Source organism: Ovis aries, chromosome 8, assembly GCF_016772045.2.
Source record: "Ovis aries strain OAR_USU_Benz2616 breed Rambouillet chromosome 8, ARS-UI_Ramb_v3.0, whole genome shotgun sequence".
Taxonomy (NCBI): domain Eukaryota; kingdom Metazoa; phylum Chordata; class Mammalia; order Artiodactyla; family Bovidae; genus Ovis; species Ovis aries.
Genome location: NC_056061.1, coordinates 89,729,967 through 89,849,381, shown reverse-complemented (window position 1 = coordinate 89,849,381; position 119,415 = coordinate 89,729,967). Strand labels below are relative to the sequence as shown.

Here is a 119,415-nt window from a genome sequence, read left to right as displayed (position 1 = left end):
AGAGTCCCTTGAACAGCAAGGAGATCCAACCAGTCCATCCTAAAGGAAATCAGTCCTGAATATTCATTGGAAGGACTGATGCTGAAGCTGAAACTCCAATCCTTTGGCCATCTGATGCAAAGAACTGATTCATTGGAAAAGACCCTGATGCTGGGAGGGATTGGGGGCAGGAGGAGAAGGGGATGACAGAGGATGAGATGGTTGGATGGCATCACCAATTCAATGGACATGAGTTTGAGCAAGCTCTGGGAGTTGGTGATAGACAGGGAAGCCTGGCGTGCTGCAGTCCATGGGGTCACAAAGAGTCGGACATGACTGATCAACTGCACTGAGCTGAACTGTGCTTGGCTTGGCTCTTGTGTTCCTGCTGTTGCCTGTGAAAAGCATGCTAGTATTGGGAGGATGAGATACTTGGACTAACTCAAACCCAACCTGTGGTCTGTCCCTAAGGCCAGACAGGGCCTCCCAGCCAAGCCAGCTGGACCAGATGAGCCCCAGGCCCCCAGCGTTGCTGGAGCAGGAGCAGGACCCTATGCTGTGGGCCCCTCAGCTTTGGGGTCACCGTCACACAGCAGGAGGCAGCCAGGGTTGGTAACGTGTTGGCCAACAGAGATGCCCACAGCCTGGGCGGAGCTGGGAGCGCTTCCCACGGCGAGGACCGGCTGAGTGTCCGTGTCGTCTCTTCATCGGTGTCTGCATCTTACAGCCATTTTTGCTGCCCTTACGACTTTACAGCTGTGGGCGCTGGGTTTTGCAGGGCCTTGTGGAAATGGATCTCTGGCGATCTATCTCACTGAGGGCAATGGTTTACCTCTCAGGTGGCGTGGAGTCAGTGTGAACTGGGCTTGTTACCAGGCACCTCTGTCTGGCGTGTCTTCCGCAAGTCGCCTCTCCCAGCCAGGGGAGAGGAGACCAGGCACTCCTGTTCCTGATGAAGTGAGGCTTCTCCGGGTCCTGAAGAGGCCCCCCACCCAGGTGGTGTCCCCAGGGCTGGGATGCACCACAGCTTTGAACTCTCAGCGTTTATGACCGCAAGGGAAGGAGTGCAGACTCCTAGTCCCTATATGTTATTCAGACTTGCCAAAATTTCTCCAAAGCAGCTGGGTTCCTGCGATCTACCCCTTCTCCCTTCACCCGTTCCCCAAGGAAAGCCGAGCTCTGCCGTGGCTGGGAGGGATGGAGCTGGGAAGGGAAGGGGGCTGGGTTCAGATGGAAAACAGCTCAGAGGGCTGGGCTCCCAGGGGAGGCTGACCCACGGCCCCGGGCAGGGAGAGGAGCGCAGAGGCATGCTGTCCTGTCCCAGAAAGACAAGTGACCTTCATGGAGGCCGGCACAGGCCGCTGCTGGTGGCGTTTCTCTTGCACACAGTCAGCTGCAAAATGAAAAATAAGGAAAATGAAAAACTCTCCGTGACGCCAATAAGGCAGTGACCCTGAAACCAGTCATGCGCGCAAATTGACTGGGGTGATGTAATCCGGGTCAGGCGATTCAGCATTAACCGCCAGACCTGGGTCTATTTAGGTCCAAATAAAAGAGAGATCAATGATTAATCAGCTTTATTCAATCTAGGCAAAACCACGTTCTCTGTTCCGTACATACTGGCCCTGGGGGTCCCTTTCCTACACCCCCTCTCCTAGGAGGAAGCCACTGGCTTCACTTTTGGGATAAGCTCTTTAATATTTCTGTTTATGCATTTGCTGCGTGCCCCCAGTGGATGCTGCCCCAAGTCTCTGAAAGAGACCCACTGTGTGCGTTTTGGTGACTCTCTTTGTGCTTCTTTGATTCGGTTCTATGCTTCTGAGTCGTTGAACTGCTAGGGGGTGTGAATGCCTCATTTTCCTTGATACGTGCACGTATGCATTTTTTTCCCACTGAGTGTGTGTCCTTATAGTTCTCTTGGTTAAAGTTTAGAACTCCCTCTTATTTCTAGTCACCTGAAAGTGATACCAATTTTGGGGGGTTGTATGAACTTATTCGCTTTGGAACCAACCCCAGGCCATTTGAGTTGAAGGAGGAAATAGCGAGGAAAGAAAGCATGCAGATTTCAACCACATTTGGAGATGGTGCTGTAGTTTGAAAATATTATTAATGGGATAATAGGGAAAGTGACACTTCAAAGCAAGTGAAAAAATTAAAAATAATGAGCTCTCTCTCTTGAGCATTTTGTGGTGACCTATACAGGAGGGGAATCTGGAGAGCAATATGTGTATATATGCGCCGCTTTGCTACGTGACTGAGGCTGACATAGCACTGTAAATCAAGCATACTTCAATTTAAACACAAAAATTAAATGAAAAATAAAATAAATAAAATAAAATAAAAATAAATTTAAAAAATAATAAATTAACTGAGGAAAAACCCTCCCAGGAAGCCACTAGGGAGCTGAGGTCTTTTGAGCATTAACAACCTGCTCTCCTTCTTTGACGCCTTGGAATAAATGCTGTGCTTTCCTTCAACACAAGAAAGCAGTAGGTAAACGGACTTCCCGGCAATCCAGCAGTTAGGAGTCCATGCTCCCAAGGCAGGTGGCACAGGTTTGACCCTGGTGGTGGCTGCACCCCACGCGCCGCACGGCACAGCCCCCAGAAGGAGACAAAAAGCAAGATAATAGGTGAAAGTTAGTGAGCTCTCCTCTTCGAGTAAAGTCAACAGAAAGGCAGAAAAATTGAGCTGGATCTACTCAGGACAGATCTGCTCCCTAGTGACTTGATGTGGAATTTCAGAGTCTTTGATGGAAAAGCAGAGAAACCTTAGATCAGGGCTGTGTGCATGTGGTCAGGTGCTGTTAACAGCCAGGACCCCTCCCTGCCCGGAGCGACACCTCCACCCGCTTTCAAAGGCCTCCAGGCCGAGCTGTGAATCAAGCACTGCTGAGCGTGGCTTCAGAGAACTGTGACGTGCGATGGTTTCCTCTGCAATTTAAGGCTGTGATTAAAGCCTATGAATAGCCTGAAGTGTGAAGCTGAAGCAGACCAGACTTGGAGCCCAATCGCAGCCTGCTGCTGAAGCGGGAGACACGTTTCTGGGTCTGAGTGAGCAGCAGAGGGGAGGCAGCAGGCAGAGGGTGGGCGCAGTGCCGGCCAGACCCCTCTGGGTGGAGGCCCAGGCCCTGCAGGTGCGACTCTGCTCATCGGACAGTGGGGCCAGCAGAGCCGCTTCACCTGCTCGGCCGCCTCCGCTCTCTTCCAACCGGAGGCCGGGGCCTCTTCAACTGCTCACCTACAACTCGGGGGAGCAGAGGACAGGCCCCGTGTCCCAGTCCCTGCCTGCTGTCCACGACTGGGGTCTCAGCTACAGCAGAGAAGTCCCCTTTGTTACAGGGACGACCCCACCCCGCAGTTTCTGGGAGGTGCTTTGCCTTCTGGAGCAGAAATCTAGAGCAGTAATGAGATTCTCCTGAACCGACCTGGCCAGCCAGCCCGAGAGGGGTCCATAGCCACGGTCTCCTGGCCCCGGAGATGCAGACAGCGGATAGCTCCAAGGCCTTCAGCATTCCCAAGAGGATTTTGGAATGTGTTTATTATGTATGTATAACATGAATGTTTATGTATAGAGAATAAATTATATAGTCATTATATATTTAAAATAATACATACAAGTGATATTTTAATATAAACATATACATTTGACCCGTGAACAGCACAGGTTGGAGCTTCAAAGGTCCACTCAGATGCAAGTTTTTTCCAGTAAGTACTACAGTACAGAACCTCAGATATGAGAGTTGATTATAAAGTTGTACTCAAATTTTCAACTTATCATCCTGAGTTGTTCAAGGGTCGGCACTCTCATGGGGTTCCCTAGTGGATCAGCGGTAAAGAACCCGCCTGCAAAGCAGGTGCCACAGGAGAGGCGGTTAGAACCCTGGGTTGGAAAGATCCCCTGGAGGAAGGCCTGGCAACCCGCTCCAGTGTTCTTGCTGGAGGATCGCATGGACAGAGGAGCCTGGCAGGCTACAGTCCATGGGATCACAGAGAGTTGGACACGACTGAGTGGCTAACACTTACACTTACTTATTTAAATGGTCTCTAGGGTTCGGATTCATGGGGTCGCAAAGAGTCGGACATGACTGAGCGACTGAACTGAACCAAGGGTTTAATAAGCGCTCTGTCAATGTTAGGACCAGAAGTCTTTCTCTGTTCTTAAACAGATATATGCATGTATCCAGAGAAAGCTTTTATTGATAAAAAAATCAATGTCGTTTGAGGCTGGGGTCCTTCTCCTTCTCTCTTAAAGGGCAATGTGACCCAATGCAGCATTTCTGACTGTAGATCAAAGCAGAAAGCCAGGGTTCCAGAGCTGCCCATGTATCCTTCTATTAAAAATAGTGATCAAGAGAAAGGGTAAAATAAATCATCAGAGCAACCTGAGTGAATACCATTTTTCCAAAGCATGCATTTTGAGGGCAGCACACCCCCAGGCGACCCTCCCTGTCATTCTTTTTCTGGCAGACATCCCCGCTCGGGTGTGCCCACATGCTCAGATAGGGGGCCAGAGGGGACGCATGCACCCTCCAGCCCTTGGCGGGCGCCATCGGGCGGCTGGTGCAGCATGGTCTTCAGCTGCACGTGGCATGCCTGCCCCATGCAGGAAGGGTTTCTGGTGTTAGACTCTCAGGCTCTTTCTTATTCAGCTTGGACGTAGATAAAAAGCAGATGAAGTCTTAAATCTGCAGATAACCTCTAAAACTTATTTCATTTACTAAAAACTAGCCTTGAAATTTTCATACTCTAAGCATACACACTTTAGTTAAAAAAATATTACGGGAGTTTTTTCTAAAAAAGTTCATTTCTACAGCGTGAGAATTCCTGAAGAGTGAAGCCTGATTCTCAGGGCGCATCCAGATGCCCACCAGCAGGTGGGCAGGGCCCTTACTCGCCTTAGGAGGGACATCCTGTGTCATCCGCTCTGGGCCTGTAACGACCTCCCCTCTGCCTCCTCGTCTGTGTGTCCCATCAATGTCCAGTCTTCTGGGTGGTGTCCAAGCACACACCCCATCAGTAGAAGCCTTTGAGCAGGCCACTCCCAATTTATCTATGAATTATGGAGCAAGGTTGTTGTATTAACAGATACCCCCAGAGAGAAACCATAAACAAGCATGGTTGGGAATGTAACTGCCTTCTTTTCATTGCCTGGAGGGTCTTCTTGCCCACCTTCAGAGTGGACACAGCCGAGCCGGATGTCCGCAGAGACAGAGCGGCAGGGAGGGCCGTGTGGGTGTGTGCGGCCTTCCGAGCATGTCCACTTTGGAAAAAACGGGCATTTACTCAGCTTTCTCTGTTGGTTTAGCTTTCTCTTGGTCACTGTTGTGAATAGAAGAATATATTCCGCAGTTCCTTTGGGGCATCTTTTTGTAATTCTTCCATGAGTTTACTTCATTTTCCTCTAATTTCCACCCTGACTGCTGCATGCTGTTGCTCCAGAAAAGGAATGAGCGATGCAAAGCGCATCCAGTCCACGGATGCTCCTCGCTTGTCTGAACAGGAACCTGGGAAGATGTGTCTTTAATTCTCTACTCTTTTTATCGACAGCTGGTATTATTACTGTTATTGGCTTTCAGTGTCTTTGAATTTCAATTTTTCAAGTTCACTGAATTACTGTCTCCTGTGTCTCTTGCTTTAAAGAAGAAAACGCCAGTGTCGCTTTTGACAGTGACTGCATCTGAGAGGGTGGGCAACGCACCCAGTGTGGCATCTAGCAGGCCAAGACCCAGCACACACCCAGGAAAATCCTCAAAATTATGCGACTGTTTCATCTCCCACCAAGAGCCAGACCCCTTTATTGTCAACCAAAGCAATCTTTTATTTTTTCTCCATTGTGAGCATTTTTACTAGCACATCTAAAGAGTCACATGCAGATGAAAACCGCCAATAATGGAAAACATGAATATTTATTGATGTCTCATTACACGCCTGGCATCGGAGCCGAGCATCTAACAGGCTTCATCTGTCCCATTAATCCTGAGGCTGTTGGGGGCGGGCGGCCCCGGGGTGGGTGCCCCGTGGGGAGGGTCTCCCTAGCGCGCAGCGGGGACGTGGGCTCGTCACTTCCTGCTTCTGCAGGTCGCAGCCCGAACCGCTGCGGTCTGTCTGCACCCAGCCCCGCCGGGCCCCTGCCCTCCCTCCCCGTACCCGTCCCTCTTCCTGCCCACCATCCTCTGGGGCCCGGAGCCTCCCGCCGATGGCGCTGAGAGCTTCAGACTCTGTCCTTCAGCAAAGAAGCGGGAGAAAGGCCCCGAGCTGGGGCCTCAGGGCTGTGGGACGGCGCATCCGGCAGGCGGCTCAGTGACAAGCTGACGGTCACAGCAGAGGGTCGTGAGCTCTCTGGACACAGGCCCGGGGGCTGGAGGGCCGTGGCAGCATCTGGGAGCACTTTCCTGGGGGGCACGGACACGGTCTACACCGTCAGGGGACTCGGGTTCGGCGAGTGTGAGATATACACAGATCCCGTGACCCTGAGTTCAAGTAGGCACAGGAGCAAAGGACAGAGACCATGCCCCCAGGGTCCCAGGCCTGTTTGTTCTTAGAGACACCGCGGACGTGAAGCCTAGAACTGCCAGGGGTTGAACTGTGTCCTCCACGCCCCCCTCCCCAAAGCCAGACCTGAGTTCTAAGCCTGTGCCTGTGAAGTGACCTCATGTGGAAATAAGGTCAGATTGAGGCAGATGTGATCAAATTACATTGAGGTCATTAGGGTGGGTTTGATCCGCTAGGGTGGGTGTTCTTACAAGGAGGGGCGATGTCATGTGGGGACTCGTCCCAGGAAAATGCCTGGGGGTGCAGCAGAGGCGTGAGGTGGCCGCTTGAGGGCAATGCCAAGGCTGCCCCCCGCAACACCGGGAGGGGACAGAGAGGCTGGGGACAGACCCTCCCAGAGAGCACAGCCCTGCCGACAGTTGACCTCAGACGTCTGGCCACCGGGCTGTGAGAGAATTGACTGGTGCTGCTTTCAGCTTCCCAGCACAACGATCCCATGAACCGCCCTCCTGGAGAGCCTGCAGAGACGGGCCTAGAGTGGCGGGCGTCTGCGCTCCACGGTGTCCACCGTCAACCAAGACAGTAATTACAGGGACAAGGAGAGTCCAGCCTGGCCCCACGTGTGCCCTCCACGTCCCCTCCACGTCCCCACTGTCCTGTCGGTGGAGGGATCACCGCATTTGGCCAGTCCTGCGTGTGTGATCACAAGGGTGAGCACGCTTGTTCTCAACAGAGTCCTCTTGACACCCGGGCCACGTGGGCACTGGGCCACTCCCCAGGGAATGTTCCAAGAAGCTGAGCTCCCCACACCTTACCAGAAGGCTGCCCCGAGGTCCCCACGCCTTCCTGGAAGGCGCCCGGAGCTCCCCTGGGCCGAGGGAAGCCCGAGGACTCGGGGGCTGACTCTCCACCCTGTGAGTTTTCAGCAGAGCCATGCAGGGTGGTCTCACTCCTTCCTGCTGGTGCAGGCCACCTCCGCCGTGATGCAAACTTGGCCCCTCTAGTGGTCCCCCCGCCAGCTTCCTTCAAGCCTGGTGCCTCTTCAGGGAGAGGCAGGGGTCTCTGCGCTCAGCACCCCAGCCCTGAGCTCCAGAGTCACAGCTCTGAGAGCATGGCACCCCCGCCCCCTCCACCCGCCGTCAACGCCAACCTGCAGGTTCCAATGCCAGCCATCAGTTCTGATTCTAGCTGTCCTGTCCCCACCTGCAGGGCGGGGCCTGGAGACCAGGTCTGCCACACGCCACCCCCAGGCAGGCGTGCCCCCTGAGGGTCCAGGCCGACGCCGGTGTCAGCTGCACCGCGCTGGGGGCCAGGCCATCTGGGGTCAACGTGGGCTACATGCCCCCCACGCTGGGCACCGCAGGTGGGAATCTGATCCCTTTGCTCCGTCAGGGGTGTCAGCTGCTGACGGCCGGTGCAGAATGGTCCCTCTTCTGAGACTGGGTTTCTCTTGGCCTTTACCCACCCTGTTCTGTAACCAAACACCAAAGCAGAGAAGGTCAGCCTTTCTGCTTATTTTTCACCTAAAACGTACTGGGAGCCACTCTCGAAGCTGGAACTTGAAAAGAAGAAAATTATTTGATTGTAAGCAGCACTCCCACCCTGGGAAACTCTTCCCGATCTGACCACGTTAGTTTCGACTCTTCTAAAACAGGAGACATTTTTCTGAGCTTACCACCGGCTGCCCTGGACGGAGCATTTATCTTGCATTTTCTGATTTACTTTCATAGAGGTTCCATCGGGTTTTCTCTCCTGTCGTTTATCGGGTGGAAGGACAGATTCCGAAAGGTGCAGGTCATCGCAGGGCTGGGGGCTGACGGGGAGGGGGGAGGGCTGCAGGGAGGGGACTGTGAGCTCCGAGGGCCGTGGCACGGGGCTGCGGGACAGCGTGGTCTCCCCATGTCTCGAGTCCCGTCCGTACCCCGCCGTCCTGTCCGTGGAGGGGTTTCTCCCTCCCGGGCAGGGTTTTCGTGGTGGGGGGTGGCTAGGCCCCAGGGCCTCTGCGGGAGCTTTGCTGATGGCCTGTCCTGTCTGTGGGCCCTGCCGGGGGGCCTCCCCGATCCCTGCCTGGGGGGTGAGACCTGCTCTGCCTGCTCCCTCTAGAGAGCTCTCAGCCCCCAGGGATGCGGGAGCCCACACCTGTGGGCACGTGCTGCCCCACCGCTGGTGCCAGGTCCCAGCCTCCACAGGCCTGCTGGGTGGGGCCGGATGCCAGCCTGTGACTCGGGGACTCGGGGGAGGCAGTGGGCGGGTGATGCTGAGGGTGGGAGGAAACTCCCTGATGATCCCCGGACACCTCCCCAGGCGGTGACTTGCTCTCTCCACCCACTGGCCCATGTTTCTGGGGGTGCCGAGCCATCGCTACACACTGGGCACAGCACAGCCTGGCAGGCCCCCTCACCTCCACACTCTGCTCCTGGGATCCGGGGAGCCCCGGGCACTCACAGCCTGGCCAGCCTCCTCACTCCACACTCTGCTCCTGGGATGCGGGGAGCCCCGGGCATGCACAGCCTGGCCAGCCCCCTCACCTCCACTCTCTGCTCCTGGGATCCGGGGAGTCCTGGACACACACACAGCCTGGCAGGCCCCCTCACCTCCACACTCTGCTCCTGGGATCTGGGCGCCCCGGGCACTCACAGCCTGGCCGGGCCCCCTCACCTCCACACTCTGCTCCTGGGATCTGGGCGCCCCGGGTGCGAGTTCTTTGGGCACCTCCCCCATCCAGGGCCCCCTGGACCATCTTCTCCCCTGGACCATCTTCTCCCCTGGGACCCACAGTCCTGCTGATGTGGCTCCTTGTCAGGCCTCAGGAGAAAGCAGCCCTTCTGAGCTCCTGTGAAGGTCCCAGCGTGACTGCCCTGCTCACACGCAGACGGGACACTCCAGGCCCAAGCTGAGGACCCTGCCCCAAGTTCGTGGGAAAACTTTTGCAAGGACCGCTCAGACTTGAGCCTGCGGAGCTAGGTGACATCCCCTCACCCAGCACAGGCGAGCGGTCCTGGCTGCGGTCCGTCTCTCTCACTGGCTGGGGGCCTGGCTGGTGGGCGGAGTAGGGGGTGCTTCCTCCCCCAGCTCATGGACCCCCCCAGCCAGGATCTGGGGTCTGTCAAGTACCAAGGCTGTGACTCTACTTCCAGTGTTGGACAGAAACTGTGCCTTTGGCGTGGCCCTGGGGTTTTGTTTGGCCCAAAGTGGGAGCTCAGATGCCCAGGGAGCTACCTGCCCCCGGGGGGAGCTCAGGCCCCATCGCTGGCAGGTCCCGAGCTGCCTGTCTCTATTCAGTCCCTGGTTTTGTCCCCAGGAAAGGCTGCCCCGTCCTGCCCGCTGTCCTCAGGCTCGATAAGTCCCCGGTGTCCTGCCCTCCTTCCTGCCCTCCATGGAGGTGTGGTGGGGTGTATGCATGTATCTGACTTGAGTTTTCAACACGAGAGGAAATAAGCAGGCCCCGTCTTCTCCCCGTTTCTCTGGGATGCCTACGGAGGGCCCAGCGTGCGTCCCGGCCGACTCCTCGGGCTTAGCCTCCAGACACGGGAGCTCACGTCTCTGTTGCCTGAAGCCCCGGCCCTTGGGAATTTGTTACAACCGCCCCGGGGAACGAAGACACTAGGTAAAGGGGAAGAAAAGTGTATTTAGAGGCATCACTCAGGTTATGGCGTCAGCTTATGGCCTGTTTCAGATAAAGCGCACCTGCTGCCCAAACTCGTTTTTAGGATTGTCCCTCAGCCTCTGAGCTGGTCAGAGGGCCTTCGACCCTCCAAGGTCCCCGAGGAAACTATTAGGCATCTAAGGAAGGTGTAACAGGGAGCATAAAGAAGGCTGAGAGCCAAAGAACTGCTGCTTTTGAACTGTGGTGTTGGAGAAGACTCTTGAGAGTCCCTTGGACTGCAAGGAGATCTAACCCATCAATCCTAAAGGAAATCAACCCTGGATATTCATTGGAAGGACTGATGCTGAAACTGAAGCTCCAATACTTTGACTGATGCGAAGAACTGACTCATTGGGAAAGACTCTGATGCTGGGAAAGATTGGGGGCAGGAGGAGAAGGGGACGACAGAGGATGAAATGGCTGGATGGCATCACTGACTTGATGGGCATGAGTCTGAGCAAGCTCCGGGAGTTGGTGATGGACAGGGAGGCCTGGCGTGCTTCTGTCCACGGGGTCGCCAAGAGTCGGACACACTTAGCAACTAAACAACAGCGATGGAGGGGGCACGGCCAGCCCCCGGCCCTGGCGACTGTGAAGGGTAGCAGCGGCTGTCTCCCGAGTTCACACTCGACCCTGGGGGACACCTCCTCGGCACCACGGGTCCTCTGCCCTGATTGGTGGTCGCAGTTGTGGCTGAGAGTCCTAGAGATCCCACGTCTCCGGGTGGAGACAGGGCTTGGCAGTCTCACGAGGAAAAGCTGCCCAGGCCTCTCTCACTCCCCGAGGCCAGGGCACACTGAGGGTCTCAGGCCCCGCTGAGGGGGGGGCCTCGCAGTGCCAGCTCACCTGGGCCAGACTTGCAGAAGGGGAGCCCACCCACCTCCAACCACAGCCTGGATTTTCAGGCCCTCAGGCAGTGAAGAACAGGACACAGAAGAAAAGCTCTGACCTCCTCCTCGCTCTCTCTGCAGGAAGCATTTCAAAACGCTGGGCACCATCACTGACTAAATGAGCAAAACAGTTGCTTTTTCTCTTCTTTGTTATGCTTCTGTCAGCTTTTGAATAATTAAAATCTGTCGCGATTCATTTTCTATTTTCTTCCAAATAGCTTTTCTCTTCTACGCTTCATTCAGCACCCACATTTTGCTTTTTTTTAAAAGAAGAGCCCCTCACTTGTGTCAGGTCCCGGCCCTGCAATCCTGCCCCCTCCACGTGGAAACCACAGGACCAGGCGGGCCCAGGGCTGCAGGGAGCCTGGGGGAGGCAGAGTGGGCGCCCTAAACCCTAAGAATCCCGAGAGCAGAAAGGAAAGATTTTTAGGAGCTGCCCTGAGTCTGGAATTTTGGGGAGTGGCAGAGATGTCAAAGAAGAATTGTAAGGAATGCTGCTGGGAGTTTTGCTTGTACTTCTGCCTGGGTGTGTGTGTTTTGGTGGGAGGAGGAGGCTGGTGGGAGGCAGAGAAAGAAACACAAAATTTAAATTTTTCTAAAAAATGTTTTTTGAATTTCTTTCTGGCTGTGCTGGGTCTTTGCTGCTGTGCGGGCTCTCCTCTGGTTGTGGTGAGTGGAGGGTGTGTGCGGCGGCTTCTCTTGCTGTGGAGCACAGGCTCTCGGGCCTCGGGCTTCAGGAGTGGCCCCCCACCCCCACCCCCGGCTCAGCAGTTGTGGCTCCGGGCTCTGGAGCCCTGGCTCAGCAGTCATGGTGCTTGGGCTTGCTCGCTCTGTGGCATGTGGGCTCTTCCCTGCCCAGGGACTGAACCCGTGATTCCTGCATTGGCAGGAGGATTCTTTACCCCCGAGCCGCCAGCGAAGCCCAGAACTTAAGCGTTTTTAAAGCTTTCATTTTTCTGACAGCCGAGCTGTGTTCCTTGGGTGTTCAGTTCAGTTCAGTTCAGTTCAGTTCAGTCGCTCAGTCGTGTCCAACTCTTTGTAACCTCACGGACTGCAGCACACCAGGCCTCCCTGTCCATCACCAACTCCCAGAATTTACTCAAACTCATGTCCATTGAGTCAGTGATGCTATCCAACTATCTCATCCTTTGTCATCCCCTTCTCTTGCCCTCAATCTTTCCCAGAATCAGAGTCTTTTCCAATGAGTTGGCTCTTTGCATCAGGTGGCCAAAGTATTGGAGTTTCAGCTTCAACATCAACCATTCAACCTTGGATGTTGCTTTCAGTCAAAATTGGGCCCCGTGGAACCTGGGTGTCTCGGTCTGGATGCACACTCAGGACTGCCCCCGTCTGTGGACGCACTGGTGCCCGGCTGGCTGACCCGCCATGGGCTCCTCTTCCCTGCCCCGCTCCCTCCTCCACCCCAGCGGTCCCCAGGCTTCTCCCCCAACCTCGCTCTGGGAGCCCCCTCCCTCCAGCTGGCCTGGCTGCTGGTCCTGGAGGGAGTCCAGGCTGCCCTCATCCGTCCTGCCCCCTCGTACCCTGGACCCCGCTGCCCTTCTGCTCATCTTGCGCGGCCCCCGCCTCTGCTCGAGAGGCTCGAGCTCCTGGCGGCCACGGTCGAACGTGGTCTGACCACCCCTCCCCGCCCCCGGAGAGGACAAGCCTCGAGGTGCTGCGGCCCTTCACCTGAGCCCGTGTGGCTGAACGTCCTGGACCACAGCACCGTGCCCTGCGGGCTGGGGACCCGCTCGCTGGGGGCACGACCGTGTCACAGGGTCGGCGGCAGCGCTTGGCCAGTGTGAGGAGGCTCGAGGAGACCCCTCCCCACGGATGGGCCGGGTCGAGGGGCCCTCACCCCCCGACGCTTCCTTCCTTCTCCCCAGACGCTGCCCTTCCGTAAACGCCCCTCCACCGACTCTCCCGTGCGGTCTGTTTTCCCCGTCGGGTTATTAGCTGGTGGTTTTCTGGGCTGAAGCGCATTTCTGCTGCAGCTGGATCATGTTTTCAACCTGTCTGGAGCCTTAATTCATTATTCATGCTGTGTATGGATGAAGCTAAAATTAAACGAACCAGTTCCAACTTTCTGCCTCAGTCGGAGGCTTCACTTCTGTGACGAGCAGAAGTGACCAGTCGGGGTCAGTCTGGCGTGAGGCGCGAGCACGGCCCGCCCGCCGGCCACGCTGACCTCTGCTCAGCCTGCCTCAGGCCGTCCCGCCTCTGGGGAAACGGCAGGATGACCCTGTCTGCTCCCCCCAACAGTGGTTTTGGTCATCGCAGTAAATTCCTTGATCTGACTCTTATATCAATACTTGGGCCCAGTAAATGTAAGGCCAGTAGACCCAGTAAACTGCAAACAGATGGTAAGAATCAGAGCTGACACCCCGGACGCTAACCCTGGGCTCTACCAAACATGTATCTCCCTGGGTAACCCTTCAGCAGGCTGAGGGAGGTGTTGTGAGCCCATTGGGAGGATGGGAAGACTGAGGCACAGGAGGACAGAAGAGCTTGCCACCGCCGGCACAGCCATCCTGGCGTCAGCACCTCGACTCTTCCAAGATCCCGATCTCGCTGCTAGGAATCACACCTCTGTGCTGGATCAGTGTGAAGTGGGGCCAGAAACTGCTGCAATTTAACAGCAGCCACAACAAAAACAGCCCAGTTAAAAACGGGCCATTGGAATAGACATTTTTCCGAAGGAGATGTATGCAGTAAACACATGAAAAGATGCTCAAAATCACTAATCATCAGTAAATGCAAATCAAAACCACAGTGAGACACTTTCTCACACCCATAAGGATAGAAAGTGAAAGTGGAGTCGCCCAGTCGTGTCCAACCTTTTGTGACCCCATGGACTGTAGAGGCTCCTCTGTCCGTGGGATTTTCCAGGCAATAGTACTGGAGTGGATTGCCATTTCCTTCTCCAGGGGATCTTCCCAACCCAGGGACTGAACCCGGGTCTCCCGCATTGTAGACAGACGCTTTACCGTCTGAGCCACCAGGGAAGCGACCACCCATAAGGACGGGCACTGTCAGAAAAAAATAAGAAACAAACAGAAAATGATCACTATTGTCAAAGATGTGGAAAAGCTGGAACCTTCGTATACTGTGGATGAAAACGTAAAATGGTACAGGCACTAGGGAGACAGCATGGAGATGCCTCAAAAAGGCACCAACAGTACGGCCATCGGCCCAGTACTCTCACTGTTGGGTATACACCCCAATTCAAAGCAGGGTCTCAAAGACGTCTTTGCGCACCGTGTCTCTCCCAGCGGTACTCACAACAGGCGGAAGCAACCCGTGTGTGCTCTTCACTGGGACACGGATGAGGAAGACGCGATGTGTCAGGTACGATGTGTATGGAGTGGAATACCGCCCAGCCACGAACATAAGGAGATTGTGTTACGTGATATAACTCGGAAGAACCTTGAGGGTATTACACTATGTGAGATAAGCCAGTTACAAACAGACAAATACTGGACAGTTCCATCCATGGGAAATGTGTGAAATACTCAAAACCAGAGAAAGAGAAGGAAGAAAGATGGAGTAGAGGACTGAGGGGAGGGGGGAGAGGAGTTAGTGTCTAACTGATGCAGAGGACGACCCGGGCGGCTCAGATGGTGAAGAACCCGCCCGCAGTGCGGGAGACCCAGGTTTGATCTCCGGGTTGGGAAGATCCCCTGGAGAAGGAAATCTCCAGGACTCTCGCCTGGAGAACCCCATGCACAGAGGAGTCGGTGAACTACGGTCCGTGGGGTCGCAGAGTCGGACACGACCGAGTGACTAACACTGAAGCTGAGTTTCAGTGTTACCAGACCAAGAAGTTGTAGAGAGCCTTTAAACGCTGGTGAACTCTTCACTTAAAAGGGTTAAGATGATGTATTTAATGTTATGTATTTTTACCGTAATAATAAAAAAAATAAATGGATGAATTCTTTGAAAGATGTAGCTTTCCAAAGCTGACTCAAGAAAAGACAAAACGCCTAAATAGCCCAACGTTTACTAAACTAGACTCCGCAATGCTACGCCGCCTCGCAGCGGGCACTCCAGACTCAGGCGCCTTCTCTGCATTCTATTTATTCCTCCTGTTTTCAGTTCCTATAAAATAAGACCGATTTCACAGTCACTTTAAGAAAGCTCAGGAGGAGGGACATTTTCTAATTTGATTCATAAGGTCAACATAACACTGATACCCAGACTAGAAAATGACAAGGAGAGTATCCTTCATGGACATATTTTTGAAAAATGTGTACAAGTTGTTAGAAAATAAAATTTAGCAGCATATAAAAGGAGTAATATTACCATACAGAGACACTCACAAATGAATGGAGGGTAATATGTTTCCCAGAAGCACACCCACATGTGAATGGTTAAGCTGGTTTCCATAAGTTACTCTAATGGGGATAAAATGGTCTCTTTTCAACAGTTCTTACTGGAACAAACCAGTCTCCAGACGATTCCCAGCTCCTTACATCACACCACACACACAAAATTAACTAGAAATGAATCACAGACCTAAATAGAAAAGCTAGAATTGTGCAATGTCTAAAAATCTTTGCAGCATTCGAGAAAGACACCAAACTCTCTAAACCTAAAAGAAAAGACCTGGTAAATTTGATTTCATCCAAATTCCAAACTTACTCTTCAAAGACACGGTTAAGATGAAAAAGCAAGCCGCAGATTGGGAGGGAAATTTGGCAATCCTTTTATCTGACCAAGGACAATATATAATCTAATCCAACAATCCAAAATGTTAAGATGGGTCACCCTGTAATAAATGGACTAACAATTTGAACAGAAACTGCACAGAAGAAGGTATATGAATAATCCCAAAGCACATGAAATGATAGCTGCCAGCACGGGTTATCAGGGGCCCACACTGGAATGCTACCTCATGCCCTCTAGAATGATTAAGACGTTGGCAAAGAAGTCAAATAATCACAGCTCACACCCTGTTACTGAGGATGTAAAATGGCAAGTGTTTGGTGAAGAGTTTGGCAGTTTCTTATAAAGTTAAATACACAGTGATTCTGTTCCTTGCTGCTTCCTCAAGAGATATGAAAACACAGGTCCTTACAAAATTCATACACAAATATTAATGGCAACTTTATTTATAATAGTTCCAAACTAGAAACAACCCAAATGTCAAAAAGCAGAATATATAACGTATCAATGTATATTCACACAGAAAACAGTTATTGCACAGTAGAAAGAAGTGCACCCTCTGACACGTACAAGATGAACTGATCTCAGAAACAAAGGGTCAGATGAGAAAGGGCATTTACTGGGTGAGTCCAGTGACAGGATGATATGGTTCTAGAGCAGGTGGAACTGACTGATGGTGACGGGAGTCAGCCCAGCGTCTGCCCGGGGCCAGGGAGGTCTGGGACGAGGATCAGACTCCAAAGAACAGAGGAACACTTTTGGGGTGATCTTGGAGGTTGTGGAGGTCACAAATGGAGGTAATATTGCCAAAACCTGTCAAATTCGACACTTAAAATGGGTGTCTTTTATTGCATGGAATGACACCAGGCCCCTCTGTCTGTGGGATTCTCTAGGCAAGAGTACTGCAGTGGGTTGCCATTTCCTCCTCCAGGGAATCTTCCCGACCCAGGGATCAAAGCTGCATCTTCCACGTCTCTTGCAGATGAGTTCGCTACCCCTAGGGCACCTGGGAAGCCCTAAGAAAGTTAGGCCCCTGCCCCCGCAAAGAAATGTCCAACAGGGACTTTGTCCTGCTGTGAGAACCGCTGGGGAAACAACAGGACCTGCTCTTGGCTTCTTTTCGTCGATTGTACAAACGTGCTCTTTCATACAGGTGCCTGAGGTCAATTTAAAAACAGTAGCTGTGCTTTTCTGAATTTTCAAAGTTATTAAATGAGATGAAACACAGAGGTCTTTGGAGACAAAGAGCCCTGGCATTTCAGGTGGGGCTCTGGGGAGTCACCTACACTCGACGCCCATGAGAGCAGAGGAGAGACGGTTCGGCCTTCACCCCTCACTCCTGGCGTCCACGCGGCGCAGAGGGAGACACAGGTCAGATCTGATGGGCTGCTCCCCGACAACGAGGCAGCTGGCAAGTGGGACAGGAAATAAAATGAGCCGTGACATGTTCGTCTATCAGCTGGGGAAGGTAAGCTCCCAGACCCCCAGCGTCGGGGGCAGGTGGATTCCCCAGGAGACCCAAGCACGTGTTATAAAGTTACATCGGTGAACAGTGCGCCGTGTTCGGCACTTGGACAGCATAGAGCTACCGTTCTCTTTATTTGTGGAACTTACTGCTTTTCATGTCTCAGGATTTACCTACATTTCAAAGGGAGGGAAAGGCCAGCTGAAAAACCCCTCCTCACTCACTGTTGTTCCCGGCTGGCTCGTGACCTTGGGAAATCTCCCGCCACCTGCACTTGGCAAGGGATTCGGAACAAAGTGGTGAAGAAGCTGTGATCGGCTTGCGGTGGGAAGATCTTGCCGTGAACCAGTGACCGGACTTCCCCAGAGGCAGTGCTTCCTGACGTCCCAGGCGAGGAAAGGGTGGGAAGCGATGGCCCCCTGCCCTACACCCCCCGCCCCGAGCGGAGGGCACCGCAGGCCTGGCACTCGGGATAGAGGGAGGCCGGTCTGCAGATATTCACAGGGCCTTGTTCACAACTCCCTGGCTTCACAGGAAACCTGACCCTGGGGGCCGGGTCAAGCCCGTCTACCATGAAATACGACGTTTTCCTTAATTCTCTTCCACCCGCTCCCATGGGCGAGGATGGCTCCCACCTGCCTGCTTCCCGCTAATCATCCTCTGTGCTAGGCTTCTGTTCAGCATCCAGGATACCGCACCGGAAAGAAGCTGAGGGTTGCCCGCCACGCCCACAGCCCTCTGAGCTGCAGGTCTGGACCCTTGGGGCTCTGCCGCCCTGCCCACAGAGGATGGGGAGAGTGGCTGTCCACCAGAGGCCCAGGCGCAGGGACTCCAGGCCCTTCTGTCCCCCTAGGGAATCTGACCGCACACACGTGTGCAGACACGCATGCGGAAGCGTGCGTGCGCTCACATGCGTGGGCACCCAAGGGCACACCTGTCCGTGCAAGGCGCACATGCATGCACATACGTGTGCAGACGAGTCATGCACACAGACGCACACGCGTGAGCACACACACTCTGCTGTGAAGGACTGGGGGATGGGCAGTCCTGGAAGCTGCCGCTGCGCCGCCTCTTCCGTCTCCTGGAAGCTGGCACAGGAGAGAACATCACACTGCCTGAGAAGAGGGAGCTGAGTGGCTGTCCAGGCTGGCTGGGGCGTGAGTGGGTGAAGTCAGCCCCCTCCTGGCCTGTCAGCACCCCTCCTGGCCTGCTAGCCCCCTCTTGGCCTGTCGACCCCCATCCTGGCCTGCTGGCCCCCCTCCTGGCCTGCTGGCCCCCCTCCTGGCCTGTCGACCCCCCTCCTGGCCTGCTGGTCCCCCTCCTGGCCTGTTGACCCCCTCTTGGCCTGTCAGCCCCCATCCTGACCTGCTGGCCCCCCTCCTGGTCTGCTGGTCCCCCTCCTGGCCTGTCAACCCCCCTCCTGGCCTGCTGGTCCCCCTCCTGGACTGTTGACCCCCTCTTGGCCTGTCAGACCCCATCCTGGCCTGCTGGCCCCCCTCCTGGCCTGCTAGCCCCCCTCTTGGCCTGTCAGCCCCCGTCCTGGCCTGCTGGCCCCCCTCCTGGCCTGTCGACCCCCCTCCTGGCCTGCTGGTCCCCCTCTTGGCCTGTCTGCCAAGCCGAGCACTCGGGGTGCAGACTCCGGGGTTGATGGGCCTCCTGGAGAGCAAGGCTCATTGGAGGGTTCGAGCCTGCTTCTCTGGACGAGGCCTCTGGGGCTTCAGGGGCCCCTAGTGTGGGCCTGAGTCAGTGCTGCCTCCACCCCCCGGGGTGGGGGGAACCGGGGCCCACCTGCCCGAGGGACGTTTGAAGCAGGAGACGTGCTGTGGGTGTGAGCTGCTCCTTAGCGTGAGCTCAGCTCAGCTCAGCTCAGCTCAGTCCAGTCGCTCAGTCGTGTCCGACTCTGTGCGACCCCATGAACCGCAGCATGCCAGGCCTCCCTGTCCATCACCAACTCCCACCCAAACCCGTGTTCATCGATTCGGTGATGCCATCCAGCCATCTCATCCTCTGTGGTCCCCTTCTCCTCCTGCCCCCAATCCCTGCCAGCATCAGGGTCTTTTCCAATGATTCAACTCTTCACTTGACGTGGCCAAAGTATTGGAGTTTCAGCTTCAGCATCAGTCCTTCCAATGAACACCCAGGACTGGTCTCCTTTAAGATGGACTGGTTGGATCTCCTTGCAGTCCAAGGGACCCTCAAGAGTCTTCTCCAACACCACAGTTCAAAAGCATCAATTCTTCGGCACTCAGCTTTCTTCACAGTTAACTCTCACATCCATACATGACCACAGGAAAACCATAGCCTTGACTAGATGGACCTTTGTTGACAAAGTAATGTCTCTGCTTTTTAATATGCTGTATAGGTTGGTCATAACTTTCCTTCCAAGGAGTAAGCGTCTTTTAATTTCATGGCTGCAGTCACCATCTGCAGTGATTTTGGAGCCCAGAAGAATAAAGTCAGCCACTGTGTCCACTGTTCCCCGTCTGTTTGCCATGAAGTGACGTACAACATGAAGTCCTGACGCTTTAGCGATGGCCCCTCGGTAGACACGCCCTGAGTGCACACTGTCACACAGTCAGAGGCTTGGAGTCTGCTGTAGGAAGCACTTCTGTGGTCCTTGAGTAGAGGGGCAAGGAACCCTCCCAAGGTCAGGGGTGGGGCAGGAGCCTAGCCGGTGGGGGCCCAGCTGGTGGGAGGACACAGGACTTGGAGCCTGAGTTCGTCTGGGGAGCTCCGGGTGGCGGGGGTGCAGCAGGGGGTGGCGAGGGAGAAGGGGCTGGAACAGGGCTGGCGGCGGGTGCGGGGCTGGAACAGAGCAAGGCGCAGGAGAGCGGACGAGCTCTGGTCACGCCCCGTCCCGATCTCCTCCCCGAGAGCTGCAGGGACTGCCTGCCACGCTGGTCTGCTGTTCAAAGAAAACGAGATCACATAAGGTTTCTGTAGCTTCCCCCCCCCTTTTTTTTTAACAGAAAAAAAAAAAAACCACACACACACACACAATGACTATTATTCTGACCCCACCCAGGAATGTGAGGCCAGGCTAGTTAAACATTAGAAGTTGATTTGAGCAGAGCAAGCCGTTAAAATGGAGAATTACCTTTTTTTTTTTTTTTTTTTTTAAAGAGTTGCTGTGTTTTAGAAGCAATACATGTGCTTTTTCTACATCCGATAGAATCGATGATGGTCTGTTGAGGGCCAAGTCCAGGGCATCAGCAGGAGTCTGCCAGCTGCCGGCAGTGGCGGGGAAGAGGGGGTTCAGAGCCTTGGGGCAGGGGCCCGGGGCGGCCCAGCAGCAGGCCCGTCTGCGCTCTGTCCTCTCTCGCCAGCCCCGTCGGTTGCAGCTGCGCACGTCCACTCACTGCCCTCTCAGCCCCAACGAGGCCCCCGCGGCAGGGACAGGCCGGCCCGCCTCGGGTCTGTCCTCCCAAGGAGACCTGCCTCCCGAGGCCCCAAAAGCCAGACTGCTCTCCTCGGGGGATTAAGCCTCAAAATGTGAAGCTGTATTTAAAACAAAAAGAGAGGGAGAGAGGCATTTTTTGAGAGAATTTTAAAAAAAAAACAGAAAAGTACTCAGGCCACACAGAGGAGACTGTCCATTACCCTTTGTCCTCCCCGGCCGTCTCTGCGTCCTCCCCGGCCATCACCGCGTCCTCACCAGCCGTCTCCGGTGTCCTCACCAGCCAGTGTGACCATGTTTGGTCACAATAAACTGTGTATTCAGCTGAGACATACCCGACTCTCTGACCCACCCATCCCTCTAGGAATCTATCCTATGGAATAAAATCACTGATCGAGACGCACCAGAACACAAGAGCGTGTCCCCAGAACTCCATATCCTGTGAAAAAAGGTAGTTGCCCTGCTCCCTCTGATGGGGCGGAGCTGAATAAACGATTCCAAGTCTACCCTGGAACTTTATGCATTTATTAACGATACTGGGTCAGTGATGTCTGAATGGATCTGGAGGAATATCCGGTGTTCAGTGAAACAGAGCAAGTCAGAGAGGCGCGTGTGCACAGTCACATTTCCTGAAAAACAGAATCAATAAGACTCTGTGTCTGAGCAGAGAAGCAAAGGCACGTGAACGGTGACCAGCACAGAGGAACGGGGCGGGGGCCCCCTAGGAGGGGCTGTTAGGAACTGCTTCCAACATACACAGCTCCTTTTTTTCAGTCTGTTATAACAAATGTATATTACTCTTAATATGACTAAGGGAAAACAAGTCAAACAATTTAGCAAAAGTCAGCAACAGTGACAAGTCAGGAAAACACTCCAGACACGCCTGGTAGGGAATTTCCGTCTACAGAGGAGTCCCTGTGTGTCCCAGGCCAGGGTTCAGCAGATTTGCTCTGAAATGAGCTGGAGGACAAATATTTTCAGTGACAAGGGCCACAGGCCCCTTGCACCATCTGTCCAGCCCTGCTGTTTATAGCTCAAAAACACCCATATGTCACTGCGGCCATGCTCCAATAAAGCTTTATTTCTGGACACTGAAATCTGAATTTTGTATAATTGGTTTGTGTCATGAAATATTCTTCTTCTTTTGATTTTCTTTTTCAAACTTTCAAAAGTGTAAAAAGACTCCAGGCCACTCACAGGAGCAAATCAAATGGAATCAGCATATCTGGTGTTAGAGAGACCCTGCCCTTTTGGACAGGGGATCCCCAAGGCCAGGTTTCAAGAAGAGCAAGCGCTGAGCCGGGTGGAGAAAGGCAGGGTGGGGAGAGACGTGGGTCCTGGCACCAGGGCCCCTGTGCCTCCCTCCGTCCCTCCCTGTTGTGCAGAAATGGAAGCTTAAGAGGCATCGTGTATGCTGGCCCTAACCGTGCCCCTGGGTGAAGAGCCTTGGACCACATCGGGCCTGCGGCTGAGGGGGCTGACCGGGGCCCCTGGCCCAACTCTGAGTTCCAGGAAACAGGTGCGAGCGTGGCCGGGCTTATCCCCAAGACCCCAGAGGACAGGCTGTGGCCCTGGAGGAGCAGGCCAGGTGCTCTGACTGCAGTGTGCCAGCGGTTCAGGCCCACGGCTTCCCTCTCCCCTCCGGTTGCCACCTCCTTGCCCCTGCCCACAGCCCTGAATTTCCTTCCAAATCAGTTAGGAGCAGGCTGTGCTCAGCCCAGGTCAGTTTTCCGGAGTGAATGATGCTGTTTCCCTACAGGCTTTCATGGTTTCTGAATAATAGTCACCCTACTTACATCCACTGAGATGGTGATGTGCTTTCAAAGTCGGGCATTGGGTGGGAACCGAGAGGAGGGTCCTCGCCACAGCTGCATGTGTGGGCAGAGGGCAGACATCGGGTCGGGTGAGGGAGCCCCAAGCTGCTGCATGGACCAGGCACCCAGAACACACGGGGGCTGGGACCCTGCCTGCCTGTCGTGTTGTCCAGAAACCCAGCAACTGGAGACACAGTGAAGCCAACTCTTATCTCTAAATGGACCCTGACCTGACTTCATTCAGATTCGATTCTATTTCAGCAAGGAGAGGCAAAAAGTCTGTTCTTTTGTGTTCAGACCACGTGTTTTGCACAAGTGTCAATATGATGCAATTTTCTGTAGCCATTGGTAGGCCTCTATTAAACCTATTAAAATTAAAACATCATTAAATGTGAGAAGAGCATTGGGTGTTCATACCACCACGCCATCAGGTCCTTGTAAGGAAGGAACCGTCCTCTGAAGCAGCTGCTTAGCTCAGAGGCGGTCTGTGTCATCCCCATTCTGGGTGCAGCAGTGATGCTGGCATCGCCATGGCGACCTGCTTTCTCAGGATGCCGGCCACATCCTAAAGGAAAAACTATGACCATTGGCTCCAAGATGTAAAGTCGCCTGCAGCCTTGAAGAATTTCTGCGTTGATTCGCATTTTCTCTCTGCTGGGAATCAATTTTTGATGAAATCTGTTAAGAAGATAACTGTCTCTGTCTTGAAAAATAGAACAAAACCTGCAAATCCGAAAGAAAACAGCAGTGCGCTGCGAGACAGGAGCGGGTGGGGCTGGAGCGGCTGGAGGCAGGGCTCCCCAGGAACCAGGGAGGAGCTGGCCGGGGGCGGGGAGCTGGGTGGACCGGCCCCGGGGAAGGGAGCTGGGTGGTGTGGCATGGGGTGGGGAGAGGGGGCAGCTGGGTAGACTGGCCCTGGAGAGGTGGGGGCGGGGAGCTGGGTGGGCTGGCCCCGGGGAAGGAAGCTGGGTGGTGTGGCATGCAGCAGGGAGGGGGAAGCAGCTGGGTGGACTGGCCCCGGGCCACCCAGCCCCACTGCCCCGTGGCTACCCTCTGTCCTAACTCAGGACTCAACCAGGAAACCGGGGCTGTTTCCTGCCCAGTAGCCAACGCAGAACTCGGGGCACAGAGGTCAGAGTCCCACAGTCGGGCTCCAGTTCTGCCTCTGCCGCTCCGGGCCAGTCTGCCCGCCTGGCGTGAGGCTGGTAGTGCAGGGTAGGAAGCCCTTATCTGGGGCCCGGCTGGCAATAAAACCGTGATGCCTGGCAGTTGTTATTTTCATTTGATTTCATGTGAGGGCAGCTGAACATTAACTCAGCTGAGAACGGAGTGGCGTGTTTCCTTCTAAAGGGCCGTCTCTTCTTCCTCGGTGGTCCACAGGGCCCTCCCAGGCCTGGACGCTGGAGGACAGCGCAGTCACACGGTGACTCAGGGTGCAGGGGAGGGTGAGTGGGGGGCTCAAGGAGGAGGTGGGCAGGCCCAGAGAGCTCGCCACCAAATCACCACCTGCCCCGGCCCCAAAGCAGTGCTGACTTGGCACGGCAGAGGGGGGAGCACCACGCGGGCTGCTGCTGCCTCTAGGTTGGCCAAGGCGTTTTTCTCTTTCTCGACCTGCTGAGCAAAAGCAGAAACTGGGGAGAGTTGTTGTCGGCGGCCTCAGCTCCCCTCCTGATGGCGAGGTGGCTTGCTCCCTGCTGTTCGGTGCTGGGCGCTCCTGTCCCTCCATCAGGGCGGGAGCCGGTCACCAAAGGCCCCAGAGACCATGGACACCCAGTCCTTTCTCTCAGCTCAGCTGGTTGAAGCTGGCTGTGTATCCGACCTGACGGGTGTTCCCCTGCAAAACCCACCACCAGCTCTGCACTCTCCCATTCTACGACTGAATTCGAAGCCTTAACCTTAACCCTGGGCCTACACCTGGCCGAGGATGAGACAGTTGGAAGGCATCACTGATCCAATGAACACGAGTTTGAGCAAATGCCAGAAGATGGGGAAGGACAGGGAAGACTGGGGTGCTGCAGTCCACAGGGTCGCAAGAGTCAGACACGAACAAGCTACTGGAACAACATGAGGCCACTGGATGATCAAAGGGAGGGTCTCCGCTCCTGGTTGTGGATGGTTCTCGGAGGCCCCCTCCCTGGCGTCAGCCCTGGGGTGTGGACGCTTCCCCCGAAGAGTGTGCAGGCAGGTGGCAGGGAAATTGCTCACGCTTTCCTGGGCTGTGTGTCCCAGCGCAGCAGCTCTGACTTCCTCCCGCTCCGATGACTCGTGGGCGGGGGTTCCCACTCGGATGGAGGAGGCAGACCTCCGCTGGGCCTGACAGTGGTGGGCTGGGTTTCCTTGGCCGTCGGCGGATCTCAGGGGGGACGCCCAGTCTCGATTTCCACCCCTAGACCCAGCTTTCGTTTGGCCTCCGCCTGGCTCCCGGCCCGGCCGCCACGAGAAGGGGAGCAGCAGATCAGGAGGACCGCGGGCAGCAGCAGTGGGGATGACGGAGGGGTGGGCGGGCGTAAAGGAACGGTCAGGAGGGGTGCCGCTGCTCACAGAGGAAGCAGCTCACGGGCACTGCTCCTGAGTCCCTGCTGGAGAACGGAGGGGAAAGGGCAATGGTTTTACCATTCTCCACTCGAGTAGAAAGTGTATTTTTCAAAAGTATACTTGAGTACCCAGAAAATGAAGATGTTATTTACTGAGTTGTGTCTGACTCTTTGTGGCCCCATGGACTGCAGCCCACCAGGCCCCTCCGTCGTGGGATTCTCCAGGCACGAGCACCGGAGGGAGCTGCCATTCCCTCCTCCAGGGAATCTTCCCAACCCAGGGGTCAGAGCCACATCTCCTGCATTACAGGCGGGTCCTTTACCACCGAGCCAGCAGGGAAGCCTGCTAACCTAGAGTTCAGTTCAGTTCAGTCACTCAGTCATGTCTGATTCTGTGCACGCCAGGCCTCCCTGTCCATCACCAACTCCTGGAGTTCACCCAAACCCATGTCCATTGAGTTGGTGATGCCATCCAGCCATCTCATCCTCTGTCGTCCCCTTCTCCCTCTGCCCCCAATCCCTCCCAGCATCAGGATCTTTTCCAATGACTCAGCTCTTCACATCAGGTGGCCAAAGTATTGGAGTTTCAGCTTCAGCATCAGTCCTTCCAATGAACACCCAGGACTGATCTCCTTTAGGATGGACTGGTTGGATCTCCTGGCAATCCAAAGGACTCTCAAGAGTCTTCTCCAACACCACAGTTTAAGGAATCAATTCTTCAGCGCTCAGCTTTCTTTATGGTCCAACTCTCACATCCATACATGACTACTGGAAAAACCATAGCTTTAACTATACAGACCTTTGTTGGCAAAGTAATGTCTCTGCTTTTGAATATGCTGTCTAGGTTGGTCATAACTTTCCTTCCAAGGAGTAAGCGTCTTTTAATTTCATGGCTGCAATCACCATCTGCAGTGATCTTAGAGCCCCCAAAAATAAAGTCTGACACTGTTTCCACTGTTTCCCCATCTATTTCCCATGAAGTGATGGGACCAGATGCCATGATCTTTGGTTTCTGAATGTTGAGCTTTAAGCCAACTTTTTCACTCTCCACTTTCACTTTCATCAAGAGGTTTTTAGTTCTTCACTTTCTGCCATAAGGGTGGTGTCATCTGCATATCTGAGGTTATTGATATTTCTCCTGGCAATCTTGATTCCAGCTTGTGCTTCTTCCAGCCCAACGTTTCTCATGATATACTCTGCATATAAGTTAAATAAGCAGGGTGACAATATACAGCCTTGACGTACTCCTTTGCCTATTTGGAACCAGTCTGTTGTTCCGTGTCCAGTTCTAACTGTTGCTTCCTGACCTGCATATAGGTTTCTCAAGAGGCAGGTCAGGTGGTCTGGTATTCCCATCTCTCTCAGAATTTTCCAGTTTATTGTGATCCACACAGTCAAAGGCTTTGGCATAGTCAATAAAGCAGAAGTAGATGTTTTTCTGGAACTCTGTTGCTTTTTCGATGATCCAGCAGATGTTGGCAATTTGATCTCTGGTTCCTCTGCCTATTCTAAAACCAGCTTGAACATCTGGAAGTTCATGGTTCATGTATTGCTGAAACCTGGCTTGGAGAATTTTGAGCATTACTTTACTAGCGTGTGAGATGAGTGCAACTGTGCTGACTTAGAAACAGGATGTATTTCCAGTCGTTTCAGTCAGGCCAGGGTAGACTACCCTGCAGTAACGAGCACCCCCCCATGTCCTAGTCGACGGCACCAGGAACACTCTGTGGCCCTGTTCTGTGTCCAGTGAGGTCAGAAGGGCCCATGGAGGCTCCGTCTCCACCTCTTGCTCAGGGAAGCAAACTCCACCAAGTCCCGCTGGAGTTTAGGGTGAGCTTGGGACTGAGGTAATGACCTTTCTCCTGCCTCCACCCCCCCACCCCCCACCCCCCGCAGCTTTAAACAGCAAGCGTCTGGTCCGGCACAGTCAGCGCTGCAGAAGGAAGGCATTCAGCGAGCTGCCCCGGGGCTGCTTCGGTTTCATCTGGAGATGCCGCTGTCACTTTTGCTCACCTTCACGGACCAGAGCAGAGACTCGTCCAGACCCACCAAGGGCAGGGACTGCCCCTCATGCGACTGGAAGGGTGAGAAACCATGTGGGCAGAGAGCCCCGGAGGATGCCCCCCAAACCTGCCCAGAGACAAGCACGCTGGGAGCGGTTTGGAGAGCAAAACTGAGTATATCTTTGGTGACAGTCCCATGTTTTTGCAAGTGATCTCCGTAATCGTCTGCGTTAGCCGCAAGTAACGTATTTTTTAAATGAACATTATTTTAAAAATTATATCGTTTTTTCAGAAGAACCCCGACGCGTTCTAGACAGGAAGTCTGAGCAGTTGTCAGAAGGGTTTATGAGAAGTCATATCTGGTATCTGTGGTTGTTAAAAACAACTTCTGGACTAGCCTACCCCTCAGAAAACCGCGTTCCTGGGGCAGCCAGGTGCTGGCGTGACTCAGAGGGCGGGCCTCTCCTCCCAGGACAGCCCAGAGCCTGCGACTCGCCTCCAGTCACTCCGCTTAATAAATAACAAGGCGGTGAGGAAGAGAGCATCTGAAAGTCATTCATTTTAAACCCTGGCTGTAGGGAGCAACGGCTGAAGCAGTTTGACGTGGGTGTACAGACTCGAGCGTTTGAAACTAGGCCGGCTTGGAGTCCGCACTTTCTGCTGGGCAAATGAGGGGAAGGTGTGGTTTTTGTTTGTTATTTTTTATCTTATCAGGAGCAGAGGAAATCATTTCATCATCTTTTTTATTTTCTGGGAGATTTATCCGCGTCCCTCTCACTCCCCCTGAGGGGGAGGTAATTCATACACACTGATGGAGCGGACAGTGAGATTTATTATCAAAGGCTTCTGCTTGTGTTTCAGCGTGGTTTCGCCAGAAGTGCTGACAGAAAAGCAGGCAGCCTCCAAATTAAGGAGGGAGAGTGTTAAGATGATGAGCAAGGGCTGCAGATACGGAGCTTGGTCTTCCCCCAGAAACATCAGACGTGCATCTCTCTCCCTAGACACTCCCCTGCACCCCCACGCTGCGCCTACCTCTCACAAAGGCAGACTTTCTTTCTGAAACAGTTTAAGGGTCCGCTTTGGTGAATCTAAACTTGTCTATTTTTCCAGTAGAAATCCTCGAGCATCAGATGAGCTTGGTTTTGTGGCTCTGAGTCTTTTTCCCTCAGGAGGGTCACAGCTGAAGTTGCAATCTGAGAAGTGCTCGGAAGGCCTGAAAGTGAGCGTTGCTCAGTCATGTCCAGCTGTTTGCGACCCCATGGGCGAATTGTCCATGGAATTCTCCAGGCCAGGATAGTGGAGTGGGTAGGCTTTCCCTCCTCCAGCGGATCTTCCCAACCCAGGGATTCTTTCCCAGCTGAGCCCCCAGGGAAGCCCAGGAATACTGGAGTGGGTAGCTTATCCTCCTCCAGGGCACCTTCCCGACCCAGGAATCGAACCAAGGCCTCCTGCATTGCAGGCGGATTATTTACCAGCTGAGCCCCCAGGGAAGCCAGGGCGGCGAAGGGAGGGTGTTTAACAGCAGATGCTCATTAGGGAGTCACAGTCGACCTGCGTGGGAGCGTCTCGGTGGACAGACCCCTGATGGTGTAAGAGAATCCTCGCCCAGCGTCCGCGGCCACAGACAGGGGCTTCCCAGGGAGGCGGCGGCCTCTGGGGCTCCCCCTGAGCACCCAGGAGCGGGTCTGCGGAACACAGCTGCTCACCGGCTTCCCCAACCACGATGCTTTATCACGAGGTGTTTATTTCCCCGGTCGCTCAGCGGTAAAGAATTCACCTGCCAAGCAGGAGAAACAGGTTCGATTCCTGGGTTGGGAGGGTCCCCTGGAGAAGGAAATGGCAACCCACTCTCGTGTATTTGCCTGGGAAATCCCATGGACAGAGGAGCCCGGTCCATGGGGTCGCAAAGAGTCGAACATGACTGAGAAAGCACAGGTACTGTCATTTATCTCAAGCCTGAGAGAAACGTGCCAGGAAACAATATAAAGAACAACTATGCAAGCAGCAATCCGATCAGCTGAATTTACCAGTTTTGACAGTTTTTCATCACTTAGCCATATTTGCTTCACATAGTTTAAAAATTAAATAAGACATCGCATATTTAGTCCAAGCATGCCGTGTGCGAGTCCCCCGAGACCGTTCCTCTTTCTGCTTCCCTAAGGGCAATTTGGTGTTTACCGTGCACGAGTATGTTTGACGCTTTTCTTACAGGTGTACGTCTGCATACGCCATCTGCCATTATATTGCGTGCTTTTAAAACTTGACAGAAATGACGTCATATGTATATGTGCTTTTTTTACAAATTCCGGTTTTATAGAAAGTTGCTTTTTTTAACTCAGTATTATTTAACTCAGTTTTTTTTAAGCTTCACACCATTTGGGTTCATGGTGATACCTGGGCTTCCCAGGTGGCGCCAGTGGTAAAAGCCTCGCCTGCCAGTGCAGGAGGTGTAAGAGATGCAGGTTCAATCCCAAGGTCAGGAAGACCCCATGGAGGAGGGAACGGCAACCCACTCCAGCCTTCTTGCCTGGAGAAGTCCATGGACAGAGGAGCCTGGCGGGCTACAGTCCAGAGGATAGCTAAGAGTCAGACACGCACTGTAATACTACACGTCAGCAGGGTCCATCTGCAGAATATACCACCATGTAGTCATTCATTTTTCCCTCCTGAAGAGATTTAAGTGTTTCCAGTCTCCCGCTCACAAAGAGGGGCTAAAGGTTTGTCACGCCTTGTCGAGTTTCTGTTTGGTTTTGCTATCAAGGTAATGATGGCCTCACAGAAAGAACTGGCGAGAGTCCCTTCTTCTTCAACATTATTGACGAGCTTGTGTGTGACCGGTGGCATTCCTTCTTAAATTTTGGTGCGCGCTTGCTCAGTCGCTCAGTTCAGTTCAGTCACTCAGTCGTGTCCAACTCTTTGCGGCCCCATGAACCGCAGCACGCCAGGCCTCCCTGTCCATCGCCAACTCCCAGAGTCTACCCAAACTCATGTCCATCGAGTCGGTGATGCCATCCGGCCATCTCATCCTCTGTCGTCCCCTTCTCCTCCTGCCCTCAATCTTTCCCAGAATCAGGGTCTTTTCCAATGAGTCAGCTCTTCGCATCAGGTGGCCAAAGTACTGGAGTTTCAGCTTTAGCATCAGTCCTTCCAATGAAATCCCAGGGCTGATCTCCTTCAGAATGGACTGGTTGGATCTCCTTGCAGTCCAAGGGACCCTCAAGAGTCTTCTCCAACACCACAGTTCAAAAGCATCTATTCTCCAGCGCTCAGCTTTCCTTATAGTCCAACTCTCACATCCATACATGACCACAGGAAAAACCATAGCCTTGACTAGATGGACCTTTGTTGCCAAAGTAATGTCTCTGCTTTTGAATATACTATCTAGGTTGGTCATAACTTTCCTTCCAAGGAGTAAGCGTCTTTTAATTTCATGGCTGCAATCACCATCTGCAGTGATCTTGGAGCCCCTAAAATAAAGTCAGCCACTGTTTCCACTGTTTCCCCATCTATTTGCCATGAAGTGATGGGACTGGATGCCATGATGTTAGTTTTCTGAACGTTGAGTTTTAAGCCAACGTTTTCACTCCCCTCTTTCACTTTCATCAAAAGGCTCTTCATTTCTTCTTCACTTTCTGCCATAAGGATGGTGTCATCTGCATATCTGAGGTTATTGATATTTCTCAGTCGTGTCCAACTCATGGACTGTAGCCCAACAGGTTCCTCTGTCCACAGGATTTTCCAGGCAAGAATACTGGAGTGGGTTACCATTTCCTTCTCCAGGGGATCTTCCCAACCCAGGAATTGAACCAGGGTCTCCCGCATTGCACACAGATTCTTTACTGTCTGAACCACAAGGGAAGCCCCTCAGTATTGGTAGAACTGACCAATGAGGACACTGTAATGTCCTTTGTGGGAAGATCTTCAACTACAGGTTGACTTCTCTTTCTTTGACCTTCTTGGTTCCTGTTGGAGCACAGTTGATTACCAGCGTTGCGTTCCCCTCAGGTGTGCAGCTGTGATTCCGTTGCACATAACACACGCATCTACTCTTTTTCAAGCTCTTCTCCCATTTAGGTTTTTACGTCATATTGAGCAGAGCTCACTGTGCCGCACTATGAATGTTGGGAGAGAGAGAGGCACTCGAGACGCTCACATTTCTTGAATGAGGCTCGGTAGTTTGTGTCCTTTCGAGGAGTTTGTTGCCCGTTTCGTCTTCACTCCCGCGGTTATCGCTGCGCCTTGTTGATGCATTGTTGTTACATTTTGGGGGGAGGTGTTGAAATGTTCCCGTATCCTTGCAATACCTGTGGCCTGTGTAGGGACGTCAGAGCTCAACTGCGATGTTGCTATGTTCTCTCTTCTCTCCTTTTCCCTCTCCTCAATCTGCTTAAAAGTTTATCAGCTTTATTGATCGCCTCAAAGACCCAGCTTTTACTTTCAGTGATTACTGTGTTTTTATTTTCTATTTCATTGAGTTCTGCCCTGAAGGGGTCTAGGACACGCCACCCAGATAAGGCACCAGGACACTGAGTATCTTAAATGGAAGAGTTTGGGGAAAGGGCAGAAGCAGAAACCTTCTGCCCTCCAAACCCTTCTTCCCTGAAAGCAGGGGACCTGTGAGAGGTGCCTCCCTGCTCCAGGAGGGCGGGGACCTTGTGAAAATCACCCTGGCTTCCGGTCACTTCTTCACCGGTTGCTGCTCCAAGTCCCAACCCCCCCGTCGTGTGGATTCTTCACAAGTGGGCTGTTGCTTTGGCAAGAAGGTGGAAAGCTCCCTGCTGCAGTCATGCCTTAGGGTCTTCACGCTCCTGTGAAAGGTACTGTACGCATGTAGACACTCAGTTATATGCTCTCGCTTTCCTCCTGTTAACCTATATCTTTGTCAGCTCAGTTTTAGACTGTTGGTCTTTCCTTGATGTGGGTAGGAAGTTAGTTAGAATCAGGGATAAGCACTTGGCTCCAGTATTGGGCTGGCTTTGGAACCATGGATTTTTTAGTGCAGATAAAGTAAAGATTGAACCTGGTTCTTCTCTGGTCTGTCTGCTGCTGCTAAGTCGCTTCAGTCGTGTCCGACTCTGTGCGATCCCATAGATGGCAGCCCACCAGGCTTCTCCGTCCCTGGGATTCTCCAGGCAAGAATACTGGAGTGGGTCTGTCTAGAGACTTCTTTTTCATCCTAGAAAAAAACATTGGCGAATGAGGTCAACCAGATGCAGTTGACAGACACTCCACGAAGAGAATTATTACTGCTCTGGTCAGGAGGAATTAATTATACAAAAACATGTTGGTTCGAAAAAGGAATACTCTGTGCTCTTGAAAGTCCTCCTTACCCCAGCGATTTTCTTTCCAAACCACACAGAGTGTTCTGACAGGGCCCTCCTTTTATCTGGAAGTGGCAGGCCTGACCTTTCTTCAGGGAATTCATAAGACGTCTACTTGTCCATGAGACCGGAAACTCTGCTGACATTTAAAAATTGTCTCTCTCTCCTGGAGCCTGACCGTGAGGTTTGGTTTTAGACTAGCTGGTGTGTATAAACCAGATGCTTCTTCTTGATTCCTGAAATGTCCTTCTATTTGCTTATCTCTCTGAATCAGTGGGGTTTTTCTGTAGACAAGGCATTTGCAGGAAGGATGGCAGGAGGCATAAGGACGGACCCCAGGTGAAAGTCAAGGTGCCTGGCACGCTATCTGGGGTCAGCTGAGAGGACTGACTGTCTCTGCAGCACCAGGTACCAGGTACGAGTCTCCTCCAGCACCCATTCTTCCAGGTGGCACAGCAGGAAAAAAAGGACTTTCATCTTGAAAACTCAAGATACCGCTTGACTTCACACTGATGCCAATGGCAAGTGAATGTATTCAGCAGTAACATTTCTAGAAACCCAGTCCAAGTGGTTAAAGACTGCTCTGCTTCCCAGCTTCCATCCTAAGTGGAGTCGACCTCACAGAACGAGGGCCGTTTCCCTATTGATGGACCAGAGGAGTCATGGGCCAAAGTTCAGGAGCTAGCTCTGCAGAGAAATTATTTTACACCAGAAGTTAAAGTAAGCAGCACCACAGTGCACCCAGCTGAGAGATCCAATGACCGTCACAGAGTTAGTCAATACGAAATGTTTGCTGAACATCAACAAGGTGGTAAAAGATAGATGGTTCAAAGAAAAGAAAAAAATGTGATCCTTTTAGAGCATTTTAGGCTCAGAGCAAAATTGGGAGGACATTGCAGTGCGTTCCCATTTTCTCCTGCCTCCACACAGGCACGGCTTCCCCCATCCTCAACATCCCCAACGGAAGGCACGTTCACTACATTCAGTGAGCCTGCATTGACCGGCGTAAACAGCCAGCACCCGCAGCTTACATCAGGACCCACCCTTGATGCTGTCCATTCTGTGTTTGGACAAGTACGCAGTGATATTTATCCATCCTTATATTATCACGCAGAGTATTTTCACAGCCCTAAAAATCCTCTCTGCTATACTCACTCCTCCCACCTAACCCCTGGCAAACAATGATCTCCCCAGGTTTGCCTTTCCCAGAACGCCACAGAGTTGGAAGCGTGCAGTACGCAGCCTTTCCAGACTGGCTTCTTTCCCTTGGTAATATGTATTTAAGGTTCCTCTATGTCTTTTCAAAGCTTGATAGCTTATTTCTTATTAGTGCTGAATAACATTCTGTTTTCTGGATGTTTCAGTTTATTTATCCATTCACCTACTAAAGGGTGTTTTGATACTGTCTGAGTTTTGGCAAAGACGTATAAAGCTACCACAAACATCCACGTGCGAGTATTTGTGTAGACCTGAGTCTGAAAACCTTTTGGGTACGTACCAGGAAGTATGGTTGCTGGGTCACATGATAAGAGTATGCTTAGTTTCATAAGAAACAACCAAACTGTCTCCCAAACTGGCTGCACCATTCTGCACCCTCACCAGAGTGAGTGAGATTTCCGACTGTTCCACAGCGTCCCCAGAATCTGATGCTGTCCTTGTTCCATATTTTGGCCATCCTGCCAGGGCGTGGAGCGACCCCTCACTGTTGCTTTAATTTGCATTTCTCTGATGACGTGTGAGGGAGAGCATCTCTTTGTTTGCCTGCTTGTCATCTGTGTATCTTCTCTGGCAAGGTGTATGTTAAGATATCGGCCCGTTTTCGAGCCCAGCTGTCTCCTCCTTCTGAGTTTTAAGAGCTCTTTGCAGACCCGTCAGTGTTTCATCAAATGCGTCCGCAGCGTTTTCCCCCCAGTCTGTGGCTTGTCTTTTCACTCTCTTGTCACTATCTTTCACAGAGCAAAAGTTTTAAATATTTTTTTTAAGGAAGGGGATACTAATGTAAACGATATTGCCTTCTAAATTTCAAAGTCCACTCACTCTTTGCTGGTGTGTAGGGAAGTGGCTGACTTTTTAAGCTTATTTCCTACACTCTTGCCATAATCGCTCATGAATTCCAAGAGGGTTTTCTGTTTTGGTTTTGTTGTTCGTTTGTTTTGCTTTGTTTTGTCTTTTGACTGGGCTGCAGCCTGTGGGATGATCTTAGTACCCTGAGCAGGTATCAAACTCAGGCTCTTGGCAGTGAACGTTCTGAGTCCAAACCACTGAACTGCCAGGGCAATTCTCAGTCCCAAGAGGTTTTTTTTTTTCCTACATACATGTCTATCCCATCTGCAAATATTTCTTCCTTTCCAATCTACATACCTTTTATATAATTTCTTATCTAACTGCACTAGCAAAGTCTTTCAGTGCAGTGTTGAAAAGGACACTACAGTTTGTTTTTCCACTCAGCAGCTGATGGGCACGTCAGCCGTTTCCAGGTTTTGCTGCTGTGAGCAGAGTGCCTTACTCAGAACACACGGCTCGTGCGGGGACACACGCTCTCCCTTCCTGCGGGCAGGAGCCCTGCTCGGCAGGACTGGGCGTCTGGTGGTGTGAGACCTGCCAGGCTGCCCTCCAGGCTGGGCTTCTGATGAGCAGCGTGCTGGTGGCTTTGCACTTCTGAGTCTCGTCTGATAGTCTCTGCTATTTAACCAAAAATTTGAGACCTTTTAGACCATGGAATTAAAAGACGCTTACTCCTTGGAAGAAAAGCTATGACCAACCTAGATAGCATATTCAAAAGCAGAGACATTACTTTGCTGACTAAGGTCCGTCTAGTCAAGGCTATGGTTTTCCAGTAGTCATGTATGGATGTGAGAGTTGGACTGTGAAGAAGGCTGAGCGCCAAAGAATTGATGCTTTTGAACTGTGGTGTTGGAGAAGACTCTTGAGAGTCCCTTGGACTGCAAGGAGATCCAACCAGTCCATTCTGAAAGAGATCAACCCTGGGATTTCTTTGGAAGGAATGATGCTAAAGCTGAAACCCCAGTACTTTGGCCACCTCATGTGAAGAGATGACTCATTGGAAAAGACTCTGATGCTGGAGGGATTAGGGGTCAGGAGGAGAAGGGGATGACAGAGGATGAGACGGCTGGATGGCATCACGGACTCGATGGACGTGAGTCTGAGTGAACTCCGGGAGCTGGTGATGGACAGGGAGGCCTGGCGTGCTGTGATTCATGGGGTCACAAAGAGTCGGACACGACTGAGCGACTGAACTGACTGAACTGAACTGAAACTTACCTTCTTCTTGAGGCTTTTTATTTGCCCTGTTTGTCCTTTGTTTCTTTTTCCTCTTTTTTTTTCTTTTTATTGGAATATTTTTTCATAATTTTGTCTTATTTCACCCGTCAGTTGACCAGCTACCCTTTGGGGGAGGTTTCAGTGGTCGTGCAGTGCAGAGGCTCTCACTTCCGCCCCTCACTCAGATGTGATAAAGCTTTCCTGAGACCTGGGACCCCGCAGAGCTTTCTGCAGCCTCCGCTCCGTGTGGGAGAGAGGAAGGGCTGGCTGGGTTTCTGCCATCGAGGGCATCCCGTCCTGTCTGTGAGCGCCTGGTGGCTGGCACAGGCCTGGGGAGAGCACAGAGAAAGTGCTCCCTGCCCACGCCCGGTGCCCAGTACACTGCCCTTCTGGAGTCCACACAACCCCTGGCCACGCTGCTTTCACCTGAGGTCTGGGCCGCTGCGCCTTCGTCCAGAACCTCCTGAAGCAGGGTTTGCTTCATTTCATTTAGTGCAAAAAGCAAGGAGCAGCTGGCCCCGTGTTAACATACGGAAAAGCAGCCAGAATGACTTAGGCTATTCCTCGCTTCCTTTATAGAAAAACGGTGTCCACACAGAAAGGACACCGCAGACCTGCGGGGAGTGAGACCCCAAATAGTCAGAAAGATTGCAGCGCCTGCTCCCCAAAAGAGAGCATAAGCTGTCTCACTCAGATGAGCGAGCAGATCTTGGAAATGAGACTGTGAAGTTCTTGGAGGGAATCTTTGTGGAACCTTGAAGAACAAGAGAGAGACGCCAGGAGAAAAAGATGGACCGATGTCCCGGCTCTCAGGGCCGAGATGAGGGTCATCTTGGAGACTAGATGAGGGAGCTCACCCCTGTTGGTGGAGAGTTTTAGTCTAGATGTAAAAAGGTGTTCAGAGACTGCCTGGGAAAGGAAGGAGCAGGGCTTCCCTGTGGCTCGGTATTAAAGAAGCCGCCTGCCAACGCAGGAGACCTGGGTTCCATCCATGATGCGGGAAGACCCCATGTGCCTTGGAGCCACTGAGCCCGTGAGCTACAGCTACCAAGCCTGCGCTCTAGCCCCCAGAGACCATACTCCTGAGGCCCGCGTGCACCAGAGCCTGAGCTCCGCAACAGGAGAAACACCGTGATGACAGGCCCGTGCCCCCAACTGGAGAGCAGCCCCTCCCTGCTCTCCGCCACTCGAGAACAGCCTGAGCAGCACCAAGGGCCCAGCACAGCCTAAGTAAATAAAGAAAGAAGAAGACAGGGACAAGCTGCAAAGAAAAGGCTTCATCCTGAGTGTGTCTTACCAGGTGGGGAAGCCGTCTGTGCCAACTTGAGTCAGGCATTGATCTCCGCTAAGGACCAGGGGAGAGAAAAAGGGTCAGAAATGCCCCCTGGGTGAATTCGCAGCTGGCCTGAGGGAGTTCCAATGCCAGCTGAGAAGAACTGTGCTCTGCCCTGGGGCTCCACCCCTGTATCTGTTCTGCTCAGAACGGTCGATCATCTGAGTAACGCTGCCCTGACCACTATGCATGCTAAGAGCCCTGTGCCTAGAATAACAATCATGAGGCTAAATATCTACACAGATAAGTGAGGACAGCAGGGTGGGGTGTTGAACAGTTTTTCTTTTCCGCAAGTTCCGGCTGGGGCTGGTGAGGAAAGCCTTCTCAGGGGGGTCTGCCCAATGCTGTTGGCAGTCGGACCCTCGCTTTCCCCCAAGCCCCATGGGGCCTGGGGAAGTGCAATGGGGTGAGGGTGGTGTCAGAGCAGAGAAAAATGGAAAATTCAACTATGACATAAAATCTGGACTTGATGAAATACAGAAACTTCCCACGTGTGAAACCGAGATGAGAGAAAATGTCCTGAGTCGAACCTCCGTGCTAGCATGAGCGGAGAGCTGCAGAGGCCTCCTCAGGGCGTCCCGTGCTCCTCCCGGGGTGGGGGGCGGTCACAGGGGTCCCTCGAGCCCGTCTGCGAGCGCCTGCAACACGAGGCCGATGTCTCCTTCTCCCCCGGCTCCTTCTGACTCATGGTCAAGTGCTTCAGGTGAGCGCATGCACCAGGAGACTGGCTGTTCGAAGTGTCGCAGCTGCACCAAGCCACTGACCTCTATGTTCAGCCGACATTTTAATTCTTCAGTTTCCTTAAATGTTTTCTTAAATGCTCTTGCTGGTGTTCAGTCGCCAAGTCGTGACCAACTCTTTTCAACACCATAGACCGCAGCGTGCCAGGCTTCCCTGTCCTTCATCATCTCCTCGAGTTTGCTCAAACTCCTGTCCATTGAGTCGCTGATGCCATCCAACCATCTCATCCTCTGTCGTCCCCTTCTCCTCCTGCCTTCGATCTTTCCCAGCATCAGGGTCTTTTCCAATGAGTCAGTTCTTCTCATCAGGTGGCCAAAGGATTGGAGCTTCAGCTTCAGCATCAGTCTTTCCAATGAGCATTCAGAACAGATTTCCTTTAGGATTGACAGTCCCTTGCAGTCCAAGGGACTCGAGAGTCTTCTCCAGCACCACAATTTGAAGGCATCAGTTCTTCAGCACTCAGCCTTCTTCATGGTCCAAATTTCACATCCGTACTTGACCACTGGAAAAATCACAGCTTTGACTAAATGGACCTTTGTTGGCAAAGTGATGTCTCTGCTTTTTAATTTGCTGTCTGGTCGTGCCATAGCTTTGCTTCCAAGGAACGAGTATCTGCTAATTTCAAGGCTTCAGTCACCATCTGCAGTGATTTTGGAGTCCAAGGCAAGAAAATCTGCCGCTGTTTCCCCATCTATTTGCCATGAAATGACAGGACTGGATAACATGATCTTAGTTTTTTTGAATGCTAAGTTGTAAGCCAGCTTTTTTGTTGAAAATACTCATGCTAGTTTACTAAGCTTTTATTGACACAGATACAGTTGAACAGAAGCCTCACTTTACATCTCAAACAAAACGTTTGCGCGAGTAGAACCTGGGACCTGTCTAACCAGTCTGTAGGTCAACAGGTAAACATCAGTCAAGAGAAGCCACCATGGGTTTCCAAGCCAGCATGGGCCTAAACAGACGGCAGACTTCGCGTTGCTATGCCTCTCACTCTGAGAGCCAGGCAGGAGGGGGCCCTGCTCTCAGGAAGACGAGGGATCAAATCCATCACACAGTCTAAAGCACGTGCTAACACATGTTTCAGTACAACAGAGAGCGCGATGAAGGCGCTTGGAGGCAGAGGGTGGCCAGTTCTGCCCACAGACCGGCTGTCGAGCCCTGCCTCTTCGGCCCCAGGACAGGTGGCTGGAGTCCACTCTGCGCTCCCGCTCCTTCTCATCAACACTTCTCACCAACTCCTCCTCCCAGCCGCGGGGGAGTTTGGTATCAAGTACCTGATGGGTTAGCTCTGCCGGGACTCACTCACTGTTGGCACGCCAGGAAGGAAGCGCATTTTCCTTGTGTCTTCCAGAATACCTGCTCTCTTTGTAATGTCTCCGCCTTAACCCCAAGGCCCCAGTGATCTCAGCAGATGAACAAGTCGCCCGATCTCCTCCTGACGCACATCAAGGGGGCCTCTGCTGCCTCCTGGGCAGATTCACTTTTCACAGAATTATTCTGACAACCTCGCTTGCTGACCTCAAGAAACTCAGCAAATGCGTCGACTTGCCTCAGGGATGCGGGATGGGCAACGTCCGTCTCCAGATCGGAATGCTTTCTTTTTATAGCATGCTAACAGCTCTTCCCAGAAAACACCAGCACCACACCATGCCACGCTGTATTTAATTACAGCGTGTCAACCTCCCTTAGAGGAATGTTGGGAAGATTATACTTTAAAATAATAAGCGTGGGAAAACGACAGATTTGGGATGTTTAACACTTACAAATATTCCTGCAACATAAGTCAATAAATATCTGTGCGGGCCTGTGATACATCTTGTGGTTGTAACCTTGGAAAAATTCTAATTTGCAGGCTCCCTGTCTCCCACGAGGCACCTAACAGAGCTTGGTATTTAAAACCTACACTTCCAGGGAGGAGGCACATTCCCACACCAGATGTTCATGGCGTCACATGAGGACCCCAGGCTCCGATGCTGTGCCCATGCAGCGCTCTGCACGGCCACGCTCCCCGGAGCTCACGCCCTGAGAGCGAGTCTCTGCAGACGTCCGAGTCCACACGGAACAGCACCGTGGTTTGTGTGTTTAGTGATGGTCTGAGAACCCAGGGTGGGAGGTCTCACAAGGCAAGCTCTGGGCCCTGCTGACACGGGCTGGAATCCTGTGATCTGGAAGGAACCTGTGCCTTGCCACGGTGTGGTTTAAGGAGAGAGCTCCTGAGAGGCGTGCGGGGAGGAGGAGGCGTGTGGCGTGTCCCACCGGGTGCGTACCTTCCCCTTCCATCTGAAAAGTGTCTGTGGAGCCTCTATGACCTGCTGGACGAGGCTGGAAGGGGGTGTCCAGGGAAACGAGACCCTGCTCATCTCAGGAGCTCCTCATCTGCTTGGGAAGGTGAGGCGTAACCGAGGACCAGTTACGAGACCTTGGGACGGTCCACGTGGAACGCTACAGGCCAGGCCTTTATGATGAGGTGGAGAACTGTACTTATTAGACATTAGCTCAGTTGGTAAAGAATCCGCCTGCAAAGCATGGGACCCCACTTCCATTCCTGGGTTGAGAAGGTGCCCTGGAGAAGGGATAGGCTACCCACTCCAGTATTCTTGGGCTTCCCTTGAGGCTCAGCTAGTAAAGAATCCACCTGCAATGCAGGAGACCTGGGTTCGATCCCTGGGTGGGAAGATCCCCTGGAGAAGGGAACGGCTACCCACTCCAGGTTTCTGGCCTGGAGAATCCCATGGACTGCGTAGTGCGTGGGCTCACGAAAAGTCAGACACGACTGAGCGACTTTCACTTTCTCTTTCATCCAGCCCGTGAGGATTTCTCTCTTGGTGATACGCATGTAGAGAGCTCCCTGCTCCCCGAGGAGGCAGGAGACCACCGGGGGACAGTGCAGGTCCTCTCGGGGGTCTGGGGAAGGCGTGCGCAGTCTCTCCAGGCTGGGAAGTCTCGGGGCGGGGGCGAGGGTGAAGAGAGCGGTGCCTGCCTGGGCGGTACGTGGGGCCTCAGGGAGGACGGAGAGCGAATCCAGGGAGCAGGAGATCGGAGGCTTCGCTCAGGACAAGAGGGGACCAGCCAGGGCGGCAGAGGGGCCTTCTCAGGAGGGCCGGCCGTGAGCCGGGATTCCTGTCACGTTCTCTGGGAGCTGCTGATAACGGCAAGAACCCTGTCTCAGTTAGGATGGGGGGCCTTTGGGGGCGATGCCTTGCGGACCTGGAGTAAGCCTGGGAGGCAGTAAGGACAGAGTCGGCAGAGTCAGAAGAGGGGGCGTCGCTGGAGGAGGGGTGGGCGCAGGGGCTTGGCGGTGGGCAGGAAGCTCCGAGGGAGCTGGGGGTGGGGGCGCGGCTGGTCCGGCTGGAGCAGAGCTGAGTGGGGGACAGGGCAGTCAGCTTGCTCTACAAGGTCAAGTCAGACTCTAGGGATGCTTGCACACTGGCAGGTGCTGAGGAGCCAGCTGGAAGGGTGGCGTGGTGCGGGGAGCTGGTGGGAGTGAGGGGCCTGGGGTCAAGGCCACGGTTACAGAGCCATAGCCTCGGCCCAGGAGGGGTGGCAGGAACCTTCGTGGATGAGGCAGCTGGTAGAGCAGACCAGGCAGTGAGCAGAGAACGGGGGGAGGATTGGGAAACCCAGGGGCCGTGTGGAAGGGCCAGAGAGACAACAGGAAGGAAGCCAAGCGCTGAGCTCCTACGAGGCACGTTCGGCACGGTCAGGAGTGCGCTGAGGACTTGGTCATCCCCACGGTCACGCTATGGATGCGGAAGCACGCATGTCACGTGGCTGAGGGAGCCTGAAGACCCGACGAGCTGGGAAGCTGCCGGCCACCGGGGGCTGGGCGTGCGCAGATCTGGACTCTTCACTTCTCCCCGCGCATCCCCCGGGCCTAATCCGTGGACCGGTCTCCAAGGTGGTGGAGCAGACACCAAGAGAGTGAAGGAAACCTTGACTATGTTCTGATCGCAATGGCTTTAAAGTGCAGGCGAAAGTCCTCCGGGCATCGGCGTGGGCTGAGCAGCATCTCAGAAGTGGAGGTGGAGTGGGTGTCATGCTTGGGGTGAGGGGGGCTGGTCTCTGGGGGGACGCTGGGGGCAGGCCTGTTTTCTGCATCTGACGTTTGCTCCCAAGCTGGGGCCAGGCCCTTGGTCCCCTAACCAGGGCGGGGTGACCTCATGCCGGCCCCAGGGCTGCAGACTCCTCCTCTTCCTGGTCCTCCGACGTGCTCCTCAAAGCCGGCTCCCTGGAACCCTCGGGGTTGCCGTGGGAATGGGGAGGGCCAGCTTCCTGCTCTGCTTCTCCCCTGCTTCAACCCACCCTTCCAACCACCACTTGCAAAGCCCTTTTGTGAGTTTTATTGCTATATCTGGGGAAAGGTTGCGTTTGAACACAGGACTCCGTGAGCATCTTTCTCTAAATCTCAGGTGAACTTTTCAGATGTTTCTGGGGACACCTGCCGGTGTGACATTCGGTGATTCTGGCACTGCGGCCCCTGAGGGCTGGTGGAAGGCGAGGCCCAGAGACATACGTGCTGTGCTGTGTGTGTCCCTCTCCCCGGACTCAGGGAGCCCGCGCCCGGGCACACGGGAGCCCAGCTGCGAAGCAGGATCCCACACGCCTGCGGAAGCTTTCCTGTCGCTTCGGCCCAGTGGTGGCGGCGTCTGCTGCCCCCAGACAGGACCAGGTGCAGGAGCACAGCAGGCTGAGTCGCCCCCGCCGCAGCCCCGCTGCGGCCCTGGCCACACGGGGCGGGCAGCACTCACCTGCAGCCTGTGCGCCCGGGCAGAGGGGGCGGGGCACACAGCTCAGTCTCTGCTCATCCCCAGCACCTGGCCCGCGGGCGTCCGGCAGCCCTGGGGGTGCCGCCCGACTGGGCACCGTCTTGCAGGCTGGTAGCAGCAGCTTGAGAAACATTCTTTCTGATGTTCAAGTTACAGGCGCGCGCTTGAATAGGCCACGACCACTGCTGATCCTCCCCCCAGGCCAGCACATCCCGATTCACTGAGTCACGTGCTGGGAACTTGTGGTGGGGGATTAGAGAGTGTCAGGCCTGGGGAGGCAGGGGGCCGTTGCAGGCCAGTGCTGGACGGTCAGAGACTCCAGAGGCCCCAGGGGTGGGGGGCAGGGGGGCGGAGAGCCCTGCTGGGGAGGAAGGCGGCACAGCACAGCCTTTCATGTGTTCTGGGAGGTTGAGAGTTGGAAATGTAACTTTGTATTTTCGCACCTTCCATCTCATCTAACCTGCGATGTAGATATTATCATTCCCGTTTTCTAGATGAGCAAATCGAGAATCAGAGTAAGTGGCCTTACCCTTACCCCAAATCCTGCAGTGGAGCCCGTGCTCCAGGGAGACTAGCACTGGGAGACGGCCTGAGTTAGGGGTCCCCAGGGAAAGAGAGCCAGTGGGCTGTGTGTGTGTGTGTGTGTGTGTGTGTGCACACGAAGGGGCGGGAGCTGTGGGACTGGCGGGCTGAAATGTGTGGAGCGGGCTGCTGGGCTGCAGGCCCAGGAAGAGCAGGCATCCTGGGTCCAGTCTGAAGGCGTCTGGAGGGGAAGCCCACCTTTTCCCGGGATTCCAGTCTTTTCCTCTTAAGCTCTTCGACTGTTTGGGCGAGGCCCTCCGTGACTGGACGATCTGTAGCTCTCCTCTGCAGGTTGGACCGTTAGTCACACTTTGCAGATACGCTCACAGATGTGCTGACTGCTGGCCAGACTCTGGCACACAGTCTACCCGAGTGGATACATAACCTTAACCATTCAAGGGTCTCCAAGGAGGTGAGAGCAGGCCGGGGAGACACGTGTGCAGAAGGCTCCAAGCCGCCCCTCTGCGGGAAGCCCTTCTGAGCACGGGCTTGAGCCGAGGACATCAGGGCCGTCTGCTCACAGCAGTGTTGCGGGGCCCGTCCTTCCGGAAGAGCAGTGAGAGGGTGAAGCTGTCAAGGGGCACACCGCCTCTGGACACCCAGTTCCGGCCCCCATCTCCCCTCATTTGACGGCCTTGCTCGGCCTCCTCCTGGAGCTCCGGCCTCCGGCTGGCCTGGGCCCGTCACTGTGCAGAGCGCAGGATGGGCAGGGGAAGGGGACACGGCCGGGGGAGGCTGTCCTGACGACACGAGGTGGAAGTTCGTCGTTTCCAAGGAAGAAGGATGACCTTTGATTTACTCGGGGGCTTGTCTGTTCGTTCATTCATTTTTCCAACAAATATGACGTCTGCCACCACCCAGGCACCAGGACCCAAATATTAGCAGGAAGTGAGGGCTCCTGAAAGGATGTTTTAAAAATCAACTAAAGGCTAATTGGCCAGGCGTTCCCGGGTGGGGACAGGAAGTCTGAAGGTTACTGGGCGGGTACAGCAACAGACTCTTCCTGAAGAGCAGAAGGGGTCAGGAAGGAGCCGCAGAGTCGTGGAGCAGGGAGGCGCCGCGTGACTCAGTCCGGGTCTGCAGCACACCTCCTTGCTGAGCAAGGAGCCGCTCTGAGCGCAATGGCCCAGAAGGGCCCCCGAGTCCAGCCTGGTGGCTCGAGTGGGTAGGACTGGGTCTCACCGGTTACACGGGGGTCGACTCCTGTGGGAGCTTCAGGTGACTCAAAGATCACCAGTGCTAAAGGATCTGCCTGCAATGCAGGAGGTACGGGTTTGAACCCTGGGTCAGGAAGATCTCCTGGAGAAGGAAATGACAACCCACTCCAGTGTTCTTGCCTGGGAAATCCCACGGACAGAGGAGCCTGGTGGGCTGCAGTCCATGGGGTCCCAAGGGCTGGACACGACTGAGCGATTAAACAACGATGATGACAGCTCCTGTGGGGTGAGCTCTGAAACTGCTGCCAGGGGTCGTGGTGGACCCCCAGGACAGCCACTGCCGAGTGCTATTCACTGGGCAGCTTCAAACAGCAGACGTGGATTCGTCCCCGGTTTCAGAGGCCAGACGTCCCGTGTCAAGGTGTGGGCAGGCCGAGCCCCCTCTGCTCTGCCTCCTGCCCCTGGCGGGGTGTCCTTCGTCCCTCCTCGGTGCTCCCCGCCTGTAGACACGCTGCTCCTGTCTCTGCCCCGTTTCATGGGGCTCCTCCCTACCTGTGTGTCTCCTCTTCTTTGGAGAACACCAGTCACACAGGCGAGGGGCCCCTCTTAGGGGGTTCAGCTCGCTGTGACCTAACCAGTGACAGCTGGAATAACCCTAGTTCCAAGTGGGTCTGCAGCTGAGGTCCCGGGCGGGAGCTGGGTTCTGGGGACACTTTGGCTGGCACCTGTGTCAGCAGCTCCACTGAGGCTTATGGAGATGCCAGGAGATTCATTTCTGCTCCTTGTGCTAAAAATGACTACATGGGGGAGGGGCGGAAACTCAGGGACTTGGTCCCAGAGCAGGAAGCCCCCCACCCCACCCCGCCCTGCTGCCTGCTGGGCTGAGAGCCTGGGGGAGACACAGGCTGCCGTCCACTCAGCGACCCACAGGGACTCACCTCCAGGAGCAAGCAGGGGCTGTGGTTTCATTAAAAACACCTGGAGATGGAAGCTTTTTGAGTCTAAGTTTTCCAACCCACCCAGAAGCTTGACTACAATTTTTGCTTTTTTAAAAACAATCTTTTTTTTTATGTCATTGTTCAGTCGCTCAGTTGGGTCCAACCCTTTGCAACCGCACGGACTGCAGCCCGCCGCGCTTCCCTCTCTGATTTTAACGTCTTTGTTGAATTTGTTGTAATATCGCTTCTGTTTTGTTTTGGATTTTTGGCCACAAGGCACGTGGGATCTTCGCCCCCGACCGTGGATTCAACCCACTCCCCCTGCACCGAAAGGCAAGGTCTTCACCACGGGACCACCAGGGAAGCCCCCTATAATTTCTACATTTTACCCAGAAGATTGGCACGGATGGGGGGAGAGGGGAGGCGTGGTGAGAAGGAGGCAGCCCCGGGCCGTTGTGGGTGGTGGAGATGGGGTGTCAAGAGCCCCGAGGACCAGAGCGTGGGGTGGGGTGGTCCTCCTGCGATCTCAGGGCCCAGGGCAGACAGCCTGAGGCTGGTCCAGCACCCGCTCTCCCTCCTGGCTCCCCCGCGTCGTTCCGGCACTGCTCTTCTGAGGCCAGGCGGTGCTCCTGGAAGCTGGTCTGAATGTGGACAGCCCCGGGAGCGTCCAGGCTGGGGATGCCCACTCAGCTCCCTCACCCCCTTGCTCCCTCCTGGCCACCAGCAGGGATTTCTTGGAGACTGGAGATTGCTTTGCAGCTGGCCAGAGGGCTGTCTCTGACCCCGCCCCAGGCTTAGCCTCTGGGTTAGTGGGGGACACAGGTTTCTTCAGGAACAAACCTCCCCACCTCGGCTTTTCCTGTCCCAGTAATTAATCACTGTGCCCTGAACTCCGTCACCAGCTGGACGGGTCTGTAGGAAATGGCATTGCCTTCTCCTTATAACTGGGAGCCCCCTCCTTCTGACCTACAGGTTAGAAGGTTAATTGAGATTTCTGCGTTTACATTCTAATCTCCATGTATAAGGCGTGATAAATCTTTATCACTCTCAGCCAGGCGGTGCTTCATGACTTTTCCAAAGGTAAAGCCTGGTGTGTTCAGGACGAATTACAGGGCAAGAATGTCTCTGATAAACCCACGATGGCGGAAAACAAGGATGATTTGTATGGGGTGGAATTACAGAGACAACCCAGGCAAGTGCGCCTTGAATTCCAGCCTTGTCAGAACGGATTGCTTTTGCCTTTCTAAAGCGTTCAATGAGGCATTTCACAAGGAGTTTAGCTTCATTTTTGTGCGTGCCGCTTAAGAAATCCGAAGGATTTTTAAAAGTAAACTGCTTAGATGCAAATGAAGTTTTTCCAAAAATTGAATAACTGGAAGGGGATAGAAAGCACTGCCGACATACACTGTTAATGTATTTGGAGATGTTCTTTCTACCATTACTTTCTTTGTGCTGACCGGAACAGTGGGCTCTGCTGGGTGGACCGGGGTTCAGGGAAGCAGAACGGTTAGGGATACAGTCTTTGAAATCAGTCCAGCCCTGGCTCAAGGCCTGGAACTAACATTGACCAAATGATGACTGTGGTCCAGTCATGAATTTCCTAAGCCTGTATTACCTTACTTTTAAAAGGCCAGGTCAACATAGGGGGTCTTTGTGGAAAACAGGTAACATGGTGCATGTAGAGCACAGAGCATCAATCCTGGCAACAGGGGGAGCCCAGGCCATAGCGGGGCCTGGTGAGGGCGATGGTGGTAAGGGTGATGGTGGTGATGGTGGTGGTGGTGGTGATGGTGGTGGTGGTGGTGGTGGTGGTGGTGATAGTAGTAATGGTGATGGTGGTAATGGTGGTGATGGTGATGGTTGTGATGGTGATGGTGGTGGTGGTGGTGGTGGTGGTGGTGATGGTGATGGTCTTGGTAATGTTGGTGGGGTGATGATTTTGACAGATTTAGTATCTATACAAGGCCTTGAATTAAGCCCTCTGCTGCCATTTTGTCTCTGTGTTCTCAGTATAAAGAGTTTCTTCCCGCCCAGCATCTTAAGGACAGTCGCCTTTGCGGCCCTTTTACTCTTCGCACCACGGACGGCACCCACGCTGCCTGGCCTCTGTCATTTGTTGAAGACTGCAGCACTCACGCTGCTGTCCTATTTCACTAGGCCCCTTGATTTTCCTCATTTTCCCGAATCCTACCATGCCAGAGTCTCTAAAGATAGCTCCAAGCATGGGCCCTTTGCGGGCATTTAATACATATTGAGGGACCCCCAGTAGGAGGTGGAAGAGGAGGGTTCCTTTCGAGGAGTCTGCTTGGCCGGTGTTTGACCCACCGTTTTCTGAAGTTGACCTCTCTTGTCTAATGGTGAAAGAGCTTTGACCCCTTCGGTGTCTGTGACGCCCCATCTGAGTGGGTTCTTCTCATGGCTGGCGGGTTGATGGAGACCCTCTGAAGTCAGCTGCATCCCTGCAGTGAGGTTTGAACTGTCCACAGTGGAGGTCACTTTGGTTTTGCGCTGTGTTGGGGCCAAGCGCACCTTGAGCCCACAGAGCAGCCAGGGCCCCGGCGGCGGGGGCCCCTCCTCGATCTCTCCGTGTCCTTGCCGCAGCCCCCCCAACCCAACCCCTGCTGTCTGCTCACCACGTCCTGTCCTTTGCCAGAAGCCTGAGCCGCCGCTGTTCACAGGCTGCTGGGATCACGGTGCTTGATTGACTGAAACCTGGGGAAAAACACGTTCTTTTTCCTTTTTAAAGAAAATGATTTACCAATAATATTAAAGGGAACATGAAGAGGAGACAGTCGCTGTTAAACAGCCTGTTTCCACTCTCAGCCTACACCCCGTCTCCCATGATAGAGAAGACTGACCGTAGCACCCAGCTGTCCCCCACCCACGGGTCTCTCTGCAACCGCACTGGGAAGAAGCCTGGGTGGGGAGGAGCAGCCTTCTCAGCCCTGCAGACCCCGCCCCAGCCTGAACTCGGGGCAGGAGAGCCGCTGAGAGGAGCGGAGGGACCCCCTAGCCACGGCTTGCGCGGCGCCATGGACGTCGGGACGCTTCCTCCCTGCCGTTTCTCTGCTCCGCTGCCGCCATGCTTTCCCCCCGCTTTGCCACCATCTCCAGGTAGATGTGCTGGGGGTACAGGAAGACTGCGTCTAGCCTCGGGGAGAGTGCATCATGGCGCATGCCATTTTGTTTTGTTTAGGCATTATTCCTGCTCATGGTCCCAGGGAAGAGTTAAAGAGGCTTAGACTGTGTGTGTGGGCCTAGCCGCTTCAGTCGTGTCTGACTCTTGGAACCTGTGGACCGTAGCCCACCAGGCTCCTCTGTCCATGGGACTCTCCAGGCAAGAACACTGGAGGGGCTGCCATGCCCTCCTCCAGGGGGTCGTCCTGACCCAGGGACCGAACCCACACCTCCTGCGTCTCCCGTACTGCAGGCAGACTCTTAACTGCTGAGCCACTGGGAAAGCCGCGTACCAGCAGGTCACCATGGGCAAAGGTGAGCGATCGAGGGGAAAGCGTGCACGAGAGCAGAGAGACAAGCCAAGGCCGGAGGCTGTTTCCATCGCGGCAAACCCGCCTCCTCTGCGGGTTCTGTGGGAGTTCCCGCTGCCCATGGAATCGCTCTGACACGCCGACCTGTGGTGAATGTGGGTCTCCTGGTCTCGGCGGGCGGGTGAGTCATCGCCCATCGTCTCTTTGCTGGAGAGGAGGTTCCTTGAGGGCAGAAGTCATGCCTCACTGTCACCCAGAGAGCCTGACGTGTAGGCCCTCATCAGCAGTGTCTACCGGAGCAGACGGAATAAAACTGCCCTCCAGCGCCTGAGAGCAGCTCTGCTCCTGCTCTCCTCACTGGGCTCCCCACACGGGGTGAACAGGTGTGACGACACGAAGGCGGGCGTGAGTCAGACCCAGGCTCTGTTTCCCAGGCTTCACCCCGCCATCCCACGTCCAGGTCGCCTTCATCTTGTGCTCGGAGGTGTGTGCCCCGGAATGCCTCGTTCTTGCTCTGCCACCACGGACGTGGGCCACAGCCCACTGCTCCCGTCCTCCTGGCAGATGGCTGGGCACAGTGGTAACACCACGTCTCACGCATTGAAGACTTACATCTCCCCTGACTCTACTGTCTCCAGAATCGGATGTGTCTCATAGTCGATGCAGAGGCTTTATTTAACTGCCCCTTATTATCTCCTTTCTTAGCAGTGCCCCAAATAACGGTGAGTCACGGAGCTGACAGCTGCCCAAGATCCGGAAACACTGTTACTCACGCTTGCTGAGTGTCTATCACGCATCGGCCATGGGTCTGCGAGTTCTAACCGCTGCACTCCTCCCGGCAAGCCTGCATCCCACGTGCGGTTACTGTGCCGGCCCTGTAGACAGTCCCAGGCAGGGAGGGGAGAAGGAACTTCCTGTCTTCACAGGACCCCAAGCTGGGACATGTCAGGGCTGAGATTTGAACCTAAGCCATCAGGTGCCAGACCATAAGCAGTGGTTTTAATCAAAGCCACTTCACCAGGGTTTTCCCCGGACCTTGCTGCACCCATGGCCTCACCCATCACGTTGCAATGTTGCCCAGGCTCGATAGCGCAGTGAGGAAAATGCAGGGGCGACTCGGATGCAGCGAGATATTCCACAAGCGTGTAGCTGGCTTGTGTGCTTGTGCTCAGAAAACTTCGTGAGATCCAAGTCAGATGTTGAGATGGTACGGCATGCCTTGGGTTCTTCCTAAGGTGAGACAGAAGCCCCGTGGAGCTGGCAGGGAGCTGCCCTGGAAGCCGGGCTTGTCCAACTTGCAGGAGGAAGGTTCAGGGTCCTGCGTGCAGGAAGTATGAGGTCTCAGGGGCCTCGGGGGCCTCGGGGAGCCTCACCCCATGTAATGTAGCTGCCGAGGATGTCACAGTGCCCTTGGAGACCGTGTTTGCAGGCTCCAGGGGGACCAGCCGGGAGACCCAGGGCCTCCTGGTGGCTGCCTGGACTCAGGCAACCCAGATCCACACCCCAAATCTGCCGTCTGTTCCCACACGCTTCTGAGGGGATGTTGGGCCTCTCTCTCTGTGCCTGGGTCTCTGGGCCCGTATAGCGGGAGTGACCGTGATGTCTTCCTCAATGTCGTGGTGAGAATTCAGTGGTAAATACACCCACTGTCCTTGGCTGGTCCCGGTCCAACAACGTCTTCATGGCCACGATCGTCACCACCCAGCCTGAACTGTGGTTCGTGCTGCCTCTCAAACCGGGACCAACACTGTGCCGAGCCCGTCCCTGAAATCCTCAAATTCCTCGCTGGTTATTGGGTCATCTCTGTCTCCCCCTTGACCTCCTCCCCCACCCCTACAACCATCCATGGCTGCCGGGGGTGGGGGTGGGCATTTTCCTGATTGCAGTGGACTCTGTGGGTTACGATAAATCCATGACACGGTGCGGTTTGGTGTTAATTTCAGGTCCAGGTCCCATTCTGAGAGCTTCAACTCCCAGATGAAGGTTTAGTTTAACTGGGAAGAGAAGCTGCGTTTTGTTCTTACCCTCTGTAGGTGGGACAGCAAAAAGCAAGGTCCGACTGTGCGTGTGGACAGCAGGCAGCGATGGCTGTTTACAGACCGTCTTTTGTCCACGAGTTACATCTGCAGGCAACAAGTCCGTGTGGAAGGCAGCCCCAAGGGGGGCCCAAGGGCTCTGCTTTCTGGAAATCCAAGCCCTCCTGCCACTGTATCGGGGCTGTTCTGCGTGGTTAAGGGCAGCAGGGGGACAGGCGTGCCTGAACACGGAGGAGCCCCCACCTTCGCCTCCTGGATCATGTGTCCAGGGAAAGCAGATGCCATGCACAGGCAGACAGTACTGAGAACAGCACCCAGAGAGCTGCTGAAGCGGACAAACAGCCCCACTTGCCGGCGGTGAGAGGAGAGGAAACATGTGCCAGGCTCCCTCCCCGACCCTAACACAAGGCTCCGGAAACTCTCCGGACTTCCCGAGTGATAAGAACAGAGGGGACCTCTTCTGTTCTCATACTTGATCTTTGACTCCAGCCCCTATACAGACCTTCTAAGCCTCTTGGAATTTCCTGGGCGACGGTCGTGTCCTCTGGTCTAGGGAGGTGGCTCCAGGTGGGCATGTGGGTGGGAGCTGGTCACCAGGAAGACCCAGCCTGGACGAGAAGCTGGGAATTTTCAGCTCCCCTAACTCCTTCCCTAGAGAAGGGCTGAAAACAGAGCTCATGATCCATCATGCCTGGATGATGAAGCCTCCCCAAATCCCAGAAGCAGAGGGGTCAGAGAGCCCCCAGGCGGGTGAGCACACGGAGATGTGGGGAGCAGCCCCCAGGGACGGTGTGGGGCTCCGGGCCCTCCCACACCTGCCCTACACACATTTCTCTGCGTCCTTATCACGTCTTTCTATAATAAACTAGGAGAGTAAGCAAATCTTTCTGGGTTCTGTGAGCTGCTTTAGAAATCAATCAGACCCAAGGCGGGAGGCATTGGACCCTCCTGTCTAGAGCAGGGGAGTCAGAGTCGCAGGCAACTGGCATCTGAAGGGGGGATGGGGCGTGTGGCAGGGGGCCAGTCTGCAGGACGAGGACCCTCCCTTCGGGGTCTGCTGCGCTCTGGGCGGTGTCAGAATCGAGTTGGACTTGGGACACCCAGGTGGTGCTGGAGACTGGCTCCTTGTTGTCATGGGGGGAAAACCCTGCATATGCACGAACACACACACACACACACACACACACACACGCACGCACACACATGCACACACATGTACATGCGTGCGTACACACACGCACATGCACACAAACATGCATGCGCACACACGCACACGCACGCACACGCATACACATGCATGCGCACGCACACACATACACGCACACGCACGCATACACGCACATGCACGTGCACACGCACGCACGCACACACACGCGCACACACACACGCGTGCGCGCACACACACGAGAACCGGTCACAGAACCCAACCGGGGAGAGGGGCTCCCAGTCCCGGATAACCCGGCAGATGACTATGGCTTCGCGAGCCTGAGATGAGAGCCCCCAGAACAGGGCCAAGCTGCTGCTGCTGGACTTCTGACTCACAGAAACTAGAGATGGTGTTCGCTTCAGTTCAGTTCAGTCTCTCAGTTCTATCCGACTCTTTGCGGTCCCGTGGACTGCAGCACGCCAGGCCTCCCTGTCCATGACCAACTCCCAGAGTTTGCTCAAACTCATGTCCATCGAGTCGGTGATGCCATCCAACCACCTCATCCTCTGTCGTCCCCTTCTCCTCCCACCTTCAATCTTTCCCAGCATCAGGGTCTTTTCCAATGAGTCAGTTCTTTGCATCAGGTGGCCAAAGTATTGGAGTTTCAGCTTCAACATCAGTCCTTCCAATATTCAGGACCAATCTCCTTTAGGATGGACTGGATGGATCTCCCTGCTGTCCAGGGGACTCTCAAGAGTCTTCTCATTTGTCCCTAGAGAAATGCAAATCAAAACTTTAGTGAGATGGTCTTTCACGAACCACCAGAATGGCTTAAAAAAGCAAAAACAAAACCAAATGTGGCTGAAGATGTGGAGAAACAGGAAGCCTCCCTCCCTGCAGGCAGGAGTGTGAGTGATGCGGCCACTCGGGAAAACGGTTTGGCAGCTTAACAGTTAAACGTGAATTTACTGCGTGACTGAGTATCTCCACTCTCAGGTATGGACCCAAGAGAAAGGAAACACCGATGGTAGCCATCAGGAGTGATGGATAAACAGGATGTGATGTAGCCACACAGTGAACTATTGCTCAGGAATGAAAAGGATTGAGTATCCGATACATGTTATCACACGAACAAACCTCAAACACGAAGCCAAGTGAAAGAAGCCAGACCCAAGATCCCATGCACCGCAGCTCCGTTTAGAGGAACTGTCCTGAAAAGGCAGGGGAGGTGGACGGGGGTTAACTATTAATGTACGCGAGGGATCTCGTTGGGTGATAGACAGGTTCTAAAACTAATTTATGGCAACAGCTGCATAACTTACCAAAGTGAAGCAAAAATTACTGACTCATACATTGGAAATGAGTGGATTTTATAATATGTAGAACATGCCTTAATAAAGTCATTGTAAAAATCTGTCTCAGGGATGTCCCCAGTGACCCAGTGGTTAAGAATCTGTCTGCGGGGTCACGGGTTCTATCCCTGGTCCGGGAACTAAGATCCCACGTGCTGCAGGGCAACTAAGCCCTCACCCAACAAGTACCGAGTCCCCACCTGGCAAGTACTGAGTCCCACCCACTCTGGAGCCTGCGGGCTGCAGCGGGAGACGCCACAGGCACTGAGACGCCCTCGCACGGCAGCTTGGGAAAGCTCAGGAGCCACGACGAAGGGTCAGTGCGGCCAGTGAACAAATAAATAAAATGGAAAAGCCTGTTTTAAAAAGACTGTGGTCCCAGGGATTATGCTTCCCACTAAAAGAAGTGAAACCTAGGATCCGATCATTTCCTCCTCATTTGTGAGGGCATCACGTGACATGTTAGTCATCATTAAAAGTAAAAACAGGGAAAAAAAAGAAAAAGCAGCGGCCTTCCCTGCCAGGTAAGGGCGTCTGTTGTCTTTGGCTGCGGGTTGGGCGGGGCCTCCAGCTGCCGGAGGGGAGCTTGGGGCCGGCTGCTCCCGAAGAACATGGTGCAGACTCCCCAGACCCGCCTCCCCGCGGACCCCTCTGCTGGGAACTCTGGAGCCTGAAGGGCCGGGGTAGGAAGAGGGCCTTCCAGAGAGAGGGCTGTCCCTGGGCGGGCGGTGGAGACTCTGCTGGGCTGGGCGCCCTGCCCCTCCCCGGTCATGCCTCGGCGGCTCTGTCTCATCACGGGGACCTGAGCAGAAGCGTGGTGTTAAAGAAGCAGCAGGCTGGCCTGCACGCTTAGAGCAGGCCTTGCCTGCTTCCTGGGGGAGTGAGGAGGAATGTGGGCCAGGGGTTTGGGCTTCCCCGGCCACGTTTGTTAAAACTCAGGTCTCAAGGCTCTGGGCCGTGGTTTGTCTTTGTCCATTGTCAGACGGGAAAAGCGCGGGGTTTCTGCACCAGGCAGGGTGTGGAGGTCCTGCCCTGTGCCCCCGGCCCCCACCGCCCTGTGCCTCAGGCTCTGCTGCAAGGAGAGTCTGGGGGCAGACCCCTGGCCTTTGTCTTGGGGTCCAGGCTGTCTATTCAAGTCCGTGCCTGTGAGGGGGCTCCTCCCGGCTCCCCCTCCTGCTAGGACCCACCCACCCGCGGGCTGGGGATATCGGTGACCCTGAGTTCAGAGCTCTTCACAGCCCACATCACAGCTGGGCCAGCGAGGCTGAGGACAGGGGCCTGTAGCACCCCGATAGCTGTTACACGCCGTCTTCTCCCAGGCTGGTGAAACCTCTGCTCGGTTCAGGCTGAGGTCGAGAGCCTTGTCTCCGGGGCAGAGGCGTCCTCTGCTATAAATCCTGGGGAAATCACTGCTGATGGGGGGTGGGGAACTCGGTGACCCACGGACCAATGAAACACCAGGCTCCTGCAGTCCTGTGGGCCCGGGGTGGTTCCCGCCGCTTCCCGCGGCCGGAGCCCTCTCCCACGGACCACCGGTTTCCCGTGGCCGGAGCCCTCTCCCACGGCCCTCTGAGGGCAGAGCCGGGACTCGCCAAGGCCCGAAGCCCCCCTCAGGCCCGGACGCTTTTCCTGCTATGGGGGCAGCGGGGCCCTGAGAGAGCCGTCCATGTAATGCGGGCACCAGGCAGAGGGCTCCCTGGCAGAGTGAAAACCAGTCCTAAACCAGGAGAGCCCACTGTCGTGAGGAACCGCAGGCCGGCCGCCTGCCCGCCTGGCCATTCCAGGGAGGTGGCCTCCTGCCTTCAGCGCCCCGCCTGCCCTGGAGGCCCGTCTGACCCTTCGGCACCAGAGCCCACAGTTCATGTCCTCCCAGGCCTGGCTCCGGCAGCTGCACCTGCCTGACCCGAGCTTCTGAAGCACCTTCTGGGCTCTGGGCCCCTGACGGCCACGCTGCGCTCACCCGGCTCTCCCCACCCCATCAGCTGTCCTGGGCCCGGCAGCCGCACCTGAATCCACCCGGCTCCACCCGGATCCAGCCTGCATGTAGCAGGCAGCCCAGACCCGAGAAGCAGCCTTTCTCAGGAAGAGCATCCAGGGCCTGCACAGGGGGAGGGAGGGCCCCCAGGTTCGCAGGCAGGCAACCCTGGGCTCTGGGGCTTCCCGGGGGACCCCAGCCCCTTCTTGAAACCAAGCCCCCAGGGGCCCCCGAGGGACCCCTGGCCAGCATTATACCCACTTTGCCACTAAACCATTTGGCCTAAGTTGAAATTCTTGACCTCAAAGAGAAGTGTAGGACACATTCTCCTTTTCCTTTACTGAGTCCCAAACCCAGAGTCTGCGGAACCTTCTTAGGGGCCAGTTTGCAAATGTGGGCAGCACTCCTGGAGACAGAGCTTCCAGCAACAACGTGATCTTTTCTCAGTGACGGATCTAATGACCAGCACGTTGTCCTTCAGAAATAACCGATTTGGGAAAATCTGTGGGTTATAAAAAGAAAGGGGAAGCCCCACCAGAACAAGGACAGGGAGCAAAGCCGGGCAAAGTGCCGCTCAGGTGGAAGCTGCCACTCGCTTGAGCTGACGCTTAATTAAATGGATGCAACAGGTCCCGGCTGGGTTGACGGTCCTCGTTCGTAGAGCTGCATCGGGACAAAAATCCAAGAAGCGCTAACACACCAAGCCTTCCCAGAAAGACCACCTGCATTTTTAGGTGCGAAAGGAGACAGATGGAACGAGCAGGTGTCTAGGATGCGGACCCTTCACTTCTGACTCTAGCCTGTGCCATTTCTGTGGGTTTCAGAATGCCTGCGTCCTAGATGACGAGATCGCTCAGCCCAGGTCTTCAAGCTCCGGCTTTAATAGCCTGGGCTGAATCCCGGCAAGGGAGGGCTGGAGGCTGAGTCCCACCCTGCACATCTCGAAGTGTAAATCCACCTTTCAGATCCACCAGCTCTGAGGCTTCCCAGATGGCGCAGAGATCTGGTAATCTCCAGAAATAGCTCCCCAAGGAGACCGCAGGGCGCTGAGTGACGAGGGCCTGGACACCCGGCGGGTCTCCCAGGCTTGCCCAGGGTGTCTGCACACACTTAACTGGCTGCCGGGAACATTCTCGTGGATTTTCAGGGATTTCAGGCAGGACTAAACCCCATGAGAGCTAGGTAGGGCCGGGGTGGAGGGGAACAGGGGTGACGGGCTAGCTCCTGGGAGCTCCACCCAGGGACTTCCCCCCACCCCTTATCTTCGGGACATGTGCAGAGAGCTGGAAGGACGCAAAGATTAGAGGGAAAGACTTGTGGGAAATCCCCCCACAGTTACCACGCCCACCCAGACCAGTAAACACGGGTATCAGTGGGGGCTCCTGGGCCCCGCCCCCGCCCCCGCCCCCAGTGTGCCCATGCAGGCGTATGTGTGGGGGTCAAGCTGTGCCAGGGGCAGGGCACCTCTCTCTCCCACGGGGGCCCGTCTGTGCCAGCTGTCTCCCGCTCCCTCAGCCCATCCCGGCCCATCCTCGCCTGCCCGGCGGGTATACAGTTGCACAGCTTAGAACGTGGGTGCCTGACTTCCAGTCTGCTGAGCCCATCACCCTGGTGTGTAAAGATGTGTCAAACCCTGTTAAGTGCAAATAACTATTTTTGGCTCAAGGCTGGTCATGCACGATGAACTCTCCTAAGCGTGACATCACAGGGTCACCTCAGACACGTGCCAGGGTGTGGATCGCACACCCCACTTCAGCGTGCACGGCAGACACCCCTCCTCCCCGACGCAGCACTCTCTCTCTGCGGCAACAGCCCATCGGATGCAGGCCCAAGAGGTAAGGCCTCCTGCAAACAGACGCCCAGAGCCAGGCAGCACAGCTGAGCCCGCGGGGCGCGCTCCACGGGCTCCCCGGAGTCTGAGCCACGGCGGGAGGGAGCATCGAGGGAAGCAGCCAGGCTGTCCGGCCTCGCTGGCAGGTGTGACGAGAGGAGCTGAGCAGGCTCCTGCAGCCTTCCGGAAGATTCTGTGCCCGCTGGGTCTGCAGCTGCCCCAAGTCTCCAGAGAGCACTGAGCGAGCACCCCGCCTGGAAGTGGGAGGAGGGGGACTCATCCACCCTGCGTTTCCCACTGATGCCTCCCCCGCTACAGAAACAAAGACGTGCTGGTCCCATCAGCCCAAAGAAGGGACACACACCCTGGCTGGGAGTCTGTGCCGGGTGGGAGTGGGCGCGGCAGCAGGCCAGGTGTGGACCTTGAGCCTCTGAGCTGAACTGCAGAGAATGGGCTCAAGGGGCCACATGTGGGATTGCGGCTGCTTTCCAAAATGAAAAGAAGTGTGTGTGTCTGTGTGTGTGTGTGTCTCTGTGTGTGACTGTGTGTGTGTGTGTCTCTGTGTGTGTGTGTCTCTGTGTGTGTGTCTGCGTGTGTGTGTGTCTGTGTCTGTATGTGTGTGTGTGTGTCTGTGTGTGTGTCTGTGTGAGAGTGTCTGCACACCCCTGCCTGCCTGGAAGCAGAGCAGCTGGCAAAGCACACGCCCTGGGGACTGGGGAGTGAGTGGTGCGCTTTGTCCGTCGTCGAGCTTTGCTCAGGATGGCACTGATTCAAGCGGCCTGGCTCATCTCAACCTTCCTGTTGCCATTTCAGAGGACTTCTAAGGAACTGGGTATGTTTTTAAAAGTGTGTGTGTGTGTTTCTTATTAAGAACACGTAAATTGAGTAATATTTTTCCCCAGAAGTAAGCACTGGACCAGCCTGTGATCACTTCTGGCCCCTGATTCCTGAACGTGGCTCCAGCTCAGAGCCGAGTGTCTGTGAACTTGGCCTCAAAGGGCAGGCGTGCAGGCTCAGTTGCTCAGTGTCCAACTCTTTGCAATCCCATGGATTTTAGCTCACCAGGCTTCTCTGCCCATGGAGTCTCCAGGCAAGAATACTGGAGTGGTTTGCATGCCCTGACCCAGGGATTGAACCTGTGCCTCTTCCATCTCCTGCACTGGCAGGCAGGTTCTTTTACTCAGGCAGCCCAAAGTGCAGGAAACACCCAGAACTGCCTTCTGCAAAAGGCCACCACTCCAGGAGGGATACGGTTCATGCTGGTTAGCCAGCAGTTGAACTAAAATCTTCCCTCCTACTCCCTTGTTAGGGAAAAGAAAGTTTTAGAAAATATTAAGTTTTACTGATAGCCCAGAGCAGGCAGACTCTCAAAGAACCCATGGTCAGGTTTTCAGACATCTGGAGACATCTGGGGGCGTTTTCACAATAATGGGGGTGAGGCAGCCCTGGGGACCCTGGACCTGCTGCAGCGGGAGGGGTGGGCCTGCCAAACGCCCACGGAGCTCCTGATGAAACACACCAGCATTTCACTGAAAGAAGGAGTGAGGCAGAACCGCAATAGCAACAACGAAACCAAAGAAAGAAACCATCCTCTTGTTTTCTCAGCACAAGGAAGCTCTCGCAGTGGGCAAGGCCACCATCCTCTCTGACGGGCCCTGGGGTTTGATTTCCCCTTCTCCGCCCCTGCTGCTGGAAGCCTGGTGACAGCGCCACGGTGCGGACGCGAAAGCTCGGCCACAGCCACCGGTGACAGCCGCAGCGACACAGCTGGGCGTGAGCTGTCCTAGAAGAGCCAAGGAGACGCCACTTCTACCGGCTCCGCTCACCAAGGCTGCAGCCAAGTTGGGAACGGTGACGGGTGGTGCAGGCCCCAAAACCAAGCTCTTCCCATGAGAAGGTGGATGGTCTCGGGGAGCCTGCTCTGCAGGTGCTCAGAGGGACGGGAGGAAGCGCAGAGAGACGAGGCGGAGACGAGCAGTCTGTAGAGAAGACGAGGGAACCGGGCGTAAGAAGGAACGAAACGGTGCTGTTTGCAGCAACATGGGCAGAGACCCCGAGACCACCGCACGAAGCGAAGGAAATCAGACCGAGGGGGAGAACTATCGCTCGAGGCCACTTATATGCGGACTCTAAATAACGACGCGATGAACTCATCTACAAAACAGAAATAGATCCACAGATGCGGAAAAGAAACTTAGGACTGCAGAAGGGAAGGGAGGGAGGGATGAACTAGAAGCTTGGGGTTAGCACATGTACACTACTGGACATTAAATAATCAACAAGGACCTACTGTGTAACACAGGAAACATAGTCAGTACCGTGTAATAGTCTGTAGAGGAAAGAATCTGGAAACAGATACACGTATGCACGTATACCTGAGTGATTTTGCTGCACGGCTGAAACTAACACAGCATTATGGATCAGCTGCACTTCAATTTAGAAAGCAGATGGTGGGCTGCTGACCTGTGGCAGCACCAAGCGGGCGCTGCGCGAAGGTGGCCTCACAGAGAGGCAGTGCCCGAGCACAGTTCCCTCCGGCCCGTTAGTCAGGGCTGGGTCCTGGACGGCCGAGGGTTTGCTCCGTGGAACGTGTGTGGGCCGTGAGTTGTGGGCAGAATGACGGCCCCGAGGAGACCAACACTCCAACCCTGAACCCGTGGCTCTGGGACCTTACCCGGCAGAGTGGGGTTTGCAGATATAATTAGGCCAAGGCCCCTAAGGTGGAGACATTGTCCTGGATTATCTAGAAGGGCCCATTGCAATCAAAAGGGTCCTTATAAGGGGTGGGGAGGGCTGGAGTGAAAGGAAAAGGTGTAATGATGGACACGAGAAGGCGAAAGGACATCAGGGTCTGTGAGCCAAGGAGTACAGGTGACGTTCAGAAGCTGGAAAAGCAAGGCCTGCTGACAACAAGTGCGACTCCATGCGGGAGGCTCATTCCTGACAGGGGTGGTCAGCGTCACAAACGCTGCCCCGGAGATGAACGCAGGAGAGTCCGTAAACATCAGGATCTCAGTTCCCACAACGACACCCTCACCCCTAGCCCCCGCCCCACCCTGCCAGGCGTTGCTGCTGCTGTGCCGTCTCCCAGATACGCTTTCACTTTCTCATTTGGAAACAGTAACCAGAGGAAGCTAGTGAATAATCCAATCACATCCACGAATCAGCGCTTAACAAGCTCTGGCCCAGATGCCCTCACTCCGGGGTTTGCAAGGACATCTCATCCTTTGTCTCCATGGAGTGCAGCCTGTGAGCCCAGCTCTGCACAGAGATGCAGGTCTGTAAAAGGAGGAAGCGTGTCCCGCCCTCGGTGTCTGATCGGCCAGCTGAGAAGCAGAGCGGGGTGGGGTAAGGACTCAGCCAAGCGTCGAGAGCGGCCCCGGGGTGCAGAGCTGGGGGAGAGGCAGATGCGGGAGGAGGAGGATGGTGTGAGCCGTGCAGATGGAGGGAGCCCGACTGGGGCGCAAGGGAGGCAGCAGAGGTGACGCTGGGTGGGAAGGGCCGGAGGACCCAGCCGGAGGGCAGCTCTCGGGGAGCCCACGGGGGCAGTCCTGGGCTCCTAGGAAAGGATGCTCTGTTCCTCTGGCTTCCATAAACAATCGAGGCTGGTGCCTGCTGACTTGAGAGCACCCAGGAGCCTAGGACCACGTCTTTCAGAGGCTCACGTGCCCATGGATCACCCGAGATCTAGGTAGAATCCCGCTGGTCTGGAGATCCTGTCTCCAACAGCATCTCGAGGCCAAGGCGGCTGGTCTGTGACCTCAGAGAGTAGCCAGCCCATCGCGGCAGCCTGCTCCATGTGTGGACAAGACACGGAAGCAGGAGAAACTTCAGCCATGAGGCTAAGCCACCAGAACCACCCGAAATCCCTTGAGACCCACACTTCTGGCCTCTCCGGTTGGAAGTCCCAGGTGGTGGAAGCCCCTGAAGGCGACACAGGGCCCCTTCTCGGCTCAACACCCGAGCCTCCAAATCGCTTGAGATCCTACGCCCCCAGCCCTGCCCTACCCCACACCCCCTCCCCCACCTCTGCATAAACCTCCCTGCTCTTAGGAATCCACTTCTGAGAAATTGAAAATACTAGGGAGATGTCATTTCCAGAGTTAATACACCGTAGCAGCAATCAGGACTTTTCAGCCTCGGCTCCTTGCCTAGAGCCCAGTGAAATTCACGTATTTCCTTTCTTTAATTAAGAAACTTCTAGAACTCTACAGATGAGTGCCCTGGAGGCGAACTCCGAAGGAAACTCGTCTTTTGCAAAAGTAGCCAACAGCCAGCTTGGAAGCCTGCTAGGGAGGAGGAGACACAGAGGAGGGGCCTGGGGGAGATGGGGGGCCATCTTCGCCCCCCCAGTCCCCCTGAGTATCCTCCTGCCTCCCGCCCAGCCCACGGGGCCTTTCTGGCCAGGCCGGGCACACAGCTGCCACGGGGCGGCGTCTCCCTGAGTCCCTGCCCAGCTGTGGACAGCTCCCTCCCTGTTCCGCACAGTAACGTGGGGTCCTGGATTCCGTCCACCTGGGCTTCGAGCTGTGTGACCACGAGCAAAGTGCTGAACGTTTCTGAGCCTCTGTCTCCTTGTTTGGAAAACGGACCTAATTTTATTCCATGCTTCATAGGATTACTGAGGGGCTTCCCTGGTAGCTCAGCTGGTAAAGAATCTGCCTGCAATGCAGGAGACCTAGTTTGATCCCTGGGTCGGGAAGATCCCCTGGAGAAGGGCATGGGGACCCACTGCAGTCTTCATGCCTGGAGATCCCCGTGGACGGAGGAGCCTGGTGGGCTACAGTCACGAGGCCACAAAGAGTCCGACACGACTGACCGAACGACTCAGCACAAGCACAGGCTTACTGAGAGGATGAAACTCCAGCGGAATTTAGAGGAAGCTGAGTCCTCGATCTGAGGCTAACTTTCAAGGCTTTGAGGCTCTCTGAATCTACAGGGCAGCTAAGCTCAGCTCATTCCATATGGAGCTTGTGACTCTCAGAGGCTCCTGTAGTGAGATCAAGAAAAGACAAACCAGAACTGGGTCCTTATACAAGGTTTTCGATATCTCTGCACTGCCATGATGGGTTTTGAGGATTCTACCTTGGAACTCAAAAACAAAGAAATTATTTCAAGTGGATCTGCCCCATAAGAGAATTATTGAGAGAAAAGATTAACTTTAATGTTCTGCAGCAAAGTTATCCACTCAAAGGCTAGCAAAAAATGGAAACCGGCAGTTGAGTCAGTGCATGGTTGAAATTTATTCTTGCCAGCTCATTAGTTTAGGTTAAATATGTGTTTGGTAGATTCAGATCTTGGTGCCCAATTTGTAAAGAATGCGTACAGTTCATAAATGGCTTTTTTTTTTTCTTTTTCTTTTTACAGGACTTAGAGCTCTGGGGTTTTAAATGGTGGCAAAGACCTCACAGCTTTTACCTCTGTGCCTGTCTGTTCTATTATTCGTCCTGGTCACACGTTTTGATAGTGGAGGCATAGAGAGCAGAGCCAACCCCAATTATAATTGGATCCCGGTGGGAAAGCATGCTCGTCTGTGTGCTCTGCTTCATAACGAGGATTTCATTAACAGGTTTGGGAATCCTGAAGCCTGCCTGGTGGAAACCAGGCCAGAGAGCCCCTCCCGCCAAATCACTGTTTTCCTGCTGTCTGGCAGGCGGGCTGTAGCGGAAAGAACCACACCCTTTCTCTTCCCTAGTCCGCACCCCCGCCTCCCCCACACATCCTTGTCTGCCCCTAGATAGATGCTTGAGTAGGGTCACTCAGCTGCCCCAGGCGAGTTGGTAAGATCTACTCCTTCAGCACCCAGGGGAGACGGAGGCTCTGCAGAAAACAGGCTTTATTCTTTTAACAAAAAGCAGCAGCAAAGAATCAGTCATGAGACTGTCCGGACAACACCCCACCTCCCAGAGCCTTCCTCCCGGAACCCGCCCACTCTCAGCTCGGATCCACAGCGGGGGCAGGCCTCCTGGAGCCACTCACCCTCAGCCCAGACCCACAGCAGAGCAGGCCTCCTGAAACCCCCTCACCCTCAGCCCCCACCCACAGCGGGGCAGGCCTCTGGAACCCCCTCACCCTTAGCCTCCATCCAGAGCGGGGCAGGCCTCCTGGAGCCGCTCACCCTCAGCCCCCACCCACAGCGGGGCAGGCCTCTGGAACCCGCTCACCCTCAGCCTGGGTCTATAGTGGGGCAGGCCTCTGGAGCCGCTCACCCTCAGCCCCCACCCACAGCGGGGCAGGCCTCTGGAACCCGCTCACCCTCAGCCCGGGTCCACAGCGGGGCAGGCCTCTGGAACCCGCTCGCCTCAGCCCCCACCCACAGCGGGCAGGGGACTGCTTGCCCTAAAGCCGCCCTCAGCTGCCAAACACAACGTTGGGACAAAGGGCACAGACAGACAGGTGCTTCTAAGGCTTTTGCTCTTGAAAGAAACCTTCTCTCTTGCCATAGAGAGTACTCAAGATGGTTCTGGAAAACAGGCTTCAAGAGTTCAGCCGTGGCCCGAGAGGGGAGCCTTCCATCTCTGAGGCCCATTGCCAACAGCGAGTGGACTCTGCCGTGACCCTCTCGTCCAGCAAAGGCAAGCCGGGCCTCCCAGCCCCTCAGACTTGTTAGGCTTGTTCCCTCACCGAGCGAACAGTGCATCCCTGACTGAGCCGTTAGACTATGCATCATTCCTCATGGCTGGCTGACTGTCCGCCCCCTCCTCCCTCTGTCCATCCAACCAGCGCTTCGCCCGTTTTCCCATCCATCCCTTCCTCCTTCTTTCTCCATCTCTCTCCCCCTCCCCACCCTGCCCCGTTCTTCCATCACCCCTCCCTCCATCCTTCGGTCTGTCCATACCTCCATCTGTCCATCCATCCTCTCCATTATTCCAATAAAAACTCAAGCCAGCCTGCCAGTATTGCTAGAACCGTTCAGAAACTTGCAGGGAGGCAGAGAAAGAAGACGACAAAACAGGGAAGGGAAAGAAGAATGGAAGAAGAAAGAAAGAAAAGATAAGTGAATTTGCTCTGGTTATTTTACTAGAAATTTCATTATGGTGCAGAGCATAGCAGTAAAAATCGATGAGCAAAGATCAGATGGTCCAAAAGATAGCTCTTCTTATTTGTGAAATAGGTCTAAGCTTGTTTTGTTTCTTGTTTAATCGCTAAGTCAGGTCTGACACTGCGACCCCACGGACTCTGACCCCAGGCTCCTCTGTCTGTGGGATTTCCCAGGCAGGAATACTGGAGTGGGTTGCCATTTCCTTCTCCAGGGGGTCTTCCTGACCCAGGGGTGAGACCCACGTCTCCTGCACTGGCAGGCGGATTCCCTGCGCTGGGTCAGCAGGGAATGTTGCAGCTACAGCTTCCCTGAGATGACACAGCAGGTGACCACGGGGAGTGAGAAGGAGCAAGCACCAATGCGGACCTGTAAAACCCTGCAGAGGGGAGCCGCTCTGTGTGTGTGCTCACAAGGCCCCAGCTCGTGCGGTGGGTGGAGTCTCTGCTGCAACCCCCAGCCTCTCCAACCGCCCGAGCGCGTCTGGGGAACCATCATCTGGGAGGGCAGGGCCGTGTCCCCCCAGCTCTGGGAGTGGACACACCGCCCAGGCCTGCTCTGTGTGCCCTCCACCCCCAGCCACATGCTCGGGTGGCAAACGGTCACGTGACTGAGCAGTGCAATCCGCTTTCGCCCCAGGCCTTTGTCAGAAGCCGCCAGGACGGAGATGAGGGAGGAGCCTGGAGTCCGGGAGGGCATCCTGAGGAGGTAAGTTACTCAAGAAGGACAGACTACTGGGTCATAAAGACGTCATTTGAGCTCCTGGACCCAGATACATCCAGACTCTCAGCTATGGAGCTGAGGCCTCCCGCTCCCTTTGCTGACGTCAGCTAAGCCGGCTCTCAACAGCCGGCAGTCCTGGTTGGTTCAAGCAGCGAAGGGGGGCTCCCTTGCCTTTGTCTGAGGGGTCCTTCAGCAGTAGGGGGGTGCAGAGGAGGGCAGCCTCCTTGACCCCCACTGCTCTGATGCAAGCCTCTGAGGTCAAATCCAGAGGTGCCCACGCCTCTAGAGAAGGGCTGTGGGACGGGAGCCAGACCACACCTAACCAGCAGGGCTCGCCGTCCCCAGAGGCACCTGCTGAGCCCTTCAGTCCTCGGTACTTTTGTGGGATAGTCTCATTCGTTGCCTAAGGGACACCTGCTATTTTGTAGCCAAGCATAGTTCCAGCCACTTAAGGTAAAAATGTCAGAGGTTAAAAAATTCACAAACCCACAAGTAAGCATGTCTCATATCGTAGCTCTGGAAGTCTTAACTGTTTGACAGCCTAGAAAATTCCACCGCCACAGAAATAATATTTCTAGTGTGCCCTTAAGCCAATGATCGATGGTAGGACTAACTGCCCTCCAGAACCGGAGAGACGGTTTTGTTTTATTTTTGGAAGCAAGATATCAGGGATTATATATACCTTATCTTAGTCACAGTGATTTAAGCAGCAATGAAACATTAATTTAATAAATAATGGAAATCCTATTTTTTACTTCCCTTTTATTCAATAGGCTGTCTAAAGTCTCTGAAAAATGTCTTCTTGGAATCTTCTCAAAGTTTTTGAAATATAGCATCTACATTTTCAAAGCATTTTTCAACGTGCCAGGCATTATACTAGGCCCTTGGATTCCAATGAAAATATTGCCACTGTCTCTGCCTGCAAGGGGATAACGGCTTAGCAGGAAAGGAGGTGGGAGGGGCTGGATGTAACAGATGCTGTGGCAGGATGAAGTGATGGACGTCAGGGCACAGGTGGGAAGGCAGTGGTGTCGGGGCAGACTGTGGAGCCGGGCCATCCGGGACGTTCTGCTAAACAGAGCCCCTCCGGCGGAACTCTCGACACAAAGCGTTCAACAGCACGGGGGTGAAGAAGCTTGTTCTGAAGACTCTGAGGTCCTGGCCCCAATTTTCTGAATCTCAGCATCTCAGGGTGTGGGGTATCACGCCTGGTGTCCTGGCCTCAGTTTCCCGAATCTCAGCATCTCAGGGTGTGGGGTATCACACCTGGTGTCCTGGCCTCAGTTTCCCATATCTCAGCATCTCAGGGTGTGGGGTATCACGCCTGGTGTCCTGGCCTCAGTTCCCCATATCTCAGCATCTCAGGGTGGGGTATCACACCTGGTGTCCTGGCCTCAGTTTCCCATATCTCAGCATCTCGGAGTATGGGGTATCACACCTGGTGTCCTGGCCTCAGTTTCCCGAATCTCAGCATCTCAGGGTGTAGGGTATCACGCCGGGGGGGGCACCAGCCCGCATGGTCATCGGGTGACAGTTGGTGTCTGCAGCCCAGTGAGTCGGCTGGGACCAGCCCCTGTGGAATGCCTCTGAGTCCAGAAAAGGTGATTTTTATTCTCTCAGCTGTTAACTGAAGCTCTTCGCCTACCAGGAGGGGCCAACAATGGAGAAGCGTCTAGTCACTCCCCTGGGCAGGCAACTTCCCCATCACACCTCTGCTCTGATCTCCTGGAGAAAAGCAACTTCCTTATTTTCTGTGCCAACAGCGGGAGGTTCCGGGGGACACGTCTGAGGGCTTTCTGGGGTTGGGAGGTAGGGGAAGAGGCATGTGTTAAAGCACCTTTGAACCTTTGAACACAGCTGCATCTTCAAAGGCACCTGCTGAGGATCAGGGGCCCAGAGCAGCCGAAGCTTCCTGCCGAGGAGAGAAACGCTCTTTGTACTAAAACTTACAGAGGCAATTTCTGTGCCCCCCAAAGCATTGCTTTCGGTGGTCCTCTCAAATCTGGCTACAGGATGCTCTGTTTTGTGTAATAGATAGATTCCCCAAAGTTAAAAATAAATCTAGTTCTGATCCGTTAAAAGAGTGAATTCTTTCCTAAAGGGTCCGATCCTTTTACATCCAATTTCAGAACTGACAGCTTCAAAATCACAGCAGCAGAGCTTTGTAAAGTTGTCGACTGACATTTATGAATGGAATATTTCCAAGCTGATCACGTTCTTCCTTTGAGTGACAAATCCTTTCTCCCATGCTCAGTAATTAATCATCAGCGGGCATTCTGACTACTCGTCACCTCCGTTTCCTCTTCGGTGGAGCGGCGGGAAATCGCTGCCAAGCGAGAGAGATCCGTCCTCACGTTAATTCACGTGGGAAATGGCTTCACTTTCATTAATTTTTATTTCAGAGTGCAGTTGGTTTCCAACGCGTGTTACTTCAGGTGCACAGCAAAGTGATTCAGCTACACATCCGCATATCCATTCTTCTTCAGCTTCTTTCCCCGTGGAGGTTACGACAGAGTATTCAGCGGAGTTCCCTGCGCTGTACAGTAGGTCCCTGTTGATTATCCACTTCATATATAGCAGTGAGCACCTGTTAATCCCAAACTCCTACTTTACCCTCCCTCGCTTTTAAATAATAATATTTACCTTATTTTAAAATCCAAAGTAGCACTAAAGGGAATTTTGTAATCTGCGCGATTATCGCAAGGAAGCATGGAAAGGGCTCGAGCGGCGGGATCTGCTTTCTTTCCCTTGCAACCAGGAGGGGGCATTCAGAGGGAAGGTAGATTGGAAAGGCCTCTGGGTTTGCCTTGGGGTCACCTCTTGCTCACCATCTTTCTGCTCCCAGTACCTGAGCAGCTGAAGCTCAATAGCTTCAGGAATGAATGAGTGGATGAGCAGCTCCAGAGAGGACCAGGCCAGAAATGTCAGCAAGCAGAGGGCGGGGCCCAGAGCGCGAGGGCGTGGCTTTAGCAAGGCAGGGACAGGGTAGCTTCCGCCTCTAAGACCGGAGGAGTCAAACCTGCCGTAGAGAAGACGCGATACTCATCACACCAGGTGGAGAGGCCGGGGAGCCTGCATGACGCAGGGTCTGACAGCCTGATGGAAGGACGTGTTCCGGCTCATGGCCATCCGCCACATCGCAGCTAATGGTGTGTCCGACTCTGCGACCCCAGGGACTGTAGCCCGCCAGGCTCCTCTGTCCAAGGGATTCTCCAGGCGAGAATCCTGGAGTGGGTTGCCATGCCCACTCCAGGGGACCTTCCGGACTCAGTGACCGAACCCGCGTCTCTTTGTCTCCTGGGCTGGCAGGCGGGCTCTTTAGCTCTGGCGCCCCCTGCGAAGCCCCCGCAGCTAGTGGTAGTGGTCTTTAGATGTCTGTTTTTACACCAGGTGGTTAAAATGCAAAACAAAGTAATTTTGAATTTCTGATGGATACGACATTTTCCCTAAATGGAATCTTACATTTAGACTGTGATTGTTGAATATCATTGAGAAAGAAATATTAGCTGCCTAAAACCTTACAGGTCTTATGAGTGAAACAGAATAATGAATTCCTCTACAGTAAGCAAGGACACGCTGCCCGTGGGCTGGCTGCTAGGATGAGCACACGTGGGAAGTATTAGAAACTGGGGTGGAGACGAGTCCGTGGGGAAGAAACACGCTGGAGGAGAATCCACAATTCACTCACTTCCTGGTCCCCGGCAGCGCAGGTACCACGCCCTGGGCTTTTGGAAGTTTTCCTTTAATGAGGATTAATCAGAGCCAAGGGGGAAGGAAAAGATTCATTTGATTTTGTCACCAAAAGATGTTTACATGAAATGTTAAACATTTGAAAATAAAAGCGCACCAATTTATTACCAGATTATCAACAGATTATCAGACCTGGGATAATTCCTACTCTCTGGAGAGATACTGGGGAGTTCAGTGCCAATAAGGGGAGGCCCAGAAGTGTGCTGGGGTGCTTTGTCCAAAGACCCTGAGAAATGGATACACCTCGTTTTAGAGCTCAAATGGGTGACAGGAAGGAGAGACACTTCATAAAGTAACCGTGATATGCTTTTCTCGTGCTACTTGGAGGATTTGTGATGGGGGTGGAGCTGAGAAGTGTGAACAGATGTTTACTCAATGGAGACACTGATGGTCACTGCCCTTCTAAGGCGTCCACCCATCCACCCATCCACCCATTCATTCATTCACCCGTCCATGCACCGTCCATCCACTAACTCACTCAGCAGACATCAAGCACCTACTGAAGGACGGGCAGGCGCCCATTTCGGGCTTTGTCACTCTCAGCCGAGCTGACTTCCACTCGGATGGACCCTGACACGGGGTGCAGCCCGCCGCCCCCAGCATCACAGCGGGGAGAGCACTGGGAGCCAGGTAGGAGGAGAGGGTGCCCCGGAAGGGGTCCCTTCTTATTCTTCTGCTGGAGCTGCAGTCTAACCCCGGGGGGCAGTGTTTGCAGAAAGGGCTCCTGGCCCTCTGCGGAAGGGTCGCTTCTGGGTCCGGTGGGAGCCGTGCGCGTCCTTACTTTGACTTTTTCTTTCATCCATTCATTCCACACACGTTTACTAAGTGCAAAGCACTGGGATTTTATTTGCTTAAAATGCCAAAGCTAATAGAAATATGTTGGTTTAAAAATAGCTGATAGCAGCTCCTGAGCAGAAGAGAAAGGCTCTGTGTGCCAAGCTCGTCAGTGTTTGGTGGGGGTACCTGGTTGGCTGGCTTATTACAGCAACCCTAGGTGACCGGAGCCCTTCTGGAACCACTGGCCGCCCCGTGCGTGGCTCGGGGGACAGAGGGCCGGACAGGTCCCCTGGGGAGGGGAGGGAGGGGTCACTGCCAGCGCCACGCCGACGTCTATCTCTGCCCAGGAGACGGGGGGCCGCCGAGAGCCAGCACCCACCACCCAGGTGACATCCGAGGAGAAAAGCCGCGGTCCCGGAACGTGCTGGGGGCTCCGAGGCAGGGCTGGGGTGGAAGAAGTTTGAGGAAGGAACGGGGCTTGAGGGGTCAGTTCTTTGCCTCAAGGACACAGAACATCTGTGCGTTCTCTCAGGTTCCGAGATTCTTCCTCCGGTCAGCGTTTCCAGAGAAAATATAAGACAACCAGCCAAGTGTGGATTTCAGATGGACAAGATGTAATACGCACCAAACAGTGCCAAGGACGTGTTTATACCAAACATGTATTTGTTGCTTATCTGAAATTCACATTTACCTGAGCGTCCCGTATTCTTCATTTACTAAATCTGGCAACCCTGCCCTTGGTTTCACGTTTATTCTGCAAGTGAGAAATGCAGGCACCAGAAGGACAGAAATCGGGCTGGGGGATTTTTCTTGGAGATGATTCACCGTATCGTGTGGGACTGTATTTAATTTCCGTGAGCTTTGATTTTTCAATAAATGGAAAACGGAGGCACGAAAACACCTGCCTCTAAGAAGCTCCTGAATCCATCACGAGGATGAATAGAAACAAGGTGGGTGGCGATTCTCTGAGCGCTCAGGGAAATTGCATCTTATAATCAAAGCTGTTTGTCACAGGAATGCCTGCAGACGCCCGTGTCCCTGGAGCGTTTGCTGGCATTTTCAGCCGCACTGCAACCACGTGGCCCTGGGAGAGTGGTTATGCCCTAACCTCCGGCCCCAGGGGCCGGGGCTCAGGCTCTGCTTCTGCCTGACTTCCCCCTTGGGGCCAGAACTGCCTCTGCCCCTGGCTTTCTCCTTCTCCGCGCCGCTGTGTATTTAATACTTTCATACATTTAAGGAAATCCTTGAACAAGCTGGGGAGAGACGCCACGTCAGAAGATCTAATGTCCCTCTGATGTTGCTTGTCCCCGTGCGCTCAGAAACGCTCAGTTCCTTGTGTCCAACCAACTATTACACGTCCGTGCTTTTATTTTTCGACTCGGAGAGAATTTAATAAAAACGGCTAGTTTGGTGGACAAGTGTTCAGGTTCCTTGTTACGACTGATTCCCTCGAGGGAAGGGGCCCATGGGGTTTGGTTGTTTGAAGTCCCTTGTTTTAGCATCTTTCGTCTCAGCTCTGTCTATTCACAGCACCTTAATTTAATCAAAGGTGGTGAGCAACAGTGGTTTCTGGTTCTCAAAGCTCAGGAAATGTATTTCATTTCCTTTGGAGGTAGATCAGTCTTACCAAAACAAGTGGTAGCTTCATGATCACCAGCCAAACTCAGCAGCGAAATCTTGAACAAACAACAACCTAATACGCTATATGGGTCACACGGCCCACTTTTTAAAGAAGGAGTTGCGGTTACAATTTTTTAAAAAGCAACTGGAATTTTTATGGCCCTTTATTCAAAACAGGAGTTGCATCACCATTTCCCCTATCTGCTATTTCCTGAAGACATTTATACGACAATAATGAGACGGGTGATGCAACTTCTCACACAGGAGATCAGATCACACGTAGACTGTGAGTGGCAAAGTTGTAAAAAACCTTAGCGATGATCACTGATAGAGGCTACATAATTAAATCCCTGTTTCCTCTGGGACTGGTATTTAATAAGTCAACTAAAAGGTAATAATCATTGTTCCTAGAACACTTTTTAAAATTACTTGTCCTTTTTTATAAAGTGAATTTAAACAGATTCACTTGCCCCTCCTCCAAATTTATTTAGTAGTGCACAGCCTTTGGTTATTTTACTTGTATTTCTTCACTTCTTTCATAGAAACAAATTTCTTGTTTAAACATTTCCACTGTTAGTAGCGACCTTTAGTTCACATGTTCCAACAGTTGTTGCTATGTTTTTGCCATTCTGAAAAACAGACCCAGAATTCCAGGAAATCGGCAGAGAATAGAAGCCCTCCATGCACGCAGATCGACCTTGTTGCAGGAGGGTCTGGTTCTATACTTATAAGCTCCCCCAAATTTCCGTCTTTTCTTTGCAAATCAAATGACATTTTGCATGTAAAGAGGTACCTTGCGGTAAAAACCTATAAAGGATTCTTTGGAAGGGCAAATACTCTTTTTTTTTAAATGTGGATTTGAGGTTGTTGCTGTTGTTCAGCTGCTAGGTCATGTCCAACTCTTTGTGACCCCTTGGTCTGCAGCATGCCAGGTCCCCTGTCCTTCACTATCTCCCAGAGTTTGCTCAAATTCATGTCCTTTGAGTCAGTGACGCCATCCAACCACCTCATCCTCTGTCACCTTCTTCTCCTCCTGCCCTCAGTCTTTCCCAGCATCGGGGTCTTTCCCAACAAGTCAATTCTTCTCATCAGGTGGCCAAAGTTTTGGAGCTTCAGTTTCAGCATCAGTCCTTCCAATGAATATTCAGGGTTGGTTTCCTTTAGGATGGACTGGTTGGATCTCCTTGCAGTCCAAGGGACTCTCAAGAGTCTTCTCCAGCACCACAGTTCAGAAGCATCAGTTCTCGGTTGCTCAGCTTTCTTTGTGACCCAGTAAAGCTGCCTCTTCATTCGCCTGTGCATGCCCTTCTGTGATGTCTCTCTGGGAAAGGAGGCACCCGTGCTGGGCTTGTCCTCCTCCGTTTCCATCATCAAACGCTTCCACCAGGCAATTGTGTCTTTTACAGATGCTCTTCAAAGAGTATAGTGTCCAAACCCCAAACTCCAGACTTGTGTTCAAGGATTGGTCTGAAAATAAACCAAATATTTAAAATCCAGAGGAGCCGGGATGTGAATCTCCACAAATACAGCCACAGTTGTTGCTACCTTGGGGTAAAGCATCAAGTGTAAGGTAAAGTGGTTGCAGTTTCAATGCAGTGGGAATTTTACCCTTGAGACTGTGTCCCCTGAGTGTCCCACCAAACTTCTGCCCGTATTCCGTGATTTCTGGAACAGCCTAGAGGGTTCTTATCGTCAAACAGCAGGCGAGTGTGGTTTTGGGACAGACATTTCTGTCCATCTTTTTTGTTCTCTGGTCCAACAGCAACTTTCCCGCCAAGTCTGTTCGATTTCCATCTGGGTTCCTTGTCCTGCTTCAGCCATCGTTTCTGGGGAAGCGAGGGTGTGCTTGCTGACTGCTCCAGGAAGCTGCAGGACTGACAGTCCATCCCTACACAAGCGTGGGGGCCGCATGGGCTTTAAGATGTTGGAAAAGCAGCTGGTGTTCTTACCCAATCTGCCAAGGTCAGACCGACCCTCCTTGTGTTCGCGAAGATAAATAACCAGGGCACGACAGCTAAGCAACCTGCTCCATAAATCAAGGCTTGTTGCTGATCAATACTCTTGTTGATGCAGAATCCAGACCATCAGAAAGAGAGGGGGCGTGGCTAACCGCAGTGCAAAGATGATGGTGTCCGTGAGGAGGCCCCGGAGCCGTCTCGCCATGAAGCTGGCAGGGAGGGCTTGGCCGCGTCCACCTGTGTGGGTCTTCACAGAGCTGGCCGGACAGACGCCTCGGGCATATACACTACACTGAGGTACATTTTTGAGATGGTGATGAGGTTTCTGAATCATCAAATTCTACGAGATTGAACAATTTTTAGTGTCTTATTAGAGTATTTAACAAATCCTTACAGCTTAATTACAACGCGAGAGACCCAGGTTCGATCCCTGGGTCGGGAAGATCCTCTGGAGAAGGAAAGGGCAATCCACTCCAGTACTATTGCCTGGAAAATCCCATGGACAGAGGAGCCTGGTGGGCTGCAGTCCATGGGGAAGCAAAGAGTCGGACACGACTGGGCGACTTCACTTTCACTTTCACTTTACAGCTTAATAGTCAGTGACCCATGCAGCATTTAGGATGACTGTTTTCTCAACACCATCCTTGTTGATGCAAAATTTAACAAGGATTCAAATGAGATTTTTTTTTTCACTGCAGGAATTACATGAACATTCAAGTCTTAAGACTCTCAGGAGTTTTCTTTAATCCACAGCTCTCCCCCATGAAAATAATTTATTTCTGAATTGGAGAAAGCTGAGTGACATTTTTACACTTCAATCCTGGTCCACTAACTGCATCTCAAAAACACAACGCCCGCTGAGCCCTCTGATGCCTTAAGTGTGGCTGCATGCTTTCACGTTTATGACTTGGGATGATCCTAGGTAGATCAGTTATAATGATACCCAGAAAGTAGCTGCGTTTATTTTGGAAACAAAATCAGTGACTCCAGATAGAACATTTACTAATTTTGACTGTCTCAAACAGAAACAAAAATTATGGGTCACCTTTAGGGTATTTTTATTGCAGCGAAACTGACCCATGAAATTTTGTTCGAATTACTTTATGTGTACTGGAGAAGGGGCTTCCCAGGTGGTGCTCGTAGTGAAGGACTCACCTGCCGATGCAGGAAACGTAAAAAGACACGGGTTCGATCCCTGGGTCGGAAACACTCTCTGGAGGAGGGCATGGCAAATCACTCCAGTATTATTGCCTGGAGAATCCCACGGACACAGGAGCCTGGTGGGCTGCAGTCCGCGGGGTCACAAAGAGCTGGATGTGACTGATGTGACTGAGCGCAGCATAGCACAGAATGAAAGGAGACTGTTTATGAACGAGGGCCTCATCTCAGATTCAGAATCTCTGACAGCGATGATCTGGACACATTTCCCAGGCTGGAGTTGGGACAAAGATTCAGTAGGAGGCAGCTGGACCCCTGGGGGGCGTGGACGCTGAGAAAGCTCAGAAGTCACTGCTAAGCCTCCTCTTTGCTATGGTTACAGAAAATAAGAGCCTATTTTGAGAATTACAGTAATTTGGGGGAAATGTTTAAGGTAAAGGGAAATAAATTGCCCTTGTAAAGAAAGAACCTTACAGTGAATCAGGAACCAATTTACAAACCACCAAAGCAGCTAACACCTAAGAGACTTCCGCCAGCGCTGCTCCGTCTTAGTAGACAGAGACGCCCCGTGCGCCGGAGCCCCGAGAGAAGGTTCGGGGAGGCTGAGCTGGGCTGCGAGGGGAGAGACGAAGAAGGCAGAGGGCTGAGAAATACGAGACAGGAGAGACATAGCCTGGGCAGAGGCTGAGAGCAAGGGTGGGGGGCACTGACCTGAAAAGTCAGGTTTCTGGAGGAAGTTTGCAGTGTAGCACTGGAAACGGCAGTTCTCCTAAAATTCATCTATCATTTTAATGAAAACCCAAGCAAACTCCCACCGGGGTATTTTGTGGGTCTTTACAAGCTGTTTCTAAGAAAAAAGAATTATGAAATATTAAAGGTCCAGGAATAGTCAACACATGCAGGGAGAGGGGCCCCGACTACCAGACGCCAATATTTATTGAGAAGCTGTTGAAAGGACACGGCTTAGAGGCTGACCGACATTGAGGGGAAGACAGTGTGGAAACCGGAAATCCACACCTATAGGAGCTTGGGGTCCTCGTGGTTCAGAGAAAGAAGAGAGTCCCAAGCAGAGATGATTCATGCGGAAAGACTAATGCCCTTGGATCCCTAGTTTACAGGGCCTATAAAGCAACTCCAGGTGGCTTTAGGACACATCTAGAGCAAATCCTTTAAAGCTTAAGTGCAACACACCGGTGGTTTCTTTCTTCCTATCCTGGGGGCAAGGAAGGAATTCTTATGTAAGACTCAAAAACAACAACAACAAAATATATTTGACTATATGAAAAGTAGAAGGTCTGTTCATCTTAAAGCGACGTCAAGAAAGAACACACAGACCACAAAGGAAGCAAATATTCTCTGTGCACTTGAACCGAGAATCAGTGTCAAGGACATATCCGAGAACTAAAATCAGTAGTAAAATGGTAACCCAGGAGAAAAAAAAAATAGTGGCAAAGCTCTGCCAAGCATTTCAGAGCAGAGAAAACACAAAACATTCAGCAAGGACACTGAGAGGTTGCTGCCCTCATTAGTGATCATGCATCACACTGATTCATAGGTGGCTGGAGGGGCGGAGGAGGGACCACTCAAGAATTTTCGTGAGTTGCACGAGTTCCAGGTTCCCAGCTGCTGCGGTTTAGACTAAACTCTAGTAAGTAGTGACTTAAAGAACAGCTCTTGAAACATCAAGAACACAGGCAACAACGTCGGAACCAAATATTCCTCCTCAGGGACACACACACACACATCCTGGTAACGCCGTAGGATGAACATGTCGGGAGAACCACAGACAAGACTCAGGGCAGCGTTACCTGTTGTTGGGCAGCTGGGGGTGGAGGGCAGAGGGGTGGGGATGGCGGAACGCAGACGTGAGCCGCAGTGCGGCCGCCCTCTGCTCCAGCTGTATACATCTTGGCTGTTAATCAAACAACTAACACCAAATAAATGAATAAATGAAATACAAGAAGGCTGGAGAGACAAGCCTGAACGGAGGGTGGGAAAATGTCCTGACTCGGGGCAACGGTTAGCTCCACTTTATGAACTTGAATTCTACTTAGAAACACACCAGGGAAAGCAACACACGTTGATGCCAGAACTGACGGCACGTGAAGAGGTCTGCGGGCTCTCGGCAGGGTCTTGGGAGCCAGCTCCAAGTTGGAGGCATCCAAGAACCCTGCTGGGAGATGTTGGGGAGAAGCAGGGGCAAAGGGGTTTTGTATGAGCCCGGCCTGCCATCCATCCAAGGCAAGTCACCACCCTGATCCAATAAGGCTGATGCCCCTACGAAAGCGGACGTCTGGACGCAGGGGGAGGACGCTGAGGAGACCCTGGGCTTTTGGACTCCAGGCCTCCAGGCTGGGAGAACAGACATCTCAGTGTTTGAGCCCTCTCCCATCCTTAGCATTTTGTTACGCAGCAGCAGCATCCTGAGCCGACTTACACGGTCACACCTCGTGACGTCACCATGCGGGCGGGGCCTTAGAGCTGGTAGTGTGAGCTCCCCGCCACTGCCCCCTGGTGACTGAAGGTGGAAGTTACCTCTTTTCAGGGATGTCAGCCCTGCGGTTCGCAGGCTGGGCCTGAGGCCACAGAGGGGCTAAGTGTCACGTGGGGATCTGAGCTGGGTCTGCACCTCCAGGTCCCAGCTGGCTTCACTCCGACAGTCTGGGGTTGTTTCCTGAGACCCGTGGGAAAGTGCTGGTGCCTGTAGGGGAAGGGGGAGGGCAGCTGGGGAGGGACCCAGAGGCAAGGCTGAGGTTCTCCTCCAGGCCCTGGTGGTCTCTCTCAGCCCAGCCACGGCTTCTAGACCCTCTGGATCCCAATTCAGAGTCTGCTGCTGGTGGTCTCTGCCCCTCTCCCCCAACAGCTCATCCTGGTAACCCTGTTCAGATGGACCCAAACTTCCAGGGATGGTCAGGGCCAGCCGGACCTCTGAGTGTTCCCTCAGGCAGGTGAGCACAGCCTGTGACCTGTGATCGTAGGAGCTTCCTCCCACACGGGGAGGCCCGCCTTGTTTTCCGCAGTGGAAGTCTATAACTCTCCAGACCTCTCTCAAGCTTGAGTTCCCAGACTACAACCCCTGTCTCCTGGAGGGTGAGTTAATTTAGCTTGACGCTGTGTTTTTACCTTCCTTCTTTGGTTGGCTAACTTTTTCAACTAGGTCACTGCTTCAGAGGTCATCAGGCGGATCAACTGCCTCAAAAGCCAGCAATCAGTCAGGAGCTTACCCGCTTTCCTGTGAATCGCGCTGAAAATCCATTCTTCCCTCATCGTTTTGAAGTCGCTGCGTTGCTGACAATGATGTGTTCATTGTCATCCAAGCCTGTGTTGAAAGCATATCTAAAATAATGTTTTCATTTGTACTAGCTTTGTTTATATAGCCGAGACGCTAAATAAAACTTTAGACTTGAAAGATCTACGTTTTTCAGTGACTTGCTTGTCTTATTCTGGAATATCTTTGAATTGGCTCCAACCACCTTTCTGTGGACTTTGTAACTTAGCCGTGTTTGCTCATGGAATTCTTCTCTTAACTAAATTCCCCAAACCCTGGCCCTCCTCCCAAAACTGCATTTTTCCTCCTTTTGGGGCTTTAAAACACGCATCATAGCTCTCAACAGATTTTCCCTGATACCTGTAAGAACTGCTGTTTTCGCAGCAGGAGGAGCCTGGACTTGGCTTCACACTCCAGCAGAGCAGGCTCCGTGGGGCGGGCACTCGCCGCCTCCATTCCTTTCTGCCTGCTGGGCCGCCTCCTCCCTGGCCTCACCCTCTGCCTTTGAACTCCAGACGTACTTCTGCGGCTTGGCCTCCCGGCTGAGCCTGGGCTTCCGGTCAGGGAAGTGTAGGGCCATGCCCTCCGGGTATTACTGCAATTCTGGTTACAAGCACAAAGAGCTAGGAAAGCCTCGGCTCCGGGCCTGAGCCACGTCTTTGGACGTTGCTGGGTCTCGAGTCCCTCTTACTTAGAACGGCGAGCATTTTGCTGTGAGAAACCAGCCTTCCCCTATTTAATGATGCTTCCCCGGTGGGTCAGGTGTTAAAGAATCTGCCTGCTGTGCGAGAGACCTGGGCTCGGTCCCTGGATGGGGAAGGTCCCCTGTAGCAGGGAACGGCCACCCACTCCAGCATCCTCGCCTGGAGAAACCCATGGACAGAGGAGCCTGGAGGGCGATGATCCATGGGGTCACAAAGGGTTGGACACACCACATTAAAATAGGAATTTTTGACCTTTGCTAACATTGAGGAGATGGTGCGTTCCAAAGTGAGATGACAGGGCACAGAGAAGGATGAACAAGAAAGGCAGCCAGGGGTCAGGAGTGCGGGGAGGGTGCATCCCCTCCAGCTTCGTCCAAGGACAGCCTTAGGGAGGACCGTGTATTCCTTGACAGGTCACAGGGGCCTTGTGTCTGATCCCATCTGGGAACTTACAGGATGAGGCCAGGCAGGGCAGCAAACCTGAGTGAGGGGTAAAGTCACGGTTCTGCGGGACAGCGGCCTTCCTGGGGCCAGCTGGGTTTCTGAGGTGCAGACGCCTGGACGTCACAGTTCTGCGGGACAGCAGCCTTCCGGGGACCAGCGGGGGTTCTGAGGTGCAGACTCCTGGACGTCACAGTTCTGCGGGACAGCAGCCTTCCGGGGACCAGCGGGGGTTCTGAGGTGCAGACTCCTGGATGTCACGGTTCTGCAGGACAGCAGCCTTCCGGGGACCAGCGGGGTTTCTGAGGTGCAGACTCCTGGACGTCACAGTTCTGCAGGACAGCGGCCTTCCGGGGACCAGCGGGGGTTCTGAGGTGCAGACTCCTGGACGTCACAGTTCTGCGGGACAGTGGCCTTCCGGGGACCAGCGGGGTTTCTGAGGTGCAGACTCCTGGACGTCACAGTTCTGCGGGACAGCAGCCTTCCGGGGACCAGCGGGGTTTCTGAGGTGCAGACTCCTGGACGTCACAGTTCTGCGGGACAGCAGCCTTCCGGGGACCAGCGGGGGTTCTGAGGTGCAGACTCCCAGATGCCAGGTGTGTGCACGTGTGTTGTGCATGCCCGCGTGTGACTGCACGCTCACATGTGTTAGTGAGGAGAGCACAGGGGTGGGAGATAAGCTCGTGGACAGGACATGGCTGGCCTTCCCAGCTCCCATCCAGGACAACGGCTGCAGGGGCCCCGGGGCAGCCGAGGAAGTGACCACCTTAGCGTCTTGCCACACAGCCACACCCCTCCATCTCTGGAGGCCAGAAGTCTGCAGCCAGGCTGTGAGCAGGGCTGAGCTCCCTCCAGAGGCCCTGTGGAAGCCTCTCGCAGGCCCTGGCGGCGGTCGCAGGCCCTGGTGGCGGCCGCAGTCCCCCACCCAGGGCGCACCCTGCCCATCCCTGTCTGCATCTCCACACACTGTCTTCCCTGTGTCCCTGTGGCCTGAACTCTCCTCTCCTTTTTTTTTTTTTTAAACAGCCACCAGCTGCTGGATTAAGAGCCCACCCAAATCCAGGAGGACTTCATCTTGACATCCCTAACTTAGTGACCTCGGTGAAGGGCCCATCTCCAAGTGAGGTCAGAGGCACGGGTACTGGGAGTTAGGACCTAGGCACATCTTTCGGGGAGCACAAGCCGACCTGCCGCGAATGCCTGGGTCTGAGCGAGAGGGGAGGACGGGGTCCCCAGTGACTCAGGATGGGGAACGGCCAGAGTCCACGTGTCCCAGCGAGGAGTGCTCAGCGCTCTGACAGCGAATCCCGTTAGTGGGCTCACAGTGGGCCCCAGGGCCTGGCGGTGAGGGGCCTACTGGCGGCAGGTGGGGAAGGACCGAAGCCGGGACCCTTGGGACATGGCCGCTCCCGTGGATGCAGGGCCGCAGCTGGAGTCCTGGGCGCCGCGCTGCGCCTCCCGTGGCGGTGCCCCCTCCCACGCCCCCGTTCTTCCTGACTGTCTGCATCTCCACCCCTTCCTCCCAGCGCCGGCTCCCTGCTCCTGGCAGGGACTCCGCTGGGGGTTCCGGCCTGAGGAAGTCACCCAGCTTTCAGGGGAAGACGTACTTTGTGTTCTAAACCTCAGCAGCGGCCGGACCTCACCCGGCACACCCCGGTCCTGCAGGAGCACGTGCCGCAGAGATGCCGCCAGGGGCCCTGCCCTGGGACCGTGTGCCTTCCGCGGCCACCGCGCAGGGCCTGGAGGGCCGTTCTCGAGGGGAGTGTCTGGCACGCTGCCCCGGCCCTGTGCTCATCCGCGTCTTCTCCTTCGGCCGTCCTCAGAGGAGGACACAACTGGATTCCGCACGCCGCATCTCTGCCGGCTCCTGGGGCGCTGGGGGCGTGGAGGAGGAGCATACACGCCCAGGGCAGAAGGCACTCAGCCAGCCCGGCCGGGCGCTCACAGCGCCCGCTTCTGCTCTGACCCCCTTCTCCAGGTCGGATGACCAGACGCCAGTCCTCAGGGGGCCCGCGTCCCAGCAGGCTCGGGCACGGGAGAGTCGCGGGTCTGCCCGGTCTCGCTGGCTTCGGGTCTCAGAGCGTGGTCTCCTTTTCCTGCAGACGCCAGGGTGCTCTGTCCCCACCGCTGCCGTCTGCGGGCGGCGGTGACCCATCTGTGGGGCTGGGTCCGTGCTTTTCCCAAAGCGCTTTCCCGCAGAGTTTCCCAAATAATCCTCAACTGCCCCGTGAGTGCGATGGGCTTGCAGCGTGTTCACTTCAGTATACAGATGTTAGCGTTCCATCCCTGGGAAGATCCCCCGGAGTAGGAAATGGCAACCCACTCCAGTGTTCTTGCCTGCAGGAGCCCATGGACGGAGGAGCCTGGCAGGGTACGGTCCACGGGGTCGTAAAGAGTTAGACGCGACTGAAGCAACTTTGCACAGATATTAGAGACTTGCTTAAATTTCCCTAGATTTCCACAGAAGTCATACTGTTGGTCCCAGAAGCTGGGTGGATTTATTTCTGAAAAACCGGTGAATTCCTGTAACATGAGACCTTTGTACGTTACATTTCTTTACCGTCAGTCGTAGGAGGGAAGGCACGATGTCCCGTGGTCACGTGACGTAGCCTCAGAGGAAGTGGCTCCCCCTGTGTGCAGGTGGTGTGGGGAGCGTTGCCTGCCCCTGCAGCAGTGCCGTGAGTCCCTCGGGCTGTGTGGTGTTATCATCCCCGGCTCTATTAGACTGTGCCTCTAACAGAACTCGGGGAGAGAGGCGATTTGGGTTCCCATCTGTGCTGTGAAGTTAGCAGCTCTTGCAGACGTATGCTACGCTATGCTCTTTTCTCCTGTGAATATACGTTAACAGATACGTGTGTATGTGTGTACATGTGTATCTGTGTGAACACACACATTTGCTTTCCTCAGCTTTACCACTTACCGCTTTTTTCTTATAAAAGTTGCAACCGCTTGCTGATGACGAGTCCTTTCACTGGGAGAGCTAGTCTACTGCTGTGTGCTTAATACACACGCAGTCAGAACCATTCGTTGTTGTTATGCATGATTCCACTGATCAAAAGCTAGGGCTGCAGGCCGCCGGAGAACACCGCAAAGTTTCCCAAGGCGATAAAGCTCAGGCAGTCGAACGACCAGCCAGGGATTCCTTTGCTTGGCCCTTGCAGGGCTAGCTTCGGTTCTACACAGCCCTGCTTTCCAAGGCGTGACACGCCGTGCGCTGTGACCTCGCCTGGGTACCACGCTGACCCAGAGATCCAGCTTCCCCCGGAGACCTCCTACTTCTTTCCACATCCCACTCGCCCCCAACTCCCGGCCCACCTCCTTCTCGGCAAAGTGCTGCTCTGCACGAGGACCTACGTGCCATCCCTGTGGGTGTCTCAGGGCAGGTGTACTTGGCCTGGAACCACCAGAACCTTCTGCCGAGATCTGGATGCCACAGGAGGGTGTTGCCTTGGAAACGCTTCTCTTAAGGCCAATCTGGTTTTTTCGTGCCTGACAATCACCGGGCTGGTTTCTCCTGCACCGGCTCAGGGACCATCATCAAGAGAGCAGGGTTGGAGCGCGCTCCTGGATAGCTGAGACCGTAGGAAAATGCAGGATTTGCCCATGAGAGGCAATTAGTAATTCCACAGAACAATGAAAGCTGCGTGAGGAAAAAAGAGAACCACCGATAACTGTGGTCCGAGCTGTGATCTTCCAAGACGTTGAACGGAAGCTAAAGGAAAATTTGTAAGACAGCGTGTGCAGAGCAGGGAGTCACAGCTAGTAGTTGAGGAAATCATGGTAAAATATTTAAATCCAAAAGTCCCCGGGGGCCCTGCGGTCATCTAAGACACTTTGTTAAAAGCCAGTGGAAGCAACGCAATACACCTAAACACCACGTGGAGTGAAGCGAAGTGAAGCGAAGCCGCTCAGTCGTGTCTGACTCTTTGCGACCCCATGGACTACATGTAGCCTACTAGGCTCCTCTGTCCATGGGATTTTCCAGGCAATAGTACTGGAGTGGGTTGCCATTTCCTTCTTCAGGGGATTTTCCCGACCTAGGGATCCAACCTGGGTCTCCTGCATTGTAGACAGATGCTTAACCGTCTGAGCCACACGTGAAGGTCCAGCTAATTTTTTTTAGGTATTGGCCACAAAGAAGGAAACCAAAGAAAAATCTACCCTCAGGTTCTGCAGGAGGAAAATTCGCAGTGCTTTTTTCTTCAAACACGTGCCAGCACTTCCCACGTTCCAGGCTCTGTGCTGGCTGCTGGCATTAAGCCCATCCTCGGAGCCAGCCACGGTCTCTGCACCTGTGAGTCCTGGATCCCACGGAGAAGGTTCACCAGAAACACACCTGGAGAGGAATCCACACCGTGGAAGAGGTGACATGCTGCTGAGACATGGAGAAGAGGGTCATTTCGGATGCGGAGATGGCGGAGGGAAGCGCAGGAGTGAGCAGGATTCCTGAGCTCTGGAGTGAGCCCAAAGTGGAAGAGAAGCTGGTTTTCTGGATACAGGTAGAATGCGAGGATTTACGTTCACGGCAGGAGAGGTGTGCTATCAGAGCAGGGCTGAAATAGACAGGGTAAGACAGCCAGACGGCTTCTGGCCCTTGGGAGACACCCCATGAAATTAAAGAGCTGAATCCTTGAACAGGGTAGGGAAGGACTAAGAACTCATTAGCAATAGATTTATGAGGACCTACTGACGATGCTGGAAAGAGCCTGGCTGGTGCCCCCAGCTCCTGAGATCAGTGTCGCGGGCCCCAAGCTTGTCCTCCCCTGTGGGGCCTTAAGAGCAGAGCTCTTAGCCTCGGGGCGGGGACTTGGCTCTCTGCGGAGCTGGGTCTGCCGGCAGCCCTGTAGGACGGGACAGAGCTGCCCCTCCCACCTGGTGAGATCCAGCACCGCCCTCTGCCTCACCATCTGGTCAAGAACTCCCAGCCACTCCACAAGCATCATGCTGCCTCAGGAAGACTGTGGGGCTGGTTTCAGGATCCGGCGTCCTTTGAGTGGCCAAAGGTGAGACAGCAGCTGAAAAGAGCAGAGTCTGGAAGAAGAAGCCCAGCGATGCCATCACCTTTTGTGGGACAGATACTAATGGAGTTTACTCTGTGCTAGGCTGGGTGTGTAATTGTTTCCAGGCCCAAGACCATCCTCCTGCTGATCACACAACAGGCCAGTCAACAAAGACACAGGTAGTTGAGGCGAGAAATGGCAACTTCGTTCGGAAAGCCAGCAGAGCAGACCGAGAAGATGGTGGACCTGTGTCCTGAAGATCCACCCTGCCTCAACAGCATTCAGGCCTCTTTTATACGAGGAGAAGAGGGAGTCAAGTCCTGGTTCTGGGCAGCCTCTGGAGGGGGTGTGTTATTAATAATTTCTTCCTTCCTTCAGCTATTCACAGGTGGGCTGGTCGGGAAATTTCCTGTGAGCTAAATAAAGGTATTTTAGTTCAATGCACAGGTACTGGAAGCAAGATTCCCAGAGATGGGCCATTATGTGAAAGTTAAGCGTATAGACAGCGTCTGTTGAGTGTTCCCTGACGATTCAGTGGTAAAGAGTCTGGCTTAAATGTAGGTGATGCAAGAGACACAGGTTCAATCCCTGGGTCAGGAAGATCCCCTGGAGAAGGAAATGACGACCCACTCCAGGATTCCTGCCTGGGAAATGCCATGGCCAGAGGCGCCTGGAAGGCTGCAGTCCACAGTGCCGCCGAGTTGGATGGGACGGAAGGGACTAAACACCGGGAACGTGTGGAGCCTCCCGCAGGCTTGAGCTGGGGTGCGTGCGGGACGTGATTTCTTTGTCCTTCTGTCGACATGAGGTGCAGGGATTGTTGACAGAACGCAAGCCCTTTCCCCCGCAGTGAACAGCTATCTTTCAGGTTATGACAATTATCTACCTGGTAACAAAAGTGTCCACGTGCCTCCAAACACGTAACGTGTGTTTCCTGAGTTGTTGCCTTTGTTGTTTAGCCGCTCCTTCGTGTCCAGCTCCTTGCGACCCCACGGCTGCAGCCCGCCAGGCCCCTCTGTCCCTGGGAGTTCCCAGGCAGGAATCCTGCAGCGGGCTGCCACTTCTCTGCCAGGCTCCTGCGTTAGAGGGGGCAGAATGACCACCCCAGCCCTTTTCTCTGACTCACTCCGTGGAGCAAACAGCCTGGTCCTCTCCTCCCCGGGGCTCAGTCAGCTATTGTTTCCCTGTCCTGAAAACACTCCCACCCCAGGCGCGGAGGGTTCTAGGCCAGGCAGGAAATAACTCATTGTCTGGTACCTCAAAGCCACAGTGATCCAAACCATGACTTGTTTTCAATACCGACTCCTCGCCTGTCAGGAGTTGCTGTGCGTTTGGGCGCAGAGGCTGCCGGGAGGAAGGCGGCCGATGCAGGCGGGATGGTGCGTCAGGAGGTGGGGTGACGACACAGGAAACGGGCGAGGGGCCTTCTGTCCCCCGGGGGCCGGGGGGGCAGGGCTGGCAGACACAGCGGCACGGTGGCTTCTGTCTGAGTGTCAGCTCTTAAACCCTCCGAGAGGCACCCGCTGAATGCCCAGCTTCTTACCTTGCTCAACACGTATTTCCAATTTGTTTGTACAGCGCATATGCTAGCTGCTGGTGGGACCCCATGACTGCATGTCATGTTTTTTTTTTTTTTTTTCCGTTTATCTCACAGGCAGATTTCATGTTTTTGAAGGACTCTGCCTCCCTGTCAGTTTTAATGATGTTACTGCTTCAATCCACCGTAGCTGGTGAATCTGCAATGACTCAGGGGTTAAAACTCAGCTCCTGTCCGGGAGCATTTGGAAACAGGGAGGGGTGCGGCATCCTTGACCCTGAAGGCGGCCCATCAGCTGCTGCCCCGCCCTCCTGGGAGGCTGGGGGCGCTTCCCCCACCTGCTCCAGACAGGAGTGCCTCCCGACGCTGCTGCCTAATCTGCCTTTTCTTACATCAGATTCACCTCCCGTTGCACCTTGTGATCCTCTGGCTTTCCGTTGCCTAGGATACCAAACAGGGCCGCGGCAGGGGCTGAGCGAGGGCGGGGGGCTGCGTGTTCTCTGGAGCTCACCAGGTGGAAGGGGGGCCGCCTCTTTATCCAACAAGAATTCCTGCAGCCGCCGGGCAGCCTCATTAGGGTTTTCCCATGCCACCTCACAAAGGACAGCAGGCGCGGACAAAAGTGAGATGCTAGCCGGCTGTATCCCTTTGTCCAGGCCTGGCCAGACCTCCCGGCTGAGGCATGCATAATTCAGAGCAGCTGGTTCAGTGCATCGCGCTCCCCTTAAAGAAAGGGCGGCCCTGGGGAGGAGGGGTCGAGGGACAGGGGCTGGTCTAATTAGGAAGACCCAGTTGGGCTTAATATTTACATAAAGCAGAGCTAAAAATTTCTCAAGTTGTTGAGAAAGGGAGAAAGTAAGAATTTAACCTCTGAGCAGCAAGACAAGTGGAAGTGAAGCGCTTTCTAATTTTCACGGCATTTCGCCTCTGAAACAGTCTTTGGCGGGTACGGTCAAAACGCAGGCTTTGATGCCCACATGGGCTAAGGCTGCCTCCCTTAGAAAGATTTCTGAAATCATCAGCGCTTTTTCCCAGGACCCGGTCGGGTCGCATTATCTCATGGGATTCACAGGACCGTTTCGTCCCTGTCTTCCTGTGAGCAGACCAGGCTGATGGAGCTGTGCTCACAGCCTCCCAATCCTGCGGACCCTGCCAGGGACGCAGGCGGGCATGCCCCTCGGTCCTGCTTCAAGCCACTGGCCCGGCAGCTGGCCCTGGGGGCGCCCACTGGAGCAAGGCAGAGGCCCGGCTGGCCTTCTCACCAGTTTCCTGCTCATCGCCTTCAACCTCCATAGTTCAAAGAGCTGTGCAGGAAGAGGGAATAAGGAAGAGAAATCAGTTCTGAGGTTCTCTAGTAATTCTAGCGTCATGCAACGGCAAGGCTGTTCGTGCTTTCCGTCTGAAGAATTCAGTGGAAGGTGAGACTTCTCTGCTGGTCCTGTGGGTAAGAATCCGCCTTGCAACGCAGGGGATTCAGATTCGATTCCTGGTCTGGGAACTAGGGCCCCAGGTGGCCAGGTGCAACTAAGCCCAAGTGCCCCAACTCCTGAGCCTGTGCGCTCCGGAGCCAGTGCACTGCAGATGCTGAGCCCGGAGCCACAGCTGGAGAAAGAAGCCTGCCTGCCACAGTGAGGAGCCCGCCCCAGCGGCCGGAGACCTGGCATGCGGCAACGGAGGTCCCGGGGGCCGCAAGGGAGGTCCCGGGGGCCACAACCAAGACCTGAGGGCCGGCTGCAAGGGAGGTCCCGGGGGCGGCAAGGGAGGACCCAGGGGCGGCAAGGGAGGTCCGAGGGCCGCAACCAAGACCTGAGGGCTGCAAGGGAGGTCCCAAGGGCCGCAAGGGAGGTCCCGGGGGCCGCAAGGGAGGACCCGGGGGTGCAAGGGAGGTCCCGGGGGCAACAAGGGAGGTCCCGAGGGCAGACCTGGAGACGACGGGGGCACGCTATGTCTCTACCTGAGCTTCCCTCCTGGAGACAAAGCCCCACGGAGGTGGCTGAGCAGGGCTGTGGGACACCTGGGCACTGTGGCTGTCTGGGGGAGGTCTGTGTGGGAGGCTCTGGGGGTCCAGACCCGCTCACCTGCATGCAGCCGGCCGACTCGCCAGGCACCTTGAGGGATCCCTTTCCTCACCTGTGGCCCGGCCAGGACAGCACCCCCAGCAGTCGTGAGGACTGAGCGACTTCCTACGGGGGCACGCCTGGGAGTGTGCGCGCACACGTTAGCTGTTCCTGCAGTGAAAGCATGCGTGTTTCCCAAGCTCATTAGACCAGTACAGCCTATTTTTATGAATGTCTTCTGAGACGAATGTTTCTTGGAATGTATTTTTGAAAAATCTGTTCAGTGGAAAAACAATGGATTTTGGACTTAGACTCTAAATCTATGGGGAATTTTCTTTCATTTTTGGTGTGGGTGGTGTATTTCACTGAGTAATTTATTTGTTTTCGAACAGGGTGCATGGGAGGGAAAATATCTTTCTTTTGCTCTCAAAGTTAAACAGCAATTTGGCTGACTGTTGGGTTCCCATACTCTTTCCTTCAGGCTCCCCAGGTGGAACTATAGTGGTAAAGAGTCTGCTTGTCAATGCAGGAGATGCAAGAGACAGGAGTTCTATCCCTGGGTTGGAAAGATCCCCTGGAGGAGGGCATGCCAATACTCTTTCTCTCAAATTCCCTATCCTAACTGCTTTTTAAACGTGTTTGTTCAGTTGCTAAGTTGTGTCCGACGCTTTGTGACCCCATGGACCACAGCACGCCAGGCCTCCCTGTCCATCACCAACTCCTGGAGTTTACTCAGACTCATGTCCATCGAGTCCGTGATGCCATCCAGCCATGTCATCCTCTGTCGTCCACTCTCCTCCTGCCTTCAACCTTTCCCAGCATCAGGGTCTTTTCCAGTGAGTCCGTTCTTCGCATCAGGTGCCAGAGTACTGGAGCTTCAGCGTCAGCATCAGTCTTTCCAAAGAATATTCAGGACTGATTTCCTTTTACGATTGACTGGTTTGATTTCCTTGGTGTTCAAGGGGCTCTCAAGAGACGAGTTTCCTCTACTAACCACTTTTTAAATTTAGTGTCACAGTAGGGGCCTTGGTCTGGAGAGACCAGACTCTTCCTCAGTGTGACTCTTCTTCATAAATCGCTTTCCGCCACACAGGAATTGTGGCGTTTCCTTGTACACAGAGTCAAGAGAACTGACCAGTTTGCCTTTGTATGTGTTTTCTGCCCACCCTAGTGGAAGGGTTCAGGAATTTTCCTGTTACACATTTGGTTACGGCTCCCCAGGCCTGGCACACCTTTGTGAGTCAGTTGTTTTCATGCTAACGCTTTGTAACAGGCTGCCCCGACCTCCACAGCTGCAGCCAGGCCCACGTGTTCCCCACTCAGCGGTCAGCGCAGACTCCAGCGGCAGGGCTGAGGTCAGAGGGGCCTCTGCCCACATCCTCTCCTGTGACCCGCTGCTGGGCCGTGTGCCTCTCCTCCTGGCTACGGAAGATGTTCGGAGCAGAGTGAGTCTTCAGAGCAAAACTGACTAACGGGACGGGGACACGCGTTCTCCCCTCTAGTCGGGCAGGTCCCGAGTCCGCACTGGGGCTGGGGGGCGGGCAGGGCAGGCACCGGGCGGTAACTGGAACACCTGCCTGGTTAAAGTCACTGTGCCCCTCACTCTGGATTTCATAAAATCCCTTTCTTCCTAATCTCTCTCTCCCACATCTCTTGTCTTAATGCTAGGCAAGTTATATATGAGAGTCTTCTAATTCAGTAGTCTGGTTTTAAGCATAAAAGCAGTAGTAAAAATAACCTATAAACCAGGGAGAATCAGTCAATGTCACTGATGGTCAAAGAAATGCAAATAATGACCCACAGACTCGGACTGCCCACTGGATCCGAGGCGCCGGGGGTGCCTGAGCTGCCTGCCAAGCCGCCGGTGGAGGTGTTGGGCCCTTAGGCAGAGACTGAATCAGGAAGAAGGGACCCCCGTCCCTGACAGCTCCCGATGCCCGAAGCCCCACCCCGACCCCATCCAAGCCCCCCATCCAAACGTCCAGCGCGCTGTGTGCACCGAGCTTTCACCTTTTATGCTGAGGCTGAGCTGTCCAGCAGGCCGGGCACTGCTCAGGGAGCTGAAAGCAGCTCATCCAAACTGTGACAAATCGTGAGAGTGAGACACACACCAGGCTAGGAAGATGCAACAGCAAAAAGCGTCTTTTCATTAGAGTCACAGTGGTTGCGTATTGAAATGATGAGCTTTGGATATTTGAGTTACATAAAATATGCCGTTAAGAGTAATTGCAGCTATTTGTTTTATTTTTTTAATGTGACTCCTAGGAAGTACACTATTATGTATGTGGCTTGCATTAAATTTCTACTGGACCTTATATTTCTACAGCTGTCTGTATTATATTTGACATTGAAGGCTACTGGACACCGTATCAATACTCTACTGGACGTTACTGCCTTAAAGTCATTTAGGTTTAGACAAAGGCTATGCCCTAAGTTTTATTGTTCTTAAAAAACAAAAATAATTGTATTATGCTACTGGTGGCTTCCCTGGTGGCTCAGACGGTAAAGTGTCTGTCTACAATGCGGGAGACCCGGGTTCGATCCCTGGGTTGGGAAGATCCCCTGGAGAAGGAAATGGCAACACACTCCAGTACTATTGCCCGGAAAATCCCATGGACAGAGGAGCCTTGTAGGCTACAGTCCATGGGGTCACAAAAAGTTGGACACGACTGGGCGACTTCACTTTCACTTTCACGCCCTAAGTTTTATTGTTCTTAAAAAACAAAAATAATTGTATTTGCTTATCTATTTGGCCTTTTATTGTCCTTTACTTGACCTGTTGTATTTTATCTTATAATTCTTAGTCTTTTTTACAATGATGTATTTATTTTTATCTCTGGTTTATTTTAAATGGAAAAGAGGAAATTACACCTCAGAGAGAGACTGTTGGTGTTCAGAAAGGGTCGCTAGTACTTTTTAAAAATTCCTCCAGTTTCCACCAAGGACTTTCCGGCGCAGAGGGGCTGCGTCTCCTCCCGTGAGGACGACCCCCATGTCCAGCCTCAGGGTCTCAGCACCCCAGCAAGCCCTCTGTCTGGCCGTCTCACAGGAGGACTTCGAAGGCCCTAATGGGGACCCTGACTCCTGTGACCCCTGGGAAACTTGGGCTGTGTCCTGACTGCTCAGCTGTGCCTCCATGCAGGAGCTCCTGGGGTCACACCACTGCCCTAGATGGCAGGGACCCCTGGGGGCGGGCCGAGGTCGCGCCAGGTCAGAGCAGGGAGCCTGCTTCTCCAGGCCCACTGTCGTCGCTAGCATCCTCCCCCCCCCCAGAGACCCCCTCCTGGCTCACTGACCACCGTGGGTGGTAGGCAGTGACTCAGTTCTCAGACCCCTGGCCGACCTCCCCTTGTAGGCTGGGCCCCCACCCGGCCTCCGGTTCCAGGACGGGAGGGGAGCCGTGCAGGGCGGGAAGGGACCCGCTGCCCTGGGCTCCTTCTCGGCAGCCTGGGAGGGCATGGATCTGGTACAAGTCAGGTACTCTGGAGGGCACAGGGTCACTGGGAGCAAAGCGGACTTCAGCTTCCCTGTCTCTGAGCCAAGAAATATTCAGGCACACCTCCTTTGGGACCACGAAACCCTCCTTGGGCAAGTCTAAGCCCCTGGCGTCATCCCAGCCTCTGCTTGGCTGCAAAAGCACCTCTGGTGGAGGGTCTGTGGTCTGCCATTGCCTGTACGTTGGGCAGGATGGCGGTCTTGTCACCAGGAGCTTGAGGAAAGGCCAGGGGGCTCTGGGGTGGGGGGACACGGGGCCCAGGAACTGGCAAGGTTTCCACTCATTCACAGCCCAGTCTCCAAGCCCTGAACACACAAAGCCAGCGGAACAACCACGGTGCAGCTGGGTCCCCTGTTAAACGTACACTAAGGATGCAGAGCCTTTTGATCTACAAGAGTGCACATTCTCCAGTCCTAGACGGGAAGGAAACTGCATGGGGAGGTGGTCTTAGGAGAAAAGGCGGGGGCGTTCACCCCAGGGACAGTGGCCTGCCTACCACTAGGGGACAGGAAGGACAGCAGCATGCTGAGGAGACGAGAGCAGTCAGGCATGAGCACACGAGGGGCCCTCATGCTGATTGACACGGCCCCAGCACAGGTCAGCAGGGAAGGCACAGTCATTCGTAGGTGGGGTCAGGGAAATTGGCACAGAGGTGGAGAAGGAACCGGCCTCGCCTTTCCTCGGCGCATACACAGAAGGAAATGTCAGACAACCCCAGATACCAACATGAAGGGAAATGCTCTGAGTCCCGCAGAGGGAAGAGCAGCAAGTGTCCTTGCTGGAAAGAAAAGTGAAAGTGAAGTCACTCATTCATGTCCAACTCTTTGAGACCCCATGGACTGTAGCCTACCCTGCTCCTCCATCCATGGGATTTTCCAGGCAAGAGTACTGGAGTGGGTTGCCATTCCCTTCTCCAGAAGATCTTCCTGACCCAGGGATCTTGGAGAGAAAAGATTTTACATACAATCCCCAAGTTCCAAACCACAGGCGGTAACACTGAGGCTTGATGGCATCAGAGTCACACAGGAGGCGGGGACAGAGTTGGCACGCGGATGGCAGAGGAATGGAGACAGCTGAGAACTAACATGTCCCGGAGACTGGGAACAGTCACCAATCAGCAATAGGCCACCAGCTTGAGAGAAAAATAGGCAAGTTCTGCACAATGTTAACAAAGAGGAAGCAACCTCAGCAGCCACCAGCAGGTGAGCTGTTCCATCCCTCCCACATTCAGAGGAAAGCACGCGGGCGACCCATGGGCACCAGGATTGGCACAAATGCACAAACGCAGCTCGTTGGTGGAGTCACAGCGGTGGGTCAAGACACTGTCCCCGAGACCGGCAACCCCTCCTGGCACAGACTCTGGGGGAGCCTTGTCCACCTCTGCAAGGATGCCCTCATTAGCAGGGAGCTCAGGGGGCAGAGGGGAGTCACAGTGTCTGTGAATGACGGGCACGTTACAGGGAGCTCGGGGGGCAGAGGGGAGTCACGGTGTCTGTGAGTGACGGGCACGTTACAGGGAGCTCGGGGGGCAGAGGGGAGTCACGGTTTCTGTGAATGACGGGCATGTTACAGGGTAGCTCGGGGGGCAGAGGGGGAGTCACAGCATCTGTGAATGACGGGCATGTTACAGGGCACTCGGGGGGCAGAGGGGGAGTCACAGCGTCTGTGAATGACGGGCACGTTACAGGGAGCTAGGGAGGCAGAGGGGAGTCACGGTTTCTGTGAATGACGGGCATGTTACAGGGCGCTCGGGGGACAGAGGGAAAGTCACGGCGTCTGTGAGTGACGGGCCCGTTACAGGGTCCCAGGAATGGTTACATTAACAGGCAGCAGCAAGGAGAGAGCTTTTAAAATGCATTTTATTGAAGTTGATTTATGACGTGTTAATTTCTTCTGTACAACACAGTGATTCGGTTAAGCACACACACATTCTTCTTCGTAGTCTTTTCCGTTGCAGGCATCCCGGGACCCTGAATGTAGTTTCCCGTGCTGCCGGAGGACCCTGCTGTCTACCCATCCTGCATATAATAGCTCATATCTGCCAACCCCAGACTCCCAATCCTCCCCTCGAGAGATTTCAAAGCACAGCGTGAGCGGGAAAAAGCAAGACGCTGATTGATACTTAAAGTACAATATAATTTACGTAAATTAAAAGACCTGAAGACAAGACAGAGTGTATTACACTTTCAGGGGCCCACACGTGTCTGAAGACGTAAAGCAGGGTAGCTGGGGCCCAAGACAGGGAAAGGGGTGAGAGCAAGGGCAGAGTGTGGAGGAAAATAATGAAACAACACTGTTCACAGCTTGCCAGGATGATCCTGAGTGTTTTGCGGGTGTTACGTTGAATTCCTATAGCTTTTACTTGGCAGGAATTATGGAAATGGGAACAGATATGGAGCTCAGTGAGAAAATGTGTTTTCCTATAGGAAATTGTTCGAAGAACTTATTTAAATAAAAATCTTAGGTTCGTCAGAGGAGGACACTCAAAACCTTCTCAGAGGAGGACATAAAAAATTCGCTCATGCTTGGTGAGCTTGAATAACATGTAGGTCACGGCGGGTTTGAAGACGTTTTCAGATGTTCTCCTTTGACTGAGAAAGTCTCGTGGGAGTGCAGCCACCTGGGCCGTGGGGCCCTGGGAGCCACAGCCAACTCTTCCCTGCTCCCACGAGACAAGAGGCCGCTGGGACCCAGTGGATTAGCAACACTGAGATGGAGACAGTTCAGGGTCTTAGGGGCAGGGTCAAGTGGTCTCGTGGACCCCTTAATCGGCAGAAGGAAAGCCTCTCTTCACCTGTTTTTTTTTTTTTTTTTTTTGCTTTCGTTTTGCTTTGTTTGGGCTTCTCTCATACCTCAGTTGGTTAAGAATCCGCCTGCAGTGCCGGAGAGCCTGGTTTGATCCCTGGGTCAGGAAGAGCCCCTGAAGAAGGGAAAGGCTACCCACTCCAGTATTCTGGCCTGGAGAGTCCATGGACTGTATGTAAGGTCGGACCCCGGGGCCACGATGGGCCGCCCCTTCCCTCCCCCGCCGGCAGGGGAAGTCCCTAAGGAAGGAGCCTCCCAGATCCCGGGGGCCAGTGACAGCACAGTTCGCCAGCTAAAGCCGCCCCACCCCAGCCACGTACAAGGACCTATCAGCCCACCACACCTCAGCCCGACGACCTATCCAAATCCCCATCCATTAAGCTGACCATCCCTCGCAACAAACATATAAGCTGCTTCTAACATGGCCCGGGCGCGGACCTCCTCGACCTGCCTCGTTCGGGTCCAGGAATCCCGCCCGGTAGCGCTTCGTCATTAAAAAGCTTGTTAGACTTTTTTTTTTTTTGGTGCCCTGGTCGTCTTTTACCTAACACTGTACAGTCCCTGGGTCGCAAAGAGTCAGAGAGGACGGAGTGCCTTTCCCTTTGCTTTGTTTCTGTAAAGTTAGCACCACAGCAAGGAGCTGGGACGATACTGGGACAATAAAGGCGTGAATGGAGGCAGCCGCTGGGTCCTCCCCGAAGGCCTGCTAGGAGCCTGACCTATCTGCTTTGAGAAAATGTCCACTCCTGAGTAAAAGTTAAGGAGGGAGCGAACGACTTTCTCCTCTGGAACCCGTTCCTCGCTGGGAGCCGTCTGCCTTGGCTGGAGGGACTCAGGCCCTGGGAAGAGCCCCTCCGAGGGGCTGGGGGTGCTGGAGCCAGCTCCCGGGCGGGGGCGGGGGCAGGCTGGCTAGCCAGGGGGTGGGGGGCGTCTGCAGGGGCCCCGGTGAGGACACCAAGGGCGGGGGTCCCCTCCGCGTCAGCTCTGCCCTGGAAAGCAGGAGGCCAGACTGCCTCCGCCGCCCCCCCGCCCCTTCGACGCCACACTCCGGTCCTGGGGCTTGGTGCGGGCCCGCGGTCTGGAGACGGGGCCACCATGAGGCTGCCGTGATGGGGGGACCCCGGGATCTGACCCCCGCGGAGGGGCCGTGACTCTGCTGCACCGGAGCGAGAGGCCTCGCCCCTTGCAGGCCGCCTGGGGGACCCCGCGCCCCTGCGGGCCCCTCCCGGCCCAGAGCCCCCGCCCCGCCGGCTGGAGAGCGCAGCGGGGGCGCCGTCCTGTGCGGAAGCACCAGCCGCCCGTCTCGGTGCTCGGGCCCCAGGCGGCTCTCACCCGGCAGGAGAGCGGGGTCCCGCCCGCCGCGCCCCCAGGCCCGCGGCGCCCCGGGGTCCCCCAGCTCCCCGCCCCCATCCCCACCCGCTCCCCATCCCAAGAGCTCCCTCTTTAGTCCAGGGTGCGTTTCATCCCAAAACGCACTGGGAGAGGAGCCGTCAAAGGGCTTGAAAGGAAAAGGAATATGATGGCCTTTAAAACAAGAGACTTCTGGCTCTTCTTTAGGAAAAGCGAGAGCAGAGGCGCCGGCGTGGAGTGTGGGAGGGAAGGTCTGCCTGTCTTAATTCAACTCTCTCCAGCAGCCGGAGGAACCGCCCTGAAAACAGCCGGGAGACACAGAGAACACACGGAGAACAGAGCAAAATCTCCAGCCCACGGAAATATCCTAGCGCCTGAGCGCTACGACCACCAGGGAAGACGAGAACGCCACGCTTCGGGCTTTCGGGGAAAGCGTTTCTGCCTTTCATTACTGACTGTCTTCCATCACCTTGTGCCTTTCCTTGACCAAGGTGCTAGCTGGCTGATAGTTGACTATTAATACAATAAATGTGTAAACTTCCTTGCTCTTTGCAAATGGGGCATTTTAATGAAGGCTTAAAATTAATAATTCAGAGCTGAAGCCAAGTTATGGATTCTGTATAACTATGAGTCATTGTAAGGAAATGTTTTCTACTTTAAAATCATATGTCAGGAAATAAAGCCTAAAGGAAATGATGACAGTTTATATATGTTCTATTCAGTTCATTTCAGTCGCTCAGTCGTGTCCAACTCTTTGCAACCCCATGAATCGCAGCAAGCCAGGCCTCCCTGTCCATCACCATCTCCCGGAGTTCACTCAAACTCACGTTCATCGAGTCGGTGATGCCATCCAGCAATCTCATCCTCTGTCGTCCCCTTCTCCTCCTGCCCCCAATCCCTGTCAGCATCAGAGTCTTTTCCAATGAGTCAGCTCTTCGCATGAGGCGGCCAAAGTACTGGAGTTTCAGCTTTAGCATCATTCCTTCCAAAGAACACCCAGGGCTGATCTCCTGCAGAGTGGACTGGTTGGATCTCCTGGCAGTTTCAAGTACTTTGTTCCCTCTTTGTGAAGATAAAACAAAAGCTAAAGAATGTGGTGAGTCTATATGACTTTCAGTAATCTGGTCAATTATTTTAAATGTAAGTTTAAATAATTAATACATAAGCCTCCACGTTTACAATTAATTTTAAGAAGCTCGGAACAAGTATGCTGGTTCTATTCTGAGATCAGCTAAACAAGATCTACTATTTAAATGATGTAATTAATCATAGAATGATATAATAATAATTCCCTTGTAAAATAAAACAATTGCTAATATGCTAAATCAGTTACGTGCGTTGGTAATTTGTTTCAAGGTATTGATATAATATAGGCAAAAGTAAGGGGCAGACACATCTTTCAAAACTATGTAGGGGTTTTGGAAAGAGCTTTTCATTCTCCACGAAGATCCCCTGAAGGAGGAAACTCTCTCATTTGCCTGGGAAATCCCATCAACAGAGGAGCCTGGCGGGCTGCAGTCCATGGAGTCTCAGAGTCAGACACGACAGAGGAGCCGAGGCAAGTCGGACGCCCCTGAGCCTGAGCGTGGCCTTTCACTCTCCAGTGAAGGCGCTGTTCCGGTCCGCTTGGGCAGCGATAATGAAAATGCACAGGTTCAGGCCGTGAGTGAGGGCCCGGGGCCTTCCACTGTCTGCTGGGCCCACTTTCGGGTTCTCGCTGCGTCTTCGCGTGGGTGGGGGGCGGGAGGCTCTCTGGGTCTCTCCTTACAGCACTAATCCCATCAGGAGGGCTCCACCCTCCTGACCTCATCACCTCCCAAAGACCCGCCTTCTGACACCATCACGGTGTGGGGGCAGAGTGGTTAGCGTTTCACCTGCGGATCTGGGAGAGGTACTCAGCCCTCGGAAGGTGCTCTGAAAGTTGGCAGAGGTGCTGGGTGTGGGGTGGGACGTCCGAGGGCGTCACCCGGGACCGTCGCCTACTGCCAGGTCGGCTGGCAGATGCCGTTCAGAACAGGTGTGTGTTTAGTCCGGTCATAAGCAGTCATGAAGTGCGAAACCTCATCACTCTTGCAGGAGAACAGAGCTTCGGTAAGAGGCGGCGGTTGCTGCTGTTGTTGAGTCACCCAGTCGTGTCTGACTCTGTGTGACCCCATGCATTGGGACTCTCCAGGCAAGAAGGCTGGAGCGGGCTGCCATTCCTCCTCCAGGGGATCTTCCCAACCCAAGGATCGGACCTGCGTCTGCTGCGTTGCAGGTGGACTCTTTACCCCTGAGTCACCAGGGAAGCCCAGAAGGGCTGGCAGGGCTGGTCACGGGTCTCAGCAGATGGAGCTCCGAGCACCTGAGCAGCGTGTGGCCGGTGCGGGGTCTCCCCCTGCTGTCCATCGCGGGAGGGGACCCTGTGACTCTCCACATCCTCCCACCCGAGCCGGACTCAAGGCAGCGAGCAACTCAAAAGCAGAGAAATCGTAAAGTGTAGAAAAACCTGTAGGAAGTGATGATCTCCGGGTATTAGTTGCTTTTTTAAAATGCGATTTGTATAATTGAAAGTTTATATAATTTCATTTTTAATGCAGGAGACCTGGGTTCGATTCCTGGGTCGGGAAGATCCCCTGGAGAAGGAAATGGCAATCCACTCCAGCACTCTTGCCTGGAAAATCCCATGGACGGAGGAGCCTGATAGGCTACAGTCCGTTGGGTCGCAAAGAGTCGAACACGACTGAGCAACTTCACTTTCACTTTCAAACAATAGGCTTGCCCAAATCCTGAAATTTTAACAACCGTGACCACTCTTGCTATTACTATTATTTTCAAATGGGCTGTATGGAGAGGGGGTGGTAGGCGTGGAGATACAGAAAAAAAGTAATATCTGTGGCAAAACACAGCATCTTTAAGGCAAAGGGTTCTGTCGATGTCCAGCGAGGGAAAGGTTTGGAATGATTTTTTCCCTGAGAAGCGGGTTTTCTTTGCTGACAAAGGACCACAGCACCCTCGGGCCAGCCAGCTGTCAACCTGCACGCTCCGCAGGAAGACCGTCCCTGCGGCGTTTCCAGTCTAGCGGATTTTAGGGCTGCAAGGAACCGGGCCAGAAACGGTTTAGGTTTGTGGTCAGTCATCTTCGTGAGCAGCAAATCCAAATGCCACCCGTTTCTGAAGACAGGTTTGGGCCTCAGGTTGCAGGTCGTTTCCGATCACACGTCGGACAGTTGTCACAATGAGTGGAAGGGGGTTGGTAGAGATCCTAGATGGGCGGGTAGGCGCACAGCCCTGCTCACTGCTCGGAAGGCTCCCCCTACTCCGACATGTAGCGTCTCCCCAGCTGGTCTCCAGCTGGCCCCGCTCACCCTCCAGGTGCGCAAGCAGCATTACCCTGGGCCCCGAGGCCCACCACGTTCCTCTCCCCTGCTTCCCCCGACATGCTTGTTCTTCACATGCATCACACACAGCAGACCCAGGCACGTGCACGCACTCACATACCACTCACACACGCACAGCACACGTCACACACACACCACACATCCACGACTTTAGTGAAATCTGTCTGCTTCTTTTGCAGAGGAGCGGAGCTACAGCCTACAATGTCCTGTGAACTGAGGGCATGAAATAGTCCATCCAGACCTTTGCACACTATGGGAAAAATATTAAGTAGGCAAATTTTATTTTCTCCCTGACTTCCCCTTTGGGGCTTCCCTAGTTGGTAAAGAATCCACCTGCAATGCAGGAGACTCCAGTTGGATTCCTGGGTCTGGAAGATCCGGTGGAGAAGGGATAGGCTACCCACTCCAGTATTCTTGGGCTTCCCCTTTAAACACATGCCACTGAGGGGTCCCAGACTCCTCGCCGTCAGGCCCATATCCATCTGCTCCGGGTCCTCCGTGTGTGACGCTCAGTAATCTGATAAATGCGTGTGGTGGGGGAGGTCCCTGCTGACAGCTCAAACTGTCCCCAGGAGAGTTAACACTCACATTTGAACAGAGGGGGAAGGGATTATCAGGGCAGATTTTTAAAAGAGGAGCGCTGTCCGAGTTATCTCAGATCATACTGACCAGGAGACCACCTGAGAACCGCTTGGGCCCTGGGCTCCCCTTCCTGGAAGGCACCCGGTGTGGGGCTGAGACGCCGCCCAGGGCAGAGACCAGTCTGCGGCCGCAGAGAGGGTCCCTCCGGGTCTGGAAGATGCAGCTGCAGAGGTTCGTCGGGACATGCTGGTGGCCAGTGTGGATGTCTGAGCAGCTGGAAGGAAGGACAGTGATCACATCCCCAGCAGAGCTGGGGACTCTGCAGTCAGAGGCTCCAAACGCACTGCTGAGCGAGTCCTGCTGGGGAGTCCAGTCCGGCTGAGGGCCAGGCAGCTGGGCCAGGGGTCACTTCTGGCCTCCAGGTCCTGTCTGCACACGGGGCTCCGTCTAACGGGGCGAAAGCAGAAGGGGAGTGTCCGGTGGGGTTGCCACAAAGACACAGCCCCATCACCGCAAGCCCCCCTCAGCGGGCAGGTCTGAACGTGAACAAGCTCAGGGTCCAAAGCAAGCCGCCCGCTGTGCCACGCGGGAGCCGCTGTGCCATGCGGGAGCCGCTGCTTGTGGGCTCCTCGAAAGCCTCCTGGGCAGCTCCCCCCGAGTCTGAGAGAGCGGCCGGGGGCAGCTGCAAGCTCACCGAGGCCGCAGGAGGGATGGGGCGGGCGCAGAGTGCGCTGGCCTCTCTGCAGGGCGGGGGAGGAGGTCAGCACTAAACACGGGGGGCCTCGGCGGTCCAAGTGGGGAGCAGCGGCCCCGGCTTGTGCCCGTCAGGTGTGGGCTCACACTGCCCTCTGCCATGAGCCGAGTGCCATCCACCTAAACCCGGTTTCCTTGCACAGCTCTGTCCCGCGGGACGTCCCCCTGCAGACATGGGGGCCGGGCTAGGAGGCCATCATCGTCCGTAAGAGCCCTCACGGTGCAGATTTGGGGGTCTCTTCCACAGAGGAGAAAAGGTCGCTCAGTCGTGTCTCCCTTTTTGCGACCCTGTGGGCGGTAGCCCGCCAGGCTCCTCCGTCCATGGGATTCTCCAGGCGAGAATACTGGAGTGGGTTGCCAGGCCCTCCTCCAGGGGATCTTCCCAATCCAGGGATCGAACCTGGGTCTCCTGCAGTGCAGGCAGATTCTTTACTGTTTGAGCTACTGGGAAGCTCGTGAGGAGAAATTCTGAGTGTAAGGGCTCTGATGGGCCGGTGGGAAGAAAAACAGGGAGATATTTACTTCTCCGCACATCTGGGTGCCCTCAGCAACCCCCGCCGGCCAGGCCAGCCCCTGCCCACGTTCACTCCTGAGGCCCTGAGCCCAGGGAGGGCCAGCAGGGACCTGCAGGGAAGGGAAGGGTTTAGAATCACAAGGAGCATCAGCCTGGCGGATGGAGTCTCACCCCCAGGAGCCCTCGGGACCCCGCCCCTGCTGGGGCCCTGGTCACGGTGCCCAGGGCCCACACGGGCTCTGGGGCATCAAGACCCTCTGCCGTGTGGCCCTCTGGGTGCTGAGTTCCTTCTGTACACTGAGAGGCGGCACCACGGTGCCCCTGGGAGGTACACAGCCTCCGGGCGGAGGATGGTGTCGGCATCCACAGGACTGCCGCCCGGCTGGGCCGCGCTGCACCATGACCCAGGGCTGCTTGCAGGGCGCAGGTGCAGTGGGCCAGCTGCCAGGCCGGGGCAGGCGTGGCGTTCACGAGGCGTCTTCCAGGACCAGAGGGGCCAGCGGGGCCAGAAAGCGACGAAGTCCGCGTCTCAGAGGACCGTGCGGGGCCGCAGAGGTGGACGCCCGGACCTCGGAGCCTGTCCCGCCGCCCAAGCGTGGCTCTGACAGCCTCGGGTGGCTTAATGTGCTTCATATCCCAAACACCGAGCAGACGTCGCAGCCATCGCCCGCTCGAAGTGGAGCTGAGGCACCACCGGGAGCTTCCTGCCGAGCGGCTCACTGAGCTGGACCCGAGCCCCAGGCCTGTGTCCGGCCGGCGCCCTCAGCACCCCGCTGCAGCCGCAGGAGAGAACCCAGAGCTGGGACAGCCATCAGGGCTGGGAGGCAGGGGCCTGGCCTCAGCTCCGTGGACCAGAAAGGACGCCCTGGGCAGGGCCTCGTGTGCTGAATCGCTTCAGTCGTGTCCGACTCTTTATGACCCCACAGACTGTAGCCGTCAGGCTCCTCTGTCCACAGACTGCACCAGGCCAGAACACTGGAGTGGGTTGCCATTCCCTTCTCCAGGGGATCTTCCCCACTCAGGGGTCAAACCTGGGTCTCCCACATTGAGGGCGAATTCTTTACCATCTGAGCCCCCAGGGAAACCGTATCCCTGTCCCAACTGATTCTGTAAACGTTCATCAGATTCCACCCGGGTGTGAAGCCCTGGGCTGGTGGCCCCTCATTTTAAGGCCCTGTTCCCAGGTGGCCATGTTCCCCACATGCATCCCCCCTGGGAGGCAATGAGGTGACTTGCTGGTTCTGTGACACACGTTCGAATCAGAATAACTCACTTTGCTCGACAACAGTCAGTCAGTCAGGGAGGGTGTGGGATCCCGCTGGATAATGACTAGCCTGACATTTTAAGCGAGAAAAAATGCAAAAGGGTGCTGTGTGTCAGGGGCGTCACTGCGGGGCCTGCTGTGTATGGACTCAGGGGAGCATGGGTGGGGAGTCAGAGGCTGCCCCCACCCAACTTGCACTCCACCTGCTCCATCTTCCCGAGGGCCCCCTTTCCAGCCTGCTGCAGTCTCCATTCCCCGGCTCCCAGCTCCCTGAGCCCTGGCAGCTTGGAGAGGGGGAGAGTCCAGGCTAGAGGAGGGATCAGGACCCCCTCCAGCCCTGCCGCCATTCCAGCAAGCTGCCCAGAAAATCAAGGAGGGCGGGCTTGGCAGCCACTGAAGCTCTGTGTGCTGAGCGATCTTGCTGGACGGAGGACACTCCTCTCCTGGACTGTGGGCACCGGGCCGCCTCTCCCCACGGCACCCCCATGCCCTCGGGCCAGGCAACTGGAGCCGGTCTCCCCACAGGGCATGGCGTCTCTTGGGGAGAGGGGCGACGCGCGCTGTGCTGAGTGTCACGGGCACAGGCTCAGGCCAGAGCCGTCCCCTAAGGCCGACGACGTCCCCGGGAGCAGTCCTCGGGCTGCGAGGTGGGCATGGGCCGCCTCTCGTGCTCGTGGCAAGGCAGCAAGTCCCCTCCCTCGCAGCTGCAGCTGTTGGGTAGAATCTGGGATGGGGTGGAGCGCTGACCGTCTTTCCTGGAAGAAAATGCCATCTCTCACCCGGTGCGTACGCTCCCTGCAGTCCTTCCGCCAAACCCGGAAGACTAACCAGGCCAAGAGGAGCTCCGGGGAGGCCCTTCCGGGCGGTACTTGAAGAGAGGAGCTCTTCACAGAGAAATCAGCACGCAGCGCCAGGCCCAGGGAGAGTGCTCGGTCCCTCCCGGGTCGGTGGTGACGTCCCCTGTGCCTCCTGGCGGTCCCCTGAGCTTGCAGCCTCTATTTCCCCACCTGCAGAGAGAGGCAACGCCCTGGGGACTGCGAGTGTGTGAAGACCCCCAGAACAAGACCCGGACAGCAGCCATCGCTCCCGTGCCCCAGAGTCAGCGGAGCGTTTGAATCTGAGCTCCGAGCCCCTGTGCCTCCGAAACACAGGGTCTGGGTGTGGAACCCTGTCTCTGACCAGTGACGCCGACAACAGGCACCCCCGGAATTCACAAAGGGCAGCAAGTGGATGGAGCAGGGGCAGCCAGGCCACGGCGGGCTCTGCGTGCCGCGGGGACAAGCTCGGGCACCGAGAGGGCACCCTGCAGCCCTCCTGCCTTAGGCGCCCAGGGCCTGCACTAGGGCCGTGCCATCCCCTTCACCCAGCGACAGGGAGCGGGGATGCTCTGTGGAGGACCGTCAGAGTACATGGCCCGTGTCTCCACGCTGAACACAACAAGGGCCTGCAGGGGGCTGGGGCTGAGGCAGGGTGGAAACCCACACTGGACACTGTTGGTCTCCAAACTGGTTGTTGTCGGCCCAGTGAGGAAACACACAGCCCCTGGACCCCGGTAACCCCCCAAGGGAGCTGGGCCTCGGCCCTTCCCTTTTGGCTCGAGACTCCAGCACAGACACCGCTGGTCATGCAGCGAGAAGCAAGCAGAGGTTTAGGAAAGCTTTCAAAGGTCACAAAAAACAGGAGAAACAAGGCAAACACCCAGCAGCTGTGTGCTGGGTCAGCGTGTGGGTTGCTCGAATCCTTAGGCCAGGATGCAAAGTCTCCCTTTATCAGTTAGACGCTGTGCGCACCCCGTCCTTTGAGAACCGCAGGTGTCCCAGCAAAGATGCTCGAACACACCGTGTTAGCACTGCCCGGGGCACCAGGGCTGTGGGACGAGGGAGTGATGAGGACATCCCAGCCAGCACTCCAACAGACCGGGAATTAACTTTCAGAGCAGGGGTTCCAGGAATGGGCTTCCCACTGTGACCCCTGGAGTCACAGACACGGCCTTCAAGGAGGGGTGCCCTAACCCAGCGCAGTCACAAAATGATTCAGGTAAACTCAGTATCTCACCCCTTCAAAAGATACAGAGAATACATTTCAAAGCTGCTGGAGCTTATCTAACCCAGGCTCTCTTGCTTTATGCTTTGTCCAAAGTCCCATCACCAACGATAGGAGCAAGGCTTCCAGCCCATATTCTTGAGTCCCAGCTCCATGAAGCATACATTTTGTGTACAGATTCAGCACAAACGGAATAATTCTCTCACAGCTCTCTTTCTAGTCTCCCAGAGCATGTGAGTTCCCTTGTGGTTGCAACAGCTCTGTCTCTCTGCATGAACAGAAGATAGAGGGGTGGGTAGACAGACACAGGACACAGCCACACAAACGCAGCCTCTGCAAATGCACTCGGGACTACATCAGTGCACACGTTCGGGGTGCGTCCGCGTGCCTTTATCTCACGAAAGAAACTTTTGGGGGGACAGAACGCGAGTTCCAGTAAAACTCCTAAAGTTTTGTTGAAGGGTATAAATTATCCAAGGGTCAAAGTGGGAAATTCATCTCTTAGACCCCTGCTCTTACCTCTGATTTTCTACAGATCCTATAATTATTCCAAGTATCTGGCTTCAAAAGTCCTCAAATCATAGTGTTACCAAAAAAAAAAAAAAATCACCTTTCTCAGGGATATTTATATTAACTGAAATGAATTACTTAAATCCAAGAAAAACCGTGCCTAGAGTAGAAATTCCAGGGTTCATACATATATATGTGTGTGTGCTAAGTCGTTTCAGCCGTGGCTGACTCTTTGAGATCCCTTGGACTGTAGCCCACTAGGCTCCTCTGTCCATGGAATTTTCTAGGCAAGGATACTAGAGTGCGTTGTCATGCCCTCCTCCAGGGGATCTTCCCGACCCAGGGATTGAACCCATACACAGGTATTTTCTGTCAAACAATCCACCCATCCATTTGTACCAGGAGCTCTTCTAGGTAAGTAAATAAAGTTTCTGCCTTTATAGAGGATTCGTTCCAGATGAGTGTCTTTTTTAAAGCCGTTTAAGAAGCATTCTCAGGCTCATTGGCTTAGGAGACGCTCACAGGACCTTGTGAGTGTATTTGTCCACAGCTATCAGGGTAATGCTGAGTAATAAGCCACCCCAAAGCTCAGGGCTTGCCAAGAACAAACGTATTTCATCCTCGTGAGTGGCTAGGTCACCGGTGGTTCCATCGGCCCACACAGGGCTGGGCTGGCTGTGTGGGTGGCTTGGCTCCAAGCTATGGGTTGAATTTCTGTCTGACCCGAATGCTGTTCCAGGGCCATAGCCGAAGGACAGCAGCTGACCAGCTGTTCCTTTCGTGGTGGGGTATGAGAATTACCGAGGACCTCTAGATCCTCCCTCCAGAGCCTCCACACTGATGTCTCTGCCCGCATCCCTGCCAGGCAAGCTCCGCGGCCACGCCTGATGCCAATGGGCCAAGTCACACAGTCAGATCCTTCCGGGAGGGCTTGCAAAGTCACACGGTAAAGGGCAGGTAAACACTCTTTCATAGGCAACGGAAGAGTGGGGACCAGTTATCCAACCTGCCACCCTTGTGAAAGTAGTGACGTCTCCATTCCATAGAGGAGGGCACTGGGTCTCCCAGGGGTGAGGGGCTTGTTCAAGCTCACAGCACCACTCATGAGACAGCCAGGCCTCTCGGCCCCCGGGTCTAGGCCCTTCGGTTATTACACTATTTCAGCTGCATAACCTCTGCGTCTTCTTACACACCGATTAGTCTAGCTGAACTGTGATGCCGAAAGCTCAGCTTCTCTGTTATACTGGTGCTAGATAAAATCTCAGACACAGAGCTTTGGGAGAAGTAGAAAAGGATGCTTTATTGCTTTGCCAGGCAAAGGGAGCGACAGCAGGCTAATGCCCTCAAAACCAAGAGTCTACACTTGGGGAGGACAGTGAGAAGTTTTATGGCAATTGTTCAAAGAGGGGGTGGTCACTTGGTGGACACTCTTCTGATGGGTTGGTGGTGGCGAGGTGAGTCGGACTTAGCATCACCAACCTTCAGGTCAACTGGTCTGGTGCCCACATGCCTATGGGCAGCATACCTTGTGACTTGATAACTTCTCCCACCTGGAGGGGGTTTCAGTATCTGCTAAATAGCTGGAAGTTACTGTTGTGTGTAGTCAGTGGTGGGGAAATGGAAGGTTGCCCCAAGGCTGCTCTTGACTGCTTGTTTCTCCCTGGTCTTATAGGTTCAGTTGCTCAGTCGTGTCTGATTCTGCAATCCCATGGACCGCAGCACGCCAGGCCTCCCTGTCCATCACCAACTCCCGGAGTCTGCTCAAACTCACGTCCATTGAGTCAGTGATGCCATCCAACCATCTCATCCTCGGTGGTAGCCTTCTCCTCCTGCCTTCAATCTTTCCCAGCATCAGGGGCTTTTCCAGTGAGTCAGTTCTTCGCATCAGGTGGCTGAAGTATTGGACTTTCAGCTTCAACATCAGTCCTTCCAATGAACACCCAGGACTGATCTCCTTTAGGATGGACTGGTTGGATCTCCTTGCAGTCCAAGGGACTCTCAAGAGTCTTCTCCGACACCACAGTTCAAAAGCATCACTTCTTTGGCACTCGGCTTTCTTTATAGTCCAACTCTCACATCTATACATGACCACTGGAAAAAACATAGCTTTGACTAGACGGACCTTTGTTGGCAGAGGTGCTAAAAACCCAAAATACTCTCCTTTATGCTGTAATCTTTTAGAAAAGACCAGGGCATCTCTCAAGAGACATTAACCTTAAAACACAGCATCCTCAAGGAAGTCGTTAAAATGCCTCTCTCTCAGCAGGCTCGTTGGTACCCTGGCTGCCCAGGCCCGCGGGGAGGAGGTGGTTCTGCTGCTGCTGCTGCTCTGCTTCGGCCCTGAACTCCACCTCTCTTTTTGCTCTTGACGGAGAGGCCGGGTCGCATGTCCCTGGTCTCTGGTCTCAGGGTCCCTGGACTCGGCGCGCCCACTCCTCGCCTGTGTGATTACCCAGCTCCCTGCAGGTCTGTCTCGCCCTCCCCCTCCTTTCCATCCCAGACCTCTCAGGCTGCGTTCCTCCTAGGTGTCAAGGATGTGTTCTGCTGTACTGCTAATTATAAACCACCTTTAAAGTGCCATTAAACATAAATCCATTCGTGAGTAAGATCTGACCCATCCATTCTCCAGACCAATTTTCAGCTTCAGCCTGGAAGCCAAGAATGCAGCTTTAAACACTGAAACCAGCCCTTCCAGCACGCAGGTCCAGGCTCCTTTGAAGGCAGCGAGCCGGTGCGCTGCCCCTTCCCATGTGGAGTTCAAGGCCCCTCACGGAACACGACGGCATTTTCTCAATTCTCTGATTGTATAGTTTCTTTTGGTCTCCTAGCAGACTGCCCCTGCACTTGATTTCCGAAGGTGTGCTAATTACTTGACATAATTAGCTTCTTATAATTTTATGCTGTCTACATGAACCAGAAAGCTTTAATTATTCAAATTCCAGCTTGACCGACTTTCACGCTTGCCTTCCGAGTGTGGCCTTGCCCTGGTCGGATCACGTTAAGGACTCGCGAGTTGTCTTTGGGCTTCCCTGATGCCTCAGCAGCAAAGAGTCATCCTGCAATGCAGGACACTTGCAGGAAATGCAGATTTGACCCCGGGGTCGGGAAGATCCCCTGGAGAAGGACATGGCACCCCACTCCAGTGTTCTTGCCTGGAGAATCCCAAGGACAGAGGAGCCTGGTGGGCTACAGTCCGTGGGGTCACAATAAGTGGGACAAGACTGAGTGCCAATGTTGTCCTTGGTAGGGTAGCAAGTGAGCTGAGTTATAATTTTATTTTTTGCTGGAAGACATGCACTTATCTGTTTGAATAGGACTGTGGGAAATGTAGAGTAGATAGGGCATTCATGAGAGCACATTCTTTGCAAAGCCACTCAGAACATTTGCACAATTACATGCCTTATCAAACACTTGATTAAGTTATAGAGCATGATTAAAAACCCAGATCAGGTTTGACTCCAAGAATGACACCCTACCCTCCCCCCTCAAAAATGGCAGAGGCTCCAGTATAGTTTTTTCTCTTTCTAGAATCAACCACGTCATTTTGATAGTTATGAGAATTGTTTTAACATTAGAAACCAAGCTATATTATTTCTCAGGCCCATTTCCTAAAATAAACCACAATTTACAGGTGTGGGCTGCAGAAACTTTGATACTCAGATACAATTAGGAATTGTAGACACTTGGGAAATGAACCGGCCTCTATTCTGAAATAAACAAACAAATCTTTATTTAAGGATTCAGAATGCAATGAAACAAAGACTCCCAAATGCCCAAAATTGATCAGTAAGGACTCTGGGGATATCCGCTTCCTGCATATTTCAAGGGCTAGGAAAATCTTACTTGGCAGTTTAAACGAAGGACTTATGCTCTCAAGGTCTAGTTCCTAATCCCCTAACCTGGTTTATCAATGAAATAGCAAGAAGCCTACTGCTTGAACTCACACGCGATAGCCAGGTCTCGCTCAACTTTTCCCTGAAAGGTAATTACACTGAGAATGAAAAAAATATTCTATAGCAGGGTTTTCAAGAAAGGCGCTATTTTAAAGCACGTTCGCTCCTCTTGGTGTGAGCTGGACACTGTGATTCGCTTTCCACAGGTGGAGTATGGTGGACGTGACTCATATCACTCCCCTGCAGGTCACCAAGGCAGGTGGCTCCTCAGGCTCCCTGGGAAGCCTCACTAGGGACGAGCCAGCACTGTGTCTTGAAGGCAGCCAGCACCCCTGCAGGAGGCTGTGCGCGAAGTGTGGATGCCGCGGGAGATGCCGCCGCGGAAGGCCAGCCTTCAGACGGCTTCCAGGTTCCTCACCGACTGACTCAGAGATACATACTGAGATATATTTATATATGTGTGTGTGTGTATCCATGTGCATATACATATATACATACACACGTATACACACATGCATACACACGCATACACACATAGACATACATACCTATTTGCATACACATACACAGTGAAAGGAAGTGGTCCACATGGTTACAGAGGCTGAGAAGCCCCCCACGTGCTGTCTGCCAGCTGAGACCAGAAGGTGGTGCAAGGCAGTTTGGTCTGAGAGTCTGAGAACCAGCAGAGCGGAAGGTGTAAACCCCAGCCGGGGGCAGGAGAGGCTGAACAAGCCAGGCCAGCGTGTCAGTGAGCAGGAGAAATGGGGGATCCTCCTCCCCGCACCTTTTGTCCTATTGGGGTCCCAGCTGACTGGACGCTGCCCACTCACAAAGGGCGGGGCCCAGGGCTTTACTGAGTCCACCTATTCGAATGCTAATCTCATCCGGAAACACTCTCACACACACTCAGAGTCCTGTCTAACTGGGAGCGTGAGTGCTAAGTTGTTCAGTCACGTCCAACTCTTAGCAATCCCAGGGACTGTAGCCTGCCAGGCTCCTCTGTCCATGGGATTCTCCGGCAAGAATACAGGAGTGGGTTGCCAGTCCCTTCTCCGGCAGATCTTCCCGACCCGGGGATCGAACCCAAGTCTGTTGAGTCTCCTGCACTGGCAGGCGGATTCTCTACCAACCATGCCATCTTGGAAGCCAGTTAAAGCCCTTAGGATAATCTGTGTCTGGGGGGAGATTTCATAAACTGTAACAGAGAAAGAGTCAGGGACAAGTGGGGAATTTTCTGCTGGCCCTGAAACCATAGCTTACAGATGGCTTCTGGACTCTGCCTCTCGCAACCAAAATGCCGTGTTAATAAGCTGAGTCCAGGCTTGCTGAGTCTGAAATAATGATGACTTTTGAGCCAAGCACGGGATTAGAGCCATGATCACTGCGCCTGAGGGAACTGCCCCAGGCTCAGGCCCTTCGCTGGGCAGGGAATTGTGTGTCCCTGACCCCAGGCCAGAGGCTTCCTGGCTGTCCCTGGCTGGCCTCCAGCCATACAGGCTCTGCCTTTAGAGTCTCTTTTCTCTGGGTTCTCAATGCCAAGTGGGCGAACTCAAGGCCAGAGCATGGCCTGTGGCCTGCGGGCCCTTCCTTTATTTCCCACCGCCGATGCCTCAGCAATGACTCTGCACTCAAGAGCCTCGTGCTGGATTTGAGCCTCATGGAGACACTGGAGTCTGACCTGGGGGTCTTGAAGCTGCTCACCCGCACCCGCCTCGTCCTCCATAGCCTCCCGGGGCCCAGCCAGGAGGCAGGGGAGCGTGGCTTCCCCTGCAGCCCACAAAGCTGGGGAACCATCCCTGGGGCTCCGGGAAACGACCTGTTCTCTCCAAGTTCACTGGGATATGAGTGATAACCCAGAGCAGCCACTTACCCTGCTTCCGTCAGTCAAGCCACTCCCATGCTTTGCTTTTCTTTTTGGGGTAAATTGAAGAAAGGGAGAGAAACAGAAATATGGAACCTACAACGGCTGCTTCCAGGATCCTCTTGGAGAGCTGGCCGATCCCGAGCCTTTGCACGTGGGTGTGAAAGGAACCCCAGCATTTCTGGGACTCCGACAACAAAGGAAGGCATTCCCGGCCACCGGCCACTGAGGGGTTTGGTTTCTGAAAGCTGCAGCCTTGAAGCTGTGTTACAGTTGCTGGCTGCTCACTTGCCGAAGGGAACTTTATATTCTTTTCTCTGTTCCAGGTTTTCCTGCTCAGTTAGTAAAACTCGCTTTTCATTTGCTGCCACCTCCGGTTCTGCCCTGGATTTCAGAGGACACCTCACCAAACGGCCTGGCTAGCGTGAGGTCAGACGCCTGCTCCTGCAGGGGGCAGGGTGGGGGCAGCAGGAGGGAGGCGGCTCTTGTCTGGTGAGGATCCTGGTCCCCAGGGCGAAGGATGGAGCAGCCACAGCCCTTTCTCGTCACGCCCCTTCCACAGTGATCTTCTTTTTCATTCTGGAATGGTCCCCACTCTGTGGGCGAGGCCCCTGGTTTTCAGAAACCTTAAGTCCGAGAGAAAGCACAGCTTGGAGTCTGGCTGACAGAAGTTGGTGGGGGCCCTAACGGTCTGGCCAGGTTTGCTGAGCCCAGGACTCTGCCGCCCACCACCCCTGCCCCCAACCACTCCCGGTGGGCATGGCCACGTGGCTGATTCTGCCCGGGGAGGGCACGGATGAGCCCGGGGCCCCTGGCAGCCTGGCTCTGGAGGCCTCCTCCCTCCTCTTTCTCTGGCTGAATGGGAAGACTTCATGGCCTCCAGGGGCAAAATGGTGCCGGGACCAGGGGCCCGCATGACCACAGACAGGGTCACTCACCCACCAGGAACTCGGCGATGAATGTTTTCTAAGCAAAAATTAGCTTTCTGAAATTAAGCTACAGAACTGGGGTGTCTGGTGAGTCAGTACTGCCCTGAGAAACATGGGCCAGGGCCCCCACTCACGCCCAGCCCTGGATTTCTCATCCACCCAGTGAGGAATGATACTCCTCGCCTCGCTGTGTTCAAGCCAGGATGGCAGGACAGGAAATCTGGGGGCGACTTGACCAGGGCCTGCTCTCAGCAGGTCCTCGATCAATACCTGCCTTCCTGCTCTTCAGACCGGCTCTCTCTGCCCTGGGTCTCCCCGCTGCCCGTCTCTGAAGCTCCATCCCTTCATCCGCCTGTGACACAGGAGTCCTCAAACTGCCCGTGATGGTCGGTGAGGGGGCGCCCTCACTCGGCAGTCTTCGGCCACGGGGGTTGGCATTCCTGCTGAGTAACAACGCCACCCCACCCCGTTTCCTTGGCTGCAGAGACCGGGACAAAATCAGAGACCGGGACAAGCGGGATCCCAGGAGGGCTCGGGTCCCTCACTTGGGACGGTGGAGGCCCTCCTGGTTGGAACCAAGCGGAATGGCTCCCTGATAGCTCGTAATTATACATCCGCCGGCTGCACGCACCGGCGCGGCTCGGGAAGGAAGCGGGGGCCCGCCAGGGGTCCTGGTCCTCAGCTCAGCCCTCAGCCTGGGTCTGGGGCCAGACGCCAGCCTCTCCCCACGTCCTGGCCCTGGGGGGTGGCCCTCCTTTTTAGAAGCTGATTTATTCTGCCCGGCTTGTTCGAGGTAAAAGTGACAAACGGAAGCGTTTCTGAAGGTGTGTGGTGCGGTGTTCTGCATGTGTGTGATGTGTTTCCCATACCAGGCCCATTGACGCGTCCAGCACCCCCACAGACACCTTTTATTCCTCATGATGAGAACGCCTACATCCCTCTGAGCACGTTTCACGCAGACGCAAGAGTGTTACTAACTGCAGGCGCCAGGCTGGGCATCGATCCAGAGCACCTTCGCCTTCCACCTGGAGGTCTGTATCCTCTGACCAACATCTCCCCGTCCCCCACTCCACTTCACCCCCGCCCCTGGAGACCACCACTCTGCTCTGGTGCTGGGAGTCTGGCTGGTTCTGAGGTCATGCAGCGTCTGTCTTTCTGTGTCTGGCTCGTTTCAGCCAGCTGGCTTTCTGTCTGTCCGTGAGTCTGTCTGTCTGATGGAGTGTGGCCTCCTCACATCCTCCATTTTCCAGGTGATTCTCACGGTCACCCAGAAAGCGCAGGCCAGTCTCAAGGACGAGCCGCAAAATTGGACTCTCCTGACCCCTGGCGGCCAGTCGTTGTCTCCAGGGTGTCTCAGTTCTCTCCTGTCTCAGGGGCACAGATGGGGGCCGCAAATGGGGCTAACTTGAGACAGATGGACGGGAGAGAAACAACAGGAGCTATGAGGCGTGCATGGCACATTTACAGGAGACCTCAGGGACGCGGCACCGGGTACTGGGCACCACAGCTTCCACAGCGTCCCAGCAGAAGAGCAAGGGGCTGGGAGAGAAGGGCCAGGACAGAGGACTGGGACGCGAGCCCCCAGAGATAGCGAAGACGGGCTGGCACAGGCTGATGGGGGCAAAAGCGTTTCAGGAGGGTTTGCTACACAGAGTCCTAGGTGCCGACTGTGGGCTGAGAACCGTCTAGAATTGCCAAATAATTAAGAATCGTCCAGCCCTTACTGGGCGGGGTGGAGGGGGGGTTGGGGGGGGAGGTGGGGCAGAGTTTATCTTGTATTTCCTTTTTCTCACTGTTTCAGCTCAGAAGCCTCCCTGTGCAGAGCGGTGTATTTGGGGTGGCATCTTCCAGCCCCTCTAGAAGCCAGACCTAGGGGCCTGCAGCCCAGGGCTTCCGGGGCCTGGGGGTTCACCGTCTGGAGAGGTGCCTTTCAGGTGCACATGTGCGTGTGTGGTCAGTCTCAGGCCCCCCGGAGGGACAAGCCTGCCAGGCCAGCAGTTTCCTCCCCAGCTCCTTCCCCAGCAGAGCCTGGGCCCAGCTAGGACGTCCCGCACCGGTCAGTCCCTCTGAGCGACACTCTGCCCCTCCTGGAGGATGCGCTCTGGGGTCCTCAGAGTGAGTCATTGCTTGGATTCGGATCTGAGCTGAATTCTCCAGAATTAGCGAAAGCAACCAGTATGGGCTCTGGCATTGGGATTAGAATGTAAGCACAGTATCAGTTGTAGCGAAGATAAAAACTTTAGGACTTTCGCCAGCTGTTCTCTGCCAATTAGCTTTGAGGTGAGATGCTTGGGGTTTTGTGAGCCAACTTTTATTCCCCTCTCAGGTGGATATTGAACTCTGGAAAAAAAGTTGGGTTTATCAACAGACAGCCCTGGGAAGGAATGTAATTATATATATATATATACACTGGTTTGTTTGATTTTTAAAACTTTGACTCCTTAGCAGTTCCTACTGGCTCTGGCTCTGGTGGGGACTTCTGAAGAAAGTGAGCTCCTGAGGGCCTCTCCTTTAGCTTCCTCTGAAAGGACGGTGAGCACTTTCTTTCTCCCTGACTCATCACGGTCTCCCTTCCTCTGCAAACAGCCTCTCAGACAGAACACACAGACATCTGCACAGACTGTGCTGGGGATGAAGAGCGGTTAGGACTCCAGACTCTCACTGCCGAGGGCCCAGATTCAGTCTCCAGTCAGGGAACAAAGATCCCACAAGCGGAGCACTATGGCCAAGGAAAAAGAAAGAAGAGCAAACCGTTGTTGCTGTGTCAGAAACAAAGGATGCTGAGGCCCTCAAGCCATTGGCCGCTACAGCAGCAAATAGACGGGGAAACAGTGACAGATTTTCTTGGGCTCCAGTATCACTGGGGATGGGGGCTGCAGCCATGAAATTAAAAGATGCTTGCTCCTTGGAAGGAAAGCTATGACAAACCCAGACAGCATGTTAAAAAGCAGAGACGTCACTTTCCTGGCAAAGGTCTGTTTAGTCAAAGCTATGCTTCTCTGGTGGCTCAGAGGTTAAAGCATCTGCCTGGGTTCGATCCCTGACTCAGAATGATCTCCTGGAGAAGGAAATGGCAACCCACTCCAGTATTCTTGCCTGGAGAATCCCATGGACATGGGAGCCATGGGGTCGCAAAGAGTCGGACACGACTGGGAGACTTCCCTCACTTCACTCGTGGTGTTTACAGTAGTCATGCACAGATGTGAGAGCTGGACCATAAAGAAGGCTGAGTGTTGAAAAACTGATGCTTTTGAACTGTGGTGCTGGAGAAGACTCTTCAGAGTCCCTTGGACTGACAGATATCAAGCATGTCAATCCTAAAGGAAATTAATCCTGAAAAATCATTGAAAGGACTATTGCTAAAGCTGAAGCTCCAATACTTTGACCTCCTGATGTGAAAAGCCATTCATTGGAAAAAACCATGATGCTGAGAAAGATTGAGGGCGATGAAGAAGGGGGTGGCAGAGGATGAGATGATTAGGTGGCGTCACTGACTCAATGGACACGAATTTGAACAAACTCTGAGAGACGGTGGTGGACAGAGGAGCCTGGGATGCTGCCGTCCATGGTGCCACAAAGAGAAGGACACGACTTAGCGCCTGAGCAAGAGGGGCATTCGCCGTCTGCTTCCGTGCGGACCGAGTCCTGAGCTGCTGCAGCTTTCGACCTTCGGCCTGCCCTGAAGGGAGTTCTAGGTGGCAAACAGGAATGAGCTATCTTGTGCTTCAGAAAACTGGAGGGACAGGCCTTTAGATAATTACAGATTTTCAGGAACTGATTTTATGAGTCCAGTCCCGGCATCTCCTCATATCCAGACAAGCACTGAATCACATCAGCCCCTCGTGACTAGAAAACCTTCTGCAAAGAGATGCGCTTGACAGTATGAACTTCCTACTCAACAGAGTCGCTCATGCTGGCCTTGCCCCTGCCTCTCTGGAGAAGTTTCTCAGAGATTTGGCTGCTGTCCTCATTTGGCCCCAATAAAACTGAACTTGAAACTCTCACACTGTGTGTGTTTAAGTTGACAGGTGTGTAAACAGGGGAAATCTGTGTACAACATTTTGTGTTGTTGCTATTATTATTTGGGCAAAGAATAGCCACTTTATCCAGAAAGCCAGCAAACCAAGAGGACAGTGGACCCATGTACCAAAGAAGCATCTTGCCTGAGTCAGAGTTCAGGCTTCTTTGATACTAAAACAAGAGGAAATAAAGTCAGACATTCCCTCGCGGTGAGCAGCCTCCAGAGGGGAGGTATCTTTCTCCTCCCTGCAGGCGTTCACAGGGAGCTATACTCGGTTATATCCATGGTCATCCTCAGGATGGCTTTGCCAAAATTCCCCTCTATGCCCCACTGTTTTTGCTGGCCAAATGAACACGAATTTACCCAATATTTGTTTTTCTATTGTCAGCTAAAAAATGCACAATGTGAGAGTTTTGAATCAAGTTTTATTTGCAGCAAATGAGGACTGCAGCCCGGGAGACAGCACCTCAGACAGCTCTGAGTCTGCTCTAAAGAGGCAGTGAGGGGAGGTCAATACATAAGATTTTAGTGAAGGGGAGTTCAGTGCAGTCAAGCGCTTACTTTACAAGAGGTGAGTTCTGCTAGTCACCAGGAGCTGGGGGAGTCGGTGCTCTTGTAGACATGATTCGATGCAAGGACCGGGATCGCGAAGTCAGTTCCTGAAAGTCTCTTTCTAAAGGCCTGTTCCACCGTCTCCTTGGAGCATGGAGTGCCTCCTTCTCCACCTGAATTCCCTCCGGGGGCTGCTGTAGGCTGGCAGCTGAAGCAACGCGAGGTCTGGTCTCTGCGGGGCCAGATGGCAAACGCCCAGGTTTTTGTTCAGTTGCTGGCAGATGCGCTGGGCAAGCGCCAGTTTCTAGCTGACACTATCTCCGTGCGAACTGCCTTGCTCCCTCTATAAGTCTCAAACCCCCAACATCTTCTTTTGCATTTAGCTGAAAACGGTATTTGAGGTGAGGGCTCTGGCAATTTTGGTGAATTACTCCATTTTCTTGTGTTTCTCCCAGCTGGCTCAATGGTAAAGAATTTGCCTGTCAGTGCAGGAGCCACAGGAGACGTCGGTTTGATCCCTGGGTTGGGAAGACCCCCTGGAGAAGGAAATGGCAACCCACTCCAGTATTCTTGCCTGGATAATTCCACGGGCAGAGGAACCTGGTGGGTTACAGTCTGTGGGGTCACAAAGAGTTGCCATGACTGAGCAACTAATTAGGCGTGAAAGTGAAAGAGAGTAAAAAAGCCGACTTAAAACTAAACATTCAAAAAACTAAGATCTTGGCATCCATGATCCCATCACTTCATGGCAAATAGACGGGGAAACAGTGGAAACAGTGGTGGACTGTATTTTCTTGGCTCCAGAATCACTGCAGATGGTGACTGCAGCCTTGAAATTAAAAGACACTTGCTCCTTGGAAGAAAATCTATGACCAACCTAGAAAACATATTAAAAAGCAGAGACATTACTTTGCCAACAAAGGTCAGTGAGTCAGAGCTATGGTTTCTCCAGTAGTCATGTATGGATGTGAGAGTTGGACCATAAAGAAAGCTAAGCACCGAAGAATTGATGTTTTTGAACTGTGGTGTTGGAAAAGACTGTTGAGAGTCCCTTGGACTGCAAGGAGATCCAAGCAGTCCATCCTAAAGGAGATCAGTCCTGGTTGTTCATTGGAAGGACTGATGCTGAAGCTGAATCTCCAATACTCTGGCCACCTGAAGTGAAGAACTGACTCATTGGAAAAGACTGTGATGCTGGGAAAGATTGAAGGCGGGAGGAGAAGGGGATGACGGAGGACGAGATGGTTGAATGGCATCACTGACTCAATGGACATGAGTTTGAGCAAGCTCTGAGAGTTGGTGATGGACAGGGAAGCCTGGCGTGCTGCATTCCATGGGGTCACAAAGAGTCGGACACAACTGAGTGACTGAACTGAACTGCCTGACGTATACACGTTATTTGAATTTTGTGTGATTTTCTCTGATTGATGTCTCGTGTTAATTCTTAGATTAGCCAAATGAACCTGAAAGGGTAGAGGACAACTTCTTCCTTCGCAGCAGTTGGCGGTGTAGGTGGCTGAATTCAACTTACTGATGGAACACTCCTTGCCCCAAGGCTGCTGAGGCTCAGAGAGCCTGAAACTCCTAATAAAAGAAGGCACGAGGTAAGCACGAGGTCAGTTAGCATCTTCACGATCAAGATAATCACGATGGTGTGATCACTCACCTAGAGCCAGACATTCTGGAATGTGAAGACAAGTGGGCCTTAGAACACACCACTATGAACAAAGCTAGTGGAGGTGATGGAATTCCAGTTGAGCTGTTTCTAATCCTGAAAGATGATGCTGTGAAAGTGCTGCACTCAATATGCCAGCAAATTTGGAAAACTCAGCAGTGGCCACAAGACTGGAAAAGGTCAGTTTTCATTCCAATCCCAAAGAAAGGCAATGCCAAAGAATGCTCAAACTACCACACAATTGCACTCATCTCACACACTAGTAATGCTCAAAATTCTCCAAGCCAAGCTTCAGCAATACTTGAACCATGAACTTCAGGATGTTCAAGCTGGTTTTCGAAAAAGCAAAGGAACCAGAGATAAATTGCCAACATCCGCTGGATCATCAAAAAAGCAAGAGAGTTCCAGAAAAACATCTATTTCTGCTTTATTGACTGTGCCAAAGCCTTTGACTGTGTGGATCACAGTAAACTGTGGAAAATTCTTCAAGAGATGGGAATACCAGACCACCCGACCTGCCTCTTGAGAAACCTATATGCAGGTCAGGAAGCAACAGTTAGAACTGGACATGGAACAACAGACTGATTCCAAATAGGAAAAGGAGTACGTCAAGGCTGTATATTGTCACCCTGCTTATTTAACTTCTATGCAGAGTACATCATGAGAAACACTGGGCTGGAAGAAACACAAGCTGGAATCAAGATTGCCGGGAGAAATATCAATCACCTCAGATATGCATATGACACCACCCTTATGGCAGAAAGTGAAGAGGAACTAAAAAGCCTCTTGATGAAAGTGAAAGAGGAGAGTGAAAAAGTTGGCTTAAAACTCAACATTCAGAAAACGAAGATCATGGCATCCGGTCCCATCACTTCGTGGGAAATAGATGTGGAAACAGTGTCAGACTTTATTTTTGGGGGCTTCAAAATCACTGCAGATGGTGACTGCCGCCATGAAATTAAAAGACGCTTACTCCTTGGAAGGAAAGTTATGACCAACCTAGATAGCATATTCAAAAGCAGAGACATTACTTTGCCAACAAAGATCCATCTAGTCAAGGCTATGGTTTTTCCTCTGGTCATGTATGGATGTGAGAGTTGGACTGTGAAGAAGGCTGAGCGCCAAAGAATTGATGCTTTTGAACTGTGGTGTTGGAGAATACTCTTGAGAGTCCCTTGGACTGCAAGGAGATCCAATCTGTCCATCCTAAAGGAGATCAGCCCTGGGATTTCTTTGGAAGGAATGATGCTAAAGCTGAAACTCCAGTACTTTGGCCACCTCATGCAAAGAGTTGACTCATTGGAAAAGACCCTGATGCTGGGAGGGATTGGGGGCAGGAGGAGAAGGGGACGACAGAGGATGAGATGGCTGGATGGCATCACTGACTCAATGGACCTGAGTTTGAGTGAACTCTGGGAGTTGGTGATGGAGAGGGAGGCCTGGCGTGCTGCGATTCATGGGGTCGCAAAGAGTCGGACTTGACTGAGCGACTGAACTGCACTGAGCATCTTGGAGCTCTGCCTGCAGGGTCTGGTGGAAAATGAGTGGTAAGAGCCCTTTATCTCTTTCCTAAAGTTATATTAGCAGGAGAAAGCACGGTGCTAATTTCTTGGCTCAATGACTAGGGCACATTTTGGTAAATTACTCTTGGTTTGCAGATTCTTTCTTCCCAGAGGTAGCAGTTGTTTGTCTTTTATCCATTTTTCATAAGGAAAAAGAACTCTGGCCTGGTTGGTCTTCCTCGTGTCTTGTTCTGAGTCTTGAGAGCTTAGGGGAGCACAGAGCAGAGGAGGGGAGAGTGCTCCCTGACCAGACCTGAGAGGGACGGGACGGAGGAAAGGAAGGGGCAGGGGAGGACTGCCATTCGGGGCTGCAGCTGAGGGCCTTGCTGGCTGGCTGTGCTCAGCCTCACTTAGAAACTAGATCCTGTATGCTGCAACTGGTAAAAAAAAATCTTGCATGCCTCAACCAAAGACCCTGCATGCTGCAACTAAGACCCAGCACAGCCAAACAAAAATATATATATATATATATATATATATATATATTAAAAGAAAAAGGAAGGAGAAGGAAATAGCAACCCACTCCAGTGTTCTTGTCAGGATGACCTGTGGACAGAGGAACCGAGTGGGCTTCAGCCCATGGGGTCGTGTCTGAGGGTCTGCTCCAAAGCGGCAGTGGGGAAAGGCCAGTATATAAGGTTTCGGTGAAGGGGGAGTTCACTACCATGAAGCATTCATTTTACAGAAGGTTTTTTGATCCTTAGTCATGAGGATCTTCTGTAGATATGAGATTTAAGGATTGAGACCATAAAATCTGTTCCTAAAAACATCCAACTGTCTAAAGACCTGTCGCACCAGATTCCCTGGAGCGCTGAGTGCCTCCCTCCACCCTGAACTGCCTCAGGGGCTGTTGGAGGTCAGCGGCTATTGCAGCTCGGGGTTCAGTCTCCGTAGCGGCAGATGGCAAACGCCTTTGCTGTTCAGTCTTTGAAGATGCTCTTGATAAGTGCCAATTTGTAGTTGGCCGTTGCATAGAGTCGAACACGATTTAGCGACTAAACGACAGCTGCTTAGCACAGGGAATATATTGAATATTCTGTGATAAACCATAATGGGAAAGACTATCTTAAAACGAATAATGTATATATGAATGTATGTATCTGAATCTCTTTGCTGTACAGCAGAAATTAACACGCCATTATGCATCAACTATATTTCAATAAAATTTTAAAAAATGAATTCATCAAATTGAGGTATTTCTCTCTGAGAAGTTTCAAAGTCAATTTGAGGTCAAAAGATTCCATTTAGAATTTGATTTGAGGAATTTGTTCAAAATGTCATTCGTTTTGACCATTTGATCAAATGGGATCGTAGATCATTCGTAAATAATGTTTAATTATCTGTTGGAACAAGG

General features: G+C 53.9%; 5 long non-coding RNA genes across 15 annotated transcripts; 4 read left to right on the top strand and 1 right to left on the bottom strand.

Annotated features, from left to right (window-relative positions):
• Nucleotides 1-43,920: 43,920 nt before the first annotated feature.
• LOC132660218 (uncharacterized) lies at nucleotides 43,921-51,416 on the top strand. Its single transcript, XR_009601570.1, has 2 exons — nucleotides 43,921-44,181; nucleotides 45,287-51,416. It is a non-coding gene; the product is annotated as an uncharacterized LOC132660218 (long non-coding RNA).
• An 8,610-nt stretch (nucleotides 51,417-60,026) lies between these two features.
• On the top strand, nucleotides 60,027-66,682 carry LOC114116172 (uncharacterized). 4 transcript variants are annotated; one of them, XR_009601569.1, is made up of 3 exons: nucleotides 60,027-60,116; nucleotides 62,207-64,586; nucleotides 65,375-66,682. It is a non-coding gene; the product is annotated as an uncharacterized LOC114116172 (long non-coding RNA). The 4 variants fall into 4 exon arrangements; XR_006060699.2 differs by having other exon boundaries at nucleotides 60,027-60,187; XR_006060698.2 differs by having other exon boundaries at nucleotides 60,027-62,408; nucleotides 63,285-64,586.
• Nucleotides 65,216-84,610, bottom strand: LOC121820220 (uncharacterized). Of its 8 annotated transcripts, none has more exons than XR_009601566.1 (4): nucleotides 77,493-84,610; nucleotides 77,089-77,200; nucleotides 67,450-76,565; nucleotides 65,216-67,137 (listed from the first exon to the last, which is right to left on the bottom strand). It is a non-coding gene; the product is annotated as an uncharacterized LOC121820220 (long non-coding RNA). The 8 variants fall into 8 exon arrangements; XR_006060695.2 differs by lacking the exon at nucleotides 65,216-67,137 and having other exon boundaries at nucleotides 69,169-73,046; nucleotides 73,862-76,565; XR_009601563.1 differs by lacking the exon at nucleotides 65,216-67,137 and having other exon boundaries at nucleotides 69,169-76,037; nucleotides 76,400-76,565.
• LOC121820222 (uncharacterized) lies at nucleotides 76,564-77,273 on the top strand. Its single transcript, XR_006060705.1, has 2 exons — nucleotides 76,564-76,812; nucleotides 77,022-77,273. It is a non-coding gene; the product is annotated as an uncharacterized LOC121820222 (long non-coding RNA).
• LOC132660219 (uncharacterized) lies at nucleotides 79,928-89,619 on the top strand. The gene is made up of 2 exons (XR_009601571.1): nucleotides 79,928-86,232; nucleotides 87,519-89,619. It is a non-coding gene; the product is annotated as an uncharacterized LOC132660219 (long non-coding RNA).
• The last annotated feature ends 29,796 nt before the right edge of the window (nucleotides 89,620-119,415 follow it).